General features: G+C 39.8%; 8 protein-coding genes and 1 non-coding gene across 23 annotated transcripts in view; 5 read left to right on the top strand and 4 right to left on the bottom strand.

The window, feature by feature from the left end:
* Window positions 1-1,850, top strand: part of rpl10a (ribosomal protein L10a) — a 3,875-nt gene extending 2,025 nt beyond the window's left edge. The window contains exons 4-6 of the mRNA XM_088407759.1: window positions 816-964; window positions 1,367-1,539; window positions 1,610-1,850. Of these exons, the coding sequence (XP_088263885.1) occupies window positions 816-964; window positions 1,367-1,539; window positions 1,610-1,780 (493 nt within the window). The 3' untranslated portion in view covers window positions 1,781-1,850. The remainder of the gene's footprint in view (window positions 1-815; window positions 965-1,366; window positions 1,540-1,609) is intronic.
* A 258-nt stretch (window positions 1,851-2,108) lies between these two features.
* On the top strand, window positions 2,109-14,509 carry irag3a (inositol 1,4,5-triphosphate receptor associated 3a). 2 transcript variants are annotated; one of them, XM_088407763.1, is made up of 13 exons: window positions 2,110-2,360; window positions 2,424-2,484; window positions 4,036-4,108; window positions 4,193-4,220; window positions 5,101-5,241; window positions 6,651-6,782; window positions 10,639-10,792; window positions 10,861-10,901; window positions 10,982-11,032; window positions 11,709-11,866; window positions 11,934-12,059; window positions 12,790-12,891; window positions 12,978-14,509. In XM_088407763.1, exons 1-13 carry the CDS (start codon window positions 2,328-2,330, stop codon window positions 13,075-13,077), a joined length of 1,200 nt encoding a protein of 399 aa, XP_088263889.1. In that variant the 5' UTR covers window positions 2,110-2,327; the 3' UTR covers window positions 13,078-14,509. The 2 variants fall into 2 exon arrangements, with proteins under 2 accessions (XP_088263890.1, XP_088263889.1); XM_088407764.1 differs by lacking the exon at window positions 10,982-11,032 and having other exon boundaries at window positions 2,109-2,360.
* A 1,254-nt stretch (window positions 14,510-15,763) lies between these two features.
* Window positions 15,764-35,501, bottom strand: inavaa (innate immunity activator a). 4 transcript variants are annotated; one of them, XM_088437256.1, is made up of 11 exons: window positions 35,381-35,434; window positions 34,198-34,308; window positions 24,928-25,008; window positions 24,707-24,840; window positions 23,698-23,820; window positions 22,890-23,124; window positions 21,156-21,209; window positions 19,588-19,759; window positions 19,355-19,504; window positions 18,092-18,677; window positions 15,764-16,585 (listed from the first exon to the last, which is right to left on the bottom strand). In XM_088437256.1, exons 3-11 carry the CDS (start codon window positions 24,989-24,991, stop codon window positions 16,493-16,495), a joined length of 1,611 nt encoding a protein of 536 aa, XP_088293382.1. In that variant the 5' UTR covers window positions 24,992-25,008; window positions 34,198-34,308; window positions 35,381-35,434; the 3' UTR covers window positions 15,764-16,492. The 4 variants fall into 4 exon arrangements, with proteins under 4 accessions (XP_088293382.1, XP_088293373.1, XP_088293400.1 ...); XM_088437247.1 differs by lacking the exon at window positions 34,198-34,308 and having other exon boundaries at window positions 35,381-35,501; XM_088437274.1 differs by lacking the exon at window positions 34,198-34,308 and having other exon boundaries at window positions 19,355-19,501; window positions 35,381-35,501.
* A 2,450-nt stretch (window positions 35,502-37,951) lies between these two features.
* Window positions 37,952-50,466, bottom strand: LOC148426910 (protein FAM107B). 2 transcript variants are annotated; one of them, XM_088408696.1, is made up of 6 exons: window positions 50,076-50,466; window positions 47,972-48,181; window positions 43,884-43,911; window positions 40,859-40,997; window positions 40,650-40,794; window positions 37,952-38,437 (listed from the first exon to the last, which is right to left on the bottom strand). In XM_088408696.1, the coding sequence occupies exons 2-6, from the start codon at window positions 48,020-48,022 to the stop codon at window positions 38,336-38,338; spliced, it is 465 nt and encodes a 154-aa protein (XP_088264822.1). In that variant the 5' UTR covers window positions 48,023-48,181; window positions 50,076-50,466; the 3' UTR covers window positions 37,952-38,335. The 2 variants fall into 2 exon arrangements, with proteins under 2 accessions (XP_088264822.1, XP_088264823.1); XM_088408697.1 differs by lacking the exons at window positions 47,972-48,181; window positions 50,076-50,466 and adding an exon at window positions 46,176-47,487.
* Window positions 50,467-50,776: 310 nt separating this feature from the next.
* Window positions 50,777-67,542, top strand: LOC148426908 (ETS translocation variant 1-like). 4 transcript variants are annotated; one of them, XM_088436240.1, is made up of 12 exons: window positions 50,777-51,277; window positions 55,406-55,471; window positions 55,556-55,637; window positions 57,426-57,473; window positions 57,574-57,624; window positions 58,271-58,367; window positions 58,435-58,542; window positions 60,520-60,788; window positions 61,550-61,618; window positions 61,677-61,828; window positions 66,695-66,796; window positions 66,881-67,542. In XM_088436240.1, exons 2-12 carry the CDS (start codon window positions 55,424-55,426, stop codon window positions 67,109-67,111), a joined length of 1,257 nt encoding a protein of 418 aa, XP_088292366.1. In that variant the 5' UTR covers window positions 50,777-51,277; window positions 55,406-55,423; the 3' UTR covers window positions 67,112-67,542. The 4 variants fall into 4 exon arrangements, with proteins under 4 accessions (XP_088292366.1, XP_088292373.1, XP_088292359.1 ...); XM_088436247.1 differs by lacking the exon at window positions 50,777-51,277 and adding an exon at window positions 54,377-54,474 and having other exon boundaries at window positions 58,280-58,367; XM_088436233.1 differs by lacking the exon at window positions 50,777-51,277 and adding an exon at window positions 54,377-54,474.
* Window positions 50,803-51,186, top strand: LOC148426909 (small Cajal body-specific RNA 2). The gene has a single exon (XR_015864938.1).
* Window positions 67,543-76,076: 8,534 nt separating the features above from the next.
* LOC148426907 (voltage-dependent L-type calcium channel subunit beta-4-like) lies at window positions 76,077-98,749 on the bottom strand. 4 transcript variants are annotated; one of them, XM_088407484.1, is made up of 14 exons: window positions 98,527-98,749; window positions 96,950-97,033; window positions 88,406-88,576; window positions 88,195-88,317; window positions 87,981-88,108; window positions 86,356-86,432; window positions 85,898-85,917; window positions 83,517-83,597; window positions 78,664-78,722; window positions 78,484-78,593; window positions 78,221-78,372; window positions 78,012-78,107; window positions 77,741-77,926; window positions 76,077-77,657 (listed from the first exon to the last, which is right to left on the bottom strand). In XM_088407484.1, exons 1-14 carry the CDS (start codon window positions 98,587-98,589, stop codon window positions 77,394-77,396), a joined length of 1,614 nt encoding a protein of 537 aa, XP_088263610.1. In that variant the 5' UTR covers window positions 98,590-98,749; the 3' UTR covers window positions 76,077-77,393. The 4 variants fall into 4 exon arrangements, with proteins under 4 accessions (XP_088263610.1, XP_088263611.1, XP_088263612.1 ...); XM_088407485.1 differs by having other exon boundaries at window positions 76,077-77,654; XM_088407486.1 differs by lacking the exons at window positions 96,950-97,033; window positions 98,527-98,749 and adding an exon at window positions 90,817-91,224.
* Window positions 98,750-102,531: 3,782 nt separating this feature from the next.
* LOC148426906 (semaphorin-5B-like) lies at window positions 102,532-128,458 on the bottom strand. Of its 4 annotated transcripts, none has more exons than XM_088407292.1 (24): window positions 128,338-128,458; window positions 121,064-121,113; window positions 115,541-115,729; window positions 114,820-114,919; window positions 114,700-114,745; window positions 114,510-114,572; window positions 114,348-114,446; window positions 114,062-114,275; window positions 113,678-113,963; window positions 113,272-113,407; window positions 112,954-113,161; window positions 112,668-112,875; window positions 112,462-112,588; window positions 112,196-112,380; window positions 111,524-111,667; window positions 109,534-109,681; window positions 109,224-109,449; window positions 108,921-109,142; window positions 108,657-108,827; window positions 105,501-105,644; window positions 104,940-104,975; window positions 104,648-104,859; window positions 104,448-104,560; window positions 102,532-102,785 (listed from the first exon to the last, which is right to left on the bottom strand). In XM_088407292.1, exons 3-24 carry the CDS (start codon window positions 115,683-115,685, stop codon window positions 102,707-102,709), a joined length of 3,312 nt encoding a protein of 1,103 aa, XP_088263418.1. In that variant the 5' UTR covers window positions 115,686-115,729; window positions 121,064-121,113; window positions 128,338-128,458; the 3' UTR covers window positions 102,532-102,706. The 4 variants fall into 4 exon arrangements, with proteins under 4 accessions (XP_088263418.1, XP_088263420.1, XP_088263421.1 ...); XM_088407294.1 differs by having other exon boundaries at window positions 113,272-113,401; XM_088407295.1 differs by having other exon boundaries at window positions 112,471-112,588; window positions 128,338-128,457.
* Window positions 128,459-139,904: 11,446 nt separating this feature from the next.
* The window catches only part of ipo5 (importin 5), a 17,219-nt gene continuing 13,617 nt past the window's right edge, over window positions 139,905-143,506 (top strand). The window contains exon 1 of the mRNA XM_088408006.1: window positions 139,905-140,042. Coding sequence (XP_088264132.1) covers window positions 139,965-140,042 — 78 coding nt within the window. The 5' untranslated portion in view covers window positions 139,905-139,964. The remainder of the gene's footprint in view (window positions 140,043-143,506) is intronic.

Raw genomic sequence — 143,506 nt, 5'->3', positions numbered from 1 at the left:
CAACAGGCGGACCCCTACCCTGGGTCTTAAAACATGAGGGGAGGCTTTAAGGGTTTGAGCAATTTTTAGGCTCATGACCTTTGTGCCGACCAATGTTCACTATTTTGAATGAAGACCCCAGGCATGGTGGTGGTCTGGTAAGACTTTTAACTTTGAAACTGATATGACTCTTATCTGTTCTACATTAGACACAACCTCGTCTGTGTTCTGTGGGTAGCAGCAAAGTCTAGGATACTTGGGAAATTAGTTTAAAACAAAAAAATCCCACTTCCATAGATTAGGTTACATACTCTAGGATTTATTTTTGTCCCATCGGTATTTTATAAAAGAAATAAGTAAAGCGAGGCAGGGAAGTGAAAATGATCACCAAACATGAATGCATATTGATCAGTGTAATCTATAGTAACACACATATATCGTACATAATAATAAATTAACGCAGTACTAGATGGTTAATTGACAAACTTTATAGCGCAACCTACCTTGACAGTGTGTGTCTTGAAAAGATGCTAAATGTCACTAGACTGTGTAGATGTGTGTGTAATGAGCGACTGGGGTGCCATTTCATCTTACTGCTCTCATTCCTATACCCACTGCCATTGTTTTTTTTTTTTTAATAGCATAGAAACACATTGTCCCAACGGGAGTGAAAGGGTTACTGTGGTGGATGTCATTTAGTGTAAAAATTTGATCAGTTATTATTTAGAGTAGGTAACTGGAAGCTTTTTTTTTTTTAAATACATATATGAATGGTGGGTGAGGTGATGCTGGTGCAGGTTTCCAAGTGCCAACTTTTGTGACCTTTTAATGTGTAGGCTGAAGACTCTCCCTAGGCCAAAATTCTCAGTCTGCCTTCTGGGAGACCAGCAGCATTGTGATGAGGCCAAAGCTGCTGACCTGCCGCACATGGATGTGGAGGCTCTGAAGAAACTCAACAAGAACAAGAAGCTGGTCAAAAAGCTTGGTGAGGAGCAGTCTTTGGGTTGTTTTTGGATTTTTCATTACTATCATTACTGTAGTTACTTTGTTTTGACTTGTTTTTCAAGCTTTTTTTTTGTTGTTGTTAAATTTATGGAATGTAACATAATATTACTAGGTAAAGTAAGGTCGGCTACAATTTTTAAACTGTTTTTTTTCTGTATGAACTTACTGCTATATCAACATTAATTCTGTATGCTTAAATTGAACTCTAAAGTTCATCTTAGTTCAATTTTCTACAGTTTTGCAATTGTAAGTTTTTTTAAAAGCCTCTTTATTCTTCTCAATATTACTTTTATGCATTTTTCTGGACTGTAATAACCTTGGTAAAAATTAAAGTTTGCATTTTGAGTCTGCTTAGGATATTTAGTATTTGCTACTCTTCCAGCCAAGAAGTATGATGCCTTCCTGGCCTCCGAGTCTCTGATCAAGCAGATCCCTCGTATCCTGGGACCTGGGCTCAACAAGGCGGGCAAGTTCCCCTCATTGCTCACCCACAATGAGAACCTAAATACCAAAGTGGATGAGGTCAAATCCACCATCAAGTTCCAGATGAAGAAGGTAAGCTGAGCCGCAAACGTCCTCCGCCATGACTTGCAGCAACATTTCATCTCGGGTTTGTGCGCCTTAGGTGCTCTGCCTGGCCGTGGCCGTCGGACACGTGAAGATGACTGAGGACGAGCTGGTGTACAACATCCACCTGGCCGTCAACTTCCTGGTGTCGCTGCTCAAGAAGAACTGGCAAAACGTGCGCGCCCTCTACATCAAGAGCACCATGGGAAAGCCCCAGCGGCTCTACTAAATGAGATTTTCTACAAAGAATAAAAAAAAATGTGGACTTTCCAACAATAAAAATGTAGACTTTCCAATAATGTTGTTGTGCAATTATTAATGTTTGGCATTTTGCTTGCTGTTGGGCACGGGTGTAACGCTCATTTTTATTTTGGGCCACAATGTAGTCATAGCTTCTTTCAGAGGAATGGTATGACAGTACAGTCAAATTTTAAGTGTTCATCATACACTTGTAGTTTTGAAAACTCAAAAATGCTCATGCCCCACAAAGTAATTTTGAAGACAACTTGCAAGTTTGGTACTTTAGTGGGCCACCTAAACGATATACCCGGCCGTGAGTTTGACACCTGCGCTAAACATGGCTAGCAAGAGGCTCAGAGCTACGTGTCCCGTTTTGCCTTAACTGTGGATCTCTTAATGGGATTATCTATTCTCACTGAGGCTGAGAGTGAGTCCAAACGCCAAGTAGCTGCTGTAAAATTGTGAAGGACAACTAATAGATAGCGTTCACCAGGGTTTAAAGTTAAAAAAAAAAAGGTGGGGGGGTGGTGCTCAAGATGAAGCCTGGCCTGGCTGTCCTACACCCGCAGGTGAGTTAAATCGACAGGGTCGATCAAAAATGATAACACACAAACCGACTTCTTGTCTTTCAGGAGGATGTGGAGTCCAATGGCTGTCCGGTGTCATTTCATGGTGATGACGACAGTGATTCGGGTAAGTTTCTTTTAACTTCGAGGTCAAACAAGGGTGTGCAGCAGGCATGTCCAAACCCGGTCCCAGAGGGCCACCTATCCTGCATGTTTTTGATGTTTCCGTCATCCGATGCGCCTGATTCAAATGATCAGGTTTGTTGTCAGGCTTCCGCTGAGCTTGCTGATGAGTTGATCATTTGAATCAGGGGAGATAGGAGGACAGAAACCTCCAAAACATGCTGGATAGGCGGCCCTCGAGGACTGGGTTTGGACGTGCCTGGTGTACAGGATCTTAACGGATAACCTCCGACACATTGTATTGTCAAAAGGTGCAAACCCTTTTTTGGGAGACCGGTGAAAATATGGCATGCTACAGGCACAACAATCTCAGAACCCACTTCTTTGTTGATGCGTGTTAGGGATTTGTTAACATTTGTTGGAAACGTCTTGCATCTAATTACAGAACAGTGTGCGTTGGAAATGTTCACGCCTTCACACAGTTACTTTCACTACCAATTTTTTTTTTCTTTGGAAAAAGCTATGGGATTTATTACTTGCTTATAAATCTAGAATACTCTGGGAAATTTAAAAAAAATCCCACGTCCTTATAATAGGTTGCAAGCCCTGGGATATTTTGTCCCATCGACTATTGAATGATGATAATAATAATAGTAATAATAATAATAATAATAATCATATAAATGTTCGAGAGAAGTGAAAATGATCACCAAACGGCCCGCCTCATCATTTTAATGTGGCCCGCAAAATGTTGATCATGACTTTAATATTCTGACGAAAATACCAAAGATTGAATTTTTTTCCACCACAATTGTTCCCGCAAGGGCAAGAGTTTCACATAAAGAGTCCCCAACATGCAGCTAAAACCAAGGGCACACACACAAGTTTTTTTTTTTCTCCGATCATACTGGGGACATTCCATAACATAATGCTTTGGCTTTCCTTGCCCATCACAACATATCTCATAATCCTAGCCCTAATAACCAAAATTTTTTTCAGATGTGCACTCGAAAAGCGAGTCCTGACCCTCAAAAAAAGGTCTGAATTTTGGGGGTCCACCAAAGTGGTCCCCATAAGGGCAAGAGGTTCCCACAAAGAAAGAAAAACACGGATCTTGGTTCCCAACTTGTGGCAAAAACCAAGAGCACGCACTCACTCACTCAAAATGTTATTTTCCTCTATCATTGTGGGGACATACCATTAACATAATGCATTGCATCTCCTATTCCACAGGGGTCAAACATATGACCTGTTCTGGCCCGCAAACGTGTTTAATCTGGCCTGTGAGTTGATTTTGGAATGTTAAGTATAAAAAATGAGCTGAATTTTTGTCTTTTTTTTTTAAAATGTAATATAAATATACACCGTGATTTCATTGGTGCGGCCCACTTGAGAATAAATTTGCCTCCATGTGTCCCGCAAGCTTAAATGAGTTTGACACCCCTGGAACATGACACGGTATTAAGCGAGACATTATTTTGGTCTCAGTGTTCAGTGGTAAAATTTTCAATAATAATTGTGCACGTGTATTATAACCAAGTTTTTTGCATGACAGAAATCGGTCAGGAGGAGCCATCACCCACTCTTTGGAATAAGTTGTCAATCATAGACCGAGTGGGCCTCAACAGGTCTAAGCCGGACAACCACAAATGATTTTTTTTTTTCTTGTATGACAGTCGAATATGCTCATTAAACTTTTGTTTTCTTGACAGCTTGGAGGTGTCAGAGCGCGATTTGGAAGTAAGTCCATTTATTTCTTTTCAGAGCTTTGGCACGTTTGCGGATGGGGCAAACACATCGCAATCAGCAGAATGCCACAAAAACAAAAAGTAAACAAAAAGCAAACAAAACGTGCAAAAACTTTTTTTGCAAAGTTTTTCTTTTTACGTGTTTGCCTTTTTTGGCACCTGACCAATTATTAGTATTGCCTCATCCGCTGGTGTGGACTAGCTCTTTGAGACCTCACAGGGAATGTGAGGTGAATATGTCATAATTAGAGTATTATGACTTTTTAAGACTTTTGTATCATGGGAGTCCAGGCTAAGCCAATCAACAATCATTGAAAGGCTTGCAAATGCCATAAGTTGGCAGTTGCCAGTGGTTTTGGGGCACCAACACAACATCACCTATTGCACCCCGTACGCGGGTTGCTGTTGAAAGGATAAACGCAAAAATCGAGGGACATGAATGAGAAAACATTGGCTGATATGTCCAAAAATTGACAATATTTCCAATTTTGAATGGCAGTAAATGAGCCCGACATGGGCTCAATTTCACACCTATAGGATGTAGCTCTCAATTTCCTGTTTGCAACCATTTAGAAGGGACAGCAGAATAGCATATTGAAAGTCATCATGTTCCGACAATCTCTGCAGTATGTTAGCCTTCTCGTGTTTTTTTGTATGCTTTTCCTTTGATATCGCACATCAAAAACATCAAAAAGCCCATGCTGGGTCAAAATTTCCCCCTCAGAGGTTAAAATGCCAACTTGGCTGCATTATACTATGCATAGTATGTTGAAATGCATTGTCATTGTAAAATCTGTCATTTTGCCGCAAAAAAAACATCATCATCGCTCTAATTGTGTTTCTTTTGGAAATCCTCACTTTGACCCTCACAGAAGAACTTCACTCAGATTGCCTTGGCATTCCGCTGTGACCAATACACTCTGAAGCAGAGGCTCTTGGCGGAAGAGCATGCCCGCAACCTGGCCGAAGAGAATGTCCTGCTGGAGCTGTCCAGAGGCAGAGAGACGCTGGAGGTGCACAACAGAGGAACTCTTTAAATGAGGCACATTAGTTTCAGGACTTAAAAGCTCTCCTGATTTGTTCTTACAGTTGCGTTCAAAAGTGTCTTTAAAAAGGTAAATGTCAGATTAGCTCAAATAAATTACACTTGAATATAAATCGGGGACACTGCACATTTCATTTCAAAGCAAGTACCGTAATTCCCCAAATATCTTTTCTTAAATTTCTTTTACCAAAAATGAGGGGCAAACGTATGGGTGCTTCTGATAAATGGTAAATTAAAATTATGGGCGTTTTGTTTGTTTGTTTGTTTTTAAACCCGACACCATTCTAGAAGTTTATCTGTCTGTAATTGCGTACAACATGGAACGGTAATCCATTTGACTCGTTTATTATTGCGGTCTTTGAGGATATACACACAATCATAAACTTGGTGAAACACGAATGCTGCTCACCTTTGTGTATTTATGGTAAAATGAACTCGAACTGCGTCACGAGGAAAAGGAAAAACAACTGCTCTGAGCGCTTTCAATGTTTCACCAGCGAGGCATTCATAGACTGCTCACAATGTGGGAAATCTGAAACATGCTTAACCAGTAACAAATGTATAATTTACGGATATAAACACAATACAATTTGAAGTTTACAAAAGAAGAGATTTATTCTGTTTTGCGATAGTTTTGACATTGTTGCCAAAGTGTTGGTGCGTCTTATACATGGTAACATAGAAAATACTATAATTTTACTCCAAAATTAAGGGTGCGTGTTGTACACAGGTGCATTTTATATTTGGGGAGTTACAGTAATAACATTTTATAATATTTCACAGGAAATCACATAATATTTCATATAAAATCAAGTATTTTTTTTTAAAACAATAGAAGCATTGGCATCTTTTTTTTTTTTTTTGGTAACTCTAAAATGTACTGTACAAGATGAGAAATTCTAAAAAAATTCAACTTTACTGAGTACCCTGCACTAATATTTTCTTGCATAACCAAGGTTTCTGATAGTTGCTTTGCATCTGTGGTGCATAGTGTTTACCGATTTCCAGCAACGGTCAACAGGTATTGCTATCAATTGCGGACTATGTTGCACAATTACTTTGTGTTTCTTGGTTTTGCCTCATGAACAATGTTTGCCAATGTTTTTTTTTTCTCAGCCCACAAGTTATCTATGTGATTGAGATTTAGTTGGTGTTCCTCCGAAACCATGATTTTGCTCCCTTGCTGGTGTGTGGGTCATTGTTTTTGAAACATCCGCAGTTGGCCTTCATCTCCAAGCTGTCCAATATGATTTACTTGGTCACGCTTGCTGGTTGGACTGGGCAGGCACTAAAGAGGGTCAATGTGGTGTATAACAAGCAATTTAAAATGCCATTTGCATCATATGAGCAGAAATGTGTGCCTGTGGTCCTTTACAGGCACTAAAGGGCCTTTGTCTGGACAGCAAGCGCAGTAAAATTCTACAGAGGTTGGAGCTGTCGCTGGACATCCTCACTAGCACAGTTGAACGCATCGCCAACACGGCTGAGGTGCTTGGAGCGGTGCACCAGGTAATGCTCGTTTATACTGTAAGTTCCTTTCTTTATCCTAGGAATCAAGTTGGAGAAGGTTTTTTTTTTTTTTTTATTGTGGACCTGTGAGGAATACTTGGCACATATAGCACAGTTATTCCACACAGGTGGGCAACTTACATTTTTTGGATGGTCCGAGATCCGCCCCCTTTCCGTCATCGTCGGTCTGTCATTTTTTTCAAGCCAAACTAAATTGATTGATGTCGTTTTTCCCAACGTTCTGCCACCTCTAGGGGGCGTCATATGAAAAGCGGTTCCTTGTCTTTCATTCATGTTTTTCTGATTTTGTATTTACATTTAAAATGAACACCATGTCTTTGATTCGACAGTTACATTTCATTTGAGACATAACACAATTATATCAGTGTAACATAACAACGACGGTAGCTCGGGATTTAACTCTCAGCTATGATACTCTATTATGTATTACACAGGGGACGGTAGGGAGTAGTTGTTAATAATACTTGCTAAACGACATTATTTTGCCGTGCGTGACTCTAAAAGTTGGTTCTCATTTATAACTGCCTGCTCTACAACTACAGGAGACAGTTTCATTAAAATTTGTCTAAATTTCATCTGCCACATACACTACAAGTTAAAGTATTGCTGAGGTTGAATTTACTCAAAAAACACGTCTTTAATTAGGGAATTAAAAAAAAATCTATCTTGCATTTCCTGGCCAAGAGCCAATGAGAGAAAAAAATACCAATTGGTCTTCATTCATTGGTTACTTGAACCGTATGCCAGAATGCTCTTATCAACAAGAAAGCTGAAACCCCAAATAAGAAAGGAGCAACTAAAAATTAATCTCAGCTGTGTTGTGGTCGCGAATAACAAGTTGTGAAATGATCAAACTTAAATTTATTTACTCAAGCGTCTATAATGTTTCACTGCTTGGTGATACTGTTAACTATTGATACGAAGAGTATAAACTGATTACAGTTTCTACTATCAAGATGCAGCAATAAAGCAGATAATTGTTTGTTACAATTTCTACTATCAAGATGCAGTAATAAAGCAGATAAATGATAAAAGTCAGTTGAATTATACTATAAGATCGCAAGCAATAAGGTGTGTGGCGGATTTACGGCCATCTGACGTGATATCTATCCCGACGATTACAATGATGGATGAAAATTGCAATGCCGACATTTTTTATTTGCCTTTTTTTAAGCATTCCTGTCATTGGTCAGGCCATCAGCAAAATGGGCGTCGTCCGGCGACAGTCCGTCAGTGCTGACAAAGTGCCCACCTCTGTTATACCAAAGGGCAATACCTGGCACAAACGAAAATGCGAACGAGCTAAACGCATAAAAGTGCAGCACGATATAACATGCCGAAGATAAGAACGAACATTGGCTAGCATGTAAACCATAGTTGGGCGAATGATCCTAAATGACAACATTAATGACAAATCGAAATCTTCTATTCTATTTATTTTTTTATGAATTCTCCTAAAGGATTTAAGTACCTTGGAATTTTTATTACCCCAGACGTGAAATCTCTAATACCTGTTAACTATGATCCAGTTATATTAAAAATGAAAGAAAGTTTAAACAGGTGGATTTCACTCGCTTTTACTTTGATTGGTCGTTTAAACATTTTAAAAATGAATGTGCTCCCAACCCCCTCGCAATTTTTTCCACGACATGAAAATACAGTATTATGGAATACATTTGCGTTATCTCCCATTTGACAGAGGTGGCCCAAAGGTACCAACTTGACAATAAAATTGACTTTGAAATCTAATCTGGTATTACTGGGCAGCTCAATTAAGAGCTGCCAGAATGTGGCTTTTACCCAAGCCACAATTATCCTGGGCACCGTCCACAAAAGGACGAGGACTAGACTTATATCTATAATCCGACTCTGTTTAGATTTGAAAGAAAAACACACCAAATCCGTTTGTTAAGAATACTTTGATGATATGGTACGAGGGGCACCAAGCATTCAGGGATAGCCCACTTCTATCTTGTTTTACACCAATCTGGGGAAATACAGAATTCAAACCAGGTAAAAATGACTTGGGCTTTAAACAGTGGTCACAAAAGGAATTCATAGGATCATGGATCTTTCTAAGAGTGACATATTCATGTCTTTTAATGAAATTAAAGACACATTTAACATCCCACTTTTTTAAATACTTGCAGATGCGTAGTTTCATTTACTCTAAACTAAACCGTTCAAATTCTCCCTTCCCGTTGTCGGCGCTAGAAATGTACGTAACTGTCAGGTTCATTTGTTAGACTTTTGTAAGAAGTGTTTGAGACAAAACAATAACAAGACAGTTTTCTCACAGCATACCCTTTCTTCTTTGCAAGCAGTTAGTTATATTTTGTAGCAAATTTATAGTCACTATAATAATTAGAATCCTAATCCTAATCATTCTCACAGCAAAGCATTTCGTCATTGCAAGCATTTATATTTTGTAGCAAATGTATCATCACTATATCGACAATAATTCTAACAGTAACGTAGCCTCAGCAGGACAAAGGTCAGATCTCTGTTATGCAATCGATTTTCAACATATTCCAGAGTCATCCGTCACAAAGAGAAAGTTGTGCAGCGTAGACCTGGGTGAGGATATACTAGATTATGAATGGAGCCAAATATGCTCAGAAGCTCAAAAAATATCGATGAATTCCAGATTCAAACTGATACAATATAACTTGATAATGAGATTGTACATGGCCCCAGGAAAGATGAACAAGTTATAAATGTTCCAGATATATGTGTGAAATGTCAAATTTGCAAAGGCATGTTTTTACACTGTATATGGGAATGTGAGAAAATACAGAACTTCTGGAAAGAAATAATTATTAGAATTTCCAAAATTATCACCAAGCCAATTCCTCTCACTCCTTAACTCTGTATTTTGGGTCTTTACCCTGAAAATCTTTCCTTAAATAAATATGAAATAAAACTGATCAATATTTGCCTTATTCATACAAAATGTCTGATTTCTTTGCATTGGAGGGATTTATTAGGCCCCCAAATTGGTTGTTGGCTTGACGATCTGTCATATTGTCCCCCTGACGCATAAAGTACTAAATGAGATTTGACCTCTGTTGCTTTGATCCATATTTTCCCAACGCTGGTCTCTTTTTGATGCGCTCACTCTGAGATCCGAACACTTAGTATTCTATATTTAAGATGCATAGAAAGACACTGCACTGTTCTATAATGTGATGTATTTTTCTTTTCGATTTTTTTTTTTTTTCCTTTAGAAAGATGAGATGTAATGTGGATGGGTGTAGGGTGGGGTTTGTACGTCAATGTGTATGTCTAAAATTGCTGACTATCAAAGTTGATAATGTCTTCCATGTTGGTATACATTTTGATTAAAATTGTAATTAATTAAAGAATCTCTGTTTTCTCTATTACCAATAAAGCTATGCATCAGGCAAAAAAAGAGATGTGAAGGAAATTAATACATTTTCAACAAGTTAAAAATAAATGAATAAATGACAACATTCATACAAAGAAAGTACAACATACAGACACTCATGGGCCAGATTTCACAGATGTGCGTGTCACCGAAAGTCTCCTGACTGCTCAAATCGAAACCCTCAGCGGCCTTCCTAACTTCAAAATGTAATATCAACAATGGCCAGAGATGGCGCCAAAAAACAAAGCACAAATGAATGAAGAGTTAAAGGGTAACCCAAACCAGTTCCAAACATTATTTCGGGCCCGGTATCAGTTGAGCCACGGACCGGTACCGGGCCACGGACCGGCGGTTGGGGACCTCTGAATTGTAGTATGTGCCATGGAAAGGAAACGTTTGAGTAAGCTAAGGGACCGCGATTGGGTTTCTGCCTTTTATGTGCACCAGGAGGCTCGTGTCAGTCGAGCAGTGGAACTCATGGTGGCACACGTGGAGAATGTTAGGAGGCGACTGGAGCGACAGGAGGCGGAGCTGGAGGAAGCCAAGAAGTTGATCCACCAGCAGAACTGCAGGAGCATCGACGACGCTGGAGCTCCTCTCGGTCTCTAATCATTCAAACATTTTGTACTTTTCCGATGTTTGACTTGACAGGCTTTGTCTCATTTCTAGATCCAGACGAAAGTGACAGCTGGAAGAAAAGCTTCCAGCAGGTATCAGGCTATATTGTTTTTTTTTTTTTGTAAGACGGCTGGCAACCCCCGCTTGCTTTCATCTCTCTGCTCTTTGCTAGAATGGCAGTCGCCGCAGAGTCAGTGTGTCATTGATTCCAAGTGACATCCAGGTGAGGCTTCTTGCTTCTCTAGTCATCTCCCCATCCCGCTGGTCCATGGGCCCTGACAGAAATGTTTGGAGTCCCAAAGGTCGCAAGTAAAAAGGACTAAATAAGTTCAAGGATCAAACTACATTTAAGACGTGAGCAAAGACCAACGACAGATATTAACAAATTTCACAGTCAAATTCAAATAGAATGAACTTACATGTAGCATCGGTCATCATCATCGTCTCTGTACCGTAAGGGTTCATTTTGGTAGAAAAGCCCCCTTTTTAGTTTGTGTGTTTGTTTTTTTAGTTTCAATATGTCTGTTTTGTTCCTCTTATTGCGTTTCTGAAGCATTTTGTTGTCGTTTACTTTCTGGCTCATTGTTACCCGATTGTGTAATATTCAACCTGTCGCTGATCCAATAAAAATGGCTGAGTTTACTTTGTTTTGGGCCTAAAGATAACACCTTTTTATAAGGCGTTTTAGAAGGGAGGGGGTATTAAAAAAATACAACCCAAAAAACTGATCCCAGCATGTTTGTGAGGACTATACAGTCTACTGTGCATTTTTTCTGAATGAAAATGAAATATTCAAAAAAAAAGAAGCAAGAATGGTGTTGGCCCATGTGGCCCATGGGCCAGTCTTTGCATAATATCAAGTTCAATTTGTGTGATCCAATAAACTGTTTTTTTCTTAGCCTCTCCAAAATGCAAAGCGAGAGTCCAAGAAGCGTGCCGCTCATGGAGAAGTTGACACCGGCAGTAAGCTGTTCCCCGCTTGCCCGTCTCCCTGCTTAAGCTCAGCATCCAGCTGCAGCGTCATCAACAAGGACGACGGCTACTTGGTGGATGACAGGTCCTACTTTGTGCCACCTCCGTCGCTGATTTTATCCTCTTTTTCTAACACCTTCTTCGTCTCCCAGGCCAGTCAATCCAGATGAAGTGTCTACTCCTGTGTCACCCTCAGAAGCACCTCCCCCTCACTCTCTTATCTCAGAGCGTCCTGTCCCATGCAAAGCAGCGACTGACAAAAAAGTGCCTCACAAAAGGTAAAAGGTATATCCGAACCACAATTTGATGACTTGCACTATGAGACACTTTAAATATTCCGCCTTTATTCAAGTCATAACGCTCAGCATTTTTAACACTGTCGGTGAGCAAACAAGGGTCCCCAACCTAGTTATCACCAAGGACCGGTCAGAACTACTTGTGCATCACCGACGATGACTCCTCTCAATTGAAGCCACACCGTCCTTCCTCACTAAAAAATGTAATATCAACGGCGGCCACGGGCGCCGGCACCCAAAAACACCAAACAAAGCACAAACGAATGAACTGTTAAAGAATAAATAAATCAGTTCCTAAACATCATTATTTCAGTTGATCCACGGACCGCTTCTGTTGGTGGACTTCAGCGTTAGAGGTCAAATCATGTTATATTGACTTACCCTAAGTGAATTTCAGTGATACAAAGCACATACAAGCACGCAGAGAACATATAAACTGCACACAGGAAGACCAGAGCCAGAATCGTGCTCACGACCTCCACATGGGGAGCAGACGTGTAAGCCGGTCTTCCACCACGCCACCTAACAATGTTGTGTTTTTAGGAACGTTAACTCATCACAGTTCAGTTGCTCATCAGGGTTTCATGTCGTTTCTGAAATTGCAAGTGTAAAGTTTTTATTCAGCTTCCCAGCAGCAACATTTTGGTGTACAAATGATTGTTTCTAATTTTAACTGGAGATGTGTCTCCTGGTCTTGGTCCTGGTCTTGCAGTGGCACGCTGGACACAACGAGGCCGAGACACAAGAGGCACGCATTGGCAAAAAAAAAGGCTGACGAGAGGAAGAGAACAAAGGACTGCCAGCAGATTCCTGTGTAAGTCTCCATTTTTTTGTTCAAAAATAGAACCTAATGAAAGAATTTACTGTAATCATGTTGACGCCGATGGCTGTCGTCTTCAGATCGTCATGCAGGCAACGCAGCTTGGCTCGCAGTCGCCCACTGCTTTTCTGCGCCTTTGTGATCCTCTCCTTCATCACGTGGATTTTTGTCTCTGTATGAGAATTTTAACCCCTGGGTGTCTGGGCATTTTTCACTAGCCTGGCCTTATTGTCACCCAGCTTAGGCTAACTTTGAATGGGCCGTAACATCATCAGATATAAATATATATAAATACATACTGTAAATTACAAAATATAAAAATTGTAAAATGTGATAATAGCAAAAGTAACTACTCTGTATACAGTGGGCCCCCGGTTTACGAACCCCGTTTTACGTTTTTTTCATCTTACAACGCGGACCGCGGCGTTTTTTTTTGTCCCCCTCTTACGCATAAGCCTTTCGTCTTACGAACCATCCAACATGCCGGTCAGTGTGTCCGCACTATTTTTTTCACTTTGCTGCATCAACAAAAACATCTTTTCTCGCATGTCAGGGACATGCCGATATGCTATTGGTCGATTAAGGTCACAGTCACGGTCTCAGTCATGGAGATGCCGATATGCTATTGGTCGATTAGGGTCACAGTCACGGTCTCAGTCACGGAGATGCGGATATGCTATTGGTCGGCGTCACGTCAGTCACAGAAATGCCGATATGCTATTGGCCGAACGCCCTCATCTAGACTGATGGGACGAGCTGGTCGGTGTGTTGTGAAGACTTTGCAAACTTTATCTGTTAGACATGGCTTCTAAAATTGCAAGTGGCGGTAAAGGAAGAAGAAAGAGGATGATGACAATAGAAACGAAGCAGGAAATAATAAAAAAATACAAAAGAGGCGCACGCATAGTTAACCTTGCTAATGAGTATGGCCGTAACCGCTCGGCAATATGTACATATCAATAACAAGGAAGCTATCATAGCAAGCAAGTCCTCTAAGGGCAAGACTTTCCTTGCCAGGGGACGGACCTCGGTCAACAACAAAATGGAGAGGCTTCTTCTATTATGGATTAAAGAGAAGAAAATCGCCGGTTATATGTTCTTGTTTAAGAAAAGTTCTTGTTTGAGAAAAAAAAAATCTGTGGGTTCGTCTCTGCTCCCCTCCGCATCCTCACACCACCAGCTCAAGTCACGTCGCCCCAAAGGTAAATGTCATTTTTCCTTTGTATATTTATGTTATTTAATTTAACTGTACAGTAGATTATGTTCCTTAATTTTAATATGTGTATAAAGTCATGATGTTTTTACCTAAGGTTTTTGCACGCATTCACTAATTAACATAGGTTTGGATTGCCCCGTCATACGAGCAATTCGAGTTACGAGCATAGCCGCTGAACGGATTAAGTTCGTAACACGGGGGTCCACTGATATTTATGAAATTGAAATAGGAATATTTATCATGTCATAATTAGAGTATTACGACTTTTCAAGACTTTTGCATTATGGGAGTCTGTGCACTAGTGTGTTTAGCAATGTTTTCACAGATTTGATCTTATTTTGAATTGATTATGACGTTGTCATCTTGTGACCTTTAATAAAAGCTCAGGTACGAGGAGAGTGTGCAGAGATCCAATTTAGACCGCTGCGGGTTCAAAATGACTTGAGTGGCCGCGTCTTTGACCTCCGAATTTCCTACTTGTTGTGGCGAGGGCCACTCCACCAATCAGGAGGCATGGTTCTCCCTTGACACAGGACTCATTTATGCCATATGTGACTTCCTCCCAGGCCAGTTTGACATCATCTGTCTGTGAAGGTCTGCTTGAAGTTTTGTATATAGTACCTCTACTTAAGAAATTAATTTGTTTTAGAAGTCATTTTCTAATATGAATTTTTCATAAGTAGGGGCATGTAAAGAGCCTAATCGGTTCCAAACCTAAAAAAAAGCTCATTAAACCTTTAAATTCATAACATTAATTGTAGCAGTTGATAATATGAATGCCGTTCATTTGTTTGCCTTAAGATGGTGCAGTGAGTCGTGGTGTGTTCAGAAAAGTTTGTTTAGGTCTTTTCATTTGGACATTTTTGATTTACATTTCCAGTTATCCAGGCATCATTTACAAGTCCAAGGGAACAATCATATTTATTTTGGGATAATTTTGAGCATTTAAGTTTACTTTAAGGTCATGCAAAGTACTTCCTGTATCTTATGCTAAAGTGCTGACGATGCTAACGTCAGACATGACAGCAAGCTAGTTAGTACGAGAAAGCATTTAGCGGTTTGTTTACAGCAGCCCAAAGCTGCTTTTGTGAATGTGCCAGACAGAAAACATTAGTGCGAAGAACTTGTTGTGGACAAGCCGGCAAATAAACAAAAAATACTAACAAAAACATGTCATACAAATACATGGAAGGGCAGACATCGTGGGTTGTGATGTATAAGATGGCGGTTTCGTTGGAGCGAGCAATGGCCTCTCGTGTCTCATACACTGGCAATTTCGCCTTTCATATCCTGAATTTCCTTTCATAACCAGGAAGAATATTTTTCCGAAGAGGTGTTTCGTAAGCTGAAGTTTTTTAACAAGGCATTCGTAAGTAGAGTTTCCAATGTGTATATATGCACTATGCGCGCTTTGACCTCCCAGCAAGCATATCAGACTCCTTCCAGTTGAAGTTTGGTGTCCCCACATTTTCTGCCATATCTGGACTTTCCTGGCGAGCCCGGTGCATCACATTTAAATGGCGGTGGAGGGGCCACTCTGATTACACGATCGGAACTTGTCTGCGTTGACTGAGCATGATAATAGGGTCCTTCGTCTTTTGGTTTTGTAGGTTCTTTAAAGGTATTGTAAGGCATAAAAAGTCCACAATGTTCAGTTCTAATTTTTTTAATCATAAATATAGAATAATATTACAATCAGCAAGTTGGTAACAACATTCTGCAAGAACAACAATCGTCACAGCGCCGTTAAAAGGCATCAGTGAGGGCTACCGTATTTCCACAAATATGACACACTTTTTTTTCCCCCCCAAATGAGGACAAAAAGTATGGGTGCATCCTATCAATGGTAACTGGTAAGACCTTTTTGACAATATTTTAAGAAGAATGCATCTGTCAGCCACATAAGCTGAGTAATGACATGCAGGTGCGCATTTCCATATCTGACGTATTCTTACTTATGGTAATTGCGTCCTATATTTGGGGAAATACGGTAATATAAATTTCAACTGAATGTACTTCATGTTAAGTTTTAACGATACGTTACACACAACATTTGTATTTAACTTTTAGTAGTCTACGTTACGAGGAACGACGTTAAAATAGTTGATATACAAATGATATCAGGAATGCTGGGTGAACTTTTATGTGCAAAACATTTCTGCATAAAAAAATTGTCAGTTCCAAACTGGAGAAGAATCAACTAAAAAGCATTTAAAAATAAATACCATACATTAGGTTTTATATTATAAAGCAAGTATGCTCATCTGGTGTTGCACATGTCGAAAGTCACAACTCCAAAGACAAAATAAATACAGTCTTAAATATGAATATTAGAAAGGGGCAGCATGGATTATACCAAGACTAAAACTAAAACATGAGTTACACCTGGCTTACAATTTCATGGTCCTCTGCCACAAACCACTGGACTGGGGTCCCGTCGGCAGATCTCTGCAAAACCAAATGACCTGAACCCTGCAAGAAAGCACGTAAGAATAGAGGGACATTTAGTGTCAGGGTACAGCCCCGTTTGTGTATAATAGCAATGCTGAGAAAGACAACGGCTTTCCTATTTAAGCTGGGAGCGGGCATTTATGTATTTAACCGCGAGAGGTACTGGCATTAAAGTCATATGTGTTTATTTCTTTCCACCCCTTTATTAACCAGGAAGAAATCCATTGAGATTTACATCTCTTTTGCAAAGATGTCCTGGAGAATGCAACGGTACCCTATGGAATGGGACTGTTGTCATTTACATTCAGTCTTGACAAATCACAGATAAAGGTCAGATGCTCTACCTTGATTTAATTCAAATCAGTGAATGAATTGGATTTTCATCGTATAATGTAGTTTCTCTCTTGTATATGAAAATATATCCATCCATTTTCTATCGCTGCTTATCCTCACGTGAATCGCAGGCTTGCTGAGGTCTCTCACCAGTAGGGGGGGACACCCTGAACTGGCTGCCAGCCAGCAGGGCACACAGAAACAAACAACCATTCACGCACCCGATCACACCTAAGGACAATTTAGTGTGTCCACCTGCCATGCAGGTTTTTGGAGATTGGGAGGAAGAGAGAACCCACGCGGACTCTGGGACACCATTCAAACTCCACACAGGAAGGCCGGTGCCAGCTGGATTTGAATTCTGGCCCCTTTAACTGTGAGGCAGATGTGTTATTCTTTGTGCCATCGAGCCGCCACATATAGGTTAGCACACCCCTACTACATATATACTGTACAGTATGCGTGTGAATGCATGTACGTATACTTTATATTGAAAACCTCCGATGTCAATATTTGGAAATTTTCCCCTTTTTTTTTCCCTCACAAATCTAGGATTTTATCAGTCCAATGTCAATTCATGAGGACATGAAGCATTATAAATCATTTCTTAATAGTGCATGCATTATTTTAGTACTACACTATACCCTTGTATCGTGACAAATTTTATTTCTTGATGAAAAAAGTAAACATATTTTTAAATGATGCTCCGAATTTCTTCTTTTTACATTTAATGTATGAATCTGGGGCGGCTCGGTGGCCCGGTGAATAGCACGTCCGCCTCACAGTTCAAAGGTCCCGGTTCAGATCCACCTGGCCTTCCTGTGTGGAGTTTGCACGTTCTCCCTGAGCCCGCGTGGGTTCTCTCCGGGCACTCCGGCTTCCTCCCACTCCCCAAAAACATGCATAGCAGGTGAATTGGACATACTGAATTGTCCTTTGGTGTGATTGGGCGCGTGATTGGTCGTTTGTCTCTGTGTGCCTTGCAATTGGCTGGCAACCAGTCCAGGGTGTCCCCCGCCTACTGCCCGAAGCCAGCTGAGATAGGTGCCAGCGAGCCTGCGACCCCTGTGGGGATAAGCGGCTCTAGAAAATGGATGGATGGATGTATGAATCTGACAAATAAATGTGTGCAAAAAGTCTGAGCAATAGTCATGCTGAGCATTCCACCAGCTGGATGAATGAGAGTGTAGCAACCTGCTTAAATGACGGCATATGCAGTGGAGCGGGGCTCCTGACTCCCAGGGGACTTGGAAGCTCCTCACAGTCCGGCAACGAGTTGTAGTTGGGACCGTGGTGGTGCCAGGACCTTAGCTCCTCCGACACCGCGTCCCCGGGCATGATGTGGACGATGTGGTCGGGGTACTCTTTCAGCGAGGGCGTCCGCGCCACCCTGGTGTAAGGGGGCGGGAGCCTGGGCACCTTCCTGACAGAAGCCGTGCCCTCCTGCCAACGGCTTTGCTGAGGGTCGCACCGTGGGGGTGACACCGAGCACTTGCCCGGATCCTGAGTGGAGAGGCGCTGCGCCTTCTTGGGCGTCGCCAAGTGGAAACCATACGGCGGCGGGCACAGCTTGGGAATTTCGGTGGGCGCGTCCTGGCCCGGCGCGTAGGAGACGGCCGATCGCTCAGAGCTGCTTTCCTCCGAGCCGGAGCGGTACGGCCGCAGGGGGGACAGCGCCAGGAAGTCAGCGGCGCAGCGCCGCTGCGGCAAGCGGCTTCGCGCTCTGAGAGACTCCGAGCTCAGGCACTCTCTGTCAGCGCACGGTTTACTCTTAGGAAATCTGGAGAGACATCACAGATGCTCGTAAACGGTCCATGACCATGCAGTCGCACTCTAGCATAACTGACTTCAAATGATAGTTCCTATAGCGATATCATGGAAATTAGACCTTCATAATTGTTTCTGCATTCTGAAGGACAAATGCGGCAGAGCTTTCATTAAAACATCTGGAAACTAGGGCTGGATGATTGCGCAAAAAATATGTATCGCAATCATTTTTATTGATATTCAAATCACATTTACCACCCAATTCACAACCGTTGAAACATATACAGAACTACCGTAAATCCCCAAAGATAAGACGCCTCCGTGTATAAAACCTCAGCCTGAATTTCTCTTAAAATAATTGAAGAGAACAATGGACATTCACATTGCAAAGTATCAGCTTGATGTGTGGCTGTCACTAAGACATGCGCGCTAGACTAATGGCGGTGCGGATGATTCCCAGTTGGACTGACATTGCCTGTTTGCTTGGCGCGACATCATCTCAATTTGCATATTCAACTCAAATCCAAAGGCTCCATTACGTTTTCAGGATGAAGAGAAGCAGACATCGAATTGTACTAAAATTCTGGAAACTGTCTTTGATTGTCATAACCTCTCCACTTTACGAAAGTAACTTACCAACGGCGCTTATAAAGTAATATGCACTTCTGTTTTTCATTTTGTGTTTTGTACCTGAAGGACTGGGAGTATTGTCGGCGTACGTGCAGTTCTGGAGTGGAGGGGGCGCTGGCAGACTGATTGTGCCGCAGCGCAGAGTTCTTGATGAACTGCGAAAGAGGAATTCTGTTGGCGTCTCCCGAGACTTGCGTTCCCACTGTACTGCTGTGCACATGACAGGATTTTTTTGAAGAATGAAACAGGAGGGTCACGGAGTTCCTCCGAAGTGAAGAATTTGCTACTCTCACCTTGAGCTACTGCTGTTACCAGCAGGCAGGGGTTTTGCAGGCTTGTGATACGGCTGGTCCAGACTGGACTCCTTCCAGGGAGAATTCTGAATGGGAGAGCGCTCATACTCCACCGTGGACGTTTTCTGCAGGTGGGATACTGGAACCCCGACAGGACCAACCGAGTCCACATCTGTGCATGGACAACAGCGCACTGTATGTTGCCAGGGTACTTTAGTAGTTACTAGTTAAGAGTATTGCATACGGTCAGCGCATTTTAAATTTATTTTTACAAAAAATATATATCAGTGGCAGGCCGTGACTTTCACACGTACGCACACGTACGGAGTACTGGTCTACACGGACTATTTTCCGGACCTTTTGGTAAATGGTAAATGGACTTTCACTTATATAGCGCTTTTCTACTTTGGGTACTCAAAGCGCTTCACACTAACTAGTCATTTACCTACTGATGACGCAGCATCAGGAGCAACTGGGGGTTCAGTGTCTTGCTCAAGGACACTTCGACACATGATCTTTTAAACGTCAATTTACCAGCATCAGCTATTAAAACTTGTCATTGTATGCGATGCTGTCAAAACTTTAAAAAAAATCAATAATGCTGCAGAATAAAAAGTAATTTGACTCTTCAATACGATTTTTTTTTTGCGCTTTAATAATGACCACTAGATGTCCTTATTGAGCCTCTCAACTCGGCTTAATCCCAGAATTCCCTGTTTTACCAGCAAGATATTTCTTCATATAAAACATTTTTAAAAAGCAAAATAACACAAAAATATTTCTTAACACTACATTCTAAACATTACTTTTAATGTTTGGCCAACGAGATGGTGTTTTGGTCAGCGAGATTGTGTACAGTATGAGTCTTCTTTTATTTCTTTATTTTGCAACCTTCAGTAAAAAGGGTAGCTATTAACGATAAATGAATCTCTTACAAAGTAACGATCGGGAACACAATTAAGTAACAAGACTGATTAGAAAGACGATGCCCATCGAAGATAACTAATAAGGTGTCCACAACTACTTGAATAAATACATACCGCAGTCGACGTACGATGGCAGTACCACAGTAGATGTAATTGCTAATTAATTCGAAGAAAGCGAATGTGCAAGTACGTGGTGGTCCGACGGATATTTAAAGTCAGTGAACTCTGTGTTAATTAGTGCGAACAGACTTGGACATAGTTTGAGCATTCCCATGGTGGACAGGTCCATAGGTGAAAACTGGTGACAACCTCCAGACAGTCCGTCTGCAGTGGCATAGTGCCCACCTCTGAGCATTTATCTACACTCACTTCACGTTCAACCTTAGTGAATTAAAATCCAACATATAAGTAAAAGCTTTTGAGAGGGAATGCATGGGTTGGCATTGGTTACTTGGTGATCTGATGGATAATCGTTAAAAAATGTTATTTTAAATATTAAAATGCATTTAACAGAACAGATTGCGGACCAATTTTTCTGTTGTGACAGTTCATTGTCTTTGCTGATCTAATGTGGTTATGCAGGTGTTACATAGTAATAAAAAGACTTCTATAGAGTAGGGACAAAAGTAAGTGTTCTCTTACCTTCATCCAGGGCTACCACATCAGACAGCGAGCTGTCATCAGACATGCTCAAATCTGCATACAAAAAACAATTTCAAAAATCTGTTAAAATGTTGCTTGTGCAGGACCACATGTCACATGTATGCCCCTTTTCCCTTAGCCCCACTCCGCTTCTAAATGGCCTTGCTTGGTTGTGGGTATTGACTTCTCTCCTCTCTATTTTTATTTTTTAAACTTTAGCATAGCTGAAAAGTAACAAATATATTTGTTGTCAAATTGCATATGCTGCTGAATAAAAAGGGCACTTATGTTTGGCTTAAATTATTTTGTTTGTATGTTTGTTTCCGTAAATGAGGGTAAAGCAATGCATTACAATGGATTTTAAACAGAAAGTGGTGTTTTTTTCCCCCAAATTCACCAAAACACCGCAGGACCACCACACCCACTACTTTTAGTTCGTCAGAGACAAGAATAATAGAATAATAAGGTGCACTTTGTGTGCGACACCTGAAGAACTTGGCCAAATAGCAGCAGTAATTTGACAAACAATTTAAAGCAGAGCCATAGCAATGTGAAGTTAGTGAAAAGAAAACACGAGGAGGATTGAGCGTCCGATCAAACCAAGCAGGCAAAATGATCCTTCTCTCCACAGTGATGTCACTTTGACCTCAAAAGTTTAGAAGACTCGTGGCGGAGTATGTCGTACGTAGAAGATATGCTGCCACTTTCCACAGTGGATTCGCCAGAATTTCAAGACCTTGTCAACGAGATCCCTGTCGCAACTAGCAATAATGATGAGGTAAGCTAACACTATTTTTTACTGTGAGATTGCTATGAATAATAGTCTATAGATAGCTCTGGTGAAATTGTATCAAGATGAAGCAGACAAAAACACGTTAAACACAATAACGATGATGTAGGCTAGCTGCTAACGTTAGCCCCACCGAAACCATCTATTTTTCAAATGTCTGTCCTTAACCTAGATGACTGAACTTGAATTTGAATTTTAACAGTAGTAGCAACAGTAGTGTACCGTTTACATTTATATTTCAAATACAGTGGACCCCCAGGTTACTTTTCACGTTACGATGTGAAATACTGAGTTTTTTCATCCCCTCTTTAAGGCATTTATCCCTGTCAAGACCTGTGTGGTTGATTGTGTTTGGTGTTTTGCCTCCCTCTTGAGGCGTTTTTAGATAATTGCTCTTATTTTCTGTTGGCGTCAAACTGCCTCCGCTGTAACGCGTCACTACAATGCAGGTCGGCTATTGGTGGGTGTCTCGACTTCCTAAGATACTGGTCTACTATTGGTCAGCGTGATGGGGTCATGAAGATGCTGGTCTGCTATTGGTCAGCGCATGGGGTCACAAAGATGGCTGCCTCAAGACTTGATCTCATGTGAGAGTGCTTTCAAAATCGTATTTATTTTGCATTTTAGAGCTTAATTCAAACTTGAAGTGGTTATCCATGAATCCCAAGATTGCTAAGTGATGTTAAAGCGAGAAGTAAGAAGATGATTTATATGGAAACTAAGCTGGAGATAATCAAGAAATACGAAGAAAGATAAGATAGCTTAGCCTTGGCTACGCTTACTAGGGAAAAAGCGAGAGAGAGACGTTGCTGGCACTGCACAATATGCCATGACTAAAGCCCCCCGCCCCCTCTTGAATTTACCTCTTAAGGTTAACAGGTAGAAAATATGCTCGCCCCGCTGACAGCCATTTCAACATGGCCAAGTCTTGAAGCGTTGCTCACCTTTGGATTTGGCAGTGGTGTCGTCAATGCATGGAGAGCGGCACTCGCTCCTGATTCTACACTGGAACACAGCCTCCTGCAGCTCTTGCACCTTCTTCTCCTCGCGTTTGCATTGCTGCACGCGGCTCTTCTTCTGAGGCTTGCTCAGCTTCTCCTCCAGTGAGAGTTTGCGCGCCGCCTCATAGATCTGCCGCTGGAGGGCCAGCTCAGTCTCAAGGCCGTGCAGCTCCGAGTCCTACAATCAAGGCAGTCAATAAAGACATTCAATAGTTGCAACAGACAAGACCTGAACATGTGTATCTCAATAAATTTGAACATTGTGGAGAAATTGATTTCAGATGCTCTATTCAAAATTCCATGTCATATTGTATACAGTATTACGTAGTTGGATAATGCCCAAGAGCTGTGTGATTAATGTAATTCTATCACTTAATTTATACAGTTATAGTATTATTTTAATTTAATTTATTTTTTTTTATATTTGATGTATCTATAGCATTATTATTATTGTAGCTCCAAACACGCAGAGTGGATTTGACTATTCGTGATGTCACGCTACGTAACTCAGCATGTACTCAATGACATGAAGAGTCAAATTAAAATGACAGTACCACAAATATTTCACTGTAAAAAGAAAAAAACAATTATGTGTGTTTTTTCTTATTGTGGAGAAGCAAGCGAAAACCTAGTACTTATTCACATTCAGCAGTGTACTTAAAGAGCTTTCAATTAACACTCATAGTACGAAATCTAATACATACATAGAAAATAAATGTATGTATTTACTGTTTGCTTGAATGCTCAATACCTCTTTCTGCAGATAGATTAGACCTTCATCTAACTTGAAGGAAGCACCGATCCTCCTCCTGACCTGTGGTGGGTTCTCATCGGGCATGAGAGGATAGTCTGAAGGCAATTTGCCAGTCAGCTCCTGTGGACCACAAATGTGATCATTATTATGCAAAGGGTCAGGAGTGTAACTTTTGCGTTCATATTGACATTTAACAGAAAATGTGTTCTCAAACTTTCAGTGCCATGGACGAGAATTTTTGCCATGTAAAATACTTAAGATTGTGTGCCGGTGACAAGAATTCTTATCCCCTACGTTCTCATTTTTTTTTTTTTTTTTTTAATGAATGGATAGATGACACTCGTGGCCAGCACTCTTAATATTATGCCAATCGAACACTCTTGTAATGTAGTTTTATACATATGTAAACTGTTATTTTGCCATCAAAAACACATTTTCACTGTTTTATCGAAAGGAAGGACTGTTGAGATGTTTCGGATGCTACTATAATTTTTTTTTCTCTTGTGCAGAAAACACATCTTCACCAAAAAGCTCATTTTGACTTGGTGTCACTCAAATGACCTTTTTTCAAACAGTGATTACTAAAGAACTAAATAAGGTAGAATCTTACTTCCTTGTTCTAGGTAAATAATGGAAGCCAATCTTTCATATAGTACTATCAAGTGGTCTTGAAAAACGCATCAAAATGCGGAAACTTGGCTGGCACTCTAGGTTTTGCCTTTTCAGGTAACGCTTGGCACTAAAAGAGTTAATGGCTCTGTGAGAGCCATCATCACGCTTGCAGCTGAAAATGATCCCATTTCCCCGTCCTCTTATTAATTATAAATATGTTCAACAATCTTTGCTAACAACGTACAGTGTCAGACAAAACAAGTAAAAGTTCTTCCTTTAGATGGAAGAAGGCATAATATATTCAACTGTTGTCATTCTTTCAACAGAAGAAAACACAAACGAGTCTATTTGGGAGTGAAAGGGGCTGTCTCACAGTCACTGAGCTATTACTCACGGCCTCTCGAAGGCACAGTTGCCTAAGCTCGAGTAAGCAGCGCTCCAGGCGGCCTTCCAGAGACTGCTGCTTGAGTTTGAGGGCTCGGGTGTGTGAGCTTGGGTCCTTAACGGGCGACGAGGGGCTTTCAGGACCTGCCGGCAAGCCAAGATTATGGAGGCCTTTGTCACACACTAGTTGTCGCGCAGTGAAACCTCAATGGTCAAGGGCGGGGCTCTCACCAGAGTGCAATATGATCCCGCTGTCTGTATCACTGATCTCCTCTTTGCACTCGATGGCCGTCATCTTGACTCAGGAACTCTCTGTGACACAAAGTGATTTACGAGTCATTAACAAGATCAGTAACCACGCAATGATAACTTTATTAGAAAAGACTTGCTTTCGGTTAGACCCTGAACCCTTTCACTTGGGACAATGCATCCTACAGCTTTTCCCAAAAAATCACAGCAGGTATCCGTAGGAATGGTAGCAATGAGATGAAATGGCATCCCAGCGCTTCATTACACACCGTTACAGTTCATTACAAGCCAGTGCTAGGTGCACTGCCAACAAGGTAGCTTGCGTTGTCAATTAATCAATTGGTAAAGCAGACATATTGATAATATGTGCTATATATGTGTTTTACTATAGATTCAACTGATTGCTATGTATTATAGGCATTTGGTGATTATTTTCACTTCTCTGGTACATTTATTGTATTTTTCAGACTATAAGCCACAACTTTTCTTTCTTTTTCTTTTCTTTCTGCTATTTAACTGCAGTATTCTGTCGGCGTTATGGTGAATATACCCATCCATCCATCAACTTTCTACGAATATGATAAGGCTAGATAGGATGTTGCTGTAAACAGACAATTAGATAAAAAGTTAAAGAAAAAAAACTTCCACATACCATCTTTCTGCTGAGATATCTATTATATATATTATCTATTTATATCTATCTATTATATATATTAAAACATGCGGCTTAAAGTTCATTGAGGCCTATCTGTGACAAAAGATGTTTTTTTTGCTTAATTTTTGTCAGTGTGGCTTATTGTCCAGAACGTTCTGTATATTATTATTAAAATGATGATGATGATTATTATTATTATAAAATACCAATGTAGACAAAAAAATGGTAACTAATCTACGGAAGTGGGTATTTTTAAACAAATTTTAAGCATTCTAGACGATTAAACAAGTAATATAAGCCACAAATTGTATTTTTTTTCCCCTAAAAAAAACTAATCTGGAATGAAAGTGTTTAAAGGGGTCAAACTCAAAAATGTTCCTTACAATAATGTGAACAATGCAGCCCCACGAGTCTAAATGCGTCATTTTGAATAAAATTCCATTTGTGGAATATGAATCAAGTAGCAAAATCCACTTGTTTCAATGGAAAGTGATGTTTTTCAGCAGCTCGGGCAAGCAATCCGGTCTAAACAAATGACATTTGACTGCAGTTTAGGTTTAGATCATGTGACATCCACAAGCTGTGAGTAATGACTTGAGCTGTGAACAACTGTGACGTAATAATTGTTTGACAGCAAGTGGCAGTACAAGATAAAATGAGATGTAATATTCATCAGAATGCCTTGTTTAGACTAGTGGGGCTGCATAGAACATTATATTGGAAAGAAAATGTTGAGGTTGACTTTCAATATGGCAACTTTTAGGGCACCAGGTTGTGTGAACTGAGGGCCCTGCAGGAATTGATGTGTTTTAACCCCCAGGGGAAATTTTGACCCAACTTGGGCTTTATGATGTTTCAGATGTGTGATATCAAAGAAAGGCATACAAAAGCACTTAGGAGGCTAAAATATTGTAGATTGTCAATACGTGAGGACTTTCAATATGCCACGCTGCTGTCCCTTCTAAATGCTTGCAAACGGGAGGTCGAGAGCTACACCCAATAGGTGTCAAACATTACATTTACTGCCATTCAAAATATTGTCAACTTGGGTGTTAGAATAATTATTGTTAGAATAGTTGTAGATATAGTGATTATACATTTGCTACAAAATATTAATGCTCGCAATGAAGAAATGCTTTGCTGTGTGAATGAATAAATATATACTGAATGATAATAATGAATAAATAAACTACTGATGTACTGCTAGGTATGTTGATGGTACGCTGGGAGAATGAGTGCACTGTTTGTGGGAAAAGAACTGTCTCGTCATTGTTTTCTCTCAAGCAGAAGGAAGGCCGCTCAAGCCTGCCAGTCGGAGCGTTTCCACAGCTGTGACTCTTATCAATGTTTTTGCTATGCATTATCAGAATGTTTCGCTACGTATTTTTTCATACATGCATTAGTTTCTCACCCACATGCTCACACATAGAAGGACAAGTACACAAGGTCCCGGCCATAGACTTGCGTTTTTTCCTGCCCCTTGAGAGCCGGGACCTTCATGTAGTTAGGGATCTCTGTATCAAATAAAAGTAAGGGGAGTCGGAGAGATTGGCAGAGCGCAGTAGTATTGTCCTTGGCCAGTTCCTCTTCGCTCCCCTCATGCATGAGTTGGGAAGATTGCCTTGTCTCCTTTTTTGTGTACAATTTCTTACAAATGTCTGACAAATGAACCTGACATTTATTTGGTCCTTCGAGCCGGATCGCAATATACCTGAGGTCTCCAGAGGCAGAGTCGACAACCAGGCAAGACCGTGGCCACGGCAGTAAGACCCTTTTCAGGGACTGGGTCCCGGCTCCGCATCTGGGGACTGAGGGTTGACGCGAAGCCGAAGGAGAGAAGGCATCACGGGGTGAGTAGGTGAACTCGCATGCTGACGTTGTGATATTGTGGTGTTGTGAAAACCTTGAGAATACTAGTCCCTGTCAAGTGAACCTCAACAAATATTGAAAACCTAATTTTTGCATTTATCCTTTCAACGGCAACTCGCGAACGGGTTGTAATAGAAATTTCTGTGTTGACACCCCAAAACCACCCAGTGGCGCTGGCGGGCATCCCATCCATCCATTTTCTATCGCCGCTTATCCTCACAAGGGTCGCAGGATGTTATGAACCTTTCAAAGTCAGCGCAAGTTGGGTGATAATATGGCCAGACCAGTGAAAATTCCCCGGACACTTAGGGGTTAATCTCAAAACCAGTGAATGGCTTTTTTGGATGTGCAGGAATTAGAATTAATTGCCACCAATAATGTTTTAGAGCACAAATGTCAAACTCAAGGCCCGTGGGCCAGATCCGGCCATCCACATCATTTTATGTGGCCCACGACATGCTAATTCAAGTCAAGTTTTGGGCTAAAATACCACATTTTCAAGTTGTCTTCAACTTTTACAATTTTCTTGCTATCAATTGCTCTTTTTTGAAATGTTTTTAGTGGCCTCAGATCCCACTTCAAATTTATTTGGCTTCAGTCATAACGGCCTTCCGATAGAAACTATCACTACAATGCGGCCCGTGATAAAAATGACTTTGCCACCCGTTTTAAAGGTTCCAAAATCAAATTTAAATTCACAGTTGTTTCTCCCCCATAACATGATGAAATTCGTGCTTGCCTGCTGCTTTACTTAACAAAAGTAAGCGGTGTGTGCCTTTTCACACAGCAATCCAGGCAACCCCCTGCACCGCCTTTCTTCCTCCCACGCTTCATCACAAAAGATGCACACCCCCACGAGGTGACTCGGCACATGTGCGGGGTTAATCCTCATGGCGGTGCCATGGTGACGGCACACGGCCGGCCAAAGGAGCGTGTCGCCATGTGGCGCTGTGGCAGGGGCGTTTAAAAAGTTTCAGACAGAAAAAAAGAAAGCAGATGGCTGCAGAAATGACCCCTAACTCCTGCCCCCGCCCCACCTCTCTCCTGCTCTGCACCTGTTGTCCCCGCGCACCCCTCCTTCTGCCGCCTATTCAACCAGTGTCCACCAAAACCTCTGGGGGGCTTTGAAGTGGAAGAATGTCTCAATGCTGGGCTTGTCCAGGCTGCATCATGACACAAAAAGAATTCCTGTGACACCTTCAAAAACAAGTGACAACTATTCCTGTTTATGGCCCAGGCTCTTTTTTCTTTTTCTTTTTAACAAGACACGGCGTTGGTGAGATAACAGTAACTGCAAGCAGCAATGAATGAAACCCCTGCAAACTAGTTTTCATGACAAACCCTTGAAATGATCAAACTTTGATGCATCTGTATCATAAAGTTTTCTTTTTCTGCTGTTTGCCCTCCTCCTCTTGCTGCCATTTTTGCTTTGAAACATCGCTTCACTTGAAAGCTAATGTAATGTAACATTTAATGTTGTGTTTTGAAGCACTTGGAATGATTTAAATAAAAAAATACTATTCACAATATCAGAAAAATCATGATACGAAAGCCACTCCAGAGCAGATTGATTTAAAAAATGATACAGTATTACGAAAATAAGACTTTTCAAAACCGATACGCGATATATTGGAAACCGAACGTCGTTTTGCAATACGTGTATTGTATCACTTCATATTTCAAAATATCGCATTCATCGCCCAGCACTAGTACATTCATACTAACATCATCAGAGTCCAGACTTTGCAGCATGTCAAGTAGACAAGTAAAAGCAAAATATGTTTTAAATGTTATATTCTTCAAAGCAGATATCCTTTGTGTAGATAACAGTTTTGCACATTTTGATATTTTCTCAGTCAGTTTTATGAAGTGAAAAATGCTTTATGACCTGAAATGACTTTCAGTTCACAGCTGTACATTTTCACAAGATAATAGCTTGAATTTCTTGACTCATTCTGTTTTAGACCAATGTTTCTCAAAGTGGGATCCTCGGGGGTTCATGGCCTGATGGCACTGGGTGCGTGAAATAATTTGGGTTAGTAAAAAATATTTGTCAATTTGATTGATTTTATATTAAATTTTGAATTTATTCATGACTCATCAATAAACCAATCAAGTCAACCAGTTTAATATATTCTTGAAAATAATTTTGACGTCAAATACGAGACCCACGAAATCAACGTCATCATCAAAGAGAGCTTGACCCTCACGAACACAGGACCGCTTGTTTTCCGTGTTCTATTTTTCTATTTGCACTGTTATTTCATTGTGCAGCACTTTGGTTGACAATGGTCTTTTTAAAATGTGCTTTATAAAAAAAAAAAAAAAAAAAAATTAGACTTGACTCGCTATCCACTTCGCAACGGAGGCAGGTGGGTCTTTGGAAAATTTTCTTTCCTAAAAGGGTCCCTGACTCAAAACAGTTTGAGAATCCCTGTTTAAGACCATATAAATTTGTAGGTGTTTCAAAAATGGTCACTGCACATGTAGTTGTTGTTTAAAGTGGTTTGCTGACGTACTCAGCTTCTATACCACATTGGATGAGCATTTGTACTGACTGACTATAGGTGTGGCCAGTAAACTGCCTTAACAATTAGTAAAAATGGCATTTCAGAAATGTTTAGTGTTATGGAACGTGAAACAATTCTGCATTTGAAGGGGATACAAATAAATCTGTGAGCTGTGTACTGCCAAGAAGAAACAGCTGACTGTGCTCCGGGCCACTGCGCAAAACAAAACAAAAAATACGCCTCAAGAAAGAGTGCCTTTATCTTGCTCCATTTTAGGTCAATTCATTTATTCTGCATCTCACATGCTTGCTAGTGTGCCCCTGAAAAGCCTGATCACAAGGAGTGGCATTACAGGCACTAACATGATTAGAGGATGCGCTTTGCTCGCCTCGCCTCCTCCTTGTGATAGTATCATGACAGCCAAACAGGAAGTAAACTGCGGACATGCAAAAAGAGGCATATGCTTCCTCCTGTGTGTTTAGAGATGGCTATCCGGACCTTTTCCTGTCAGGCTCAGGAAGACACAGAGCATATGTATTCGGATGTGATCGTGTATTCCATATACGGGCCCGGGCCATTCAACACAGCAAATCATGTGCACCGAGTAGCAGCCGGTCGCACAATGAGGCGCAGGCAGCCTGACTCAGTAAAACAACAGTACGACAAAAGTCCACACAGCGGCTTTAATATCCCGCTGAGGGTGCGATATGCGCTGACAACACAGACGGGAATCCACCAATGGAAGCAAAGTCATTCGGGACTTACCCGTTTGCACCCCATAACTCTTTCTGTGGTTGTTTTTGGAATGAGTGGGTGGATGCTGGGTGGGTGGGGGTCCGACTGAACTTGCTACATTTCATAGCTCTGTTGAGGCACTACCAACTTTTTAGGCAGACTGTCAGTATAGAGGCATGTATATCCCTGTGTTTTCCACAAAGAACACCTCTTTCTATTGCTGTCAACACAGAGTCACACATTGCGTGTCTCTATTCTGACAACTGATTTTAATGCAACAAGCTAGCTGACAAAAAAAAAAAAAAAAAATGTTGTAATTCACAGCCACTGTTTCGGCTTTCTGTTAGTCTCCTTCATTACCAGTGTTGGGCAATTTACTTCAAAACTGTAATGCATGATTTATTACTTATTTCTGTCATTTCAAAGTAATTGGTTACATTATAATATTACTATAATTGAAATGTAAGGCATTACATTACTATTGCATTACTGCACTTTAATGTTACTCTCACCAACACCAACAACCATGGTAGATATATTGGACAGTCTAAAATTTAGACTCTAAATTGTCCTTAGGTGTGATTGGGTGTGTGAATGGTTGTTTGTACGTGTGCCTTGCAAATGGCTGGCAACCAGTTCACGGTGTCCCTCGCCTACTTCCTGCGCACCGCTGGGATAGGTACCAGCAAGCCAGCGACCCTAGTGGGGATACGCGGCTATGGAAAATGGATGGATGGATGGTGTTTTTCTCCCAAATTTGCCAAAAACACCGTAAGATCACCACACCCATTACTTTCAGTTCATCAGAGATAAACAGACGAAGAATAGAATAGTTATTTGCACTTTGTGTGCAACACCGAAAGAGCAGTCAAATAGCACCAGGAGTTTGACAAACCATTTAAAGCGGATCCATAGTAACGTGAAGTTGGCGAAAAGAAAACACGCAGAAGATTGAGAGTAGGAATAATACAAAGCAGACAAAATTAGCGTTCTCTTGCTCAGGGATGCCCCTACTTGAGGCGGAGTATGTCGTACGTAGAAGATCTGCAGCCACTTTCCACAGTGGATTTGCCAGCATTTTGAAACCTTGTCAGTGAGATCCCTGTTGCAACTAGCAATAATGACAAGGTAAGCTAACACTAATTTTCACTGTGCATTTGCTATTAATAATAGTCTATAAATAGTTCTGGTCAGTTTGTATCAAGATGAAGCATACAAAAATGCATGTCAAACGGTACGCTAAACACTATAATGACGATGTAGTCATTAAATCATCTATAGAAACCATCTATTTTTTAAATGTCTGTCCCTATAACTTAGCCGACTGAATTTGAATTTGAATATTAACTTTGAAATTGTGGAATGCACTCACTGTTTCTGCCTAAAGCAAAAACAATACATCACCAGGCTGTGAAGCTTAGTATTAAAAAGATTAAAATACAAAGAAGATTTTGTAACTGGTCATGTCTTTAAAGATTTACAATACAATACAAATTAAATGATTTGCACTGTTATTAGGTTAAGCCAACCTTTCACTGGATGTGTAATGAGCGTAATGAGCTACATTTAGGATGGCAAATAGCTACATATTTCCATTTATGGTGGTGGGAGTAATGCAAAAGTAATGCAATAGTAGTGTCATGCCTTACATTTCAAATACATTAATATTGTAATATAACTATATACTAAGAAATGACAGTCATAGGTAATAAATAATGCATTACAGTTTTGAAGTAATTGCCCAACACTAATGAAGAGACATTGAAATTGTCCCAAAAATAGCATAACTGATAATGATGACCGTCACACCCATCCTCGCTGCCCACCCGACCATGAAAAGTTACATAGACGGAAGGGATTGTTTATGAGAGATTATAAACAAGGATTCACTGACTTCCAGATTTCCCCCACCACCCTTTCCCATGTGCCTTGGGAGCTGTGATCGCCTGGAATCCCAGCACGACCGCAATTGTTACCACTGTGGTCGGCCTTGGAATGACCAAGTTTGACCGGCCTCAGCTTACCAAAGGGAAACAGCCAGGAAAGCCTGAAATCAGGCCGAAGTCCACTGGAAACCAGCAATTAAAATTCTCCACGGAATGCTGATGCGGTGGAAGAAAACCAAATGACTTTTCAGCATGCCCAACTAGTAAGTCAAACCGAGTATCAACGTGGGGGAGCGGCAGGCAAGAGAAATTGAGTGTTTGGTTACAATTTCTTTGACGGTGGATGTCTAAGCACAAAGGTTTGCCCACCACTGACTTTTCCTTGTGCCCACACAAAGTGGAAGTAAGCCCAAATAACTATGAGTTTAATGTGTGTGTATACAGTGGTAGCTCTACTTATGAACGCTTCTTGTTACGAAAAATTCAGCTTACGAAATGATGAAATATTGTCTCTAGTAAGGAGAGAATATTTAAGATACGAAAGACGGCATTGTTGGCATATAATACGAGACACCAGTGCTCACACCAACATGACTGTAATGTAATACGTTACCACGATCCATGATGTCTACCGTACTTGTTAAAATGTATTAATATGCCGGCTTCACCACAAACGAAACAATAGTTTTCGCATTGATGTTTACTGTGGTCTTGCACTTTTCATCTTTACTTGTTTCATACACACTTCCCACTAACAATTTACACAAACATAAAATTAGCATTAGCTTCGGCTAGAATTGTACATATTAAAAAAAAAACACATATGTAATGTACCACTTTGGGCTGACGTTAGCGTTGTTAGCAGAACGTTCGCACTTTAGAAATGACATCACACAGGGAGCGCTTTGCATGACCCGAAACGGAATTTAAGTAAACTTACATGCTCAACATAATTCAACAAATAAATATTATTGCTCCTGTGGACTAGCAAATGATCCCTGGATCATTGAAATGTAATGCGAGATAAAAACGTACAAATTAAACGTCCTATAAAGGTGTCTCTCTCTGCACTCATCACTAACACACCAGCACCATCGCAAGGCAAACAAGTGAACTGCATTCATATTTCAAACTGCTACATTTAGTATGATTCATTTCAAGGGTTTAGGAGTGTGTGTTATTATTCTTTATATGATACATTTTGATAGTTATGTACTGATGTAGTTCTAATATGTATGAGATACATTTTTATAGTTTAATCATATTCATTTAAAGGGTTTAGAAGCTTTTTGGGGGCCTTGGAACGGATTAGGCTATTTACATGTAAAAAGCGGCTCGACTTATGAAAGATTAAACATTATGAAATTACCCCCCGAACGAATTCATTTTGTAAATAGAAGTACCACTGTATCAACATGAAAATTAAACAATTTTCTTTCCTCTACTTATTTTCCTCAACCATTTTACAAATTTTGCATGTGGGACCCAGCACACATGAAACGATTCCACAAAGCTTTAGAATTTAGCTTGTGTTTGTGGAGACTCTCCTCGGTCATGCGTGTTTACAAGCAGAAACAATGCAAAGTGTAATCAGCACCTCCTGAGCTGAGTGCTGTCCATATGCTGAGCAGACCAGGCCAGATAGAGAAGAGATGCTCCATTGTGGTCCACAGGCTGTGGATTGTGACACCCCATCCCATTGAGTCATCTGCAGGACCAACAGGATGTAGATGCAGCTTTTCACTTAGGGTGAAATCTGACTGGGGGAGGGCAACGCAGGGACGTTTTGTCTTTAGCACCACAAGTCTGTCAACATATGGACTGTGACGTTGATTCTGTTGCGGTTGACACAAACAACTTTGGTCACAAGTGCCACATAGGTGTTCGTCTGAGAAAAGACTATTTACAGTACATCACCCAATTTTGCCCTTGCTGAGTGAGCACATGTAATGAGTGAGGGATCCTAGTTTAGTTTTTTTTTTTTTTTTTTTTTTTATATCAAAACAGCCAAAAACTTGCTTTCCTTAAATCCGTATATTGACTGTAACCCTACGAAAAACAAAACATTGTATTTAAAACATTTTTTGTCTCTGAATAACTATTACTATGGCATTTCTGGGACAATTGCGAAAAGATGCGAAACGGCCTGTAAAAAGACAGTTTTGAGTAGCGTACTCAAGGCGCCAGGCAGACCAGAGGAAGTTCCACATTTGGAAGCTAGGCAGGTTCAAGCAGGTTAGTAGTTGGATGGGAGACCACCTCGGAGCTGTAGATGCTGTAAGTGTCTAAAGCAGGGGTCACCAACTCCGGTCCTCGAGGGCACCTATCCAGCATTTTTTCAGTGTAACCCTCCTCCACTGCACCTGATGCAAATTATCATGATCATTTTGGTGCTCCTGCAGAGCTTCTTGATGAGCACATCCTATGAATCAGGTGCAGTGGAGGAGGGTTACACTGAAAAAATGCTGGATAGGTGCCCTCGAGGACCGGAGTTGGTGACCCCTGGTCTAAAGAGATAGATCCCTCCTTAAGTCTCTTGAATCTGCGGGTACTAGCCCTGGGCCAATCACCCTGATACCCCAAATGGTTACAGGAAACAGAGATAGAAGCAACAGCAACTATCTCTTGCCTCATGTCATAGGGCAAGAGTCATGTCATATTATGTCACATGTCATTATATCCTATTGTGCATGCATCTATCTATCCATCCATCCATCCATTTGTATAAATATAAGGTCTTTAGAAATAAACTACATGTGCAACGTTCGAAGTTTACTTACGGTTTGCGTTCTTCTTCACGCACTCATGGGCGGAACATCGCTTGTGAGACTTTCTCCAAAAGAGTCGCCGGTCAAATGTGAGAGCAGAGCTGCTTATGACTCCTTCCAATATGCTCTAAACTTCTCTGAAGGGGGAAGAGCACCTTAGTTTGGTCCAAGTAATCTATTAAAATCAAAGTCACTATCTTACTTAGCCAAACTTGCATATTACATTACCACAATAGTTAGTAAATAACTTACGCTCTATTGTATTTACAAAAAATGATGACAAGAACTTTTTAATCGCGAGTGTTCTCACCCCTCGAGTCTGTGTGAGTGGTTCAGTCTGACGCTAGAGTTTTAACACAGCTGAGCCTCTTGACTCAACACGCGACTCACTGGCGTGACGCAAGACTGGCTGTTTACAGTATTTTAGCTTTAATTGGCTTTTCCTATTTTACTTAGTCGAGCTTGCTTGGAGGCACAACAAAAACAAAACATTTTGGTCGACTTAAAAAGACGTTGTCAATTATTTGGAACAAACAAACACAAACAAGATGGCCTACGTTACAATTGCTCATTCAGTTAGAGAAAAGGAACTATTTAAGAGTTACTGTCTTATTTATTTTTTTGTTTTTCTGACATGAAGATTTTGATAATCCTTAAATATAACTTTCCAGTTGTTCAGTCCCATATTTCATTTGATAAAGTATCGATAAAGAAGATTTACAATAAATAGTACAGGGGTGTGAAAATTGTTTAAGCTTGCTGGCGCATGGAGGAAAATCTATTCCCAAATGGGCCAATCCAATGAAATCATTGTGTATATTTATTGAACTTTAAAACAACTTTTAAAAAAAAGATAGAAAGATAAAAATGTTGCTAATTTTTATACTATATATCATCTCCCAGGCCAGATTAAACACGTTTGCAGGCCAGGACTGGCCCGCGGGCCAGATGTTTGACATCCGTGGGCTAGGAATTGCAATGGATTATATTAATGGAATGTACCCACAATGATAGAAAAAAAAAACATTGTGTGAGTGTATGCCTTTGCTTTTGCTACAAGGTGGGAGCAAAACCTGGGTTTTGCATTCTTTGTGGGAACCTCTTGCCCTTGTGGGGACCATTTTGGTGGACCCCAAAAATTCAGACCTTTTTTTGAGGGTCAAGTATTGGTTTTCGATTAGAAAATTGACTTCAGTTTTGGTTGTTAGGACTAGGATTTTGCGATATGTTGCGATGGGCAAGGAAATCCAATGCATTATATTAATGGGATGTCCCCAGAATGATCGAAAAAAAAAAACGTGTGTGTGTGTGTGTGTGTGTGCCCATGGTTTTTGCTACATGGCGGGGACCAAGACCCTGGTTTTACTTTCTTTGTGGGAAACCCTTGCCCTTGTGAGGACAAATTTGGCGGACCCCAAAAATCCTGACTATTTGTATTTTGTCAGAACCTTAAAGTCATAATTAGCATTTTGTGGGTCACATAAAATGATGTTTGGCATGTTTGGTTTACATCGATATTTCAATGCAGCAAACTTATTTTGGTGATATCAAAGGAAAAGCGTACAAAAACCCCCCACTAAGATTGAGGCTAAAATATTGCATAGATTGTCAAAACATGACAAATTTCAATATTCCACGCTGCCATCCCTTTTAAATGCTTACAAAGGGGAGGTTGAGAGGTACACCCTACAGGGCTCAAATTTAGCCCAGTTCGGGTTCATTTACTGCCATTCAAAATTGGAAATATTGTCAATTTTGGACATATTGAAAACCCAAAGCTTTATCATGAATTTACCCCAAGTTTTGCATTAATCCCTTCAACGGCAACTCGTAGAAATGTTTGTGTTGTCAACTCAAAACCACTGGGTGACGCTGACAGCCAACTTATGATGTTTGCAAGCCTTTCAAACACTTCGATGATTGGCTTAGCCTGGACTCCCATAATGCAAAAGTATTCAAAAGACATAACATATACTGTATAACATAACATATGACATAATAGATATTCCTATTCAAATTTCATAATTATATAACAGCGTAGTTACTTTGGCTATGATTGCATTTTTACAATTTTTGTATTTAAAGAGAGCATAGGTTCCTATATATAATCTGGCAGGTTGTGAAGGGAAGAGACTGGGTTTTATACTGGGCTGGTGAGTGGTAGCAGGTGTTTGCATTTGAGCTGATTGGCAGGGGGGTGGAGCAGGTGTGATGAGTTGGAGAATGAGTGGCTGAACTGGCACTGTGACATTTGTGTGCGTGTATGTGTAGGGTTGCCACTACTGAACAGTTTGAGAGGTTGAAAGTAAATATATATTTATATTTGACAATGTTATGACCCTTTCAAAGTCAGCCCAAGCACCCAGGGGTTAACCAGACCCTTGAGTAATCCCAATCTGTGTCCTGAAAAGCCTCCTCCAGATGGTCTGCTTTCTCCTCTCACTCCGTAAAGGAATGAAAAGATCAGCTCATTAAACAAAGAGTCATATCCATGTGAAAGGAGAGATGCAGGGCCTCTGGGAGAAGAGCTGCATGCAAATCAATTGTCAAACCACTTGAATGTCATCCAATAATACACAAGTCTTGGTGTGGCATACACTTTATTTTCCCTGCACTCTGGGAACAGTAAAAGTTGTGACAGAAACCTTTCAGTTTTCAACAGTGAAGCGAGTTGAGTGGTTTTTTTTCGTTATGCTGTCTTAACCTCCTATAATATCTCGCGCAAGAAGATTGTTTGTGGTAGCGTTGGGTTAAAGTTAAATGACATTCTGACAGTAAAAAACACATCAAAATTGCTCACTCAGCACACGCACAGACAACTGTGAAGAATATTTGACTCATATTTGAAAATGTATCGGACTTTGTGTGCTTCTTGGAATGAATTAGTTTTTGTTAAGCGTCGGACATGACACATAATTTAAAAGCCAGTGAATAACATGCAATCATGAGTGTTGCATGGCAGGGACCTCACTGGTCAGACATTTGCGTGCGTCTCAGGTTGTCCTTCACGCGAACAAACTCTGGTATCTTCTGCTGGTTCTCCCTCTGCCTGATCTCCTCCTGCTCATACTGCAAAAGTTAGAAGGCAACACAGTTGGTTAGTTGCTCTCCTACAGGATCTCATGTATGACATAAAATTGTCCAATATAACAAAACTGGGTCAATTTCCCCCAAACATGTTGCTGCCAATTATTAAGGCAAAAACAGCATGATAAAATAAAATGCCGCTTTAGCTTTGTTGGTTTCATCGCCTCATGAGCAAGCAATTGTCGACACAAATAGCAGTTTGACAAATTTCTTCATGATTACATTTTTAACTCTTTCAGAGCCATTGGATGAGAATTTTTGTCATGTAAAATACTCTCCTTAGTACAGTATTATGCCAATCAAGCACTGTTGTAATGTAGTTATATACATACGCAAACTATTATTTTGTCATCAAAAACACATTTTCACGGGTTTTTTTTTTGTTTTATCAAAGGGAAGATGTTTCAAATGCAACTAAAAAAATATTTGTATCAAAGTCACTGTTGTGCAGAAAACACATCTTTTCACAAAACAAAACTCATTTTCTACTTTTGTCCGAAATATGTAGAATAAGGAAGAATGTTGCTTTCTTTTTTTCTAGGTAAAGAATGGAATTCAATCTTTCAGAGGTGGGCACTTCGTCAGCACTCATGGACTGTCCGTCAGTCAGTTGCCGACAGACACCAGTTTTGCAGACGAACAATAATAATCATCAAAAAAATTGCGAGTTAAAAATGTCAGAATTGCAATTTTTATCTGTCGTTGTATCAGTCGGGATAGACATTATGCCAGATATTCGTCATATATCTGTCAACCCCCCAAACCCCTTTTTGCTTTTTGAAATGTAATTCAAATGACCGATTTAGACATTTATCTGCTACATTACTGAATTTTTGTAATGCAAGTTCTAATCAGCTAGTTCTCAATGAGTCAACGATTACTCTACAGTATTATCAGACAGTGGAGTAATGTGTTCACTTGAGTGGATTAAACGGTGGTTTAAATTTACTAATTGTCAAACAACCATTCAGGTCAGCTGACTTAACAAGAGATTCTGACTGGCTCCTGGCCAGGAAATGCATGATAGAGCGTTTTTAAATTCTCTATTTAAAGGAAATCATCTTCTGTGATTGTAGGGCTGTCAGTTATAAATGAGAACCAACATGGTTCTCTAGATAGTGCTATCTAGTGGACATGATTATTAAATGACTTGTCCGTCATAAAAAAACATGATGGGTTATTATTCCTTTGTAATAAATCCCTTAGCTGTCATTGTGTCATGTTACTCGTATATCGCTTCGATGTGTTTCAACTGGAATGTGACTTTTCTATAAGTTGATATACTAAAACATACAAAATAATTAGTATGAATGTAGAAGTTGATAAGTAACCAAGATGAATGGCGGGCCAGTAGAAAAAGTCAAATGTCGCCCTCTGGTGGTGGCCAAAGGTCGGCCAAAAGTACGCTGACTGACCGATCGACGGACCAACGATGACGGAAAGGCGGCGCAACTCTGATGAATGACGGAAAGTCAGACCAGCAATAAAAACATGTAAATTGCCAAACTCGGGAAAATAAACATCTGAGCTGGTTCACTCACATGTTCAGATTGTCCATCTGCAGTGGGAGACAGAGTCTGACTCACTGAGCTTACTTAGTAGGTTCGCAATACTCATCGCTTCTGCTTTCAGGCAGGGAAGAGTAAAATGATCCAGACAGGATAGACACATTTACGGAGCAGTAACCGTGGGATGAGATCTGTTTTTTTGGAGTTTGCAGAATACGAGACACAAGGGAGAACACGCTCCTTTTCAAGGTACTGTATTTTTGTCACACAGCCAAACTTCGTGAGAAAGCCAGACAATGCTTCAAAATAAAATGTGGATATATCAAATAATGTATGAGACAAATGGCTTTCGAATGCTTTGATTTTGAAGTTTCTCCCAGGAACGATGTCGTGGCAACGGTCTACTTCACTCTACTACTTGATCGTCTTTGCCTCTCAGTGTGAGCTGCATTTGATGTAAACAATGCTGTTTTTTTTTTCTCAGTTGTTTGATTTTTTTTCCACGTAGTGTGATGCCATGCGATGCATGTCATGACTCTCATTTGCATTGACTTGCACTGTGCACTTTTTTCTGTCAGGATGGGATGCCGAGTGTACATTAATAAGAAATGAAATAACTCTTTGGATTTTGTAGTCTGAAAAGGTCATTAGGGAGTGCGTCCTTATATGATTTTTCTGAAGCTTACCTCTCGTAGCTTCTGCTGTCTCTTGCGGAGCTCGGTCTCCAGGTCTGAGGGCCGCTGCTCGGCCATTTCCTGCTCCCTGTGCAGCTCAAGTCGTCGCTGCTCCAGTACTCGCTTCAGCTCCGGTTTCTCCTCCAGCACAAGGCCCCTGCAAGCGGAGTCCCAGCTTGACAAAAACAAGCAACAGGACAAGCTTGGCCTTGCGTAAATACCTCTTATGACTGAGCAGAAGTTCTCGATGCAAGTTTTGGTAGCTTGGTGCCTCCACAGAAGAGCCGTTGAGCTTCCGGGGTTGAGTATCACTGCTATCTGTGCACAGACTGAGAGTGTGTGTGCGGCCGGGCGACGTGTCTGAGAAAGTCCAAGATACTTGGATTACTACATGATAGCCTAAACATGATGCTAAAAAAATTCTTAGGTTATTAAAGTGTTTGCTCAATAACGTCAAGTCATCAAACACAACATCGCAGGAAACAGTCCTGTTTAACAACGGCATTGCTCCATGTTACCTGTACAGAGTGTCTTTTTTGTTTTTTTTTTATTTAATGAAATTGAATTCAAAATATAAGTTTGAATCTCAACCAAAGCAAATTTGGGATTTTCTGTATTCAAAGTACGTAAACACTCTTCAGCTTTAAGATCAAAATGTAATTGATGTGCATCAACATACATTGAGCAGAAACACAAAATAAATACTGTATATTGTTTAATTTAAGGACTTATGTGTAAGATGTGCACTCTGTCTCCCCCCTTGGGGTCGTTTTTGCAATTGCAAGGATTCCTGTTTACCTGGACTGGGGGGGGGGGGGGGGGGGGGGGGGGGCTGAGCCATTGGCTGCATGCCTGAGTATCATTAGTAACTTACTGGCTAATTAACCCCTGGGTGTCCGGGAATGTTTCACTAACCTGGCCTTATTATCATCCAACTCGGGCTGAATTTGAAAGTGCTTTACAAAGGACGGCACAAGCACACAGCAACCAGTGGTGGTAAATTAATTTGTGTAGCCACAGCTGCCCTGGGGCAGAGTGACAGAGGCGAAGCAGCCATACTGCGCCTACGGCCACTGGAGGCAAGGTGGGTGAAGTATCTTGCCCAAGGACACAACAACACGTGACTCTAACAGAGTAGGACACCAACAGCCAACCCTTCGGTTACTGGACGACCCCCTCTACTGCCTGAGCCACGGACGCCCCGAAAAATGCATGATAAAACATAATGTTTTCAATATGTTCAAAATTGACAATACTTGCAATTTTGATTGGCAGTAAATGAGTCAGACATGGGCTAAATTTGACAACTATAGGGTGTACATCTCAGATTTTGGCTCAGTCTGCTCGCTGCTTTTATTGAAAATAGTGCCGTGACAACCTCAGCTAACATAAGCTGTTATTAGCTGCCACAGGCACTGGCTGATAACGGCCAACTGACATCCGGACTCTAGCTTGTCCTGTTATGCTAATTACAAAAGCAAGAATACGTCCGGTATAAAAATGCACATCTATGCGTCAAAACTCGACTTATGTGGCTGATAATGAAATCTCCTTGAATAATGTCAAAAACTAAAAAAAAAACCCTCAAATTTTTAAGTTACCGTTTGTAGGACGCACCCATACTTTGGTCCTACATTTTTGGGATAAAAAAGTACGTCTTATATTTGGGAATAAATAGTATTTGATTTCCGTGGGGAATAATGGTATTTGATTTCTGTGTTTGTTTTTAGTTAACACACCTGTCCATATAAGGCTCCACAAGTTTACTGTGCACGTCAGAGCACAAACACCGAGCATAAAGTCAAAGGAATTGTCTTTACACCTGCAAGACAGGATTGTCTTAAAGAACAAATCTGGGGAAGAATAAGGAATGATTTTTGCTGTTTTTAAGGTTCCAAAGAGCAGAAGGGCCTCCATTAATCGTAAATGGAAAATGTCTGGAAATGCCAAGATGTCCTTGAGCTAGCCGGCAGTCTAAACTGAGCGATCAGGGGAGATGGGCCTTAGCCAGGGAGGTGACCAGAAACCCGATGGTAACTATATAGAGTAAGTGTTCCTCTGTGGAGAGGGGAGAGCCTTCCAGAAGGACATCCATCTCTGCTGCCATCAACCAATCAGCTCTATATGATAGAGTGGCAAGACAAAAGCCACTCTTTAGTAAAAGGAACATGGTAGCCCATCTGGAATTTCCCAAACGGCAACTGAAGACCATGAGAAACAAAAATTCCTGGAAAAAGATTGAACTCTTTGGCTTGCATGCCAAGCGTTATGTTTGGAGGAAACCAGGCACATTCATGACTAGGCTAAATAAAAGCATCCCTACAGTGAAGTGTGGTGGTGGCAGCAGCATCATGTTATGGCGATGTTTTTCAGCAGCAGGAACAGGCAGACTAGGAAAAATCAATGCAGCAACATACACAGATATCTTGGATGAAAATCTGCTCCAGAGCATTCTTGACCTCAGACTGGGGTGAAGGTTCATTTTTCAGAAGGAAAAGGCCCAAAGCACGCAGCCAATATTAAAGGGTTGGCTTCAGAACCACTCTGTGAATGTCCAAGATTGGCCCAGCGAGAGCCTAGACTTGAATGTGATTGAACTTCTCTGGAGACGCCTGAAAATGGTTGTGCACAGATGTTTCCCATCCAACCTTGATCTTGAGAGTTAATGTGAAAAAGAATGGGCAGAACTATCTAAAGATAGCTCTGTTAAGATAGTGGCATCATATTCAAAAAGACTTGAGGCTGTAGTTGCTGCCAAAGGTGGATCGAATACTAATCAAAGGCTATGAATTTTTATGTAAATATAATTTCTTAGTTTTCTAAAAAAATATTTTTTCACATTGTCATAATTGGATATCATGTAATTAATTTTTAGGTATGAAATTAATTTAATACAAGCTAATTGAGATTTGTAACATGAAAAGATGTGGAAAAAGTGAAGCGCTATCAACACTTTCCAGATGCAGTGTAATTCTAAATATTCACCCAAAAGAGAAATATGTATGCATTTTGGATAACCCTCGATTGATTTTTATACCTGCAAATTTAACAAGCATCGTTTTTATCTTGTTGAAAGAGTCTGAACCTGTTAAGTCATGTTGATAGAGCCTGCGCAACTAATGGCAGAATAAAGACTCATTTAGAAAATTTGCTTTGGACAAAAGCTATGAATGCATCTCAAGAGTATTTGAGGAATGTCTTTAGATGAATGTTTCTTGAATATTTGTTCGTTTTTTTTGTACCTACCTTTTTGGTGAAGTGCATATCCACCTTTCTGTGAGGGAAGAGCACGAGAAGAGAAAAAAATTGAAGTCAGATAAAAATGTTAACCTTTCTGGACAGATGGTTCACGTAAATGACATGAACTGGAAGCCTGCATTGCTTTAGAACAGAATAGAATAGAATGCCTTCATTATCATAAAGTATATATATAATACCAAGAAATTGGGAGTGCTGCTCTGATTGGTGCAGATTAACTCCTTTAGTGCCATGGACGAGTAGTCTTGTCTTTTAATACAGTAATAAAAATCATAAATTATAAAATTCCCGTCAAATACGTTTTTTATGAAGGGGAGCTGACACCCTTGACTAGTGCCTATCTGATATTAAGCCAAATAGACGCAGTGTTGCCATACATACGACACATATGCTATGTACTTGTAACTCTAAGTAAGTCATGGAAATCAGTCTTTCATATGACACCACCCATGATTACACAGACATAGCACACAGCATTCTGTCAGCCTCGAAAGAGGAGTGAAAATGCTACAGGCACTTAGAAGATGACTTTTCAGATAACTCTTGCCACTAAAAGAGTTAATAATTATAGAATATATACAATAAATAATATGTAAATAAAGAATAAATAGAATAGAATACGGCGGCACGGCGGAAGACCGATCAGCACGTCTGGCTCACAGTTCGGGGTCTCGGGTTCAATTCCAGCTAGCCCTGGCCTTCCTATGTGGAGTTTACATCTTCACCCTGTGCTTGGTTGATTCAAAATCCGATGGGGTTTCCCCACACAGGTTCGGACCCTATTTGTGACGCCAATATGTCGTGGAACAGACTTGCACATACTTGAACAAGCCCCCTTTCATTTAGCATCACTCCTTTATATAGCCTTTGCTTTCATTACAATAAGAAGCTAAGACATTCCATCACATTGAAGGAAGCGTCACTAGACAGCAAAAATGACCATACATCGAAAAACGTCTGGACTCTTGTATAACACCTGGGCCCATGTCCAGCCACGAATTTTAGCAGTTCACCACAGGTTCAAAATCATACTTCATCAGTGTCCATATTCTCCGGATACTCTGGTCATCTCCCACATTCCAAAAACACGCATGGTAGGTGTATTGGACACTCTAAATTGTCCTTGGGCCTAATTGGGTGCGTGAATGGTTGTTCGTCTCCGTGTGCCCTGCGATTGGAAGGCGACCACTTCAGGGCGCCCGTTGACATATTGGGGATATGCACCAGCAGCCAGTGACCCTTGTGAGGATAAGCGGCTGTAGAAAATGGATGGATGAATAATTTAACACACAAAAGAAAACAAGAGTGAAGCAACGTAACACTATATCTCATGGGTGAACTGTGAGCTAGGCGAAGGCTAAAAGCACTACAGAAGTGCAGGGGACATTGCATGCACCTCTCTGGCAGGGAAGAAGCTTGAGCTGTTGTACAAGGGCAAGAGGTTGCGGCTACTTAACAGTATAGTCAAGCTCTCCTCTTGAGGGATCAAAGCATCTTCGACTCTTGAGTTTCCCCAGTGAGATCCACTGAACAATTGTTGAGCATACTTTTTGCCACCCTGCATTAGAGTCCTTGGCTAGCCTAGGAAAACCTCAAAAAAAGTCTGGGCGAATTGGCTAGCAAGAGGAATCTGGCTTTCCTGCTTAGTTTTATGCCTTTGCGACTTGACTCCAGGTGAAATGGATGGGTGTAGGCTACTCGTTTCAAAATGGACTCATCCTAAAATATCATGATATCCTAAAATATCTTGTACTCACAAGGCTCGCTGGTTCCTAACCCAGGTGACTTCGGGCAGTGGGCGGGGGACACCCTCAACTGGTTGCCAGCCACGCATGCTCGGGGAGAACGTGCAATCGTCACACAGGAAGGCCGGAGCGATTCGGATCTGAATTCAGGTCCCTGAACTGTGAGGTGCACGTGCCAACCACTGCTCCACCAAGCCGAACAGAAAATACAACACAAAGTAATTTCCACACAAAAATATGCTTCATACTCAGATGTCTGTCAGGCCAATGGCAATGGAACAAGAACGGGGAGTAGAATCCCATCATATTAAAAGTAGAAGCAGCACTAAATATGAAGTAACAGAAGCAACTCAGGTTCTCAGTCATTCACATGTCAATTATTTCCTGTGAATATTTGTTTTCTCCTCGTAGTTACAAAAAACAAGAGAAAATGCAAAACACACATTGAGTTAAATAGTAGGTGAGATAAAATGTCAATTAACAGTGAGTATTAACTCTCACACACAAAAGCTGAGTAGAAAATGCAACCACTCACTTGGTTTGCCTTGGACTCTTCCATGGTATAGAGGGAGGAGTTTGCCTCTCTCAGGTCAATCTTTTGGTTTAGTCCATTGTGGGAAAAAAAAAAAAAAATCCTACCTTCTCACATCGCGGCTGTCTCCTATTTCTTCACAACACATTGACTAAAGCATGTTGTTGTTGATATGGAACTTAATTGTAACCTTGCACTGGAGTAGACGCTCCAATCTGATTACGCCATTCAAGATGACCTCACCAGCCCCCATGCCACATGGGATACTGGATTAGGTAATTTGCGCAGACACAAAGCAGCTTAAATCCAATATAGCACAGCACTATTACTAGTCCACTGCTCTGTTGTAGAGCTAGCAAAGGACTTCAACAACTTACAAGAAAAACATAAAAGGTGAGAAAAGTGTGCTGTTATAATACAACAGTGTTTCTGAATGGCACCCTAATTTTGTGTTCATTTTAAGATCCTTTTTCAGAACAACTGTGCAATCTTACAGTGTGACATTTAACTTTAATATGTACAGTACCTTTAACCATCATAATGTCAACCAGTACAAAATGATTAATCATAATAATTTATTAATTATTTGCATGTCATATAGTAAATTGTAAACATTTGCTGACACCAGGTGAAAGTCAGACTACTACTTCTAAATTGGTCACCATCACCAGGAGGGAGGGAGGGAGGGCCCCTCTTTGCTTTTCACACGAATCACTTAGGAATAGGGCAGCGAGTGTTATACCATATTTTCCGGACTATAAGGAGCACTGGTATATAAGCCGCAGCAGGGTTTTATGCAATTTTATGCATTCTCTTATTAAATGTAGACATATACTTTTTTTTTAGTCATATATTGTTTTAACTTGTTGCGCAAAGCCATTGATTCACATCTTTTCAGTTCTATTTGATAGTTGTTCCATAAATTGACACCTCCAACAGATACACGCATTTGTTTGCTAGTTGCTAGCAAAAAACAAAACAAAACACAGATAAGGCACACTGGAAATATGAGGAAAAAGTTGCGACTTATAGTCTGAAAAATACAGTATTTTAGCATTTTACATTGGTGTTTTTTGTGTTACATTTTTAAATCCTTTTCCTTTGTCATTAAAGTGATAATACACTCATTTCGCTCTGCAATAAAAAAGTGTCTCCAACTAATTTGATAGCTAAATTGATTTCCCATACAAATCATACCATAAAAATCATTTTTTTCCATTTGCCTTTAGAGTAAGAATGATATGACATAATCTTAAATCTCAGATAATGACCAATCATGGCTCACCTGTTTCCGGAGTTTAACAAGGTGAACTACGAACGGTCACTACGTGAGCTTTGGGCACATGTGGCGTCATCTTCAAGTGCCGAAATGGGTTTTTAAAAGCATTACTTGCCCCTGAAGAATAATTTAGTAATTCAACTAATTATAGATAGCATTGAAAATGGCTAAGTGTACCATCACTTTAGAGAGTAAAGATTATTTTATTGTTTCCACATTAGACTGATTAACTTCAATTTGAACCGTACTGTGTTACATGACGATTTAAAATGTTAAAATATTATGTACACATTGTCTATCTATGCGGTTCATAAAGTTTTTTTTTTTTTTTTTTTTTTTTTTGGTTGTTTGGACTTTGTAATGAATTAAAAAATGCATCAATGGAAATTTGGTTAGTAATTGACTTGAGTAATTCAAGTTGACCAAATCAGTTACACCAGTAACAAGGAATTTTGACTCATTTTTGGGAGTCGCTACATTATGTTTTGATGCAGTGAAGTCAGAGTCAAATGGTTCCCACCTTTGACATTGCAGCAGGTGTCCGCCAATGTGACTTGGAGTCCTTCAACATGATCGTTACCTCAATAACAACCAGCAATGTAGCGGTGTGTGTGCATGTCTGCTCCAGACCAGCTGCACATGTATAGTGAGATCCACAAATCCGTCCAACCCTGTCTGCTATCGTCCAAGGTTCCACAGGTTTATTTCCAATGTTTTCACGCCCAAGTACCTGCATCCAGAACATCAAAAGCACTTTGAATGCGCACATACATTTTAGCAATTTCCTCCTTGGGGACCTCTGTCTTAGAAGAAGACCAAAGAGGTTTATAATGTAGTGAAAGGGAACATGAAGGTAGTTGCGGTGAGAGAAATTGATTCGCTGTGGCGAGCCCTGAAGGGAAAAGTTGAAAGAAGAAGAATGTGGGTTCGACATGAAATTAAGTGTTTTGGGGATTGTAGTATGAAGTGTGCAGCATGTATGGGTTGAACTGCTAAAATAGGTCATTGTACAAACAAGTTCTTCACTACTCAGGTGAGACATGGACTGAGACCTACCGCTGAGCGGAACTGCAAAAAGTAATTACACTAATGCATATACTGGAATAAAAGTAGATTGTTACTGTACTTGTGTTAAATACATGACTTTGTTAAAAGGAGAAGCACTGAAAATACTCCTGTAGTTAAATAAAAGTAAAAAAATGCTGACATTTACTGTATAAAAGTAAAAAAAAAATATTATGTGAATTTTACACACATGTTTTGCTTGTTTTACCTGGTAACAATCTCAACAAATATATGCCTATGTCCCCTGGGTGGTATTAGTCATAAGTAGGGCAACTTATGACATTTGCAAGCCTTTCAATTACTTCAATAAGTGGCTTAGCCTGACTCCCATAATGCAAAGTTCTTGCTAAGTATTGTGTGAATTGTAGTTGACCAAAAACTTTGATCCAAGAACTAAATGGTTGCAGGAAAGCTTGTATTTTCCTGCAGGGAAGTGTTTTATTTCATGCAATGCATAACAGTATGTCTGCATATTCCCATCTGCGAAATCTGCAGCATTGAATTCATTTTCGTTAAAAACGTTTTTTTTTTTTCTTTCTCACAAAATGAAAATCCTTTGAAGCGAAACAGCCTTGGAATATATGTAAATATACATATGTATTGATAGGGCTGATGCCACTGAACATTTTGAGGGGTTGAAATATATTTATATGTGACAATGTTATGACCTTCAGTCAGTCCAAGTTGCGTGATAATGAGCCCAGGTTAGTGAAAAACACCCAGACACCCAAGTGTTAAATCAACAAATAAATAAATTCCTCAACCTTGGTCTTTTGCTGCCCTTGTACTGGGTTTTTTGCGTAAGGTCGCAGAACTCAAAATTGTGTTTATCAATTTGAAGATCAATCAGCTTGTCTTTCTTGTGTATTTAACTAAATATTTTTAACGGTTTAATCCATTTTGCAAATCATTCTATTTTGTTTTTGTTAACATTTTGCACAACGTTCCAACTACATTGCATTGCAATTGGAGTTTGTATAGAATTTTAACTTTTTTTTGCACTTAAGTACATTTTCGAATGTATATATTTATTAGCGATCTGACACAAGTATTTGTGTGAATATTTTCAAAAATTTCTTCGTTTAGAAATGTGTCAAATCCACGTCACCAGGCCCACAGGACCTCTGCTATTGACTTAGTCATGAATCTGAGTTTGTAAGAGCCTTCACTTCATCTACAGTGGAGTGTCCCGTTCTGTATTGTGAATACTTCTGACAGCTGACGAGTCTACAACTATAATAAAACCGACCTGACAGTTAACAGAACAGGGGCAAAAATTCCATAAGTGCAATAAATGTTACTGATTGTTTCCCCATGTAATACACAGTTTCTCCATAAAACTTGACAGCAACATTTGAACACAATCAAATGGGAAGGAAAAGTAAAATATGACAGTAAACAGAACAGGGGCAAAAATTCCATAAGTGCAATAAATGTTACTGAGGGCAAACTAACATCAAAACACCGTACTGTATATTAACTATCATTATCTCAACGGTGAGACGTTTTGACTTGATTACATTACGAATACGGTAAACTTTTAAAATGTGTTGACCAACCTTATGTCAGGATGGGAACTAGCAGACTTTGAAGGTTGCCATACCACGACGAGGAAGGGCGCTTGAATCCCTACGACAACTACACTTATTTGTCCTAAATATAGCGTCCTCTTCTGGTAATAGTAAATGGTAATTTCAGCATATTTGCATTGTCACGAGCTTCACCGAACTTTCCTTTTAATTTTAACTGACTTAATTCGATCATCTTGTTGTTTTGGCGTCTCCATGGTTACGCGACGCGACGCAAAGTGACGTAATGCCAATGCCGTACTTTATTAAAAATAAATAAAATAAAGTAAAACTTAAATTACAGTATAAGATTTTTATGCTTGACGCGTGAACGCGCGAAATGAGACGCGCGGAATTTTACGGGCACGCGTTTTGCAGCACTTAATCCTCGGTGAGGCTTTTCCCTCGTAGTCAGCCGCTATTCTCCCATACTATAGATGGCAGTAAATGGCGTCTACAGCATACAAACACCACCACTATAACAAAGGTAGAGAATCCTAGTAGATTCAAACGATCTAAAATTTTCCAAGTTTATTCGTTTTTCTTTTTTTAACAGTGCTCATCTCTCCCAGGTCTTTTGTTGAGAGAGAGAGAGAGAGAGAGAGAGAGAGAGAGAGAGAGAGAGAGAGAGAGAGAGAGAGAGAGAGAGAGAGAGAGAGAGAGAGAGAGAGAGAGAGAATGGCTGGTGCATTTTCCCATAAGGCAACGCGATTCGATGTTTCCCGGAAGCTTGAGTCGACCGCAGTCTGAATGGCGTGTGGAAGGAAGTGTGCTGTGCGCGATTGTGTGAGCGATTGCGTGCGAGTGAGAATGTGCGTGCGTGAGAGTGAAATGTATTTATTTTGTTTGTCCAAAACCTACACACTGATCTTATTTGATCTGGTTGCAGTTGTGGCCCGACTGTGACCAGAAGTGATAGGAAAACCCGCTCGCTTAGCCTCAGTGGCGATGGGCAACTGGCTCGAGTTCAACATTCAGGGCCTCCACGCTTTAAAGTTGTGGACGGAGGTGATGAATTGATCAGATATACTAGTTCGGAGTGAGTTTGGTATATTTCCAAGCCACACGACGGACAATGAGTATAGAGGCGATTCTGATCTAACCACAACAAAAGCAATTAAATCAAAACGTACGACCGACAAGTACTTGTATGGAGGGTATTGTATGTATACTCCTCGACGTTCTCTCATACGGTGAGTTTTCTTTACTAATGATGTTAAAATTGAAAATCGCATGGCCTAACGTGTATATGACTATGGGAGTTAGCGTATTCTCATTGGTGTGGATAAAATGTACACACAGCCCTCACAAGACACTGAATTGTTTCTGCTATTACGACATTTAAAAAAAAACGCTTGTAAAAAAAGGCTTGTCTTCCCGCCTCTCCCTCGTTGTTTTTCCCATGAACGTAGTATACCCCCCCCCCCGTAGGACATCAACATAGTGTGTCGAGGGTACAAAGCGCTCGTGCTCGCTGTTTTTCATACGACATGTAATGGCGTAAGATCGCTGTAAAAAGAGGTGTGCGTGTTCAACAATTCGTATGAATACGACTCTAAATCGTGATGCGTTTACCAGTTGAAAACTTGCGAGTACAAGGTTTTTTCCAATACAACTATCTTTTGCACGTCTATGACCACATGTGACCCGCTGTTACAGTTCAGATGGCTCCAGATTCTTGACGTGGGTCGATTGTTGGCATAGTTTCTGTTTCTTGACTGCAGATTCGTCACAAGCAACGTGGAAATTGTTTAACGGTAAAAGCGGTCTGTTCATCAATAAACACGCGAAACAAAGCTGCTCCTTTTCAAATCCGAACTATCTGCCGAAAATGGAAACATAAAAAACTAAAATGAATTAAAATAAGTGTCGCGAGCGGGACTTGAACCCGAGCGTAAGAATAAATAAATGACACACCCTGAGTTATCCACTCCGCTACTCTGTGCCACAGTTTCGCTCGCACAAAGTGATACGTTGACTTACACAAGTGTCCAGGCAAGGGCACAAATTAATTCTCACGCACAAATTAAGCCCATGTTAACTGGCTTCGCGTAAGCACTTTTTGACAGGGTCGCAATCGCCTTGCATCCACTCTTATGCGCTGAACTAAATTTATAAAAAAAAATGTTAAACCATCTGCTCCTAGTGAGCGGTCAGACGCCATGTTTTAAATAGCACAATCCAATTATTCCATAGTTAAGACTTCATCATAAATTTCTTTAAAGTTATCGCATCAGAATCAAATTATTTTGTTCTGAATATGAAGATTTCTAAAGTTTACTGTAAAATGTGAAGACTTCATTTGATATTAGGATTTGTGCATTCCCCCCAATTATTATTAGACTACAAAAGAAGTTGTATTCCTGTCTGCGCTTTTCTAACTTGCAAAAATTGGCTGTATTTTTTTTTCTCCCTCTTCTTTCCACTTGGCTCTAGATCTTACATAAGAACCCTTGGCCTCATACAAATCCATCTCATCCAGTTTGGATTGCTGGTTATGAATGATCTTTATGTCTTCTTCAGTACAGTTTAATTTACAATAAAGATTGTCTTCTTCAGTCCAGTTTAATTTACAATAAAGATTCATAACTTCTATAACCACTTGTTTAATTCTTTCCTTTGCTTGTTCATCTTTTTACTAAATGCAAAGAATCTAAAAACAATAATACATACCAAAGTTTTATAAAGTATAACATGGAAAAGAAAGATGAGAAAATGCCTTCAATGAGACATCAGTGTGACAACTTCCAAAAGCATGCCGCTGCCGCAAAATGAGCCAGCGTTCGTATGTACACAAAGACAAAGGGTTTTTATACAATTCAACTGCAAAGCTCGTTTCTGCCAGCAGCGGTCACTAGCAGTTCCAGAAGTTTCCCAAAATGACGCAATTTTCCAATAAATTGGCCCCAAATCTACATAATGGCCCACAAAAGCATAATTTGAGCATCACTATACATGCACACACATTATCCTGAAGATTGAAGCCTTATGAACTATTGAAGCTTCTGTTTGGCATTCAGTTCGTGTTCAATTCCGCCTTTTTTCCCACTTTACGCGTGCGCGACACGATTAACTCGCAGGTCGGCTGACCTGTAGCTTGACCTGACGTCATTTAATTTGCATATTCAGATCCACGAATCCAAAGGAGATGCACATACGTGAAGTCATGTCTTGCGAAAGTCGTACTCATACGAATGGCGAAACACACATCTTGACAGCAATCTTACTCCATATTAATTGACAAACTTACCAATGATCAAATTAAAAACAAATGAGTAAACATTTGGAGACCTTATTTATTTTAGAATGATCAATATGTGATTTCAGCCTCTCATTAGTTAAGTTGTGCTAAATAATTGTTCAAGTTAAGTAGAATATGTTCCCTCGTTCTCTGATAAAACATTGACTTAGAAGTAGTTGAGGCAGCCGTGTTTGTTATAGGAACAATGGTAAATGCAGCACCTGCAGCACCTCCTGCTGTCCGCCATGAAAAACGGTCTAAATCTTTAAGCAAAGTTATCACGGAATTAAATTTACCGCGCTATGATATAATACAATATATATCATACATTTTTGCTAAACAACTATTATTTTCCACATTTTATAATGAAGCAAAATATGGAATGCAGCAGTCATTCCAATAACAAACATTTATCATGCTAAATTATAATAGATATGTAAATAAAATCAAGCCAAACAGGATTTGCTCAACAAGAAACGTATACTGTACATTATTGATTCCTGATTGAACACATCCACTGCAATTGGCTGGGGTCCAGTTCAGGAAGTGTTCCCCGCTTTACTGTCCCAAAACAGCTAGGGTAGGCACCAGCAAGCCAGCGACCCTATTTTCCCTCTATCTGTGTGGGTTTTCACCCCCCCCTCCAAAAAAAATAAAATGCTTGGTAGGTAGATAGGACACTAAATTGTTTTTAGCTATGTTTCCGAGTGTAGATGGGTAATCGTCCTTCGATAGGCTTCAGCAGGCCCGTGACCTTTTTGATGGAAAGCAGTGTTAAAATATCAGATGGTTTATTATTATTATTCTTTTCTATCATTAGATTTATTTCTCCGTTTTACGCGTGTTGCGTAGTCACGCCTGGCCCTTTAAATGAACATTGGACCCATGAATGAAGTGCTGCCATTCATAAAACAGACGCGGGGGAGGGGGCTAAGATCACTCTTGTTGTTTGGTTGGTTCTGTTTGACGGACTCGTCTGAACGCCAATGGGAAGGGAGCGCACTGAGCTCGCCTCACGTCGAACGCGGAGGGGTTTCCATTGACAAAAAATCTACAGTCGCGTTTTTTTTTCGAAGCAGCGGAGAATGTAGATGTGGAAGCGCAGATTGAGTTTGACTTTGACACGGTTGCGAAAACTACGTTTGCCAGGTGAGACGTGCGGTATCATGTTTTTGTTTCTCAATCAATTATGCAATCGTGCTATTCCATTCGTTGAAGCAGATGCGCGTCAAGTCGTTCGCCATTTCTGAGAGACGGACATCACTGCGTCAGTTTTTTACGTCGTATGTCTCCACTGCAACTGCGTTTATGATTGTCTTTGGAAGACCTCCATCTATATTCGTGTTAAATGACCAATTAATGGGGATGGCACATTCCCCGTTATTTACTGCCAGAATAAAGTTTAACTTCACTTGTGACAAACAACAGACCCCCCCCCCCCCCGCCCGCCTGGGAACGGGCAATAGGAACCTGCAAGAAAAAGTTATGAGTACTTATTAATAAAACAACTTATCATTGCAACAACGGTACATCGACATGGCTGCATCAATGACTCACACACGATATACTACAGTATATATATATATATATATATATATATATATATATATATATATATATATATATATATATATATATATATATATATATATATATATATATATATATATATATATATATATATATATATATATATATATATATATATATATATATATATGTTGTGTGTGCCTGTGTGTGTATTATTAAACTTGACTTGAAATATCCCAAAACATGCTTGGTAGCTATATTGGACACTCTAAATATCCTTAGTTATGATTGGGTTTTGTCTCTGTGTGCCCTTGTGATTGGTGGCAGGGTGTACTGTACTCTGCCTACTACTAATAAATTGGATAGCGATAGATAGATAGATAGATAGATAGATAGATAGATAGATAGATGGATAGATGGATAGACATGCATATTGTACATAATCCACTGTCTATATACAGTATTGAACAATTCTGTATTTTAGCAAACAATACCTTAGTAGATTAAATCAAGTAAGGTGTGCCGACCAACTCTTTTGCATGAATTTTAGGGTGAAGACTTATGCAACATGGACTGCTTTTATGACCAACAAGTCCCTTTTGTGATCCCAGGGAGTGTGAGTTTGGAAACAAAGTTGCTGTTGTTTGGAATGAATTCATGGAATCCAGTTGATGCCTAAAATTTAATGTTTGTGTTACAGACATGTCACTCAGAGGAAGAGTGTTTCCTCAGTGCCAGGAAAAGGAGGTTGGTGAATGCGAGCTTGGATCAAGACACAGAGGGTATGAGTATAAAAAAAAAGTTATTTATCAACGAATCTGGAAAAGTTGATTTTCACTCTGAATTTCTAAGTGAATTTAATAAGAACTCTTTTTGTGTAGATTTTACTTGTATTTTATCATTCAGTCACAACATGGTGAATTTGATCAGTTTTTAAAAAATCATTACCATGTGGGAATGTGATTGTTCTCTTTTACAAATTACCAACCATTCCCATGTGTTGGAAATGGTTTGCTTACTTACACAATTCAATGTTAACAGTTGAACAAACGTGACACAGTGTTGGGAGGAATAAGGACTACGTACATTACGGCGTTACAGCAAAAAGTAATGCATTACAGTAATTACATTACTTTGGTAATGCATTACTTTTTACTGTAATGCGGTTGTGTAAGGCATTACATACAAAAAAACCCTAATATTTTACTTGGTACAAATGACGGTAATGCACGTTACAATCCATGATAATACGTATCCCCAAAAAACGCTCCTAATCCCTTTAATTCAATCATAAAAATTGAAGCAGTTGATAACATGAATGCAGTTCATTTGGTTGCCTTGAGATGACGCTGGTGTACTTTATGTTGCATTGTTTATTCGTATGGTTTTATTTGACATTTCCAGCAATCTAGGCATCATTTACAAGTCCAAGTGAGCCATTATATTTATTTTGGGGTAGTTTTCAGCATCTAAGTTTACTTATGTTCGGCGTAAGGTCATTCATGCTCATCCCTCATGAAAGAAGGCGATGATAGTGTTAAAGTGCAATTAACCCTTTCTACTCAAATTAAATTCAAATATTTAATAGATAATAACTTCTAAATGTTACTTGAGGGAGGCATGGTGTTTGACTGGTTAGCACATTCACCTCAGTCTAAAGTCTACATGTTCTCCCCATGCCTGTGTGGGTTTTCTCCGGGTACTTAGGTTTCCTCCCATAATCTAAATACATGCATGGTAGAAAAATTGAACACTTTAAAATTGTCCTTAGTTGTGTTTGTGAGAATGAAGGTTTTTTGTTGTTGTTGTCTTTGTATGTCCTATGATTGCCTGGCAATTAGGTCAGGGTGTACCGCGACTAATGCCCAAAGACATCTGGGATGGGCTCCAGCAGGCCCACAACCATTCAGAGGACAAGCGGTTATCATTAATGGATGGATGGATGAGGCTGGGTTATTAGTGATTTTTGTTTAACCCCTGAGGGAGAATCTTTTTATATTTTTGATGTGTAATGTCAAAGGAAAAGCATACAAAAAAATATGGCATAGATTGTCAACACATGATGAGTTTCAATATGCCTCACTGCTGTTCTATACACCCTATAGGTGTCAAATTTAGCCCATGTTGGGCTCATTTACTGCCATTCAAAATAGGAAATATAATCAATTTTGGACATATTGAAAACCCCACGTTTTGTCATGTATTTCCCCCAATTTTTCATTAATCCTTTCAACGGCAACTCGGAAATGGGATGCAATTTTTGTGACACCCCCAAACCACTGGGCAGTGCGAACGACCAATTTATGTTATTTACAAGCCTTTAACCCTTTCACTACTGGGTTTTTCTTTTTAATAAAACTTTTCACATACTGTATATTACTTGTTTACAAGTCTAGGATAATTGGAAAATGAACTTCCATATATTAGGTTCCAGGTCATGGGATATTTTGTCCCATTGGTATTTTGTAATACTACTAGTACTACTACTACTAATAATAATAATAATAAAACTATTTTGTTCAGTGTGTACTGTATGTGTCTACATATACATTAGTATTTCTGTTTTGCAGAACTTTTCCAAGATCTCAGCCAACTTCAGGAAATCTGGATAGCAGAAGGTATTAGTGCAAGGCAATATACTGTATGACATGTACTGGAATAAGTCGACAACCTGGGACATTTGCATCTGACCTTTTGCTCTCTTCCATGCTTCCACAGCTCAGGCTTGTGATGATGAGCAATTTGTCCCAGATTTCCAGGACCTTGACTGTGAGTAGATCATTGAAGATGGAGGGAGCTTTGTGTGGGACATACAGACCACAACAGTACATTGTAGTATAGTACGGTACAATACAGGCAAATTTTTTCAAACGAAATACATTAGGTATTTTCTTGGCCATTAAAAACACTACCCGGACCTGGTGTTTTCATTTCATTTTTATCATTGGCCACATGTAGTTATAGTTTCTGTCAGAGGGCCGGCAAGACTGTAAAGTCAAATAAATGTGTTCGTCACACACTTAACTAGTTTGGAAATCAGAGGCCCTTGCCAGCCTCTAGTTAACCGTTCATAAAAGAGATTGGGAATAATTAAATGCTTGTTTTTACGCCCTAACCTTTTTCAAAGTTGAAGACAACTTGCAAGTTTGGCATTTTAGCTAGAAACTAAAAGTCAAATCAGCTTTTCGTGGGACACATAAAATGATATGGTGGGCCGATATGGCCGTTGGGCCGTGAGTTTGACAGCTGTAATTTAATGCATTGCACAATAACATCTACTCTTCTTGAAATGGACCTATTCTCATGGGTAAGAAAGAGAGAAAGTCATTTGTGACAAGGAAAAACGCAATGAAAGAAACAGAAGTAATTTTTTCTTGTTGTTTTTCCTCTTTTATCTTTGCGGCGATGTTTCAAGTGCCTCTAGTCAACAAATTGAAGCGAGAGTCCAGTCCATTCAAAGATCTGTCCTCCTCCAGGACATATCTCACAAACACGTGCCTTTACGGCAACAGGTAGGACTCCTCCCAAAAAAAGGACATCACTTATTATCGGCAAACCTCCTTATTTTCCTCTCCACAGCGCTTGTGACAAAAAAACAGTTGATTTGATGAGTTCAACAGCGCCCAATGTCGACCCCCCGAATGGACCCGTGCGCCATCAGCGGCAGCTCGCTAACCGTACCACAAGGCAAGTGTTTGGCTGTCCTACCCACCACTACTTCATGTCGCAGGGCAATCAAACCCAGCAATTTGCGTTGCTACACGCTTGCATCGGCTCCCTCTCTGCAGGTTTTAGTTCAGAGAAAATGTGAAGTGCAAATATTTTTTTTTATCAATTGAACATTTGTCAAAAGTCTGTTTTAAGGGGTCCTTTCTGTCTTATGAATATAATTGCTAATATTGGCACTGTATCAGAAAGGTATGATTAAGCCTCAAGGTTAAACATTCAGGTTTCAAACAGATGACTTCATAATGTACACAAATTACATCAATTAAATCAATCATAACCGAAAGACATTAACAATATAGCTATTCATTTCAACACAAAACGTTTATCAGATGCAAATAAGTTCTTATCAGCGCAAAACGTTTGCATATGCCAACATATAAAACATGGAAATAGCCAGCACAAACGAAAATGCTAACAAGCTAAATGCATACAAGGCAGCCTGATGTAACATGCTAACTTAGCTAGCATGTTATTCACAGACACAAGTTATTGGATCAACACACAAACACATTTTGGGCATATAACACGAATTGCATATTTCTAACTTCTTAATGAGAGTACAACTCACAGACAGTCGTGGGCCAGATTTCACAGAGAGACAGAGACAAGCGTGTGCCGCTCTCAATTGAAGTCACACTGTCTGTCCTCATTTCAAAATGTAATATCAATAGCGGCCAGAGGTGGGGGCAAAAACAAGGATCAAGCCAAACAAAGCACAAATGAATGAACTGTTAGAAGATAAACTACATCAGTTCCAAAACATCATTATTTGGGGTGCAGCCCATGCGGCCTCGTTCCAGCTGATCCACGGTTGCCGACCTCTGGGTTGGACTATTCACAACTGTGCTTTGAAAGCCCAGATCAAATGTGAAAATGAGACAATTAAGTAACTGACTGACTGAAATATTTTGGCGTGGAGTCATGCTGTCAAACTATTATGATTTAAAGAAGTACCATTTATGCAAACATCTCTTCAAATAAATGTCGAATGAAGGGAATACTTCAGTAAAATATTGTAAGTTCGGAAAAATGATTTCATATTCAGTAGGCTATTCAATTAAACCCAGCCTCCCCCATATCAGAATGGTTTGACCCAAACTGTCCCTATTCCAATAAGCATCACCAATCAATCACTTGGAAACTTCTTTCAAAATTCATTTAGTAACTTCTTTTTAAGATCAGATCTTTGTGTTGATAATAATTGTATGTGTGCATTTCTTTATAGAAAAATATGGATTAATTAAATAAATACATTTTTGATAAATAAATAATTTTGGTTTTTTTTCCCCTGAAAATGTTGTTAAAGAGAGACCACGATACAAATGCAGTTCCAAAGTTCAATAAATCATACAATGCGTGCACACCACTCTCTTTTAAGTATTCTTTTTCCTCTGACCAAAAATACATTGCAGTGGTTAGGGCATGGGTGTCAAACTCAAGGCCCGTGGGCCAGATCCGGCCCATCACATCATGTTATGTGGCCTGCAAAATGCTAATTTGACTTCAGGTTTCTGGCTAAAGTACCAAGTTTGGAAGCTGTCTTCAACTTTTAAAAATTCATAAAAAGCAAGAAAAGAACAAAACAAAACAAAACAAAACAACATTTTTTCCCCCTATTGCTTTTGAACAGATTTTACCGCCCTCTGATTTGAAAACTAGGTAAAACTTTGATGAACACACTTAAAATTGATATGAATCACAGTCATACCTGCCCTCTGACAGAAACTATAGCTACAATGTTATTTGATGGATAGGCAAGTACCCCAGAGACCATACTATTTAAGTGCAGACATTTAAAAGGTCAATTCTCCACAATATGTTCTTAAGGTTGAACAAAATCAGTTGAGGATACTGGAACGACCTCAGGGGCAATGAACTTTACAGTGGTGGTTCCACTGAATTTACCAGTATGTAAATCTGCAAATGTCCTTTCAGGTTTCAGTGGCAGATGTCAGAACCATGTTTGTCATTTCTACCGGCAAAGAAAACAGCGAATATGCCCTCCCTTCACACAAGTAAAGTGGGCTGCCCTTTGTATGTGCGGCACCTATCAGAGCCTCTGGTTCCTGCTGGTGTTGGAGGAGTTTGTAAACAGGAGATGCTGGATCCACATTACTTGGAGGCGGTGGTGTGTGGTTCGAGCACGGCGGCCGTTGATCACCTCAGCATCAAACAAGAGCCAAGGGACTTCAGCTTTGACACAGGTGTGTAGTCAAGTGGATGGCTGCAGGACCTGCCTGCTCAAGAAATTAAAACGTCAACTTTCACGATTATGTTTTATTCAATGGTCCCCAACTTTTTATCACCACGGACCGGTCAACGCTTGAGATTTTTACTGTGGACGGAATATGCTATCATTAGGGAAATACCTGGCACAAACAAAAATGCTAACAAGCCAGCACTGTATAACATGCTGAAGATAAGAACTAACATTTTCTAGCATGTTATCCACAGTCATAAGTTGTTGGATCAAAAAAGAAAAAAAAAAAAAAAACATTTTGGGCATGTTATCATAAATGACAACATTCTTACAGAGAGAACTTACAGACACTCTTGGGCCAGATTTTACAGAGAGACAACAGTGACTGCTCTCAACTCAAGCCACACCGTCCTTCCTCACTACAAAATATAAAATCAGCAGTGGCCAGAGGCGGCGCCAAAAAACAAAGATCTAGCCCAACAAGCACAAATGAATAAACTGTTAAAGGATCAACTAAATCAGTTCCAAAACATCAGTATTTCGGGTGTTGCCCGTGCAGCCCAGTACCAGTCGATCCACAGACCGGTACTGGGTGGGGGACCCGTGGTCGGGGACCGCTGTTATAGATGTTCAAACCTGTCTGTCGTCATCTGGCAAAACATCATTGTTGTCCCCACATAGCAGCGCAGGTGGGCGCAGGTCTGTTTTCTCCCCTCGGTCAAGCTTCTGTGTGGACTTATTGTTGATCTCACTATCCGCTGGCAGGTTCTGCTTGTGACGCAGAAGCACGCGTCTGCTACGATGATGCTTGTGTTGTGCCGGAGAGACTGGAGGGTAAGAGCATGGACTTGAAAAGTGACTTTTGATTCAGACTAAATGTCCTAACACACAGGTAAAGTCAAGCAAGTTGGTCTGCCATACCAGCGCCGTGGCTCCCTGCAGCTGTGGCAGTTCCTGCTCAAGCTGCTGGACAACCCGGCTAATGCACATCTGATTGTGTGGACGGGACAAGATATGGAGTTCAAACTCATTGACTGTGAAGAGGTTAGTGGTTGCGCATGACTCCAAGCCTATTTTTCGTTATTGATAGCGATGTGCGTATATGTATGACTGAAGCTTCACCTTGCTTCATGAACCATTTGTCTTATTCTTTACTCATCTACAGTTTATGGCACTGTTTGTTTAAAGAATGGCGTTTAAGAAAAGAGGAGTGGCTTTCTGCTTTATTTTAGACAGAGAGTGACATCTAGAGCAGTGGTTCTCACAGTGGATCCACGGACCCCCGGGGGTCCATAGCCTGACTGCAGGTGGTCCGTGAAATCATTTGGGTGTTTTGGAACTGATTTAGTTTACCTTTTAACAGCTACACATTTGCTATACATGTGACAATAATTCTCTACAATTAATTACAATTAGGTGCCTTGTTTGGCATAGTCTTTGTTATTTGACGCCACCTCTGGCCACTGTTGATAGTGCATTTTGTGGTGGGGAAAGATGGTGTGTAGTTGCTGTGTGCCCATGAGTGTCGGTGAGAATTGTGTTTTCTTTCATCAACATATTCAATTTGACAAGTATGTTTGTTACTTTTCAGCTATACTGAAGTTCAGAAAATAAAAATTGCAATTGTGTTCATTTACTTTTATTTTATATGAAATTGTTCATGACTCTTCAACAAAGGAATCAATTCAACCAGTTTAATATATTTTTTAAAATGATGAAATTTGTCATAATGTGTTTTACTGTATGTCTTCAATTGCTTGCTAATGAGGCGATGAAGCCTGCAAAGCAAAAGCAGCATTTTATTTTATGTTGTTTTTGACTAAATAATTGGCAGCAGTCTTTTTGGGGAAAATTGACCTCGGTAGTTATTTGGAAGCATGAAATTTACAATTTTTATTTTCTAAACTTCAGTATAGCTGAAAAATAACAACTATACTTGTTGTCAAATTGAATTTGTTGGTGAATAAAAAATTATGTTTGCCCGTTTTTGTTTTGTTTCCACAAACTTTTGCAATGAGGGTCCCTGGTGTTCCGCCTCATAACTCTGGGTAAACAGGATAATTGAACACCCACAAAGCTCTGAGTCCCTCAGTTCCAACAAAAGGGTTTATTAACAAAAGACGCATGCAACTTGTGGGGAAACAAACAAAGGTGCAAAATACAACCGAAATTCTCTCTCACAATAAAAGGACAACAAAAAGAGACATAGAGAAAAAGGAGTCTATGTATTCCCGTCTCGCAAGGCAGAAGGGAATGGAGCCCGACGGGAACGACGCAAAGTATCAGCGTAAGGACAAGAGTAACTACAAAGGACAAAAACTCAGGAAGGCAGCTGAAATAGGTCTCGGGCAGGATAAGGCACGGAGTCACACAGCCAGTGGCGTAAAATAACCTAGGCGTTGTCTCCCTGTCCCAGCCGCACTTAAAGAGCCCATGATGGCAAATGGACATCAGGTGTGTGGCTCTGCTCCTTCGACATTCACCGTCTCCGCAGCTGCAGACAAACGGGAGGGCACAGTATGGCGGGAACATGACACTTGGAAAATTTGCTTTCTAAAAAGGGTCCCTGACTCTTTGAGAAGTTTGAGAACCCCTAGCAAAGATGATAAACATGGTTTTGTTTAAGTTCAGAGATAATTTGTTTTTCATTTTTATATAATCAGTTCCTCTTCCAGAGTAGTCAGAAATCTTTCAATATTCTCTCCAGAGCAGTATAACGTTGTATCATCGGCAAATAATACTTTCTTAAAATTCTTCATAATGCTACATGTGTCATTAATATATAATACAAACAATACAGGACCATGCACGGAGCCTTGAGGGACACCATGTGTTATCTTTACCTGGTTTCATTTTCGTTATTAAACTGGACATATTTTTTTCTGTCATCAAGGTAACTTTTTATCCATTTCTGTGCCAGTCCTCTCGTTCCATATTTCTCCAATTTTCCCATTAATGCAGTATGAGGCTGCCACCCCAACGTCGACTGAAACCACACCCACGAGATTATGTTTCACATATTTTATCCTGTCCTGTTTTCTTTGTTTATATTTTTTAAAATGTATAGTCTAGAATTATATTTCATGTATGTAATTCATTTTCTGGGTACAAAAACAAATGATCTGTTCTCATGAATTCAGTTCATTCAATCTTAAGACATATATTTACATTTTTTAAGATGCCAGTGTTACAGTATATATATATATATATATATATATATATATATATATATATATATATATATATATATATATATATATATATATATATATACACACATGTGGACAAAATTGTTGGTACCCCTCAGTTAAAGTAGGAAAAACGAAGAACAATTCTCACTGAAATCACTTGAAACTTACAAAAGTAACAATAAATAAAAATTTATTGAAAATTAAATAATCAAAATCAGCCATCAGTTTTGATTTGCTGATTAACATAATTATTTAAAAAAAACAAACTAATGAAACAGGCCTGGACAAAAATGATGGTACCTCTATAAAAGATTGAAAACTATTTGACCAGACTGACATGATTAACTCAGGTGTGTCCTTTAATTGACATCACAGGTGTTTCCAAACTCATAATCAGTCAGTCTGCCTATTTAAAGGGAGACAAGTAGTCACTCTGCTGTTTGGTGAAAAGATGTGTACCACACTGAACACGGACAACAGAAAGCGAAGGAAAGAATTGTCCCAGGACATCCGAAAAAAAATGATAGACAAACATCTTAAAAGGTAAAGGCTATAAGACCATCTCTAAACAGCTTGAAGTTCCTGTGACAACAGTGGCTCATATTATTCAGAAGTTCAAGACCCACGGGACAGTAGCCAACCTCTCTGGACGTGGCCGCAAGAGGAAAATTAATGACAAATTGAAGAGATGGATCGTTCGAATTGTATCCAAAGAGCCCAGAGCAACCTCCAAAGAAATTAAAGGTGAACTCCAAGGCCAAGGTACATCAGTGTCAGATCGTACCATTCGTCGTCGTTTGAGCCAAAGTGGACTTCATGGGAGACGTCCAAGGAGGACACCACTGCTGAAAAAAAAATAATAAAAAAGTGAGACTGGAATTTGCAAAAATGCATGTTAACAAGCCATAAAGCTTTTGGGAGAATGTCCTTTGGACAGATGAGACCAAACTGAAGCTTTTTGGTAAGGCACATCAACTCTATGTTCATAGACTCAAAAACCAAGCATACGAAGAAAAAAACACTGTCCCTACGGTGAAACATGGAGGAGGCTCAGTAATGTTTTGGAGCTGCTTTGCTGCATCTGGCACAGGGTGTCTTGAATGTGTGCAAGGTAAAATGAAATCTGTAGACTATCAAGGCATTCTGGAGAGAAATGTGCTGCCTGGTGTCAGAAAGCTTGGTCTCAGTCGCAGGTCACGGGTCTTCCAACAGGACAATGATCTAAAACACACAGCCAAAAACACCCAAGAATGGCTGAGAGAAAAGCGTTGGACTATTCTAAAGTGGCCTTCCATGAGCCCGGATCTGAATCCCATTGACCATCTGTGGAAGGAGCTGAAACATGCCATTTGGAGAAGACACCCATCAAACCTGAGACAACTGGAGCAGTTTGCTCATGAGGAGTGGGCCAAAATACCTGTTGACAGCTGCGGAACGCTCATTGACAAATACAGAAATCGCTTAATTGCAGTGATTGCCTCAAAAGGTTGTGCAACAAAATATTAAGTTATGGGTACCATCATTTTTGTCCAGGCCTGTTTCATTAGTTTTTTGTTTTTTTTAAATAATTATGTTAATCAGCAATTCAAAAGTGATGGCTGATTTTGATTATTTAATTTTCAATAAATTTTTATTTATTGTTACTTTTGTAAGTTTCAAGTGATTTCATTGAGAATTGTGGCTTTTTCCTTCTTTAACTGAGGGGTACCACATATATATATGTTAGGCTAAAGCAGTGCTACTCAATTATATTTTGCAAAGCCCCCCAGGAAAAGAGAAAAATATCACACACCCCCACTTGCCATGGCGACTATAAATAAGATTATTATATATAAAAATGGTATAATTGTACCTACAACTGTATCCTTAGGCATCAAAGTGCTGAAAAAAAAGATGCCGATCCGTTTTGCCAAATCCTGGAATTGCCATTTTTTTGTGTTTGCAAAAATGATCTTTCTAAAAGGGGTCCCTGACTCCAAAAAGTTTAAGAAACTCTGACCTAAAGTGATTAATTGCTTCAGTTACCTAAAGTAATCAGTTACTTTGGTACATTAATCAATGATTCTAAAGTGCCTTAGTAGCTTAGTAAATTATCCGCAGTACTTAATTACCAAAGTAGCACAAAGAAAGCACCCATTTTTATTAAATACAAAAATGTCCAACTCTAATGTTCAGTATTACATTATTAACTCATTCAATCCAAAAGACGTATTTTTCTGTTTTTTTTTTTCTCCAGCATATTGACATTCAATCCCGAATTCCATCGGTTAGGGGTGGGGGCATTTTTCCACTTGCAGTCGATTGAAAATTACAGAGGATTCAGATTGCTAATGTCACATGACCAAGTTCAGAAAACGTATAAGTCGTGATTGGTTATTACCTAAGCCATGAGTCTCTGTGATCTGATTTTTCAGTCAAAAGCAAGTGGGAAAATAGCCGCTCACTAAAATGAACCTTAATCACAATGCCATGTTAAGGTTAGTGAGTGGCATAGAATGTATTATGTAAAGTACCATTTGCACCCTATAACTGAGTGCATCCTGTTAATGGAAATGGCCAAAAATAGAACTGCAGTATTCATGGAAAATGCATCTTACAAGCCGTTGATGTCTGAAAAATATGGTATAACAAAATCAAAATATCGAATATAATGCTGATTGGCACACAATCCCAACATTTCTAACCTTCAAATGTCCATGTTTTTTCTCCTCACGATCAGGTCGCCAGGCTCTGGGGCATCCAGAAGAATCGACCTGCCATGAATTACGACAAGTTGAGCCGCTCACTGAGATACTACTATGAGAAGGGCATCATGCAAAAGGTAAAGGTCAAATTGGAAAGCTTACAGACTCGGATGTCTAGACTGAGTGCTCAGCTTCTTTCCTTTGATTGGTTCTTGTGACAGGTTGCTGGGGAGAGATACGTCTACAAGTTTGTGTGCAACCATGAGACTCTCTTTTCTTTAGCATTCCTTGATAAACAGAGGTCCAGTCTGAAGTTTGACCCTGATGCCGTCTCACTAGCCGGCGAGAAGGATGACCTGACTCTGCCACTCTATGAGGAGGAAAGGCCCAACTTGGCGGACGGCGGCGAACAATGCATTCAGGGACCAGTCTTCTTCAAACGCTATCAGTAGTAGACCACCGCCTTGATCGGGGGCCGGCAACTTTCCTCCATATGTTGCGGCTCTCCGTGGTTTGGGGAAAAAAAAAAAAAAAATGCTTGGTTCGGATCGACTACATCATAGATGTCAAACTCAAGGTCCGGGGGCCAAATCGACATCATTTTATGGGGCCCACAAAATGCTGATTTGACTTCAAATGTCTTGCTAAAATAACAAACTTGCAAGTTGGCTTCAACATAAACGTTTTTGGGTGAATAAAAAAAAACAACAAAAAACAAAAACATTTTTTTCTTGCCAATCTCTTTTTTTTCAACAGTTTTTTCTGACCCATGATTTCAAAACTCGCTAGATGTGTGATAAACTTGAAAATGAATTTGACATTACACTCATTCCGGCCCTCTGACAGAAACTATAACTACAATGTGGCCCACGATAAAAATGAGTTTGACACCAATTCAAATGCATCGCTTGTTAAGCCGTCCACGTACGTGGACGGCTTAACAAGCGATGCATTTGAATTGCAGTTGATGAGGTTTGCGCAATTGAGTAATAGGGCGACATCTATCACACGTGTTTGGAGCAATGTGACACAAAATGCAATTTGAAAGAGCCAATCACTTTGGGGAAAGTAAAAACAGGAATCGGAAATATATCGCGGCCTTCCAGATTAAAAGCACACTCTTGCAAAGTAAGATATACAGGTGAGTAAATATTACAAACTGAAGGGCTTTAAGAATTCTTCACATAGAATAAATGCAACAAAAACTAGAGAAATCTTTTGTTATAATTGATCAAATACAGTGAAACCTCGAGATACGGTCGATTCGGCAGGTTTTTTTTTTCATATTACAAAAATTACTCCTCATATAACGGAAACAAAACAAAACTTGAAATCTCAAAATTTCGATTCAACTTAAACGCAACATGATTCTACCGCTCGTTAATATGGTTGATTGGAGTTTATTGGGCTTCTCGAGATCACATACAGGAGCTTACTACGGATGACTTTGAACACTGTGCCGAAGCCCGAGATACTATGACTACAGTGGCAGAAACCAAGGAAATGATATCTTTGTATCAAGTAGTTTTCTTTTTCTGCTGCTTGCCCACCCTCTCTGCCACCACTTTGCTTTGGAACATCGCCTAACTCAAAATATCATGTATTGTAACATTTAATGTGGTGTTTTTCAAGCGCTTAGAATGATCTGTATGTCAAACACAATTCATAACATGACAAAAATCATGCCACTCCGGTGCGGATTGATTTAAAAAAACAAATATTCTGAAAATAAGGCGTGTCAAAACCGATACGTGATATATTGGAACCTGAACGTCGAGTTGCAATACGTGTATTGCGTCACTTTATCGCACTATAACGGTGTAAACACCCAGCACTACTGCTAACACCCAACTGATTCCGTCTGCTTCCATCCTCCAAATACACACAGTGGAGGGCAAGTTACTTCAAAACTGTGATGCGTTATTACTTCTTACTGTCATTACTGCCAAGTGATTAGTTACATTACACTATTACTGTATTTGAAATGTAATGCATTACCGTACTATTACATTACTTCTATATTACTGTCACCAACATAACTGGTAATATGGATTTGCCATTCTAAATGGAATTCATCACGCTCATTACACATCCAGTAGAAGGTTGGTTTAAGCTAAAAACAGTACAAATCATTTCATCTGTATTGTATTGTCAACCTTTGAAGACATGACAAGATCACTTAGCTTTACAGCTTCACACTTAGCTTCAGGCAGAAACAGTGCATTCCAAATATTCAATGTTAAAATTCAAGTGGGTAGCATTCAAGCTAGGTTAGGGACAGGTGTTTTAAAAATAGATGGTTTTGGTGGGGCTAGCGTTAGCAGATAGCCTACATCATTGTGAAGGTGTTTAACATACTGGCTAGCATGAGTTTTTTTGTATGCTTCACGAATCTCTTCCTGTTTTATCTCCATTCTCACTCCTCCGTGTGTTTTCTTTTCACTATCTTCTCGTTACTATGGCACCGCTCTAAATGGTTTGTCCAATTACTGGTGCTATTTGGCAAGTTCTTTAGTCTTGCACAACGTGCACCTAACTATTATATTCTTGTCTGTATTTCTGACGAACTGAAAGTAATGGGCATAGGTCCATCTCGGGTACATCCACATTCAACCTGTCATCTACTTCTGCCGCACTCATCTCGGCTGTAGTAGATACTAATAATAGGAAGTACACTTTTTTTCCCCAGACTTTTCTCCTCCGATCTCTTGGTGTTCTTGGCGTACTTGGGGGAAACAGCGTTACAGCAACAAGTAATGCATTACAGAAATTACATTTCTTTTGTAATGCATTAATCCCAACACTACATACGTGTGGCTCCCAGGGTGGTCTCATCCATGGAAACCGGATCAAATTGGCTCTTTGAATGTTAAGGGTTGCTGACCCCCTGGCCTAGATGTTGGTGATTTATTGTAGACAACAAAACCCTTTGTGACCAAGTCCTATCCAGCATATTTTTGTGTAACGCTCCATCCAAACTTCTGATTCCAATGATCAGCCCCTCAGCAAGCTTTGCAGAAGCTTGCAAATGATCCCGATCATTTGAATTAGAGGAGGGTTACATGGAAAACAGGATAGTATCCTAAGCCATGCAGCTCCTCAACCTGCCCAAAAGGGATGAGCGTGTATTTTTCAGGTCTCTTCGCCCTCTTACGATTTTGTACGATGAAATGTTTTTTTTTTTCTCTTTGAAAGCTATTGTCATTATCTGAACTTGTACATTTTTCGTGGAGCCGTTTGTGCCAAAAAAAAAACATAGCGCTTTGATACTACTACAAAGCATAAGAATTTCTGACAATGGACTTCAACATGTCCAGATAATTTGCTGCATTTTGTAAAGTAGAGTTGCCAGAAGTAAGTGAGAACAGACTTTATATGGACTTTTGACGGTTTTGATTACTTTTATTTGAACAAGTACTTTTGAATACGGTGAGCAGACTTTATTTCAAGTTTTGTATTCCGAGCACCTGTTTTGCTAGCTTTTATTTTTAATTAGCGAGGAAAGTATTTTTTTTTATCTCAGAGAACAAGACTGATTTGTATTAGTATTGCCTTTTGAACACCTGTTTGTATTAGTATTGCCTTTTGACCACCTGTTTTAGACCTTTTATTTTAACTTCATTGAACTAAATTAAACATTCTTAAAACCTTACTCCTGTGGACTCTACCCGCCCTGTACAGGGCAGTTTATACGATATATATATATATATATATATATATATATATATATATATATATATATATATATATATATATATATACACATTTTTAAATAGAGGTCGGCTGAAAAAGTATTCTATATATGAATATATTTTTTCAAATGGATGTGAGTTGCACACTTTCTCTCTGTGGTATTGTGGTTTGTTGCACTGCATGAGAACTGGCTAGAGTATTGGCTTTCACATGCTGTACAAGTGCCTTCCTTTAATTATCAGTGATATAGTACAATAAAATAATTTTACTCATATCCTTTCCAATTTACCAAGTATTTTAACTTAAAAAATATATATGCTGTATGGGAATTTAATTAATCAAGTAGTCACTTACTGTATATGTGTAAGTACTTTTATACTTTACAGCACTGGTTTTTTTTTCTCGTGTGGTATGGTGGTAGATTGGTTAGCATGTCCACCTCACAGTTCAGAGGTTCAATCCCATCCCCAAACATGCAAACTTTGCACAGGAAGTCCTCCTGTGCAAAGTTTGCATGCTCTTCCCATTCCTATGTGGGTTTTCTCCAGGCACCCTGGCTTCCGTCCGCATTCCAAAAAATGCATGGTCCGTACATTGGATCCACTAAATTGTCCTTACACACAGAGCCTTCTCTGCTAGCCTAGCATAACCTGACATCATTATCATAATCAGTGCTCATTTTACCAGTGAAAACTGTTGAGTCCCAGGGATTTGCTATACTAAAAATCTATGGGTCCCTACAGAAATGTTTGGGGTTCCAAAAATGTTGCACTTAAAAGCAACAAAGTAAGTCCAAGGTTCAAACTGCATTTAAAAAGTGAGCAAAAATCAACATCAGATATTAACAAATATCACAGTAAAATTTATTAAAATAGAATGAACTAACATGTACTTCATATCACAACCACTGATATAAGGGTCCATTTTGGTAAAAAAGTCTGCTTTTTACTTTGTGTTTCTTTGTTTAGTTTGTCACTGATGCTAAAAAAAAATTGCTGATTTTACTTTGCTTACTTTTGCTTTGGGCCTACAGATAAAAAAATGTTTGACCATTTGAGAATATATATATATATATATATATATATATATATATATATATATATATATATATATATATATATATATATATATATATATATATATATATATATATATATATATATATGGTTACGCTCCTTCCAGTGTTGTAGTTTTAGCTTAGAGTTTTTAGCCAATGAGAATTCAGCTAAGTTGTGTCACCAGGCTGTATGAAATCTGCCTGAGGCCTGTGCACTGTGAGTGAAAGGACACACAGTTAATAGACAGTTGCCATGGCCAATCAGATCACGAGATGGCAACAGTAAGGCCATCTAGAAAGCCTCATGTTGAACGTGACATCTACGCGCTCACTGTTTGGATACTGAGCATGGGAGGCATAATCATTTATGTAAAGTTGTTCTTCAGTTTATCTTTGTAATTGTGATATTATTATGGTGTATATTATTTTGTTCATTGCCCTGGGGATGTGTTTGAGGGTTGCACTTCCTGTTTTTGTCAAACCTGAACGTTATGTGATGAAGTGAAGGAAAACAAGTGCTGCCTGATTCGATGAAGCTGCTCATTTTTTCATCAGCCTATTTTTCTTTAGAAGTTACTTTTGACAAGGTGGACCCCTGGTTTACTACGTCCCTGCCTTGCATTTTTTTCACCTTACGACGTGGATAGCAATGTTTTTTGGTCCCCTCTTTACGCCATTTTTTTTGCCTCACGATGGTCAGTCAAATATGTCGCTCAATGTGCTTGCGGTCTGTGAGCCGCTCTGCGCTTATACGTGTATACACGCGTCACCACAATGCTGGTCTGCTATTGGTCGGCGTCACTCATTTCAAAATGGCGAAACACTCAAGCTTTGTTGGAGTGTGAGTGATTACGATATTGACGATATTGTATATTTCGTGCATTTCAGTGCTTAATTCAAACTTGAATTGGTTAGCCATGGGTCCCAAGATTGCTAGTGATGTTAAAGAGAGAAGTAAGGAGATGATCTATATGGAAACAAAGCTGGAGATAATCAAGAAAGTTGAGGTCAGCAGTGCCCCATCTCCATTGTACACAGTGTTAATGGCGCAGTGCTTCCCCCCCATGTGACACTGGATGGTGGATCAGAATTTCCTCGAAGCCGTTCAGAAGTCGTTTTCCATGTCCTCACCAAATTCCTCCCACACTGGAGCTTATCGCTTGGCCAGCTCTGTATCTGTCGGCTGCCTCTGAAGTCCCACAGGCCAAAAAAGGCCCGATAGGACTCCTTCTTCAGCTGGGCGGCGTCCCTTGGAGTCACAACAGTCACTGCCCACCTTACAGCCGCAACTCCGATTAGCCGCCTCGACAATGGAGGCGCAGACCACGGTCCACTCGGACTCAAAATCCCCCACCCCCCCGGGACCTGGGAGAAATTCTGCCGAGGTGGGAGTTGAAACTCCTTCTGACAGAGGACTCGGCCACACGCTCCCAGCAGACCCTCACAATACGTTTGGGTCTGCCAGGTCTGGCCGGCATCCTCCCCCACCATCGGAGCCAACACACCACCAGGTGGTGATCAGTTGACAGCTCCGCCCCACTCTTCACCCAAAACATGCGGCTGCAAATCCGATGATACAACCACAAGGTCGATCATCCAATTGCGGCCTAGAGTGTCCTGGTGCCCGGTATTATTATTATTATTATTATCATTATTGTTACTATGTATAGTAACTATTTACAACCATTTTTGTTTTACCTGTTAATACTGTGAAAAAAATACAGCAGGCAATATCATAATGGCTCTTTTATTTTGGAAAAAAAAAGTTTTTGTTACTTGGAGCTTTGCCTTAAAGACAGCTGGTTCCAAAGCCAGATACTTCTCTTGAATTCCTTCTTATAAATTAGAATGGTATACTATGCATGCAATACCGTGAGCCGCTGAGGATTTTCACCTTCCACAGACAAATCCACAATAAACACAAGATTCTCAATGGTCCAGATGTGGAAAAGGGGAGGTGCACAGAGGCCACAGCATGAAATATGCAATTGCATAGAACATGAAGATCCTCATTTAATGCAGAGCATGCTGCTTTGAGTTGCACATGACTGGAACCTTGCTTTTCTAATGATATACTGTATAAATCTGCATGAAATATCTCTCAAGAGACTCTATGTACATTTCTTGTTTAAAAAAAAAAATCCAACAATAAAATCCACAAATAACAACAAATAAATAATAATACGTTGTTTTGACTGGAATAAGTGTTGTCTTTCTTGCCTAACTTGATGTTTCATCAAATTGTGTAAAATAGAGACGCACTGTATATCCTATTATAATAGGAAATAGAGACAAGAACGGTCTAGAATGACCTTTTTGTCCTCTCAAACAGCAAATATATATATATATATATATATATATATATATATATATATATATATATATATATATATATATATATATATATATATATATTTTTTTTTTTTTTTTTTTTTCTTTTTCTTTTTGGACCATATTTACCATTTTGTCTGGAGACTTTTCACTAACTTGGGCTGACTTTAAAAGGATCATAACCTAGTTGTACTTTCAATATATATATATATATATATATATATATATATATATATATATATATATATATATATATATATATATATACACACACACACACACACACACACACACACATTCTAAGGCTGTTTTCTGTTTTCTTTTAGTGGAAAAAAAAAAACGTCAACAGCTATTCAATGTTGCAGATTTTGCCTACCGGAATATGCAGGTATAGTGTTTTGCGTTGCATGAAATAAAATGCTTCCCTGCAGTAACATAAATGCTTTTACGCAACATTTAGAAGTCTTTTGTCAGCTACAAGTATCACAATGCATACCAAGAACTTTGCATTATGGGATCTCAACACAAAATTTTCCATCGCAACCTGCTCATGAGCTGCTGTTGAAAGGATTAATGCAAAAAATAGGGGGAATGCTTGATAAAACTTCAGGTTTCCAATATTTCAGAAATTGACAATATTTCTAATTTTTAATGGCAGTAAATAAGCCAGAAAAGGTGTTAAATTTGACATCTGCAAGGTGCACATCTCGGCCTCCCGTTTGCAAGCATTTAGAAGGGACAGCGTATTGAAGGTTGACATGTTTTGACAATCTGTGGAATATTTTAGCCTCATGGTGCTTTTTTTGTGCTTCTTCTTTGATATTACACATACAATGTCCCCAGCGTTTAAATAAAAAATGGCTCATCTAAATCAACCAGGCGATTATGCAGTACTGTTCTTAATGACCTACAGTATGTTTTACATATAATTGTAGGTCTAGTTATCATTAAAATATATTACATGTGGGGTGGCACTCCTCCGGAGGTTGCCGTGTCTGTTATAGCTATGGACAGCAGCAGGAGGAGTGTGAATTGCTGCATTTACCATAATGCCCCTCAAGCTCCTACAGGTGAATGCGAATTACACATACTCCCTTTAAATAAAAACGAGAAAGTAATGTTACACTGCTGTCAATCAATGTGTGTGTTCTTTGTGATGGGAATACAATTCCTTGCAGCTGTAACTACATTGGCACAACACCAGCCTTGGACCAGGCAGAAGACTGTGCGTGCCGTAAAAAACAAAAACAAAAACAAAACCAGACACATATTAATTTCTGGAAGGAGCACGTAAAGTCTGTGAATTTGGTTATAAAGGGCTGAAAGAAAGAAAGAAAGAAAGAAAGAAAGAAAGAAAGAAAGAAAGAAAAACTCCACCCACGCGCAGACTCGAGACTTGTGTTCTGCGCATAAATGGAGACAAAAGTATCACTTATTACAAGTAACACAAAAAAAGTTTACGAGCTGATTTTAAACTGAGAAAACCCGTTAAGGTCAAGATTGTCAACCATTCCTACAATTAACTGTACATGGTACCTCTTTTTACGAAATTAATTTGTTCTAGAAGTCATTTCGTAACATGAAATTTTCCTAAGTAGAGGCGCTTTTTACATGTAAATTGCCTAATCCAGGGGTGTCAAACACATTTTAATCATGGGTCAAATTGTTCTTCGAGTTTCTATCGGAAGGTCGTCATGGCTGTGAATTCAAAAGGGGGATTGGTTTGTTTATAAAAAAAATGCTTGTTGTTTCCTAAAAACGAAGTTGAAGGCAACTTGCAAAGTTGATATTTTAGTCAGAAACGTAGTTATAATTAGAACTTAGCGGGCCACGTAAAATGATGTAGCGGGCTGGAATTGGCCCTCAGTCCTTGAGTTTGAGGTATGTCTTTATTATACCAACAATTTCACCTTTCGTATCCTGAACATTCTTTCGGACGTGATTTTTCGCCACCAGAATTTTTCGTAAGAAGAGGCATTCATAAGTAGAGGTACCACAGTATTAAGTATTTAAAATACATGATTCAATGGGTATATGGTGTCAAAATGAGTATTTCAGTCCTCTGTGAGTGTTTCCAATCCAGTTCTGATAAGTGGAATAGCATTCCTAACAAACTGCTACTGCACTGGTAAATAAAAATTCCACATGCCAAAAAAAAAAAAAAACAGCCAAAGAATGAGTCATACAGAATATATAGCACAGCAGAGACCCGCACCTGCATTCTGTTTCTCATCAAACATGATCTTTTATCCGACTTTTTTAAATTAATGTATATATTATATTATATATATATATATATATATATATATATATATATATATATATATATATATATATATATATATATATATATATATATATTTTACCACAACTGGATGGATGGATGATAGATGGTCATTCTCGATGAAAAATCTAAACTTACAGAGCTCACCCATTTATGACGACTGTTTTCTTTTTGATTTAAACGAACAATTGCTCGGATCAGCAACACCATGTCCACAAATATTAAATCACCGTTATCGTAATACTAAAAACTAATACATGTCTGAAAATCATTATTAGCTACATTTGCACTTCTTATTTCTGTCCAAGTTCAATCACTCTTCATTTAATGAAGGTGCAACATTTTCTAAAAGACAATATTGCAGCGAGCTATACCCACACAAACTCATACTGTTGCCATCAATGTCTCACTGAAGATCTTTTGATAGATTTAGTAAGGACAGAGGTGAAACTTGCTAACAAATGGACAAATGAACCAAAAAAAAACAACCCAAAAATCAAGGCAACAATATGACAGATATGCAGCCAGAAAACCGTGCGCAAAATGCTACAAGGAGGGACAATGCAACAAGACACAGATGACCAAGGAGAAAGCAAATTTTCTGTTGGACCTTGGCGGGTCTGGGAAGGACCTGAGGAAAACCAGCTGAAACCAATCACAAGAAAGAATTCGCTGAAACGGATCGAAACTTATCGAGCAAAATCTTTTTAAAAGTTCTCTAAATAGTGTTACTCAAGCTTCCAAATTGCTTACAACAATTTTGTACACCTTAGTCTGACCTGAGGGGAGCAGCAAGGGTCTTACCGACTAAAGCTATCCAATTCAGGAAGTAACGTTCAATGACCAAAATAGCTCAAGTGTGAAGCACCAATTTTTCAACTCGGAGCACGTTAGACAGATGCCAGTTCACCTCCTTTCAAGCCCAGCCCAGACCATGCGTCTACAATCGAGTGATTAAGAAAGTCAAACCTACAGGTTGGATACAAAAGATCTACAGTAGGAAGGAAGCAAGGAAGGAAGGAAGCAGATGTTCATTATCTATCAGCATGCAATAAGCTCAAATTTGAGAGGGTTTTTACATGGTTGTGTCCAGTGGACCACCTTTCCTGGTGTGACATCACATCAGCACCGTATGAGCCCTGCTGATGGCTGCGAGCACAATCTCTGCAATATGTCTCTTTGAGTGTGCTCCAGAAGGTCCAGTAGTTGGCTGGGCGTCATGAAACTTAAACTTCTATTTCTGTGAATGTTCTGGAGGTTTAATATACAAAGAACCCCCCTGAAAATAGGGAAAACTTCGGACAATCTTTACTCTGTGGCAGCGATCATTCGCGGGTGGAATTTGGGACCCATCACGTTTCGACGGGGTTCAGAGCCGATGCCGGGAGTCATGGCTGTAGCTGCCCGGGGAGCTGCGGTTGCGGTGTGGCTTGTATGCATCCTGATAGGGGTCCTGGTAGTCCTGGTAGGGGTCCTGTACCTCTCGGCTGTGCTGCGAGCCTGACGACATGCGATTGCGTCCCTTGTGCGCCCGTTCATTATGGTAGTTTTCGTCAGACGTCATCAGGTTGCGCCGCTCGTTTGCAGTCGAATGGTCACTCGTGTGGTTGCTCTGTTGCATTCTTTGGCTCTGCTATTAGAAGGGACACGAGTAAGACACGATACAAGTTTTACTACGCGTCAAACCAGCGAGAACCTGAAACTGTCGGGCCATACCTGCAGTCCAGAGATATTGGTAGGGTATGCTGTGAGAGTGCTGGGGCCTAGGTTCCGTCCCAGCAAGGGGTTCAGGGGTGTCGCCATGGACGTATGCGTCGCTTTCCAATAGGCCTCGAGGTATTCTGCAAGATGCTCACACGCATCTTCTAGCTGGTTCTCATCTAGGATGATGTCAAACATTTCCTGTTGGCAGCAAAAGGCTCAAAAGCTATTACTCGTTGTCATTTCGATGAAAGCAGAACAGTAAGCTGGCAAAATGGACACCTACTGGAGGACACTGAGCAAGCTTGTCAGCAGCCACCAGTTGGACATTCAGGTGTTTGCTCTGGGACTTCCCTCTTGACTTCACCAGCCTCTGCAGAACCTGGAGGACAAAGGACACTGATCAAGCCTGTCAAGTCAAAGTCAATTGTATTGTCAATTTCTTCACATGTGCTTAACATACAAAGGACTCAAACTAGACTTGCTCAAGCTCACCTTTGGCGAGGATACTTTGACGTGGACAATGATAGGGGCCAAGGAAGTCTTGAGGAGTTGGGCTGGGTGGTTAATAGTGTCAGCATCCAGCACTACCAGCTGCAATGAGCGGGCCAACTCAAAGATTCGCTCAATCTCACTTTGTACTTCCGCTGGATGACACAAGACATGAGTGAGGAGTGGCTGAAGATGCCAAAAAAAAAACTTTATCTGTTGCAACATCTAGCTTTCTATTAGAAAGCTTTCAAAGTGTCAGTTCTTACCTAAACTGGAACGGGTGTTGGACCGCTCTATAATGGCCCTTTTGCTGGGATTGTTGAGGACGGACCTCTTGGCTAAGGATATATCTGCAGTGACTCGAGTGATTGATATCCTGCAAGAGTGAGGCAATGTGAAGATCAACTTGATGAAGAAAAACCATAAAAGTCTTTTATTTTTCTTACCTGCCATCAAATCTGTGCTTGAGAAAGTCAAAAAGCGCTTTCTGCATCATATCAGTCACCTGAACAGACAATTTTTACATTAGTAATGTTTAATCCGTCCATTCAACCATCATCCCAACGTGGATCGGGTCATGAGTGCAGAGAAGACCAGACTATCAGACTATGCTCTTCCCTATTGCAGACCACATAGAGGGGTTGAACTACCTACAGTAACAAAGTCATGTTTGCAGCCACAATTTATCACAACAGGGGACTTCTCAATATAGCGCATCTATCTCTAAACGTGTTGTGTAATCTACAACCTGACTGAAGTAAAAAATAAAACCATCCGACATTGAAAAAAGAAAGGAAGAAATTGCCACAAATATACAAGAAGCATTCACTTTCATACGTACAGTACATCAATTACTTGCATAATGTCTTTCACATTGCTTCATCCATCTTTCATCTTTATGATTTATTCTGTCCTCAAGTGTTAAGCTTGGTTTAAAATTGACTTGTCCACGAGCTCCGTGCGGCTCCACACATCAAAATGACACTATTTTGGCAACCACACCCCTCCGAATGGAGTCTACGCGAGCCAAATTTTTCGCGACACGTACTGTAATGGAAAATGAGTATTAGTATAACATTTTATTTTTCATTGACTCCCTGGCTTTAGTATTAACAAAGGCCCTTTCACTTAACATACATGGGAACTGTCTGATTTGAGTCCAGCGCTGCATAATTATTGAAATTTTGTACTTCATGGGTTTTGCTTCTCGTCTTTTAATTACTTCTACTCTGGGGTCTTTTTTTTTTCTTTTTAATCTTGTAGGTGTTCACTACTGTTTGACTGTAAAAGAGTCTTCATTTTTACTTATTTCGGCACACTCCTTTGCAGACCACTTAGCTTTTCTATAAACTTTTGTATTTGAAGCTTCAAAAAATACATACTCAAACAGACAATTTGGACAAAGGACACGTTTTTCCAGACTATTTTACTCATCTCACCGACAATCCTAAAAATTCCACAACAGTACCTTCTGGAATTTCTTTATGAGAGGAAAACATGGTGGACTAACTATTGCTTACAACTCCTAGCAAGGAACCACATTGGAGAGGGATGAGAAGTGTGTGGAAAAAAAATTAGATCGTTTGAATCCCCTGGGATTCTCTACCTCTATTAAAGAGTGGTGTTGTTTGTATGCTGTAGATTCCATTTACTGCCACCTCGAGTATGGGAGAATATTTTATGACTGTGGGGCAATGCCGCACTGAATATGAAGTGCTGCAAAATGCGTGCTGGCACGTCAAGCATAAACCAAGCTGGACTTTTGCTGCGGTGTTTTTTTTTAATTTTTTTTGCTGTATAACATTTAAGTGCAATGCAAATGCAGAAAAAATCATTTTGCATTATGCCAACAGGGGGATTTTCCCTTGAATTAGGAAGTAAGAAAGAGGAAAAGGCTTCAATGCATGGATTTTTTAGTTTCGTTGTATAGGAGTTTTATCAGAAAAATCTCTATTCTCGTTTTTCCTGTAATTGTTCAGACCTACACAAGTAAAAATTTCTTCTTTTGTTACCACTCATTTATTTTTTTTAACTGTTGAAAGCAAAACTGGAGTTTCCAGAATACCTGCCCCCACTGCTGGAATAATTCTGAGAAAAACACACAAGTACCGTATTTCTCATAGTACAACTCGACCTTCCTTGTAAGTCGACCCCCCACCCCGTTTTTTTTAACTTCAATTTGGGTGAATTTTACAAAAAAAAGAGTATAAGTCTACCCCTGATTTTAGTGTGGTACTTCTCAATTATATTTTTGCCAAGCGTCCCTCTGGGAAAGACAAAACCTTTCACAGACATGTGGAAAAAAATTGGTCTGTTTTGAGTTATGCGGTTATAAGTCAACTCTCCCCTAATATGGGGGTTGAAAATGAGGAAAACAAACTCGAGTTGTACATGGAGAAATATCTTATACCCACAACTGCGTTTGCACCTGACTGGAAGAGAATGGAAGAGTTCAAACACTCTCAGAAGACTGTGGTGAGAGCTTAAACTGTATATTCAGGCAACCCTGATTATCCTGGTAGAACCTTCATAACATTGCACATCAGCTGTAATGGATCACTTTTTGCTGTAATGCAAAAGTAGTGTTTTACTTGGTACAACTGAGAGTAACGCAATGCAATAAAATGCATTTTTCACCTGGAAGTGCTGTTTTCTCCCCAAATTCGCCAAAAACACAGTGAAATTGAAGGAGAAAAGTACAGGGCAAAATGTTTTCTTTCTGTTATTAGCACCCACTAAACTGGAGACAATTACGGCAGCAGCAGGCGACAGTTTGAGTATGGACAATACGTACACAAGATGGACATACGCCCATTACTTTCAGTTGGTCAGAGATAAAGACAAGAAGAATATAATGGTTAGGTGCACTTTGCACCTAATTTTCACTGTACAATTGTTCTTAAGTGTCATGTTCTGTTGGTTTCTGTTGTGGGTTTTCTGTTTCTGTGGTTTCTATGTATTTTCAAGTTGTAGGTTCATGTTGTGTTTTCCCCCCGCATCTGTCGTTAGAGTGATTTGATTCTCCTGTCAGCTGTGTTCCAGTCCTTCGTGTGTCTTCCAATCAGCATCTCCTGACAGTTGTCTCTCTCCCAGCTGTTGTGCGTTTCATCTGAATATTTGTATGTATTTAAGCACGGTCTTGTTCCCGCATGCTGACAGATCATTGTCTCGTGTCATTTGTCTGGGTTCCATAGTCGCATATACCCTGTCTCTTGCCACCCGTCCTGTGCCTTTGACTGTGTTTTCCCGTGCCACCCGCCCGCTGGAGTTTCCCGTTTCACCTGCCTGTAGGTATTTTTTGAGTTTTTTTGCGGTGCTGTTTGTTTTTCGTTCCTGCCTGCCCTGTCACAAACTATGGATTTTAACTCGCCCTTCCGGTCTGGATCCACCACCCCTTCTTTCGTGCCTGCCTATCTCCCTGCCTCGCCCAACTGTGACAATTAAGAGTTCATAAATAGTTGTGATCAGTGTGTATCAAGATGAAGCATACAAAAAACTCATGTTAAACAATACGTTAAACACAATAACGATGATGTAGGCTAGCTGCTATCGTTAGCTCAATCTATTTTTCAAATGTCTGTCCCTCACTACCCAACTGAATTTGAATTGGAATATTAACATTGAAATTATGGAATACACTAACTGTTTTTGCCTAAAGCATGAACAATACATCACTATGCTGTGAAGCTAAGTAATTAAGGGATTAAAATGCAACTAAAAGATGTTGCATCTTGTCTTTAAAGGTTTACAATCCAATACAGATGAAATGATTTGTACTGTTTTTTATGGCGTTATATTTGTGCCACAATTACGAGCGTGCGGATAAAATTTTGAGCGTTGAAAATAAAACTGAGTGAGCGAAAACAGATTTTGAGCGCAGAAAAAAAGTTATTGAAAAGAACTTTCTCGCTCCAAATTTCTTTTTGCTCGCTCGCAATAGCATTCTCGCGCTCAACATCTCGCTCTCGTTGAGCGAGACCAAGCTGTCAAAGTATTTTTTCAAGCTCTGATTGGCTGGTTTTGTGGCACAAACGTAACGTGTGAGCAGAACTGAGCGAGCGCAGAGGACAACTCAAGCGAGCGAGAGCTCGATGATGAGCAAACGCGATGTTGAGCGAGGGAGGGAAGAGTATCGCGAGCGAGAGCAAGATGTTGAGCGAGAGAGGGCTATCCCGAGCAAGCAAAAAGGAATTTTGAGCGAGCAATTTCTTTTTCTGTGTTCAAACTCCATCGGCGCACGCTCAAACTCTTCATTCATTCATCATTACGCGCTCAATAGTTTTTTTCTTGTGCTCAAAATCTGTTTTCGCTCGCTCAGTTTGATTTTCTCCGCTCAATTTTTTTTTTCGCCCGCTCGTAATTGTGGCACAAATATAACGCCATAGTTTTTAGGCTTAAACCAGTGCTTCTCAAATAATGGGGCGGCCTCCCCCGGGGGGGGGGAGTGATGCCAGGGGGGGGCGCGGATGACCCCAGGAAAAAGGCTTTGTTTTTGTCATGTGGAATGTAATTGCAATAAAGTAATAATTTTCATCATTTTCTTTTAGTTTCAGGCACTTTGGTGCACTTGCTTCTTATTTTCCGTTTTAGACTAAGCTGTAACCTGTATAAACACGATAAAAATAATTAACAGTTGTTGAAAGTTGATTTATGTTGCGTTTTTCTGTTGTTAATGTTAAAAAGGATACATGTGTAGGTATACTTAAACAATTTTCATCAATAATAATCTTATTTATATTCAGTTATTCAATGCATCGACTGAGGGGGGCGCGAAAAGTTTTCTCTTTTCTAGGGGGGGCCTGGCAAAATATAGTTGAGAAACACTGGCTTATCCCAACCTTTCACTGGATGAGTAATGAGCGTAATAAGCTCCATTTAGAATGGCAAATCCATATTTTCAGTTATGTTGGTGACAGTAATATAAACGTAATGCAATAGTAGTGTAAAGCCTTTACATACAGTAATATTAAAATGTAACAAATTACTTTGAAACGACAGCAATAAGTAGTAAATAATGCATTACAATATAGTATATGTTTTATAGGTTTTCCAATGATGTATTTATGGTAGCGTGTTTCTGACATGTGCTTTGTGTGGTCCCTCACCTAGGGTTAGGGTTAACCCTACCCTTAAACCTTGGGTAATTCTGCCAGAGGCATAAAGCCCCAGACATCTTAGTTTCTTGGATTACTTGGACACACAAATCCCTCCACTATAAGGTGACACTCAGGAAGAAAGGAAGCAGCTAACTCAGAGAAAACCCATGCAAGCAAAGCTCACATAGTTCCTTCAAGCTCACCTCATAACCCTTGAGCGAGGGTCCCACCAGCACCACCGGTCTCATGGAGGGTACCACATCATATGGAGGGATGTGCTCCGTCTGTCAATTCAAACATTTAATTAGCAAGTGGTGGGAAATGAGCGAGACAAGGGAGCCAAAATGACACGATAAGACAGCTTCAATGGGCAGCGGATGAAAGTGGATCACAATCAGATATTAAAATGACAGGCTGCTCTTGCATGATGCGGAATCACTGAAACCTTGTTTCCATCAAGAAATAAAGTTCAATTTAACTCAGCATGATATACAGTAGCATATCCTAAGTACTTTGTGTTTCCATCGCAAAGTGTGTTGGTGGGATTGTGTAAACTGTGTCGGCCAGATACGTACAGTATACTTTGTGCAATAATGTCCTATCCTAGACAGCTCTGTCCACTAGATGGCAACAATTATTAGGTACAGATATATCAGATCGTAATAAAGCTGTAAAACATCCGGCATATGCAGTATTTCTTCAGCATCTTGGTATTACTCACAAAAACGAAACACAATGTAATTGAGGAAAAGTATTTTGTGGTCATCACCTTCTTTTTGATAGGGACTGGCATGCCTCTGCTGCCACCCTTTTGTTATCCTTCAGCAGCAATAATATAAAGGAATTACCGTAATTTCCCAAATATAAGACACCATTTTTCCCAAAAATGAAGGTCAAAATTGTTGGTGCGTCGTATAAAATTATTCAACACCATTCGAGAAAGATTGTGTCAGCCACATAAGTTGAGTACTGACACATGGATGTGCGTTTTTATATCGGCCTTATAATAATTACTGTAGCGGAACAAGCTAGAGCGCGGACGTCATTTGGCTGTTAGCAGCTCACAGCAGCTCTTATTAGCTGAGACTACAACTGCACTATTTTCTATTAAAGAAGCAAGCTGACTGAACTACCGTTCAAGTCCATCCCTGTTCACTCACAGAAATATGACTAAAACTGAGAGGACATGGAAAGATTTTCCCTTTGACTCTTTCATTAATTGCGATCTTTTGGTCTATACACACAATCATAAACTTGGTGAAACACGGATGCTGTGCAACTTTGTGTATTTATGGTAAAACGAAGAAAAAGGAAAATCAACTGTTTTGAGCGCTTTCAATATTACACTAGCGAGGCATTCATGGACCGCTCACAATGTGGGAAATCTGAAATTCACAAATCAACGCGCAACAAATAAATACCTTTTAGATATGACCGCCAGAAAATATAAAGAGTTTACAAAAGATAAGATTTATTCTGATTTCCTTTAGTTTTTACATTGTGTCCAAAGTGCCGTGTGTCTTATACACAGTAACATAGAAAATTTGACCCCAAAATTAAGGGTACGTCTTATACACAGATGTGTCTTATATTTGAGGAGGGACGGTAAATCAACCTGCAATTATTGATGAAAACAAGGCTTAAGTGTAAAACGAATGAAAGAATGAGGAGCAACATGTCAATGTTGTCTGCAAACAGAAATTCAACAACTTCATTAAATTTGTATTCTTAACCCCTGGGTGCCCGGGGGGTTTTCTGGCCTTATTATCACTCAACTTGGGCTGACTTTGAAAGAGTCATAACATTGTCAAATATAAATATATATTTACTCTCAATCTCTTTACTCTCAATTTACTCTCAATCCCTCAATCCCACAAAAAGTGTAAAAAAAATAATGGCAAAAGCAACTACGCTGTACATTTATATAATTATGAAATTAAAATATGAATTTTATTGTCACAATTAGAATATTCGGACTTTTGAAGACTATTGCATTAGGGGAATCCAGACTAAGCCAATCATCAAGTCAATGAAATGCTTGAAAACGTCATAAATTGGCCGCTGGCACCATCCAGTGGTTTTGGGGTGTCAACACAAAAATATCTATTGCACCCCATTTGCAAGTGGCCGTTGAAAGGGTTGATGAAAAAAATCAATGGAAATGCATGATAAAGCATTGGGTTTTCAAAATTGACAATATTTCCAATTTGAATGGCAGTAAATAAGCCCTACATGGGTTAAAATGGACACATATAGGGTGTACCTCTCAATTTCCTGTTTGCAAGCATTTAGAAGGGACGGCAGCGTGGCATATTGAAAGTCGTCATGTTTTGACAATCTATGCAATATTTTAGCCTCCTTGTTTTATTTTATGCCTTTCCTTTGATATAACACACCAAAACCATCAAAAATCCAGAGTTGGGTCAAAATCTCCCCCAGGGGTTAAAGATGTGACGAAAGACAACTTTGATACTTCAGGGAGCCTGAAGTATGGCGCTGGCCGTGATATGTGGCCACTTGCTGCAGTGCCACAAGCTCCTGTCATTCTGCAATGGCCACAAGAACTCATTGGGTGCCAACTTACCACTTTCTGTTTCTGCTTTCCTGTGGAGGGAAAAGAAGACAGTGACAGTGTCGTCAGTGGCTGCTTGGGAAGAAGTCACCAATAAGAAACCTTGCGTGCCTTGAGCAAAGAAAACCTAGCAACTATCAACTAGGATCAAGAAAAATGTGAGAAAAAGGTTTCTATGTTCCTATTATATTCACAAAATCACATGAGTGCTGTTCAGGGGGGATTCATAGTCTTGTCGTTGGATTCACACTGTGGTAAGCCCCACTCTCAGAACGCCTGCAGTCCTCAACTGGAGGAAGAGGAGCATCATGGGAAAATGTACCAACAACCGTCGGCAGCGAACTTAGGCTCTAAGCAGAGACAACGGGAAGTCTTTATGCTCTTATTCTATACTCTTGCGCTTCGGGAAGCTCGTCTCTAAGAAGGCAGCTGGCTATTTAGGGCCCACACCCCCTGCCTGATGCGCTCACCTGCCGAGGATATGAGAGGTCGGATAGAGGCTGACACCTCATCCTCTACACTGGAAGAGGAGTTCCCTCCAGACTTACTGGAAAACACAAGAGGGGGATAAAGAGAGACAGAAACACAGCGTGGCATTAATGCGGAAAACGTGAGAAAGCGTGAGGAAAGGTTAAGGGATCAGTCCTGGAATTCCAGCTACAGTCATTTTGAACGTGGAGACGCTTTGGTGGCTGTCGCCAAGCTAGAAGAACGCTGGAGCTGTCCAGTCCATCGAGATTAGCGTTAAGTTCAACTTTGAGGCTTGAAGAAGCGCATGAGTTATTGCACAAATGCTGGGTGACATAACCTTCAGGACACATTACGCACGCGATAAAGCACACACAAAGTTAAAGGGACCCCCTACTAGAGCCACTGAAAGCCACTGTGTGAGTGGAGGAGATGTTTTGAAACAGGCACGAGTCAAACAAATTTGAGAGTCCACGTGAAAACTGGCTGGTTAACCTGAGTTTTACTTGATTTAAAAGAGGTCCCAAATTTATAACAACTTTGGAAATGCAAATCAAACATGATTTTAAATAGAATTTTTTGAGAAATAAAAACAAACAGCAAATGCGATCATTTCCATTCACTGTCAAATGCTGAAGTCTGTGTTGGAAGCATACGCACATTTACTGCACTGCTACTGCAGCCATTGGAATCACAGTTCTTACTGAAGTCTTTTTTCACATATCAGTGAAATGTAAACAGAATTTAGTGGGTTTTTTGTTTGTTTGTTTTTATCTGGGGATGTTTCCATAGTTTGAATGCAATATTACCTGGAGAAGTCAAAAGTTCAACTGAGTGGTCCCCAACCACCTGTCCGCTGTCGGGTACCAGTCCGTGGACCAAATGGTACTGGGCAGCATGGGCTGCACCCGAAATAATGATGTTTTGGAACTGATTTAGTTTATCCTTTGACAGTTCATTCATTTGTGCTTTGTTTGGCTTGATCTTTGTTTTTTTTGGCACCACTTCTGGCCACTGTTAATATTACATTTTGTAGTGAGGAAGGACGGTGCGGTTTCGGTGGAGAGCGGTCACTGTGACACACACGTTGTTCTGTCTCTGTGAAATCTGGCCTACGAGTGTCTGTAACTCTTACTTTCTTTGTAAGAATGTTGTCATGTATAATCATTCCAAAATGAATTTGTTTGTTGATCCAACAACTTGTGACTGTGGATAACATGCTAGCTAATGTTAGTGCTTATCTTTAGCATGTTACAGTATATAGTGCTGCCTTGTATGCATTTAGGTCGTTAGCATTTTCGTTTGTGCCAGGTGTTTCCTTTTTGTATATGTTAACATATGCAAAAGTTTGACATTGATAAGAGCTCATTTGCATATAATTAAAGATTTGTATTGAAATGAATAGCATTTGTAATTCAGGCTTAATTAATGTAATTTTTGTACATGTTTGAACATCTTGAAGCCATCAGTCCACGTTGAAAATCTCAAGCATTGACCGGTCCGTGGCCATATAACGGTTGGGGACCACTAGTTTAACTCATAAACAACTGACTACAGGAAAACAAATTCAATAATGTGAAATAACAATGTTAAATAACAATGTACAGCATGGTCGTCTGCTACTTACCCTTGGACTCGTCCTCTTTTCTGCTCCTGCTGAAGCCTGATGTTTTCCAGCTTCAGGGGGCTGGGGATGAAGCCAATCTCGCAGCCCTCTTTCACCAAGCGTCCAATCCACCAGTCATTATTGAACTTCTAAAAACAGAACACGCAAACCACTTTTCTTCACTATTGACGAAAAACTAATTGCTTATTAAAAAAAAAAAAATGTCCAAAAGAACCTCTTTTATGTGGAGAAAATCCTTGGCATCGAAGGAGATGGCTGTGGCGGGAACTGGTACATCCTCATCCAGAGCACCACAGTAGCTGACATTGGTCCTCACCGCAAACGCGACAGGTTTGCTCTGGAGACAACAGTCACATTTTACTTTGGGACAAGAAACGTACCTGAAGTCTTTTACCAATCTAGTGTATGTGCCCATATGTGGCTACCTTGGCTCTCTCCAGCTGAATTGTGGCCTGCTGTTCCCGCTCCTGTCGGCTCTGTCCCGGTCCTTGGCTCTGGCTTGGGCTCTGGCTTTGGACCTGGGCCGGCACGTCACGCTCCTCCTCCAAAGAGACATCTGAGTCTGATGGTCTACTGGTATATGAATCAGCTGAACCCTGCAATCATGTCATGTACAAAAGAGGTTTCCTTCAGCTGTCTGTAATTAGAAATACGGTGGTACTTCTGATTATGAAATGAATTTGTTCTGTAAGTAATTTTGTAAGAGAATCTTTCATTACTAGAGCCGCTTTATACATGTAAATGGCTTAATCCGTTCCAAGCCCCCAAAATGCTCCTAAACCCTGTAGATGAATATGATTAAATTATAAAAATGCATCAAAAACGGCAACAAATACATATTAGAATTACTGTACATTAGTGCATAATTATCAAAATATATCATGTGAAGAATAAACAAAACAAAATTAAAAAAAGGTCCTAAACCATTTAAATTAATCATATTAATTAATCAGTTGAAAAAATGAATGCAGTTCACTTGCATTGAGATGGTGCTGTCGTGTTGGTGATGAGTGCAGAAAGAGAGAGAAAGAGAGCGAGAGAGAGACACCTTTTTAAGATGTTTAATTTTTACGCTTTTTGTTAATCTAGTGATTCAAGAATCATTTATAACTCTACAGGAGCAGTGATATTTATTTTTTTGAATTTATTTTGAGCATGTTACATATGTTTAGTTTGGGGTCATGCAAAGTACTTCCTGTGTGATGTCATCGCTAAAGTAAATGACGTGCTAACAACGCGTACGTCAAATGCAAAACCCAATGTGATACATGATATGTATGTTTTTATGTGACTATGTACAAAGTTAGCCATAGTTAATGTCAATTTTATGTTTGTTAGTTCGAGGGTATATGTTGTTGGTGGGAAGTGTGGATGAAATGAGTAAAGATGAAAAGTGGAAGACCACAGCCAACATCAATGCAAAACCTACTGTATTGTCTCGTTTGTGGGCAAGCCGGCAGATTGATAAATAAAAATGCGTCAAAAACTGTAACAAATACGGTAGACATCACGGGTTGTGATGACATCGTATTACAGTCATGTTGGTGTGATTGCTGGTGTCTCGTGCATCATATTATGTGCCAACAATGTCGCCTTTCGTATCTTGAATTTTCTCTCGTTCGTAAGTAGAGCTACCACTGTAATTAATTTAAGGATGTTTAGAATGTTCAGTACTCCATTGAAGATTGGGCAAAAAATGAGCATGTTACAGTGTCTCACGACTGATGGCGAAGCACTTTTTACTACTGTGTAGCAACACATCCCTGTAAAAATCTATTCTATGTCCAAGCAAGCCTCACATAAGGTCTAACTCAAGCAGACTGCTGGATTGTGGCTTTGTTAGGAAAACATGGGTGTCCAAATGGTCAAGCGTCCATGTGCAAACACACACACACACACACAGACACACACATGCACGCACACGCACACACACACACACACACACACACACACACATGCAAACACACACAAAATCCACAGGCAAAATAGTATTCTCTGCTTGACTTGCTCCATTTTGGTATTATTCAATAAAAGGCACATTTTGTTAATTTTATGCGTCCACATCAGTTCAGCAAAGCGTGCTTAGCAGGGGAAGTCATCTGGGTAATGGCTTTTTTGAGGAGACAAAACGGTTACTTCAGCTTGACTACAAATTTATAAAAGCTAGGCTAGAGAGTGGAATTTAAAGTGGACTGAGGTTGAGTTGCAGAAAATGAGGGCCAAAGCTGTCTTCGTTTTCTGTCTCTCCATGACAAATAAGCTGTGCGTCTTAACATCATTTTTACCCTTCATGTCGAATCACTAAGAAAGCATCTTTCCATTTATGTGGATGCTTTGCAGCATCCGAGGCCTCGTCCAATGGAGTAGCTTCAGCATGTGACTCATCAGCATCACAATCCACTTAATGACATCACAATGCGTGATTCTTCCAGCCTGGGCAGAGCCTACACAACGGGCCTTCTCAGGTGGAGTGGAAAATGCTTAGTTGCATCTATTTTGAGCATTGCCGTGTCACAATGAACATCTGTCCGTCTTCTTCCTTGTACCCGGATTAGCTACTTTTCTGGGAGTGTCAGAGCGATGGGCACTAAATTGTGTCAGATTGCAGCAGTAGCCGCACATCACAAGCTCACATGGGGGGGGACATAGATAAAATTGTCAGAAGACACACATCAGCGGCCATCTGCACCCCTATCTTTGTCACACACACACTCACACACATACACGCACACGCCCTACCCCCTTCCAGCAGAGCCCATTATGAGACTATGTTGTTAGCTCAAAGGCCTTTTGCCTACGCTAGCTTGGGTGAGCAGATAGACAGGCAAACACTCACCGCCTCCGAGTCTTCAAATCCATGCAGGTACAAATTGTCATACATGGAGGTTTGTTATTCCAATGCTTGCCTCTGACACAGAATGAGGGGGGAAGAGCAAGTGCAGAGGCAGAGGAGGAAGGAGGGGGCGCCAGAGAAGGGGAAAAGGATGGATGGGATGACGACAATTCCCCCTCTTCACAGCACAGAAGGCTATATATATAGAAAAAAAAGGGGGAGATCTCTCTCCTCCGGTTGGATGGCGACTGGTCCTCTGGAGCCTTGATGGCTGCAGCGTCTTTCTGGTCCCACAGAGCTGCTGGCAGGCTCACATTATAGGATAGAGAGACACTCCCTGGAGGTAGTCCAATCCTGGCATTTCATTTCAGCGCATACAGTAGGCAAAGAGCGAAGAGCAGCAGCAGCAGATCCTGCCTCAATATCCAAGCGTGATGACTGAGCAAATGTGCACCAATGTGATTGGCTGACTAAATAGCCAGTCAACTCGGAGGCAGCAGAGTTCAGTAGGGGAGGAGGGTGAAGCAGCCTCCTCCATTTCCCTTCTGAGCCCGTTCGCAGAGAGCTGAAAATAATTAAAAGAACCAATAACAATGAAAAATAACAATATAATAATGATGTTTTTATCTATAAAAGGGGTATTGTGGTTAAAGTTGTAAGTCTGGTTCATTATTGCCAGTATATTAAAACTATGTAGCTATGTAATTTTACACAAACTTAATAAATATTTTGTTTTATAATCCATCCATCCATCCATTTAGACTTCCTCCACACCCCAGCCACTTTATCCAGCTCTCCTGGGGGAGTCCCAAGACATTCCCAGGCTGACAAAGGATTTACACTGCAGGGGTGTCAAACTCATTTTTATCATGGGCCACAATGTAGTTATTCCTTCTGTCAGAAGGCCGAAAAGACTGTGAAGTCAAATAAATTTTCAAGTTTGTCATGCACTCACACAGTTTTAAAATCATAGGCCAGTAAAAACTGTTCAAAAGAGAGATTGAGAACACATAAATTGCTGTTTCCCTGTCATGTTATGTTCAGGCAACCTAGAATAATTTAATAAACAACAAACTGGAAGGAAGACAAGTAGCTTTTTCTTGCGAGGAGAGCAGACAGGGACCTGCACTTTTTCAGGTCTCTTTCTCGTCTAACTGCCCATCTCGTCTGCTCCTCATGTATTTATTTGTGTTGACCCTAGTTACAAAGACATTGCTGCCCTTAAGGATTGGGGGTGAGAAATGGCAACAATGCAAACAATTATTTTGTGATCATAGGGGTTGTAGGTGCGAGTCCATCATGTAATCTTCTTTCCCAAGAACATAAAGAATGACTCCATGCTGTTCTTCCCTTACTGACGTGCTAGCTTCTCAAATGTTTTCCACAATCAACTCCAAGAACAAACCTCCATGTCTAATAATTTATGAACATACTTATTGCAAAAAACAAATATGGGATAACAATATATACAATTATTCTAACATCCAATTTTAAAAAGTTCAAGTCAACTTGCATGCTTGGTATTTTAACCAGAAACTTGAAGACAAATCAGCATTTTGCGGGCCACATCAAAATGATGTGGCGGTAACCCCCGGGCCTAGAGTTTGACACCACCTTCTTATGACCTCAACATCCCTAATAAAAAGGAACAATCTCACCCTGCAAACAGCTAAATGGACTCAGTGAATGCTTTATACAGAAATATTAGATCATTTTTTCCAAATCATGTTCAATATTGTAGGATGCTAAATGTAATGCAAAAGGAACAGACAAACGTAAACATCCCTCATATAATATTGAATTCAAACATTGATTACGCACCTGTGAAAGAAATCATACACTGTATTAGGTTGTTATCATTATGTGTTTATTTCTTGTGTAGAATAGTGTGCATTGCTACCCATCAATGCAGCCCTAGTTTATCTCGCCCCAGTCCTTAGATAAAGCTGTTGACGCAGGCAAGTGTGAGTCGGGACCTTGGCCCAGCGGTTGGTGGCGCCCTGCTGGCTCTTTTTGTTATGTCTCGTAATGTGCAATGAGAATGTACGCCAAGTCTTCCCTTTGTCGGCGGAGAAAAGTCAATCTTGGTTGGTCGGAGTTACTATTTTGCAGCTTAGAAGCTGGGCTTGTCCTAGTCTTCTTTTAAAGATTATCCTGACAACACCCGATCCAAACAGTTAGCTCATCAGCATGCTTTGCAGAATCCTGATAACGACCCTGATTTGAATCATGTGGTATGGTTGAAGAGAGACATCGAAACAGGCTGGATTATGGGTCTTCGGGACCAGACTTGGCCAGCCTCGGGATAAAGGAGGGAAGCAGGAGCACATTTTATACTTCCCCGCTACAACCATAATCTTGTCCAACCTGAACCTATATGATTTTGCATCAGATACAGAGCAGGTGAACAGTACACCCACAGTAAACAAAGCTGAGAGCTGCTTGTGTGGGATATGCATGTGACTGTATGTGATTTGTATAGTCCGATGATGTAAAACTCTGTTTATGACTGTTGTATGTGGGTCCGGAGTATTTGACAAATCTCCACTTTGGCTGGTATTTATGGACACTACGTGTTCAATGGAAAAAGAAAATTCAGGGGGAACACATCCTGTTTGCAAAAAAACCCGACAACGAGTAGACTAGGCCTAAGACTAGACCTGCTGCTCCACATCATTATGAACATATCGACTTTAAAAGGGAGCCTTGGCAAAATCCAACCCTTACCTCAATCCCAGCCAGTCCCCGCAAAATTGTCTTACCTCCCATGCCAAGCCTTTTTGCTCTCATTCCTCTTTTGCCTGCCTGGATTCTGCCCCTGCCTGCTCATGAGTAGTGATGGCAAATTGAGGTTTTCTAAAGCGCTGAACCTTTTTTAACCACTGTGTCATAAACTGGTGCACTAACTATAGATTCATTCATTATCCTTGGGTGACATCTACTATCAGTAAATTTAATTGTGCATTTGGATTCATCATTCAACAAAATCCCAGCAAATGCTCCTTGTGTATAGTTATAACACTTAATATTATAGCAATTTAGGTTCAAGTGGCAATTATTCAAATGGCTGCAGTGCAACTATGTTTTATGACTTGGTTATTTGTACTCCTTAAAAAAAATACACCCATGAAGCAACAATAAAAAAACAAAAATAAAACTTTGAAATCTTGTTTGTCATTCACATTTTGTTTGAGATTAAACTTGGTGCACTGAATGTTTCGTACTTGACCCTGTGGTTAGTGTGCTCAATGCTTGTGTAACTGTTTTTATTGAGGTATTTTTGCATGGTAGAAGTGCCCATTCGATGCCGCTCTCCAATATGTTGAACAGGCCATGTCTGAACCAGCTTTATGCTAATCCTGTTTTTATCAGTGTTGATATTGCACCTCATTTTTGTAGCAGCACTGACAAGAACAACTAATTTTAAACAGAGATTGCGCTGAATTACTTTCTGCTGAATGAACACGGAATGCTCGTGTATTCTACCATTTTTCTGTAACGCCATATCAAAATGCTCCCACACGTGAACGCTTCCAGGATGGCTCCATCACTCAAAAAGTCCAAAACGCCGAATGTAAGACAACAAAAATGTGTTCTGTAGATGATGTATTGTTTCAGCTGACTTAAATACAACTGCTTTTCGCTCAGAAGTTTCAAAGCCCGAATCTGTCAAAACAAAGCAGTCACCTCATGAGATTGAAATGAAGCGGTGAAGTGGTTTGAACGTCATCAGTGATGTCAAGTTAGGCAAGTTACGGCCCACTGCTACACTATAACTGGCCTATTGAGTTCGGAGCATGCTTCGGAGCTTCATTGTTAGAGGTGGCATCACTACCCATGCTTACTCGCATGCCTGCTGTCCGGTTCTGCCTGCCTGGATTCTGATCCTACCTGCCCCTGACTACCCAAAGGCTTGTTATCCTGATCTGTCTGTCTTGATTCTGACCTTGCCATTCCCCAACTAGCCTAACGCCTGTTGCCCCAGTCAGGAAAAAACTGCTCCGTGTGCCTCTGACAGGCAGCTGGACTTGGTCTCGGTCATCCGGTCTTATCCAAGCTGAGGCACCATCCCCAATGTTCATGTGATTTTATGGTGCGTGTCAACCAGGACTCAAAGCCTCACGGAATTCCAGGCGGATATCTACCCTCAGGGACATGCAACAAAGGAGCTTTTAAACCACCTCTTTGACTTCAACCCAGGAGATAAGAGAGTCCACCTCATAATTAGCAGACTCTGCTTCAACAAAGAAAGGCATGTCGGTGAAATTGAGATCTTCAAAGATATGACACTCTGACAGGTGTAAAATTGAAAAATAATGATAGATGGATCTGAAAACGTGTGATGAATGACACTTTTTAATGTATGTCAAAGTTAAACTGCTGTACAGTATTCAGAAAATACATGAAGTAAGCATAAAAATAAATGTGAATGTTTTTTATTTATTTGTGTTGACTTTGCTGTGTGGTCGAATCTGTAACAAGCTCGTTTTAAAATGTTTTTTATTCTTTTTACGGTTAAATTTCCGTCTATAAATGATTACATTTGTGTTGGATTTTAGCAAACATGATTTTGGTTTTCTAAAAGAGGGAGTAGGCTTGATTAAAAAAAGGCTTCACTTCTTGTCTTTTTTGTTTAGATTAGATTAGATCAAATGGTGAGTATAAACAGCTATAGAAAACAGATAGATGAATGAATAGATTAGATCAGATTTATTGGTCCCACCTGAAAAATACTCATTGACTTTATACAATACAGAAAGGACACATTGCTCATCAAAGACAACATCAACATAAAACAATAGACAACAATCAAACACAAGACAAAAACATTGCAGTAAACAGAGAGGCGAGTTAGTGGAGCCAGCTACCGATGTTTTTTTTTTTTTCATCATTTTTGTACATCCCAACATGACCTAATGGCTGAGGCTAATGAATGAATGAATGAATCAAGCAATCAATCAATGAATTCTGTGAATACGGAGCAATAGCTGAGGGAGCAAAGGTTACAGGCATTCAATGTGGGTTTTGGATCCAACCACTTTACATGCAGAGATTTCTCCAGTATTGAGAAAAATTGTTCTTATTGATTGCTAATTCAGCCAATTGTATCAATAATTCTTACTGATTGCTAATTTGGCTAGTTGGACCCTATTTTATAGTCTCATGCTATGGACTCAAGGTCAAGCACATTGTTTGTTTTTTTGGTCTCTCTTCTGGATAGGATATTTCCACAGACTAACTGCCCCCACCCTCCTCCTACAAAGTGCGCTTGGACTGATCACCAGACTGCGCCTTCTCCAACAAGGATAGTATGCTTAACTGAAGGACTCTATTACCCAAAAACATACACGGACACCAAACCAACCGTCTCAAGTCAATACCTCTTTCGTTCTTGAATTCAATCCACGAGGTGTGACTGCTGATGGAAGTGCCGTGCTTGGCTGCTCCGGGCAGGGCCAGGTCATGGCCCCACTTACCCCACCGCCCCTCCCTAGTCATCTGCAGTACATGTTGTACTAGCTAGCCAGACAGATGAACCTTTAGCCCATCTTTTCTTAAGATCAAACGTTCTGGGATACTTTTTTTTTCTTTTTTTTTTTTTTACCCAGTCGCAACACCCACCTCGATCATACATACAATATACATACAAATATATATACTGTATATATATATATATATATTTTTTTTTTAAGAATTACTGAATTTCTTTGTTACTTTGTTGCCAGAGTCCCAACTCTTTTGAAATGTGTTGTAGGCCTCAAATTAAAAATTTGAGAATATTTACAAAAAAAAGATTTTTATTAGTTTAAATGTTCTATTTTTTAAATATCTTGTCTCTATAGTTTACTCAACTAGTTTGCAAATGATTGTATATATTTGTATATCTCAACTTCTTTGGAATTAAAGTTTGAATGAAACTAACTCCGAGAAATAGACGGTGCCAGTTAATCTTAAAACACTATTAACTGTCAACCGATGACAGTGCAATGCGTTGTTCAAATTAGGACGCAAAGGTGCTATCAGCTTCTAAATTGGAGTACTCTAAATCCAAAAGTTACTCATTGCCGTTTATGCCGTGCATGGGAGAAAAAGAAGCACTTATTCATGAGTGTACATGCATCTCACTGCTTAGCACCTGTCTGAGAATGAAGCTGGTGGAAGTGGTGCTGCCGTCAGACCTCTTCAGGCGGCTTCTCCGGGAGTAAGTCCCTCGGTTTACCTGGACAAAGCATAAGCAGTTTGAGAGATTAAGAGACAGCTGCAGGATTGGAAACATAGCATCTCCCATGAGTGCCGCTTGAGCTGACTGACAGATCGCCTGATCAATCAGGTGAGAACAGTAGTTACCCCCCCCCCCTTTTTTTTCGGTTAAAGCGGAGAAACTTCTTTGAGTCAATCGCACACAAGCGGCTGCAAGAGATCGGGAACGAGGAACAAGGAAAGAAAGCTTGGGGAACCACTTACCTTTTGTAATAAATTGTAATTTTATATGTAAACTCTGCTTTTTAATCATGTTTGGTCAGATACTTGCTTGACTTTGGGTCAAGGTCCAAGCGCCTACTTGTGGGATAGCTGTGGCTCACCTTGATACCGACTACGTACATTTAAGTAAGTAAATATGTGTACTACAGTAGTTCGACGTCTGGGGAGGGCCAATGGCATTTGTAGTTAATGTGAGGTTCAAGCAACCGAGAACATTCAATAAACAACAAACAGAAGGAAGACAAGAGCCTTTTACTCACGAGGAGTGCGAACAGGAACCTTCACCTTCTGAGAAGATTGATCCTCGGTACAAAAATCATTGCCGCCCTGAAGGGTTGGGGTAGACATTTGGCAAAAATCTCAACAATCGGTTTGTGATCGTGAGTGTAGTTTACGACTCCATCTTTTTCCCCAGGATCATCAAGAGTGACCCGTTCTACTTTGCCCTTTGGTTGGGTCACAAAGCCGCGGCCCCATTGTTCGGGTCACAGGCCAGTCTCTTTCTTGCAGCTCCTAATCTACGATTAAACTGAAGGCATAACAAACATACCAATCTACCAAAATACTGATTGTAAAAAACAAATATGGGATAACCTAAATGCAATTATGCTATAGCGGTTAACTCGTCCCTCTGGCATGCAGGGAAACTTCACAGCATGTCTCTCTGCAACATAGATTTATATTTTCATGAAAACAAATCTGTGATGCACTGAGGGCCCGATAGGGGAGACGCTGTATACATGTCACCTCCATAAATGCCAAATATACCACTAGACTCACACTCTAGAGACCAAAATTAATTATCTGCCAGCGATTCATCCTATTTCTGTCTGTGTCTCCAGAGTGAAAGCCAATGTCAGAGAAGTCAGGGCCCACTTTTCTCAATGTCTTTAACAAGGCCATTAATCTGGGTCACCATCACTCTGTAGCCAAATGCACCCAAGAAAGGCTAAAAAGACAGCTCTCTAAAAAGCTTTCTATTATAATTAGATGGCGTTCTTTTCACAGCAGTCAAGCCCTTTTTCGCCACCCATGAAAAATTTCTATAGCTCTACAAAAAAGTGTGACAGGCGAGTTAAGCGGTGAGAAAAGATTATTAAATCATTGAGATGTTGTAGAAGGGTTCCAGTGGAAAAAATGTTTGCATCAGTAAATACGATGCACATATTAACTGCCACAAAAAACAAAACGAAAATAATGTGCACATCAAAAGCAGTTTCCAACAGTTACCTGGAATATGGGCGCTTGAATGCCCTCACCAATCTTGTTCCGTATGTAGATGTGTCGGGACATTTCAGCCAGGACATCGGTCCAGACTGCCGGCTGCTCTGGTGCGGCCCAGCGGAGGTGTGACGGCTTGCGGGCTGCGTGATCCAGCTTCACGCCACACAGCGGGACATGGGCGCTTGCTGTCTAATCGTTCCTCTGCTATCCGTGGCGAGGACACAGGTGATCCTGCTGCTGCTATTGTGGGTTGGGAGGCTCGTGATGATGATGAAGATGATGATGATGAGTCTGATGATGGTGATTGTGACGCTCGCCCCCTCATAAGCAGATGGATTTGAGTGATAGATGGAAGGGGGTCTTTATTTAGCCTGTGTAGAAGGAGACTGTAATTGTAGGCTTTTTTTGGACACTGTAGATATTCCAGGCTCAATCTGGAAACAGACTCATTTGGAATAGTTTACCAAGTGTTACAAAACATACTATGTGACCATTGATCATTTTGAAAGTGGTTTTTTTTTTTTAATAATTTTCTTTATATTTATAATTTGCCTTTCTTTTTATTCATTTATTTTTTGGGGTGCCAAATGCCTTAAAATGTACCCTCAAAAATATTGACTCTGTTTGAGCATATTCTGTTACGCACCTGCTTTTCAATTAAAACCCAGAAAAAATAAAAAAGTAAACCTCATAATAAACTCAGGACTCTTTTTTGTGATGAGCACAAGTCTGGCAGGGACATGGTCTGAATCTCTGAATGATGGTCTAGAACAGGGGCTCTCAAACCTTTTGGAGTCAGTGACCCCTTTTAGAAAATACAATTTCCAAGGACCCCCATTGCAAATGTTTACGGAAACAAAACAAAACAAAAGATAATTCAAGCCAAACATAAGTGCCTTTTCCATTTAGAAACAGATTCAATTTGACAACAAGAGCAAGTGCTACTTATCAGCCAGACTGAGGTTTAGAAAATAAAAATTGCAAATTGCACGCCTCTTTATAAAACCAGGTCAATTTTCCCCATAAAGGTTGCTGCCAACTGTTCAGTCAAAAACAGCATTATAAAATAAAATTCCGCTTTAGCTTTGCTCGCTTGCATGAAATTGTAGACATAAAACACATTTTGACAAATTTCACAATTTTAAATAAAATGAAATTAAATGAAACACACACAGACACACACACACACTCACACACACACACACACACACACACACACACACACACACACACACATATATATATATATATATATATATATATATATATATATATATATATATGTGTGTGTGTGTGTGTGTGTCAATCTATATATATATATATATATATATATATATATATATATATATATATATATATATATATATATATATATATATATATATATATATGTGTGTGTGTGTGTGTGTGTGTGTGTGTGTGTGTGTGTTCATTTAATTTTTTATATATATATAATTTTATCTAATTTAAAATTGAAATTTGTCAAAATGTGATTTACGTCTACAAGCATTTATGTATATTCGTGCTTTCACAATGTACACAAAATAGTAAATGAATTTGTAGTGCTCTGACTTTAAATGGCCTGGGTGAAGCCACATTCATTGGCCAGGAAGTTTGCACAAGACCTAAGTTGGCCACAGATTAAAAGCCCCATAAGTTTGGAGCAAGTTAATTAAAAAGCCAAAACATCAGAACGTTCATGTTTCGCTTAGAGACGGTGTTAATGAAATCCAACATTGTGGCACAAACCAGCAATAATCTCCGAAGTCAATTGTCTTCTTCATCGTCCCACCACCATCAACATTGATTAAAAAATAGAAACATGTCAAAATGTATGATGGTTATAGGATGAACCTCAGCCAACTAAGCATATCAATTAGCTTTCCAATTTATATCTAATCAATCCACAGCAGGTTTCACAAAAGTGAGTGAAGCTGAATAAAATGCAAAGGGCAACCTGTTTTATTTTCAGTTCTGAAATAATGAATTGTCTCATCACTATTAACCTACTTTTGGCATAGACCAACTTTTCTCGCACCGTAATCTGCTGTCCACATATTGATGACATTTGATTCACAGTAATGTTACCGTTGTACAAAAAGAAGTCATGGGTGTCAAACTTCCATCATAATGTAAATAAATTCCACCAGGTGGCAGCATCAGAGAAGGAAGTAGTAACACCGGCAAACTTTTTTTTCTTCTGTCTGGCGAGGCAGTCAGTTCCTTAAACTGTATTCCTCCGTCATTTTCATTTCATTTCATTTCATTTCAAATATATATACATATATATGAATATGGGGTAATATCACTGTCAAAATGACGTATTTGTGCGTGACTAATGTGAAAGTGAATGACTCGCAGATTGACTGACTTTAGTTGGGATGGGTCAGGGTGCTGGGATGGGGGTACTTTAGAAGAGTGTCTTGAGTTTGGCAAAAGCATTGTTTGCATCCTAGGTTCAACAGAAAGGGGACTTGGTGGAGAAAAGTCAATAGTATTTTGACCATTTTTGGGTTATTTTCTTCCAATGACTTTCTGTCATTCTGGACAGTATTTTACCCAAGGGATGGCACACTCCTTTTAATGTGATACTAAGTGGTTGAGGTATCAGCTCTCTAGTGTTTTCATTCAATGTTTTCCCTTTGATGTAAAAATAAAAGGATTGTGCAAAATACCACACAAGGGAAAAGGGGAGCGCAACTGCCTGTGCTCCCGAATGTATAAATGTCCAAAGCCTAGGAGCTGTTGTAACCCCATATGGTTTGAAAGTGCGATGTTCACGTTTGCTACTGTTCACCAAGACTGAATTCTTGATGCATATTTGTTAAAGATCGCATAAAGGCACTTTTTCCAAATATTTTTACCATTCAAATGACTTATCCTCCATGATAAGGGACATCTCGGTTAGGCTGAGTAAGGGTAGGAAATTAGGATCCAGGGAGGGCAACATAAAAGGTTCTGGCTGTGAGGCAAAGGTTCTGACAATTCATCAACTGTTTAACTGGACAACAAGTTTCATAATTTTGAGCAGTTCATTATTCAAAAATATGCAGTATTTAATGCCAACATTAACATTTAATGTCAACATTTATGTTTTGAGAAGGCATTGAAGCCATTTAACTGTAGAATCCTTTTACAGTATATATATATATATATATATATATATATATATATATATATATATATATATATATATATATATATATATATATATATATATATATATATATATATATATACATACACAGAGAAAGAAACACGTACAGTATACGTAACAACGTATTTTCCGGATTACCAGTATACAAGTCACAGCATCAAAATATGAGCAAAAAAAGATTTTTATCACAGATAAGCCGCATTGAATTATAAGTCACAGGTAATAAAATGAGATTTTTCTGCATATAGATGGTACATGGAAGTTTATATTTTTTTTATTTATTTATTTTTTGTAACTGTCTGCCAACAGCAACATCCTCTCTTTAACAGACGGAACATGGTCCCAACATATTTATAGAAAATGGATGGATGGATATTTTCAACACTAACAAAATACTGTTAGTTAAATAGCAGTTCAAAATCAAAATCAATACTTCAAGAGCAGCTTTTTTTTTATCTCCCTATGTTTGATAGATTAGTTTAGTGAACATTAAAGACACATTGCACATAAATCATTCAGTTTTTAATTCTATTTTATAGTTTTCCCATAAATTGAAACCTCGAACAGATACACACATTTGCTTGCTCGGGGCTCGCAATAAAAAAAAAAATAATAAAAAACAACAGATGAGCCGCACTGGACTATAAGCCGCAAGGCTCAAATCATGAGGAAAAAGTCGTGGCTTATAGTCCGAATATATATATATATATATATATATATATATATATATATATATATATATATATATATATATATATATACTTTATATAGTGCTGGGTATTGTGCCTTAAAAGTGTATTGCAATATATTATGATACAGCAAAGGCGTATCGCAATACTGGAATGACTGGAAAAACAGAAGGAAATTGTTAGAATAGACACATTTGATTTATTCTTTTTCAGAAGCCACACACATCTATGAGCACACATAAAACATTCTTTTTAAAAAAACCCCAGCATGTCCACATTTTTTTATTACAAGCATGTCCTTGACTGTGTTAATATGTCCTCAGCAGATGTGAATACTCCTTCAGATGGCACTGATGTGGCAGGAATACACAGGTAGCACTTTGACACAAGTTCTAGCACAGGATACTGATGACTGTGGTCTTCAACCATAAACGAAACAGATGTGACATCACGTAAAAAACCCCAACAAAAGGTAAGGAGAGATTTATTCTTATAATTTATCAAATACAGTGAAAGCCACTCCGGAGCATATGATTAAAAAAACATTGAAAACAGCATTTCAAAACTGATACACAATATATTGGAAACTGAATGTCGTATTTCAATACGTGAATTGCGTCACTTCGTATTGCAATGTATTATTATGCTCTGCACAAATATATATATATATATATATATATATATATATATATATATATATATATATATATATATATATATATATATATACACACATACACAGTGGGCCCCCGCGTTACGAGATGAATCCATTCAGCGGTTGGGGTCGTAAGGCGAATTCATCGTATGGCGGGCAATCCAAACCTATGTTAAATAACTAATGCATTTAGAACCCCAGGTGAAACATAAAAATTGTACATACATATTAAAAATTGGTACCAAAATATAGTATAGTAAGTGCTAAGTATATATATATATATATATATATATATATATATATATATATATATATATATATATATATGTATACAATCAAAAAACATCATAAATAAAAAATAAAGAAAAGATTTATTTACCTATGAGTGGTGCTTGCTATGCCCATATTCCCTATTAAGGGTAGGTCAGCTTTGTATTTCTTAATTATCTCCTCGTTTCCATATAAATCATCTTCTTATTTCTCTCTTTAACATCACTATTAATCTTCGAACTCATGGCTAACCCATTCAAGTTTGATATAAGCAATAAAATACACGATAAATACGTTTTGTAACCACTCACGATAGAACAAAGCTTTACCATTGCGCCATTTTGAAATGAGTGAGGCCAACCAATAGCAGACCAGCATCTCCGTGAGGAGACTCCAACCAATAGCAGTTGCATGGAGGCAGTTCGACCGCAACAGAAAATAAGTGCAATGACCTAAAAACGCCTGCAGATGGAGACAAAAATACAGCCAAACCCCTAGGGTCACTACAGCCGGGAAAACACTGTAAAGAGGGGACGAAAAAACTCAGTATTCCACATCACAACATGAAAAAAAGCGTAAGCCAGGGTCGCTGTATATATATTTTTTTTTCACATATATATCAGAAAGTTTTCTCCAGGAGTCTTCTAGGTGATGTCAAATGCGTGAAAAACAAAAAGCATATCTTGTCTGTAAACAAATCATTCATTCCGCATCATTAGTAAGAATAACCCTGTGTTCTTTTCATCCTCATTCCAATAACCTCATTCCGTTGTCTTCTATAATGCTGTTTTGTCCTTGCTGACTTTGCAAAAAATGAGACAGTGGGCCTGCAATGTCCAAAACAGTCAAACGTTTGTACGTATTTTATTTACTTTTAAATAAGAAAAAAAATTAAAAAAACATCAATAACAGAAATATTGTGCTTGCTTAGCAACCTTAGCATTTTTTTTCTTTTGGATGATTTTGATTGCTGTTACCAAACAAAAACATGATGCTTGGTTGAACTGTTGGCAAAGAGTGCTATAAAATGCCAAACGGTAATTTGGGTATTTTAGCGTCCATGAGTACCTGGGGGATTTTGGTGATTCACTTTGAGGCTATGTGCTGCTAGCTGTGCACATAAGCCCTACATGGTGCTTCGGGCGGAAAGTCATACTTGCTCAGGCTGGGAGGGTAGTAGGTGGTGGTGAACATGTTGCTGGAAGGGGTGGGGGAAGGGAAGTGGCGGCCGGTGTCATCGTTCACATGAAGATTGTTCTTGTGTAACATCTGAAGGGTTGGTTTCAGGTGAAATTACCAGCATATCAACCCGCTCGTGGAAGATTGAAAAAACAAAAAGATTCGACCATGACTTACCATAACCTCCATGGGAATGTACTTTTCATTCTTGGATGTGGCATTGTCATGCTTGTTGAAGGTGAGGTGGTTGTGCGTGCTGGGGTGGATGACCGCTGACTCTGTGGAGGGTCGACTCAGATGGTGACAATAGGCGACAGCCAGAGCCGAAAAGAGGACAGCTGCAAAAAAACTGGCCATGCCTACAGCAACTAGTTGGAACAATGTGAAAGCTGTCAGGGAGAAGATTGGCGGTGAGCTAATGAGAATAATAATATAGAGGAATTGAAAGACCATCTTTTAAGTCACTTACCCCCACAATTGTTATCCTCCTGCTCAGGTAAAATGACTGAAATGAAAATGAAGTCGAAATTAAATAGGGTCAGACACATCACAATATTATAAAAGGTTCAATTATTTCTTTCAAGTAAACGACAGATACCATACAATGTTAAAATACATCCCCATCCATTTTCTATAGTGCTTGCTGTTGTGATTATGCTTATCCTCACCCAAGCTGATTTTGGGTGTAAGGCTGGATGCAGCCTGGACTGGTTGCCGGCCAATCGCAGCAAATGTTAAAATAATATTTAGGAAACTGAATGTAAAAGGCAACAGTTTGAACCTGGGGTGGATTACTGTTTTTCGGCTGCCATTCGTTCATTTAGGTAATGTGGTTTTAAAATTCAAACATATCTCGAGTTGACCAGCATCATGCAATAGAACTTCTCCAGTGGAGAAAAACAAAAACAAAAACAAACAAAAAAACAAAGCACAAGATCAGTGATTCTTTAAAGTTCCGGGCTGTTTAAAGGTATAACAATGTTTGACCGCTGAAGGCATCTAGACCATCTAACTGTCAAATCACATTTACCTGCCACCTCGTGTGTCTGGCATGGTCTAGCCTGGCTTATGTTACCCTGGCACAAATTAACTTCCTGGTTTTCACTGCAGGAGTGAGAGCGATACTGCAGGCCCTCTTCATCACAGTCACCCCAGTCTGACCACACACTCCAACCTGATGACCAGTAGGGGAAAAAAAAACAAACTATTTACAACTCATACAGTAACATCCTGGTGATTATGAAATTTGGGAAAATGTATGTATTTTCCTGAAAGGTTGCTGGCTATTAGACCAGTTTAATCGCACATCGCAGCCAGCCACAACCCTGTCGACGGCCAACGTAAAAAAGTTCATCCATCCATCCAACCAACCAACCCTCCCTCCCTTCCCTATACCTTGAACTGGTCATCAGTCAAACAAAGGGCCCACATGGAGACAAACAGCAGCTCAAATTTACACTACAGAACCCACTCCCAGATTGTTTTAAATGAGGCCAAGTGAGTAACGAGATTTTCAACAATTGTGTGAATTGTACCACGTTTTTCGCAGTTAAAGGAGACTGAAAACCCCCCACAAAAGGTGAAATCTGCAAATTAGGACCGCCTCCCCCCTGGATTTTTCCTGACTGTGTATGTGGCTACCAGAATTATAGTGAAAAGTATACTATATATACAGTAGAACTTCTCGACAAAAAATCATTTGCGGCCAGAAATTTTTCACAACAGGGGACTTTTCACTAAAATAAATCTATGTCTCAAACATAAACATAAAAAAAACAAAAAAACGTGTTGTGCACTTCTGACTGAAGTTAAAAAAAATCTACAATTAGCATTCTTTTTCATACTTCAATTTCTTGCATAATGAATTTCACTTTGCTTCAGCCATCTTTCATCTTTATTACTTTTATCCTGTCTTGTCCTGTTTTGGTCGTTAAAATCGACTAGGATTCTCTACCTCTGTTATAGTGTTGTTTGTATGCTGTAGAGCAGTGGTCCCCAACCCCCGGTCCGTGGACCGGATCAACTGGTACCGGGCCGAGTGGGCTGCACGCGAAATAATGTTTTGGAGATGATTTAGTTTAATGGTACGCGTGCACCGAACGCGAACAAGGCGAACAAGCGGAGCGTTTTGTATTGTAAGTCAATGGAGTTCGCGTGACTGGGCGCGAATGCACCTGGGGCGACGCGATGGACGCGAATGGAGCAACGCAAATGGCGATCCAGAACACGAGCGCGGTCACGAGAAGCGCCTTTCGAGTGAAGTTATTTTTGATTTACTTTTTCCGCATTTCGAGTCGCCACAGCCAATCAACTTCGGGAACATTCAACGGCTCACGCAGAGGGCAGGAATGAATCATGGCGTCCGCTTTGCGGTCACCGGGGGCGATCCAACACGGCCAGCTGAGCTTTCAATACGAAACAGAGCCAAGCAAGAGCCCTCACCTGGCTTGTCGAAAGGCGGAAGCGAGAACTTGGGACAATTGGTATGTGCAGTGTTTGCTTCACTTAACAGATGTTGAACCGTAGTTACTGTGCTAAGCTAACGATAGCGCAGCATTGACAGCACAATATCTAGCACGATCTCGGCCACTCGATTGCGACATTGAAACTTTTACTTTTTGGCAGGCGAGTATTGCCGCAAAGAATAAAGGTGCTGCCGGTGAAAATATTGGCTCTGTCACATCCCAGAAAAGTGAAAGTTCTCAGCAATGCTCTTTTTTCCGGATCCACCGTGAAGTGCACAGCAAGCTCGCCCCCTCCCCTCTCCTCTCGCGATTAAAAAGAAAGTGGACAAAAAGTCCATACCATACCCCGTCCATACCTTTGTGATGTGGTTTTTAAAGCAACCAGCCCCCCCCTGCCGGTCCACAATATAAATCAATATCGCAACATCGCCATAATCAACATCACCACAAATCTGAGGCGTAATGACAAGGATGATGTGTTTTTTTAGAGCGGATATGAGCGGTGATGAAAAGGTTGGGGACCACTGCTGTAGAGTCAATTTACAGCCACCTAATTGCAGCAAAATGCGTGCCGGCGCATCAAGTCTAAATTAAGCTAGACGTTTCATGCAGGCTTATTTTCGCCATAGTGAATTTCAGTGCAACGCAAAAACATTTCGTTTTATGCAACCAAGGGATTTTTCCTTGCATGAGGATGTAAAAAAGAGGGAGAGGCTTCAATGCATCCATTTTTTTCCACAATGGGTAAATTTTTTTGCACATGCAGGTTTCGTTTTAGAGGAGTTATGTAATAACTATGTAAATAGTTATGTAAATATGTAAATACTTTACATATTTGATGAAGATTACTCCAGTATACATATTAATTTAAATTTTTTATTATTCACCCTTATACAGTGACCCCTACTTTTACCCCTTTCTGTTTCCATCCTGTAGTCAGGGAACACAGAAGACCGGGGTTGCCCTCAGAGTAAAGGGCCCTCAGATGTCGACCTTGAGTGGAGCCCATAGCTGACCAAACATGATAACCGGAAATCAGAGTTGAAAATCCCAATTTATTACAAATTGTAACATCTTCCCAACACTTTCTTTCATGCTCACTGCTCTGCTTCTGCCACGGTTCTTACTCGTGTGTGAGCTTCACTGAGAGAATGCTCCACTGTCCTCAACGGTCAACAGCTTGAACACGACTGGCCAGGCAATTCTTCAGATAGCTAATGTCTTCTCCTACAAGACACATGATTGGCTCCTGGTGCGCCACCAACCAATGAGGGAAGTGTTGTCCAAGCTGTTGGCTGTGCTTCCAGAAGGGAGTCTTCACCTCACACATGCGGCCAGAGCAATACAGCGCAGGGAAAGAACAAAATGCTGTTGTAATTAATGTTGTATTTCGAGTGTAAACTCTGTCTCATCGTTATCATGTCTAGTCAACTACAGGCTTCACTATCAGTCGACAGCCGAGGAGAGCCCGTGGCATGTGCGATTACAGTCAACTAATCAGTTTGGCATGCAGGAAACCTTCACAGAATGTCTTTCTGCAACACAGCTTTTTTTTGTTTGTTTCTTTCAAAAGATGAAGCACAAAGTAGGGAGGGAACACTGTATGGGTAAACGTCTTAAACAAAAAAGTAAATGAATCTACTGCACTTTGCATGTCATGATCGAGCAGTATATACTGTATTAGCTATAGCCACACCGAAGCGACTTGATAAATGATGTACCTTCACAAGCATGTGTATTGCAAAGTGCCTCTTCAGTGTGTAGACCAATGCAGATCCCACCTCCATTGGCAGGAGGTGGGTTGTTACATGACCGTGTCCGCTGAAAATGGCCACTCCCACAGCTTACAGTACATTGGGACCATGAAGACCAACATGACCAGGCTCCTCCCACTGAAAAAAAAGCACAGTAGTGTAAGGTGGCAGAGTTATTTTTAATCTCCACAAAATCTGGCACAATATACTGAACTGTACCAGACATTCTACCTGGGCATGGTTGCATGTTACAATCTTGATAATCCACCGGGGAACCTATGCAGGCACTTGGATTGGTCCTGCCCTCTACTGTTAAGCAACCACGTCTCCGGGTTCGAAAGCCTCTCGAACATTGTTGGGAACAGGTGGACCATGCTTCCCAAGATCCCCAGTATGTATCTTTGAACTGTGACAAAGTCGGACCACCTGATTTTACTGAGTCATCAACCAGAGCTGGAAGTAAGACAGAGAAAATGGCTCAGACCAAGTACTTCTCAAAGTACCCGATAAATGCCTAGTGGCGTCATCTCCTACAGTCAGTCTGGCAGGTTCCAGAACCGTCGTTCGGACAAAACCTGGTCTCTATTTTCTTCTTTCCCAACTGAAGTTCCTGAACATCACTTAGCAATGCTCGGCACATGTATCTGTATCTCTGCTCTTTGCGTGATCCATCTTGACTGATGTTAATTGGCATCCAGGGAGTCCACGGAGTGTTGCGACGAACCTCAGGGCAGGCATCTAGGTTACAAGTCTTATACTCCTAAACAACATAATTGATAGTTTCACTGTTCACAGGTCATTCAATGTGATAATCAATTGATTCAGTGCACAAGCAGCACAGTACCACAGCGCATCCAGGACAAGTGCTTCCATTCTCACAGCTTCTGGTCCTGGCGTGTACCCCTCCTCCACATTCAACATTGCATTGTGACCAGGGCCCCCATGCAGTCCACATCACTGGTAATGGGCATGTTTTTTTTTTATTGCACAACCTGAAAATACACAATTCTTAGTCAATATTTTTTATGTTTCACCCAGTGCTCCTGTTTGCCTCCGTCCCCAGGTCCCTGACACAAACTTTCTGCCGGGGTACTTTCAAATTGAAATGTGTCTGAGGGATGTCATTTTTTTTACCTCAAAACATTAATTATTGTCCATCTACTTCATTATTCAACAAAACTTGACGACTTCAAATTGGATTAACATTTGTCAGCCATTTTTGTTTTGAAAATAACAAACAATAACAAAAATAATGTTAACTGAGAAAAAAAAAGAACACATATTTGTTTACATACACGCATCCATCGCAGTGAGCCTACTTGTGGGATAACGATCAAGTGGATGACAATTAGATCGTTGTCACGAACATGGTTGCAGGAAAAATCTTCAAAATAAAATCGTCCCAATGCTGTTTGTTTTATACATTACTTGATAAAATGGGTTTTATCTTGAAGCTTTGTTTGACTTCTTTCATAACCAGGCACGTCAGCAGAAAAATGGCACCACGGCACATGCTACACTAGAGTACTGATCTGCAGTGCTTGGTTAAAAACGTCACCAATAAAAACAAATTCAATTCAAACCACACATGCCACATACTACTTAGTATATTAAGTCTACTACTGTATTCACTTGACATAAAATATGCACACATGGCTAATTAATATTGTAATTTATTCATGTTTGTTACGTGGGAGCAAGAGGGGGATTAGCAGGAGAGAAAATCACTGCAAGAAGTTGGTAAGTTTAGCGACAACAATGTGTTATAAATGATTTTGAATTGACTTAAAGTGCAACTATGAGATGGATATCAGAAAGTTATCGGCCCGCAGCAGGGATAGAGAAGTGAGGGATGAGGGAGGTACACGAAGTCCTATCTAGCTGGGAATCACAAGTCTATCTTAAGTTCATGCTAAGTTAGCTAATCATTTGCTGTACAAGCTTTGCTCATTGCTACTGTATTAACTCCACATAAACAATGCGCGCATGGTTATTAATATCGTAATTTTTTTAACGTGTAGTTGCATAAAACATAATGCTGCTTACGGTCTTTTTTTTGCTCTGCGTAGATGATAAATTTGACAACGCAGCATTGAGCTTGTCTTAGTTGACAGATATAGCAACTGAATCAGGGGTGTCAAATAGGACTGGCCTGCAAATGGGTTTAAATTGGCCTACGAGATAATTTTGTGAAGTACAAAAATGAGCTGAAAATTTTAATAAATGAAAAACGAAAAAATAAAATATTTCATGTTAATTATAATTTGTAATGTTAATATTTTATGATTAATAGTGATGTACTTACATCAGTTTAAAAATATGAATAATACATTTGAAGTTTTTGTTTTAAAGTTATATAAATGTATACTTTGATTTTATTGGTCTGGCCCTTGGGAATAGTTTTTCCTCCATGCGGCCCATGCAAGCCTAAGCTAGTTTGACACTCCTGCTCTGGATGGTGCAGTGGTTCTCAAAAGGTCTACCTTCAGGATGAAAAAAAAATCCCGATCATCAAGTTTGTGGGCCATTTACATAAATTTACTTTGACATTTTTTAACATTTCTTGTTGCTTTTTGCTCGCGTCTTGTAAATGCAGTTTCAACCTTGTGCTTACTTTGTTGATTTTGTTGCGCAATTTTTGGGACTCCAACCATTTCTTTCGGGACCCATAATTTTTTAGCACTGTATTGCGAGTCCCGGGGATTCAATCGTTTTCAAAGGTAAAATGAGCACTGCTCATATGCAATGTGCCTTTTAACATGTTTTTTTTCTTTGAACGTCAAAACCTTTACTGTATTTTTCTGTAATTCCAATTTCCCCTCATTTCTTCTCACCTCTCCTCTTGACCTTGACCAACACAGATCCGACCTCCGTAACGAGGTGAGGGGTTGTTGCAGGACCGCTGCCTCACTTCAAAACCAACACCACAACTGCTGCTACAGTGGCCCCATGAAGACCAAGGAGTCCAGCCACCATTCCTGGGAAGGAGATGGAAAATAAACAGTTTAATGGCTTCGTGATCCACTATAGCCATTTTGAGCAGTAAAATATAATAGTTTGTTTATAGTTAATCTGACAACTGAATTATTTTTCCAGTACAATGAATTCTTTTAAAAACACATTTTATATTTACTGTTGACTGAAAATGCTGTCACATGGGCAGGGGTGCACATAACTGGTATGCAGGTACGCATCAGTGAAAGAAATCACTGATGCATAACATAGTGTACTGAAGTCATGGGCCTGGCTTGACAAACTTTAATGTGGTGCAAGATTTACCGCTCATGTTCTCAGCTAGCAGGCAAACAGATACATTTGATACGGGTTCAAACATTTTCAGTCATCCTTTATTTGACAAGTTTGAAACCAGCATGTGACTGTAGCTTAACTTCTGGCACTTGGTAGAAAGGTGGCTCTGTAACAGTCGCTGTCAGATTCTGTCATATTACTAGAGCCATTTGTCCCATAGACTAATGCTGTCAGTCCCTTCAGCACTTGAAGCTTACCTGGAGCAGTTGGCAACCTGAATATTTGGGCCCTTACAGTTGACCCCACCGCATCGGGCCACAGGTCTGTCACACAAGCGGGACCGGCAGATGCAACTGCTGATAGAACCCTCGCCATCATTGTGGTTGCATGGTTGCCATGATGCCCATGGGCCAAATCCACCATCCTGTCTCAGATTCCTCACCTTGAGGAGGAATAGATGTATGTACTTTGTATGTGCGCTTGTGCGAGAAGGAAAGAGACACATAAAATGTGAGTACAGTACAAGATTTACTGGGCACTGGGTGATGTTCTGGATCCACTGGTTTATGTCAGCGATCTCTTCAATGGTTGTACAACGCTGCTGTTTGAGATCCCAGCCACAATATGGGTCCCGGGATTCGAGGCAGTGTCTAATTAGAACAATCGGTGAATCAATATTCAAAATTCTATTCGACACATACAGGAATTTTTTAATAAACATTTCCATACCGCGCAGTTGAATGTCCAGAGCATCGTCGTAATGGGATTTTCACCAGTCTGTCATCGAGCCCCACAAACAAAGATCTGTCATTGTGGAGGATCTGGAGGCTCTTGATTGACCCAATTTGTTCATCAGGAAGGATCCTGAGCTCCTCCAGGTAGCAGCCATGAAGGTTTGAATTTTTTGTGGCAAGAGTCTTCAAGATGGTGCCATATTCTGATTGGCCAAGGGAAAAGAGTCAAGACTTTCATATTGTCTAGATTTAATTTGCAGTCAGTGTCATGCCTCAGTTACCGGTGCCGATGTACATGACGTGGTAAAGGGCATCGCGGCCCTGCACAATGTCCACCACCAGTTTAGAGAAGCGTACGTTGTCCTGGGTGAGCAGAGGATTGACTGTCACCGGCTGCACCACATCATGCATCAGAAAAAGCCGCTGAGCATCCTGGAGGTTGCGTTCAGTCAGGTTCCCACCAGTGCCGCCTTCATCCAGCGTGCCACACTGACAATTCGGGGTAAAAAAATAGAAGAAAGGAAAAAAAAGCTTTATGTTGCACACCAGAAAAAAAAAAACTGCCTGCTTAAATCCATGGACATCCTCACGGGCTTAACCTGAAAATTTGGTATGGGGTTTGGAGCTGTGAGCCAAGCAGTGCGGGGGGTTTCCTGGTAGCGGAAAGGTCCATTAAAAGCTTGAGTGACGGCAGTCAGGTTGAAGGCACAAACAGCAGTCGCGGACATGCTGTTTCTGGGAGTGGTTAATTATAATTAGACTGCAAGGTTTTGGAAAAAAAACAACATTTCTTTAAAGCAACTGGTAGTTCTAACAAGTGTGTTACGCTGACTTTGGTTTGCATTACCCAAGCTCTGCATAACATCTGAAAATACAGACTCAAGTCTTAACAATATAAGTTATTCCTCAAAGTCGGAGGTGCAATTACTTTAAAAGACAACGAGAGATGAGACCCTGTATATCAAAACTAAAACTTTAGGTAGAGGAGTGTCAAAGATCACTCACACATTAGTAGTGAAAATGCCATAGATCAAGTCCTGCTCTGGCACGTAGAAGGTGCTCTGTAGTTCATTGTAATGAAAGGGGATTTCTCCTGAGCGTGAGCAGTTGAGTCGTGCCTTCATAAAGGTAGTCCAGGTGTCCTCCAAAAGGAAGCGACCACCCATGTCATTTTTACAGACTCGGGCCACACGGGAGAACACCGTCTTTCCACAATCATTTTCAACAGCAGTTTCCCTCAGGAAGAAGTAGGCGAATTGGCCAATGTCATAAGCAGACACAAATTGAGGCTCTAAAGGGAGTGAATTGATCAAAACGTAAACAATGATATCAAGGGAAGGCTGATAGACAGTGTGTGTCTTCTTCTTTTTTCTTTTTTTTTTTTTTTACCATTGAGCCATTTCGAGTTGTACTGAGCTGTGCGCAGTGGGTGCATGTTGCCCAGGCTCCTGTAGATGACAGGGTCACGTCCAGAGAAGTCGATCACCGTGGCGGCATATAGTTCGCCCTTCTCCGAAAGCATGGCTGTGGAGTTGTGCCGGGGGTCATAGGGACATCGTGCCACACCGTTGACGGTGTCCAACACCTGACTGATGTTATCAATCTGACAGCAATTAGTAAAGGATTACACAGTGTGTATGAAGACTGAATGGAGTCTGAAGAAGCTAGCACCAACCTGCCTGGTTGTACAGACAGGAGTGAAAGCATTGGTCCCACACGTGACAAGTGTCCTCCCGCTGAGCAACAAAACTCGTATGTAGTTTTGACACTCCTCCTACATACAAGCATGACAGCCAGTATGAAAGACAACATTGTGAAGGGGCACTTTAAGACCTACCTCTGACTTGCCCTTGCTTTTGCAAGAATGCCTTGTCTCTTCATCAGGCGTCCATTCTGTTGCCTGAGACCAAAAAAAAATCATAACCAAAAAAGGAAAAAATAAAAAATAAAATACTGCTTCCGGAACATTTAAAACCTGACAGCACAAAGTATAGCACATTGGGAAAGCACAAGGCTATGAGTGTTACCTGTATGAGGGAGGCATTTCTCAAACTAAGCCTAAAGAGGAAGTTTCTATAAAAGACACCATAAAACAAATGATTATTTTTCTGTTGTTTTTTTGCTGTGTGAGATATTATTACTTGCACCTCGCTCCCACAATAAGCTGCTTTCTGCTCAAGTCCAAGGCCAACTGAGAGAAATCGTTTACTTCTGGGTGTGAGAATTCAGACATCCATTTCTTCAGGCCTATGATAAAATGAAAAGAAAAAAACATATTGCTATACTCACATTTGGTTTAAAGCAGCAGGACACCTGGCATATTGATAATGGACGAAAATACAGTTGCTCCCCCATTGCAAGCACAATTTTGGAATGTTATATGTAGCCTAGTATGTTCATTCACATTCACGCAAACAGAGCTGTTTTGTGTTTGACTTGGAGGTTTTTCTTGATTCTTGCACTGATTGGTCCTGCTAATTTGAAGTTGAACCTGTTGAACGCAACCAGATAAGCCTGGAAGATGGCTCCTCCCTTCTTAAAGGTTTCTTATTTTCCCTAAATGGGTTTTTTGAGTTTTTCCTTCCTCTTCAGGGAGCTTTGTTCAGGGGATGCCGTTGTGTAATTGTGATGTTCTGTGTGATGCTATCTGTGATTTCTCTTCACCTGAGAAGCCCTTTGATATTGTAGTGATTCAGGACTATACAATTAAACTTTAATTGACTTGGTTAGGAAATGACAAACAGCTTTTGTTGAACAAGACGCTTCCACAAAATGTTACAATAGCAGTGAAAGGTTTAATGCCAAATTTTAATCAAAAACTGGGCGCAAAAAAAACACTTTTACTAATTTTACTCATGAAGCCTTTACCTTGATTGGACACGACCGGATGCTCCTTTCGATCGCAGTCTTCAGGTTTGATAGGGGGTGGCTGGGACAGACACACAAGTATACACATGACCAGCACAAGGCCATAAGGATAGAGGGCCCATGACCCCCATCTTAATCTGTCCATAATTACAACTGCATCCAGTCCTCTGTGGGGGGCTGTGGAACCACCTGCAGAAGCCAAAGAGATGGCTTTCAATCTCAACAACAGAGTGGTAAAAGTTGATATCTATTAATCAGGATTTTTTGCCACTTCCCGGTACATCCACTGAATTAGTTCAGTTTCACTGCCAGCAGGAATTTCGTCATGGTTATTTCAACTCAAAAGCCCAAACCAATGATTTATAGCTCTGGCTTTAAAATGTTAAAAAGGGGTCCACCAATGGCGCCCTTTGTGATTTAACAACCGTATTCACAGACTTGGGCTCAGTGCCTGATGGGGAATGTGGGATGTAAACTTTGAACTATACAAAAAATGAAGGCTCTTTGTGTTTTATTTATTTTGTATCAAATATAGGTAAGATAGTGATGATGAAAATTCAGATAATATACAAAGAAAAGTATAAGCTACTCAACTGATAGTCATCTGAATTTGAGACGCATCAAAGGGCCTGCTGCGTTAGAGGAACAGGGTCTCGCCAATTTAGTTACAGAGTCTGGTAAGACATGTTTGTGTTTATTTAAGGTTGTTTACTTGTTTTGTTTCTATCTGTTTTGGGACATATGAACTCCAGAGGGCATCAACGTCATGTTACTAGGTGAGCAGCAAAAAAATTAAATGACTGTGTTGCAGAAGAAAGGAGTCGTAGGAGGTGTACCTCAAAACACTTTACTGAACATACGCAATTCTTGAAATGGCATTATAATAAACAAGTACCGGTAATTACCGTAAATTTCGGACTACAAGCCGTACCAGTACATAAGCTTCATCAACAAAAATTGAGCAAAAAAAAAACATTGTCACAAAAAAAGCCGCACCGGACTATAAGCCGCAGGTCGTAACATCAGAAATGTATGCAGAAAGACGGTATCTGGAGTTTTGGATTAGGGTTAGGATTAGGTTTTTTTTATTTTTTTAAATACCTTTTTTATAACTGTTGTCTTAACAGCAACATCCTGCCTTCAACACACTGAACATGTCTTCATATTTACACCAACATATTTTTAACATAACACTAACAGAATATTGCATAGCAAAATATCAGTTTAAATTCAAAATCAATATTTTGATAGTGTCTTCTTCTGTCTCCCTTTGTTTGATTGTTTATTTTATTTAAACTATAAACACATTGCACATAATTTTCATCCATTTTCGATAGCCGCTTATCCTCACAAAGGTCGCAGACTTGCTGGTGTCTATTCCAGCTGACTTCCGACAGTAGGCAGTAGTATGTCCAATACACCTGCCACACATGTTTTTGGAGTGTGGGAGGAAGCCGGAGTGCCCGGAGAGAGAACTTGCAGGCTCAGGGAGAACATGCAAACCAGAGTGGCCGGAGTGACGTGGATTTGAACTCAGGTCCCTTTAACTGTGAGGCGGACGTGCTATTCACTGTGCCACCGAGCCACCCATATATAATGATCTACATCAAATTTACACGTGTGGCATTAACTTTTGTTAATGCAACTTTTTATGTTTTTAATCCCATATTTTTTAAACTCTTTTTGAATGCAGTCATTGATTCACATCTTTTCAGTTCTATTTCATAGTTGTTCCATAACTTGAAACCTCACGAGCATTTGCTTTACAGGTTGGTTGCCCTGTGGTGTCAAGTTAAAAAAAAAAAAAAAAAAAAATGCAGGTACGCCAATGTGGACTCTAAGCCACAGGGCTCAAAGAAGACAGTTGTGCCTTATAGTCTGTAATGTACGGTACAGTAAATAACTGGAAAGTCAGGTACTATGACAAAGACATGGCAAAACATAAGTGTGAAAGTGGGCTGGCCAAAGCGGAAACAAATTCTCATCTCAATAATGATATTACAATGGGATCAAAACTAAGCATTTATTTTAGATGAAAAATTACAATTATTTTTGTTAGAACTTAGTGGCAGTCATTATTAAGGGTCAAAAAGAAATTCATAAAAAATTCTCTCAACCCAACTTTATTTGTATAGCACTTTGAAAACAGCTTGTGCTAAACAAGCCCGCTTTTAACAATGAACTTGCCTGTGCTGACCCCAGGATGAACAGTAGACAAGAACCTAACACAAAAAGCCTTATTTTTTTTAAAAACAGAGGTGCTCCTTATAATCAGGTGCGCCTTATATATGGATCAATATTGAGATTGGGATTCGTAGATGGAGAATGAACTGATAAAGTAAGCTTTACCTGTTTCTTTTGTGTGTTTATAGTTGAACAAGTTTGGTCATATTGACATTGAGTTATTATGCTATTGGGAGTTTAGAGTTATTATTTGAGTTATTATTGTTATTACTTTGAGTATTACAATGTTGTGATTGAAAAAGTTTTAAAACACGCCATTAATTGAAGGTGCGCCTTATAATCCGGTGTGCCTGATATTTGGAAAAAGTTTTAAAATATGTCATTAACTGAGGGTGCGCCTTATCATCCGGTGCACCTTATAGTGCGGAAAATATGGTAAATGTAATACATGTATAATCATAAGTTAAATTCCTAGAAAATCGCCAATGTTCTATGACTTGTAAACGATTTGCAGGTCTTACAGGTCTGCAGCACTCATGTGATACTCGGGGGCTACCAAGTGCCCGTGGGCACCCCGTTGGTTATCGCATGGCCATAAGGAAGAAGTGTGCCAAGAGCCAGCCTATGAGGTCTTAGTAGTTTCATATGATCCTGCCACTTGTTTATCTGTCAATCACTTTGCCTTTACAGTGACCGCCCGACAATGGACAGGGTTGGGCATAAAGAATCAAGTAGGCTACATTTCCGTTTCTACCGAAATTGTTCCGATTTGAAAATGTCAATGCTAAATTTTGATTCCTTGTTAGCTGTGCGGAATAATAAGCATGGACGAAGAAAGATGAACAGAAATGTGTGCATTTGTTTGAAATTGCGCTGGTTGCATGGTAGCTTGTTCCTGCAAGCTTCTTTTCCCTTGACCCCGCCAACCACTGATCACCAGTTTGATGTGGTGGTGAGACCAGCTATGTACAAGGCCTTTCGGCAGATCTCTCCAGCTGTACCAGATGGCAAGCATTCCCAAGGTCGAGCTTTTTGAAGAATAAGGCATCTTGGGGGAATTTGCAGTCATCAGGGGAAGAGGGTACCAATTTTTTATTGTAATGTCATCTAGACCTCAATAATGAGAGTGGTTTCCTTATTCCTCTCTCTCTCTCTCAAAAAAAAAAAAGCCCCAGTAGGGGAGGAGGTAGAATGGATGATTCTAGGTGCCAGGGAGTCGTTAATATATTTCTCCATGGTCTGGAGAACGGAAGCGGATAACACATACAGGCTGGCCCTTTAGAAGTGTTGTATCAGATAGCAAGTCGATGGTAAAGTCATAGGGTTGATACTTGGGCCGTTTTCCATTGGGCCATTGATACTTGTCCATTGTCGGGCGGGATGTGCGCCGGGACTTTCTGAAGACCAGCTGAAGATTGTGGTTCTCATGCGGTACTACTGAGATGTCTGACTGAGTTGCTAAGATCATGCTGGGTTCCACGATAGATGCCCCTCAGACACAAATGAGATGACGGCTGGTCCCGAGCAAAGAGTGACTCCTGTCTCCCAGTTGTTATGGGGATTGTTGCAGCCCGACCAGGGAAGGTCTAAATTCAGGAGTATTTTAGAATGATTGAAGTTATCAAACTGAATAGTCTCATGGTGTTTGCCTGGCAAGTGCATTGTGACTGGAAGGGTTTGGTGTGTGCTCACATCCAAGGCGCACCCATCCACTGCTCAAGCAGAAGACAGTTTTAGAAGTATTGTCCTCTTCGAGCTAAGCTGTTCCACTAACTCCCTGCAAATGCTGCCGGCGTTTGCCCCAGAGTGCACCAGATGGTGTGGGTGCCATCTAAGTTTGAGTTATCCGGAGTTGGATCGTGGGGGTCAGCTTCAGCAGAGAAACCTTGACTTTCCTCTACACAGTCACTTCGTACAACTCCTTCAAGTGGATTCCTAGAGGTTTCCAGATCAGCCGAGAGATTATAGACTCTCCGGGGTCGTCCCAGGGGCCACCTCCCTCTGGGGCATGCCCAGATCACGTCACCATGGCTCCATCCAAGACTTTACTGAACTCCTCTGAAAATGTCAGTAAAGAGGCATAGTCCAGTGATTACCACCCTCATACAGCAGGTCACCACAACTAAGCCAGGGCGCAAAGGTCAGGTCAGGTGATTAATGGTTAAGACTTCCTCAGCCTGTTTGGATACAAATGTTCAGGGTTGATGAGTGAACAGAAGGGAACAGATGACTAAAACAGGCTCACTCGTTTCGGGGTCACATAGCGTTCTTGGGGTACCAACTTGGGATTAAGGAGCATTTGGGAGAAACAGCTGAGGATCCAGCAATGTGGTGATGGCTGCTCAGTGTTCTTGGCAAAATGGCATGGTTCAACACCTCCTCCACTCACCATTTTGGTCCAAGGCGGAGGAACTGCGTGCTGGGTCCCTGACTGGCCAGATTGTACTTTTACATTCAGAGACTTGAACCAAGAGCACGCACAGTTAAGGAAGGATACTGAACAATGGTCTGACATATGTGGGAGAGAGCGTGAATTGGCTGAAACTGGTAGACTGTAACAGGATCGATCTGTAGTGTTGAAGAAGGAGCTGGATCTAAAGGCGAAGTTTTATATTTATCTGTCGATCTACGTTGATACCCTCACCTATGGTCACATGGTCACAAGCTGTGGATTATGACCAAAAGAACAAAATCCCAGAAGCACCCAAAATGTCATAGTGTACGGGTCTCCTTTGGAGATAGGATGAGAAGCTTGGTCTTCCAGGAATTCTGTGGAATTCTGATTCTGTGTCTGGCTGACTTAAGTGAAGTTTGCAAGCTCTACTCACATTTTCCTTTTTGTTCCATAAACATTCATGCATGGTAGGTTAATTGAACATTCTTAATTGTTTTTAGGTGTGAGTATGAATATGAACGGTTATTCATCTATGTGTGACTGATAATTAGCTGGCAAACAGGTGAGGGTGTACCCTACCAGCTGCCAGAAAACAGCTGAAATAGGCTCCAGCATGGTCACAAGCCTTGTGAGAAGAAGCGGTTAAGATCATATGTGGATGGATGGATGAACGGTAATATCTTGAATGTTGATATGTAAATATATTATATTAGTATTAGGGGTGTAATGGTTTTTGCATTCGTCCCAAACTATTTCAGACGTCACGGTTAAAAAGGTACAGTTGAACAGCTTATTATGCAAGGTAACTGCAATATCTACAGTCCAAGTTAGGTGGTGGTAACGTACTTAAATCTGTTTGCCAACCAGCAGTAAACAATAACACAAATAAAAGAAAATGCGGTCATAGCAACTTCAGAGGACAGGTGAGTAGAATGAAGACCCACCACCAGCGGGATCTCCATGGATCGTTGTCTGGTCTGTCAGGTGTTGTAACCTGGGAGGAAACATAAATAAGAAGGGCAGTATTGCTAGTCTAAGCTAAATGCTATACACCCAAACTCCACTGCCGAGTCCTATCGCAACAGATTCATAACACATAAAACAGACAATTTGGAAAAATAACTTGCAGAAAGCCATTATGTTTGGGATATGCATTTAATCAATAATTGAAATCTGGCAAATTTTCAAATTACCCATGCCTTAGGGCAACTGTACTTATGGTTTACCATGGCACAAAGGGAATTGTTACTTATCAGATTATAATGTTTCATAATGCACAAACTACAACTAACTACAATTTTATTTATTAACATTATTGGATAAGTGGTACAAACAATGGATCAATGGATGGCAAACACTGTAACAATGGACAATTTCCTACTGTATACAAATATCACTTATGATAACTGAAGTGCAGTTATCATAAGTGATATTTTGACATTTGTTTTTCTTTGACCCTTGAAATGATCTTTATTTTAAAATAGGTATGGGCACTAAATTGTTTGGGGTCCTACCAAGATCTAAAAACGTGTGTGCAGATGTATTTTGTGTGTATTGTTAAAATGTCACTGTCAAGTAAATACATTTGTGACTTATTGTTTGAAGCATTAAAATAAATTATATATCCAGTAAAAACACAGACATGCAGTCACGCTGTAATGTTCCTTACAGAAGCAAAGTAGAATCATTAAAATGAATTATTCGGGAAGTACATTTCTATAGATTGTCAGTTGTGTGAATGTGCTAAGGTTAAAATTTTGATGCAACTAACGCCAATTGCCACTGACAATGTAATGAATCTTCTCGTGAACTCATCTATATCACGTCTATAAAATGTTTACTTTGGATGATATTGTTCAGCCCAAAAAAAAGGATACTATTCTCACTAAATTACAATAAATGCAGCAGCATCATCTTTGAGCACTTCAAAATATGGCAAATACCGACAAAATGTGACCAGGAGAGCTTGTTTTTTAACTACTGTATTGTTTTTTTTTAACTTTGTTTTGTCAATCTATTGCTATAATAAGTGTGGAAACAATATAACCCACTATCTCCTGTGATAAATAGATGGACCTACAGCGCACCTAAAACACCTGTATGCACAAGCTCAAAAGAGATCATGTCACAAGAAAATGGTAGCTGAAATCTTGGATTCAAGTCTGTGTGTACAAAGATAATCACTAAGAAGGTTTGATGCATGCCCATTACCAGTTTATGAATGAAATATTGTACCCATGATCAGTGTTGGAAGTAATGGATTACAGAAGTAATGTAATTACTGTAATGCATTACTTTTTGCTGTAATGTGGTAGTGTAATATATTACACGCAAAAAAATAGTCATATTTTACTCGGTACAAATGAGTGTAACGCAATGCATTACAATGCATTTTTAGCCTGAAAGTAGTGGGGTTTTTGCCAAAAACACTGCAAGATCAGAGGGGAAATGTCCGGGAGAAAATGTTCACTTGCTGTGATAAGTATTTACAGAGATGAATGCGGCAGCAGCAGGCAACAGCTTGAATATGGACAAGATAGGCATGCGGCCATTACTTTCAGTTCGTCAGAGATAAAAACAAGAAGAATATAATAGTTAGATGCATTTTGTATGCAACACCTAAAGAGCTGTCCATTTCGCCAAATCGCACCAGTAAATTGACAAATCATTTAGAGCGGTGCCATAGTAACGTGAGGTTAGCAAAAAGAAATCACACGGAGGATTGAGAGTGGGGATAAGACAAAACAGGAAAAATTAGCGCTCTTTCGCTCGGGATGCCACTTTCACCTAAAGAGGTTAGGAGACTTGTGGCGGAGTATGTCGTACGTAGAAGATCTGCAGCCACTTTCCACAGTGGATTCACCAGCGTTTCGAAACCTTGTCAGCAAGATCCCTGTCGTAACTAGCAATAATGACGAGGTAAGCTAACGCTAAATTTTACTGTGCAATTCTTATCAATAGTAGTCTACAGTATAAATAGTTATGGGCCATGTGTATTGAGATGAAGCATACACAAACTCATGTTACATTATTGTACATGAAATTAAATTGTACATTAAATACAATAACGATGATGTAGGCTGGCTGCAAACGTTAGCACCATTGAAACCATTTATTTTTGAAACGTCCGTCCCTAATCTAGCCAACTGACCTTAGAATTTGAATACTAACATTGAAATTGAGGAATACACTAACTGTTTCTGCCATAAGCATGAACTTTGCATCACTATGCTGTGACGTTAAGTAATAAAGGGATTAAAATGCAAAAAAAGATTATTTTTCTTGTTTTTAAAGCTTGATAATACAGATGAAATGCTTTATACTTTTTTTAGGCTTAAGGTAACCTTCCACTGGATGTGTAATAAGCCTAATGAGCTCCATTTAGGATGGTAAATCCAGATTTTCAGTAGCTTTGGTGAGAGTAATATAAAAGTAATGCAATAGCAATGTAATGCATTACATTTCAGATACAGTAATATTGTAATGTAACTAATTAATTTGAAATGACAGTAATAAGTCGTAAATCATGCATTACAGTTTTGAAGTAACTTGCCCAACACTCCCATGACATCCACCACGCAAGTCCACACCGCGAAGACCAAATTCACCAAAATTGCACGAGACCAGCTGCACCATTATTATGATGTGGTCTGAGCAGGTGTAATTGCAGAGTTACTCCCTGCCACCAAGTTGTTACTCAGCTAGGCAAAAGAAAACGAAAACACACCCTCACTGCACACGAAAACCGATCTTGGCACAGACTGGCCTGCCAAGTTGGCAAACTTGCGCATTTAGTCTTGCACCTGTGTGAAAATTACGAAATGCTGGCAATTGTGCGCCGCTGCAGAGGAGCTGTCTATGAAAGTAGAGCCTTGTATCTCGAGGCTGGCCTGGAAATGCCTCATGCGCCCCCGGAAGAGCAGGGCAAAATGGCTGGGAAGGGGGAAGTTTGGGCCTTTCTGTTTTTTTTATACATAAATATGAATTAATCATTTTCATGATTTTAAAATATTTAACACTGAACTTATCATAATTACCCAAATATATAACACACTTTTTTTCCACAGTACGGGTACGTTCTATAAATGGCAACAATTTTTTTTTTCTAACCACCATTCGAGGAAGAGCGATCTGTCAGCTACAAGCTGAGTTTTGTTGCACAGATGTGCAAGATGCACAGATTTTATATCTGCATTATTCTTACTTATAATAATTAGCGTAATGGGATGAGCTAGAGGAGGGGGATGTAGGTTGACTGGTAGTATCAGGTGACTGTTGCAGCTAACAGCAGCTCCTGTTAGCTGAGGTTGTTACGGCATTAGTTTCAGTTAAAGAAGCAAACAGACTGAACGACTGTCCGAGTCCACACTTGTTCACACAAAGGAATATAACTAAAACAGAGAGGAAAAAAATTATGCCTCCAGCTGATTCAATTAAGAGTGCACTGGTTAGAGAACAATATTCAATTTGACTCGTTTAGTAATTGCAGTTTTTTGACAGATACAAGGACACAAACAACCATAAACTTCGTGAAAAACAAATGCTGCCCAACTTCAGGTAAAAGGAAAAACATCATCAGCTTTGAGTGCATTAAAGTGGTGAAGCTTTTAGTGGCAAAATGGGAAATCTGAAACACGTTCAACAACACACAACAAATACAGATATAAACACAAAAAATACGGAGTTCACAAAAGATGAGATTTATTCTGTTTTGCAATAAATTTGACATTGTTGGTGAGTCTTACACAAATTTGACCCTAAATTTAAGGGTGTGTCTTATATTTAGGGAATTAAAGTAATTGGTCAATCATCATTGATATTTTTACCAGCCAGCATACATTTCTTTAAGAGTCAGATTTCATCCTTCTATCAGGAATCAGTTGAATACGATATGAAGTAGAGAAAATGTGAAGTTATACATTTTCAGTTGTTTTTATACTGCAAAAGAACCCTGGAACATGCAGAGAAATTAACTCACACATGAAATTTTCGTCAAGGTTTAAATACTGCAGTTTGACGATCTAAAACAAGAATTACTCTTTTAATTTTTTTGTATTATATCATGAATATATAATAATTGCTATTTTTAGTGTTTGGTGTTAAAATTCTACTTTTGTTCTTGGTTAGCATAGCAACAGTTAGCATATTGCTGACAATGACTACATTTACATGACGTCACCATTCTGGTTAAGGTTGGGTTAAAGCCAAAATCTGTGTTTCTGAAACATTCAAAATATATTTGTTTTTATGTGTTAACGAAGAGGGATATGTTAAATGTGTTATACTGATTGAGACTGTGATGTACATATAAAGTCATTGAAGCAAAAAGACTTTTCCACTTCCTACTTTTTACTGTTCAATCAAACACATTACATTCATGTTACTCACTAGACTACCAGTGCATTGTTAAATTAATCAACAGGAATTTGTGCCTTACCAGGCATAGCCTGTGATTTGTTGGGTTGCTTTCTATAAAAAAAACATACCCATAAACTTATAAATTAAAAAGTAATTTTTTTTTAATCCATAATTGGGTTATTTTTACCCCAACTGTTTTCAGAGTGCAGAATGAAAAATCGGAATCGAAAGGCTAGCACCACAAATACAGATAGTGGAACCAAAAGCACAATAAGAAGCTGGCCTTAAAAGCACATCGAAATCGTTATAGGCAAAGGAATACAGTATACCGTATTTCTCTGTGTACAAGTCGACCTTGCGTCTAAGTCGACCCCCATTTTTTTTTTACTTTGATTTGGGTGAATTTTAGAAAAACGCGAGTACATGTCTACAGTTCAGTATGTTAAACCATACACATGTAGAAATGCCTCAAAAAGCACTGTAATTTTGTCATTTTACAACACACACCATGTGTCTATGTAACCGCTGAAGTCAGGGGTAGACTTCTACTCACATTGTTGTAAAATTCACCCAAATTGAAGTAAAAAGGGGGGATTGACTTATATTCGGAGAAATACAGTATTTATTTATATTTTTTCATTCAGAGTTTTCTCTGAAAACTTACATTTTTACTATGCTGTTCTCATATATAGGAAATGTTTTGGGTTTTTGTTTCTCTCTCTCTCTCTCTATCTTATATATATATATATATATATATATATATATATATATATATATATATATATATATATATATATATATAAATAAATATACTGTATATGTATACGGTGGACTCCTGGGTTACGGGGTCCCTGGCTTACATTTTTTTCACGTTACTGCATGGAATACTCAGTTGTTTCGTCCCCTCTTTACAGTATTTTTTTTTTTTGCTTTATGGCATCAACAACACTTACAAAATTCAAACCTGGCAACAGACCCAGCTTCAATACGAGATCTGTTAGGAGAAGAGGAAAAACGTACCAGTATATCACAGATTTTCAAAACTGAATGGGCTTTTCAAAGTGTTTCAAAATTATGGTTAAAATATTTTTAAACATGGGTGATAAATATTTGACAAATATTTGACAAACTCTCTTCTAATTGGTGTCCAATTTAGCCCATATCATTACTGCCATTCAAAATTTTTCAAGTCAATTTTTTCAAGTCAATTTTTGATATATTGAAACCCCAATGTTTTATCATGCATTTCCCATGAGTTGTGTTAATCCTTTCACCGGCAACTCGTGAATGGGGCGCAATAGAAATTTTTGTGTTGACACCCCAAAACCACTGGCTGGCGCTAGCGGCCAACTCATGACATTTGCAAGCCTTTCAACGACATTGATGATTGGCTTAGCCTGGACTCCCAAAATGCAAAAGTCTTCAAAAGTTATAATACTGTAATTATGACATAATAAATATTCCTATTTCAATTGCATAAATATACAGCAGTTACTTTTGCTATTGTTGTATTTTTACAATTTTTGCACAGAAAGGGGGTGTGCATAGGGCTGGTGCCACTGAACATTTGAGGGGTTGAAAGTAAATATATACAGTAATTTTATATGACAATGTTATGACCCTTTTGGCCAGGCTTGTGAAAAATCCTGTCACCCAGGGGTTAAAAGGGAAATAATTTTAAAATTCAAACAAATCAGAGAAGGATCAACATCCCAGAAGAAACATTAGCCTTTATTGTATCAAACATGTCTTGAATGAGAAGAAGTCATTAAATATATCTTAGACTGGGCCCCGAGCAAACGGACATGCAGAGACATTGAATGCACACATGAAAAGAAGGTCATTAAAATCCAGTCAAGGCCTCTTTACTAGCATTATTTATAACAGGGATATTGATCACAAGTCGTAATGTCCTCCTTCAAAAAGGGTTTAATTTGTTCCGCATGGCATCCCAAATAAAAGAGGTGCCTCGGGTCTGTATATATGAGCCTTGTTTAAACCAGAGTACTTGGTTCTCATCCATACATAATCAAGAGGCACCGTGAATTCCTCCCTCTGAACTCACCCACCTGCCCCCTGAGATTCCAGTCTGTGCTCTTCATTTAGAGAAAAACAAAACTCCCAATTGCAGCATTGGCAGATTCGACGAGAAAAAAAAAGTCTCTTCTACATGACATAGTTGGAGAGCGATGGAGTCAGGTCTTGTAAAAAGGGGCATGTAGGGACCCCAGAAGGCATCCAAAGTCTCCCCATTAAAATATTCAAGCAGGGGGTGAGCATTTCCGAGGCAGTTCTCAGCTCCTTCCTACTGAGGTGAATGGCCTCTCTGTGCAACCTGCCAACTATCTGCCAATGGGCGCACTCTTTTACAAGTGAATGGACTTAGTTTCACGACAGTTAAAAGGAAACACTAACGGGCCATGGTCACACCACAATGGCCGTTCGGTAAATTGCCAAACCTAATGATAGCGGTTTGGCAATAGCGAGAGGAGGTAGGGAGCAGGAATCCTAAAGAGGCACAGCTGCACTGGACGCCACTTCGCCCATCATCACATCTCTCATTTCATCACACTGCTAGCCCTGCTTCTCTAGTACTGTCTATTTATGCTCTTTTTATTTTTATTTTATTAAAAGTCATTCAAGGGTTCATCCCTGAAATTTTCTCTTTGGTAACAAGAGAACTTGTAAACGCAAAAGGACAATATATTACATCATCAACATCACACCATTCAAGTCAAAATGCACTCAGCAAGATACCAAATTGGTGCAAAAGAACAAATGCCATGTTGGCGAAAGTTACACATGCATGGAGGAACACACGGCATTTACTTGTATGCAAAGAATAAATTTACGAACCTACTTGTTCACCGTGATCAAAGTAACGCTGCAGACAATTGCTGACCCAGATCCCACTTCATATAAGGAAAACGATAAGAAGCAAGAGAGAAAAGTTGTGACACAGAAACACACTGACCGGTCTGTGCGCAAGAGAAGTGTGATGTGGGACTCCAGGCAGTGAAGCTGTCTCATTGCGCACTACACAGTTAATGCAGGGGGTGGGGTGTCGAGATTATTTTTCTTGTCTGCGATTGGGTTTTCAGTCTATTTATGCTATACACGTTCCCACTTTTTAGAAAACTACTCCAACTACTAATTCCATTTTGACACCATTTCATTAAACTCGGGGCATGACTCTAGCTAAAATTTAGTTAAGGAATAGGTATAGTCTTGTCAAGTTCATTTGTATAGTTCTGAATCATCACATTCTCAAAGGGCTTCCTAACCAAACGAGCATCGGTCGATTGGCGCCGGTCCGCATGACAGCACTCAATTCCTCTCTCACCATCTGGCCCCCAGCCAGACATAACCTGTTCTCGAAATGTGTTGGTCACACAAACACATAAGGATCAGAGGACCCAAATAAGCAAACACCTTTGCTGAAAGTTTGGAATTGCTGTGATTCAGTAACTTTGACATTTGATGCTGTCAGATTCAGGCAACCTAGAACATTTAATAACAACAAACAGGAAGGGAGACAAGAAGCTTTTTCTCGCAAGGAGCGCGGACAAGAACTTGCACCTTCTCAGACCTCCTTCCAGTCTAGCTGCGCATCTGGTCCCCTCCTCATTTATTCATTTGGGTTAGCGCAAGTTAAAAAGCCATCACTGCCCTTAAGGGTTTGGGGAGACATATGGCAACAACGTAAACAATCAGTTTGGGATAGTGGGGGATGTAGGTACGAGTCCATGCAGCTATTTCCTTTCCCAGGAACATTAAGAGCGACCCCATTCTGTTTCGCCTTTTAGTCGGGTGGCGATGCCTGGTTTCTTTCTACACCTGCACGTGTCATCTCCTCACATCTCCTTTACAACCAACTCCAACAGAAAACATCCATATCTACCAATATACATGTTGTAAAAAAAACAAATATGTGATAATATGGGGTGGGCAATTCTGGTCCTCCAGGGGTGGTGTCATGCATGTTTTCCAGTTTTCTCTCTCAAACAGACCTGATTCAAAGGATTAGGATTATTTTCAAGTTCCAGCAGAGATTGTTGATGACCTAAATCAAGAAAACTGGAAAACATGCAGGACACTGGCCCTCGAGGGCTGGAATTGCCCACCCCTGGGATAACCTATGTACAATTATCCTAACAGTTGCTAGCAAGTATGTTTTGTAGCTACATATTCGTATATACAGTATTTGTATACAAAATGAGTCATGGCTTAAGTAGGGCTGTCAAATGTCATTTTACGTGCACCTCGGAGTGTGCAAACCCACTGATGTTACAATGTCACTGTGTATAGGTCTGTGTACAGAGAACAGCGGCCTTGAGCCGCAGGGTTAAGTTCTTAAAATGGCCCAGACTTAAGCTCTTAAAATGGAAGTCAAGTCAAAAACATTCTGTACAATTAGATTTTCTATACAGCCCCACTCTAGAATACGTACTGTTTAAGCGGTTTGGAAAATGAAAAAAACTAATAAGCCATACTGAGCAAGCCATACTCAGCACTAACCTGTGAGACTAATTTTAGTGCATAAATGTACTTAATAACCTCGCATACCACATAATTTCTAACTAGTTATGCTGTCTGAAGAAAAATGTAATATGATGCAAAGGATTATTGTTTGCCAAAAATCGCATAATATTTTTTTTACCCACCATAGGGCCACTTCTGCTTCTAAGGTCCTAATTACTGTAATTCCCAAAACATGAGATGCACTTTTTTTTCCCAAAAAGGAAGACCAAAAGTATGGTCGTGTCGTATAATTGATAAGTTAAAAATTCGATTTTTTTTTCAACATCATTCTAGAAAGATTGATCTGTGAGCCACATACGCCGAGTTTTTGAGACACAGATGTGCATTTTTATATTGGCTGTATTCTTACTTATAAGGATTTCCGTAATTTGATGACCAAGAGGGGGATGTCAGTTGGCTTTTAGCAGCAAGTGCATGTTGCAGCTAACAGCAGCTCGTGTTATCTGAAGCTGTTATGGCATTATTTTCAAGAAAATACGTGAGCAGACTGAACGAACGTCCAAGACCATCCTTGTTCACACACAGGAATATTACTAAAATGGGCAAGCTCGTGTAAAAGTTATGTCTCCAGCTGATTCAATTGAGAGTACACTGAAAGTTATTCCATGTGACTCTTTTATTAATTAGCGCCTTTTGGAATACACTGTACACACATACATAAACTTGGTGAAACACAGATACTGCTCAAGTTTGGGTATTTAGGCTTGAATGAACTCGAACTGTGTCATGAGGAAAAGGAAACTGCTTCCGGCACATTCAACATCAAAATCTGAAGTTTACAACAGATGATGTTTATGATGTTATACTGTAGTTTTTACATTGTTCCCAAAGTGTGGGTGCGTCTTATACACAGTAACGTAAGAAGTATGATCTTATTGTTTTTGTATTAAAAAGGAATATATCTTGTGCAGCAAAAAAATATTCTGAAGAAAAGAATGTTTTTTTTTTTTTCAAGGCTATAATTCTTCACTCATCCATTTTTTAGAGCCGCTTAGCCTCACAAGAGTCGCAGGCTTGCTGGTGCCTATCCAAGCTGGCTTCGTGTAGTGGGACTGGTTGCCAGCCAGTTGCAGGTCACACAGAGATGAACACCCATTCACACACCCACCTTAGTACAATTTAGTATGTCCATATATGATTTTTTTAGTGCCCGGAGGAACCCACGCGGGCTCGGGGAAAAAGTACAAACTCCACACAAATCTTATTCTAATAACAGATGTACTCATAAGCATTCATTTAGACCAGGGGTGTCCAAAGTCGGTCCTCGAGGACCAATATCCTACATGTTTTCCAGGTTTCTTTTCCTGAGACACCTGATTCAAATGATCAGCTCATCAGCAAGCTCAGCAGAAATCTGATAACGATCCTGATCATTTGAATCAGGTGTGTCAGGAAAAGAAACCTGGAAAACATGCAGGACAGCGGCCCTCGAGGACCGACTTTGGACACCCCTGATTTGGACATTCACGACAAGACACCCACTCTGTAATTTAAGTTAAATCACCTATTAGAATAATGTTTACATAAATCTACTGCATTTTAGCCATTGTTTGAATTACTGGGAATAAAGAATTATGGTACGTTGTGGGGGGAGCATAACATTGTCTTCAAGTCTCCCGATTTGTCGCCATTGGATCTTTTTTTCATATATTGCCAAGATTTTTGGTGAAATTGTTTCTCAATCTTTAGCACTTGTCCGCATTTCATTGGTGAGCTGGAGTTTATCTTCTCTTAAATTCATGCGACTTTGGACTGTTCACAGGCCCATATAAACAAACAAACATTAACATGCTGCATGCATGTTTTTGGAATGTGAGAGGAAATTTGAAAAACCCATATAACCAACCATGCAACCATGACAGGAAAGCTAACAGGGATATACTGTACACAGGGAGAACATGCAAACTCAACACACAGGTGCCACAGCTTTGATTAGAGACCCGAATTTCAGACCTGCAAGATGGTCAACTCGTCATGGTTAAACACTAGTGTACAGTGTCTGAAATGGCTACAAAATTGAATGAAATGGTAATGTAATTACAGAATGTTTATTTTAACCTCTGCCAAGTTTAACGCTGTGTGGCAGATTCCTTTTTTTTGTATTATTTTTATTTTAAAGCTAATTTCAAGACGCGGAGATACAAGGTGAATTGTCGCAGTTGTGTTTGCAGCTACATGTCAGTTAGCAAATACTGAATGCACAGAATTTGAATATATTTTGTGACCCAGGTCTCACTCCCTACACCAATGCTTTTCAAGTATAAACATTTCACGCATTTCATTGACCCTAAATAAGATTATTATCTATAAAAAAAATTTGTAAGTATGCCTAAATTGAATCCTTTTCAACAATAACAAAAGGAAAAAAGCAACATAAATCCTCTTTGAACAACTGTTAATTATTTGTACAGTGTTTATACATATAAAACTGAAAAATACATTAAAGTGCCTGAAACTTCAAAAAAAAGATGAAAATACTTATTTATTGCATTTACACTTCACATGACAAACACAAACCCTTTTCCCTAGAATCACCTGCGACATTGTGAGTAAATGTCTTTCAAATAAGCATAAACATGACATTGTGCAATGTGTTGATCTGATGTGCTTTGCACAAGTTGCCTTATGCGAGTTGATAGTAAATATGTGTGCTGAACGTGAGGAGTGTAAATAAGCACTATAATTTGTCAGACAGCACGGCAGACACCTTTAAACATTTTTGACCTGTATTAATAAGTCTAATTTGAGTTTATTCATCTCCAGAGAGCAACATTAATCCACAACTAGAAGCAAAGGAAGCCCGCAGTGGTTAACTTGCTCCATATCCTCATCCCTCACATCATGCACTTCAATGGCGGCCTTGTGTAGCACATAGCACTCCACTGTGAAACAAGCCTGCATGTCATTGGGAAATATTGACCTTAAACGCTTCAAACACACAGCTTGTATCGTAAAACAAGATGCCTTAACAAGCTTGGCAGTGTTGGGGTGTGAAACCCCTGCAGTCACTGAAATGTACCTGCCAGTCCAGAGGTTACACACACAAATATATAGTTAGAAAAATAATGTATCAAGGTTGACTGGAGAAAGAAATTCAGGGAAATAGGGACATAAGATACAAAAGGTATCCAACAGTGGGGATGCAGAAGGAATCAATCACATTTTTTGCTTCTCAAATAGTGGGGCAGGCTTTGTTTTTGTCATGTGAAGTGTAATTGCAATAAGAATTTTAACCTTTTTTCTTTCTCATGCGCTTTGATGCACTTGGTTATTTTCTTCTGTTTGACTAAACTGTAACCCGTATGAATGCTATAAAAATATTTAAGTTATTAAAAGTTGATTAATACTGCTTTTTTCTTTTGTTAATGTTAAGGTAATGTAAAGGATACAGGGTTGGGTATATTTATCCAATTTTTATAGATAATAGCCTAATTTATAGTCAGCGCGTCAAGTGTGTGTGTGGACGGGGGGCACTAAGGTAGTCATAGGACCTGGACAGAGGATAGATCATTTATTTTTAATGGCAGATAGATCTGCACATCATCCTCAAAGTGTTAGAAATAACCCCGAGACACGAGTGGGTGGAGAACCCCGACACGACACGCTGGGTTCAGCTTCAAAGATTTATTAACAAAAATCGCACGGCAAGTGTGGGGAAAAAGGTGCACCAAAAGGAGAGACCAAACGGGTCTAAACAATTAAATAGTCTGGCACAAGGGGACGAGGTCAGCAGGAGGACAATCAAAAAAACTAGGAACAACAAAAAAAGGCCCGGAGGAGTAGCAAAAGGCAAACGAGCAACGAAGCAAAAACGCATAAGGCAAAGTACAAAACGAAATGCGCGACTGCGGAGACTCAAGATTAGAAAACACTGGAAAGACCAGGGCTTCGATGAAGAGAGGCTCATGGAATAGCCCGGCGATTGTCCGCCTTAAGTAAGGTCTTGATGACGATGGTCATCAGGTGCGCGGCCAGTGACCCCGCCCTCTCGTCGTGGCAGGAGGACCTCGCCTACAACAAAAAAGACATGATAAGCCAGGGATGTGACACAAAGCAATAGAATGAGACATTGTGTTTTCTAAAAATAGATCCCAAAGGCAACATATACAGTACATGGAGAAAAGGAGAGGGGCCAAAATAGATCCCTGGGGCACCCCATAGCTCAAGGGGGGCGTGTCTAAGGAATTTGGCCCCAGCTGAACAGAGAAGCTCCTGTCTGAGAGGTAGGATTGAAACCATTTCAGAACAGTGCCATCAATGCCCACACAAGTGTTCAAGCGTGACAGTAGAATTTTATGATCAACTGTGTCGAAAGCAGCTGTCAGATCCAGAAGGAGCAAGACACCAGAATTACCAAAGTCAACTGTTAAAAAGAGATCATTTAAAATTCTTAAAAGTGCTATTTCTGTGCTATGGCACAGTGTAAAACCAGATTCGACCTTCTCAGAAATGCCATTTACCTCAATAAAGCACTGTAGCTGGTCATACACTACCTTCTCCAGGGCTTTAGAAAGAAATGGAAGCTTGGGAATGGGCCTAAAGTTAGATATGATATTACTCTCTTTAAGCAGCAACATTTACAGTATGTCTAGCCAAAATATAACCATTCTTCCTGTGTTCATTAAATAATGACTCCTTTGATAGCAAAGCAAATATATATTTAGTACATCAAAAATAATTGGGACATCAATATGAGGCAGTTCTAAAACCAATGGAATAATTAAAAATTCAAGTGATAGGATTTTTTTCTAGAAAATGTATAAGTGACAAGACAAGCCAAGGTTTCTTGTGGTGTAAGTATTTGATTGAGTTCTAGATGGTTTTTAGCGTGGCAAAAAGTGGGACGGGCATAACAGACAGGAATGCATAACAGGGAGTATTAAAAACAACAGTAACAGTTTTGAAGAAGGACGATAGTCCCCATTCATGTCTCGTATTCACGAACATTGTTTGACAGCTTTAGCTACAACAATAACTGGTAGAGATTACAGTTTTTCTCATGCCATCTTAAAAACACCAGCTTCATCTGTTCACAAATTCACAGTCTAATATGAAATCCATCCAAGTATCCTTTAATCATTTGTTAATTTAGGGCAGGAGTGTCAAACTAATTTTTATCGTGGGCCATGTTGTAGTTATATTTTCTGTCAGAGGGCCAGTATGACTGTGAAGTCAAATGAATTTTAAGGGTGTTCCTCACACACTTAGCTCAAATCAGAGCCTGGTAAAAAAAAAAAAAAAAAAAAATGCTCAAAAGAGAGATTATGAAAACAATAGTTGGTTTCCCCCCCAAAATTTTAAAAGTTAAAGGCAACTTGCAAATTTTAGTCAAATCAACATTTCACAGGACACATAAAATGGTGAGGCGGGTCAGATCTGGCTCCCAGGCCTTTAGTTTCACACCTGTGATTTAGAGTATTTTATCACAATGATCTACTTAGTTCAATTTTTGCAAAATTTTAAAAATATGGGAAAACATCATTCAAATTAACAGGAGCTAGCAATTGGTGTAACCCTTTCATAACAGATTAATTTATTTTTAAATCAAACTTATGGCAATATATTATTTGTTTATAAGTCTAGGATTGTCATGATTCGGCATGATGGTGAGCAGAGGTGGACCCCCACAGGGAAGCAGGAAGTCAAACTCAACAAATGGTGTTTGATAAAAATTAGGGCAACAAACTGTAACTTAACAACCAAAGGGCATTAGCAACAAACGCGGCAGATATGGGCAGGCTCAATGGGAAAACACGGAACCAAAACAGAGGCGAAAAGACTTAACTTAGCAACGTGAGGCAACTCGGGCGTGGACTCGGAAAAAGAACAAAACGGCAATGTGTGGAAAAAGACAATGACCCTACATGAACTGTATGCAAACTCTGACTTAAATAGACTAGAGACTCAACAAGGAAAAGCAAAACATCTAGGGAGGAACAAAAAGCAAGGGAAGTTGATTGGCTGACACAAGGAGGGCAGGTGGAAACAAATCACGTTAACGAGGATTGACACCAGGGAAACCGAATGAGAGTAAGACACAAGAACTAAAAAGAAACCCACAATATGAGAATACCAAAGTCCCCCAAAACAGAAACCCCAACCCAAACCCACAGCAGAAACATGGCAAGGATACTTGGAAAATTAGTTAAAAAAAAAAAAAAAATCTCATTTCCAAAGTTTAGGTTACAAGCCCTGGGATTTTTTCGTCCCATTTTTATTTTATAATATTAATCATATAAACGTGCCACAGAAGAGAAAATGATTAGCAAATGCCCGCAACACATAGTAATAAGTATAATCTATAGTAACACACATATTATAACACACATTATCAATATACTGTATTTATTTAGTATTAGATTGTTAATGGGCGGCTCGGAGGTGCAATGAATAGCACACGCGCCTCAAAGTTAAAGAGACCCAAGTTCGTACCCAGCTGACTCTGCCCTTCCCTTGTGTGGAGTTTGCCTGAGCCCGCGTGGGTTCCCTTCGGGCGCTCCGACATTCTTCCAACACTCCAGAAACATGCATGTCAGGTGAATTGGACACAATAAATTGTCCCTAGCCACGATTGCATGTGTAAATGGTTGTTTGTGTCTGAGTACCCTGCAATTGGCTTGCAACTATTTTGGGGTGCGTCCCCCCCTACTGCCCGAAGCCAGCTGGGGTTGGCAGCAGCAAGCCTGTGAGGATAAGCAGCTCTAGAAAATGGACGGATAGATTGTTAATTCACACTTGTTGACAGTTGGCCCAGCACTGGCTTGTTGTGTATGGAAAAGTTGCTAGTAGCCACTAGAATGTGTAGAAAGGTGTGTAATGAAGTGCTGGGATGCCATTTCATATTATTGCTATCATTCTTTTACCAACTGCCATTTTTTCAACTGCACATTGATGCATTGTCCCAACGGAAGTGAAAGGGTTAAAAACCTTCTTGTGACTGACATGAAAATGGCATGTGATTTGTAATATGTAATTATTTCTTTTCACTACGAACACTGGAAACAAATTAAAAAAAAAAAAAGATTTGTGTGCACTGTATTTTTTTTTTTTTTTACTTATTGATTATTATAAGTAAAGCAGTTGAATTCTACTTCTTCTTTTACAGTAAAATATATTTCCAAAAAGTAATCTTGCTTTTGGGTTTTGGAATATCTGCCATCCCTTCGAAGTCGAGGCCCATCATTCAATTGTTGAATGCATAAAAGTTTACTACGAGCAATCTTTTCCGTTAGAATGCCATCTACTGGACAAAACCGTAACTATCAAACGAAGTTTCAAACCGCCTCAGATAAAGAACCGGCCATAAAAGTTCTATGGAATCAAAATATAATTTGTTTCATCGCAATAAATACAAAATGTGACATAAAACAAGTAAAACACAAAAAACAATTCCAGCTACTTGTAGAAAAAACTGTCATTAGACTACAATTCACACAAAGCAGCAGATTCTGAACAATAAAAAGCAAATGAATTAATTGTGGATCCATTCATCAACAGATTGAATCGAGACATTTTACAATTAGAGAATAGTACAAGTAGTACAAAACACTCATAAAAATCATTTGTGACCACCACCATGTACGTTTTATGCATGTTATGGGAATGAAAAAAAAAGGGTTGGGTATTTGAACTCAACACTTTTTGTTCCCTTTTTGTTTCGTTTCCATAAAACTGCATGGGAGAGAATCCACATCTCATTGCTGAAAAGCGCTGGCTTCGTGCCACTATTTTCCGTTTCACTCTCTAGATCGGGGTTCTCAAAATTTTGGAGTCAGGGACCCTTTCAGGAAAGTAAAGTTTCCAAGAACCTCCATTTCAAAAGTTTGTGGAAACAAAACAATGAAAAAACAAAAAAAAAATCAAATCATTTAACCATTATGGACGCCCATTGTTGTTTTCAATACACCCAAATTCGGTGTCATCTTTGTAAATTCTTTGTGTAGACAGTATATATTATTTGTTTATAAGTCTACACTGATCTACACTGATGTAGACAGTCTTACAAATGCATTCATAGCGAAATAGATAGCAGAGGGTGTGTGGATCCAGCTCTTTGATGTTGACATGGATTACGTGTGTCTACTTGATTAATTTCAAGATTATTTTAAAATTACGAACACCCTCTTTTACGAACATTTCGACTTACGAGCGTGGTCCGCGGAGTTTTTTGTCCCCCACTTACGCACAGACCATTTTTTGTCCCCCACTTACGCACAGACCATTCGCCTTACGAGCAATCTGACATGCCGGCCATTGTATTTGTTCATGTAGTTTCACTTTGCCGCGTCATCAAAATCACTAGTTGAAGCTTATCACGGCAATGTAAAACGATATTGCTCTTACAATGTCACAGTCACTGTTTCAGTCACGGTGTCAGTCACGGTCTCACTCACGGACATGCTATTGGCCGGCGTCACGTCAATCACAGAAATGCCGATATGCTATTGGCCGAACGCCTTTATCTAGCTTGATGGCACAGCTGGTCGGGACGGAAGGAAGGAGAGAAAATGAGTGAAAAACGGAAGGAAGGAATGTTGTGAAGACTTTGCAAACTTTATCTGTTAGACATGGCTTCTAAAATTGCAAGTGGCGGTAAAGGAAGAAGTAAGAGGATGATGACAATAGAAACCAAGCAGGAGATAATAAAAAAAAAAAATACGAAGGAGGCGCACGCATGGTTAACCTTGCTTGTGAGTATGGCCGTAACCGCTCGGCAATCTTCTAAGGGCAAGATTTTCCTTGCCGGGGGACGGACCTCGATCGACAACAAAATTGAGAGGCTTCTTCTATTATGGATTAAAGAGAAGGAAATCGCTTGTGATATGTTCTAGTTTTGAGAAAAGTTCCCGTTTAAGAAAATAAATAAATAAATTCTGCGGGTTGGTCTCTGCTCCCCTCCGCCTCCACCCAGCTCAAGTCACGTCGCCCCAAAGGTAAATGTCATTTTTCCTTTGTATATTTATGTTATTTAATTTAACTGTACAGTAGGTTATGTTACTCATTTTTAATATTTGTATAAAGTCGTGATGTTTTTACCTAAGGTTTTTGCACGCGTTGCACGCATTCACAAATTAACATAGGTTTGGATTGCCCGTCATACGAGCAGTTCGAGTTACAAGCGTACCCGCTGAACGGATTAAGTTCGTAACACGGGGGCCCACTGTATATGTATATTTTTTATGAATAACCCAATTTATTTCACGGACCCCCTGGGGTCCGCGGACTTCACTTTGAGAATCGCTGCTTTAAACTGGTTAAGCTTTTTGATGATGATGATGTGGATTATGAGGGTCTATTCGGCAAATTTCAAAAGTATTACATTTTTATAAATATAATGAACTGGTTGCATTAATTGCATTATTGAAAGGTCGTGAATACACTCACAATTTTAATATGAAACAAAATGACATTCACACAAATGTATATTTTTTTTATGAACGACCCAAATAATTTCAGAGACCCCCTGCAGTCTGGCCACAGCCCCCCTCCCCACGTAGGTCAGCAGACCCCACTTTGAGAACGACTGTTCTAACTTACGATGTCAAACTTTTCCAATTATCAACGCTACTTGTGATGTATTTGACTTTTGTTCACTCTTTCATATCTACATACAGTTGTGTTAACGAATAGATTTTGTTTTGTGAGCCAACTGGATGTGTTTGTTGCTTCGTTTTAATAGTCAGAACGTTTTCCCGCGATTTGGTACATCTATTCGCGAATGGCAACTAAGCACTCACTTTCTTACCGTCGACTTTGTCCAATAGACGAGCGGAAGTCAATTGAGCCAATGGTGCGCGTCTATGAGCCATGTGATGGCCAATGGGCATTAAGAACAATTGCGAAATGAGACCAATAGGAGGTTAGTATTGTTGTGCGGCTAAAGCTGGGACTGCCCGGCTCAAGTCGCCGCGTCTCCACCCGGCTGGTCTTTTTTGGATCTCTGCAATGGCGGAACAGCAGCAGTTCTACCTCTTGCTGGGTAACCTGATGAGCCCTGACAATAATGTCAGGAAGCAGTCAGAGGTAAGGATTCCATTAGTTTTTACGTTTGCCAAGTAGGCGCTTGTAGCCAGGTGGCATGTCTTCTGTAACCCAAGCTAACCGCCCTGCTAGTGCTATGTGTAGCCGCGCGTCAGGTTTGGTAGCCCACGTGCAATGTAGTCAGCAATAGGCACTTGTTCAGCTAACCATACAATGCTAACACGCTGGACCTTGCTGCGTAGTTTTGTGGGGGACAAGGACGCACGGAGCATTCGTAGTCTTCGTGACATTCGCAGAACGGCGCACGCATCGATGGCTTCGCGTCGTTGCCAGCGCTTAAATCGGCTTGCAAATGTAGCGGCGGCGAAGTATCTGAAGTTCTCAGCTGGTAGGGTAGGGTAGGGAAGGGAAGCTAGGTGTCTTGCTAACTGTTGTACGGGAAGTAGCATGGGGCTACATAACGCAAGCTACTTACCGGTGGCTAACTTAGCAGGTAAACGAGCATTTGCGCATTAGCACCGTTCAACGAGTGTGATGGTTAAATTGTTAGTCTTTCCCTCTTGTCTTAAAAGAATGACGTTCAAATTTAAAATATCGTCGCGAAGCAATAGCCGAGCTGTGTAAGAAAAAAGGAATGGCTCTCGGTGTGTTTGAATGTGTTTGAATATTATGTATTGTACTTGTCCTGATTTAATTTTCGCAGAAGCACGTAATTGGTAGATCATATTTATGATCTTATCGCGACCGGCTTGTTAGGTTTCATACAACTCCAGCTGTCGTCTTTACTGTAGTGCATAATGACGACCCGCTTGTCGCGCCGAAGCTTTGTTATTACGAGGGATGTCCTGGACCTCTGCGGTACCTAAGTTATTCTCTGAGGCAATTGAACGTTTTTACCTGTCTGCCGTTTGGAGTCTGACGGCCTTTAACACAAACTCTCAACCTCCGCGCTAACTGGCTAAGCCAGGGCTTAGCAAACTTTCACCCGAGGGCCACGAAGGCTTCTAAAAGTGGACAAAAAGGCCAGACCAGGAACAGCTGGATGGAGTGTTTTGATAATCTACCATATAAGAGGAAAGTAATACGGAATATTCAGAAAGCTTGTGGTTTAATTTCTATCGTAAATCAACAAAAGCATTGCAGCAGTGTTTCATGTCTCAATCTAATTTATTTATTAAAAGTCTTTTACAACAACTGTAAATTAAATGAACACAATGCATCTTGTTCATTGCTATCAATGACTAATTTACAGCAATGACAGTTCCACTATCCTTCAGAATATTACCATTGTCACTCTTTCCCTGATTTGATCATTTCATGTTCGGTGGACCACATTGAAAATCATAACAGGCCACATGGTTCCAGGGCCGTTGTTTTTCCATGCCTGAGCTAAACTCATCATCATACACTTTCATTCCACACATAATGGGAACGTGCAATCCACTCTACAGAATATTGTTCCTCCTCTAATGTCATACAATGGTTCACACACACAGAAGAAAAAAAAAACTCTTAAAATTATTGCAGTAATCACTCAGTCAAAATTTAGGCTCGAATCAATTGACAAAACATTCAGTCGGTGTAACCTGTAAGTTTTACCATAGGGACAGTGTGTAATATTTAGACAGTTGTTCATTTTAAAAACCCACTAAAAATTTCTTCTAGTCTAAATTATATTATTTTATATATATATATATATATATATATATATATATATATATATATATATATATATATATATAAACTGAAGAGGATTTGTGTGCAGTGCTAATGGTTCAAACAATCACTTTCTTAGTGATACAGTTGCATGTATTTTATTGCTATTAATGTTTAATGCTATTACTGTTGTCATGTTTTACTGAAAGGCATCTCTTTCTTATTGACTGAAAAGTAAAAGTCTAGTGCATGGACTCTGCTTGGCATTAAACGATTAACACGTGTTATGTTTCCAGTTAAAGCTGTAGTTGAACAGATTTCGGGTCATCATTTCACAGCCAGAAGCAAATGCTAGTGCTCCCTGTATTTTCATGTTACTGTATGATGGATTGCCATGCGTGGCTTGTATTTCAGCTCCTCTTGGTCTGGCTCATCCATATTCATTTTGGCAGTGTTTTTGCAGAGATTGGTAAAATATTGCCACATGACCATGTGCCACACTGCTGAAGTTTGGAAGTGGGTGCAGCAACAAATGAATTAGGTTGAGGCGGTCCATGTTTTTGCCACCAGGCTTTTGTATATTTTCAAATGTTTACCCTTAAAATCATTTGATTTATCCAGGCTTTAGATTTGGATGCACATTGTTTTTTTTTTTCCACAAATGCCAATTAGTTTTCGACTTCTCCATACTGACAAAAGATAATTTAGTATGATGAGCTCTCGTGAGATTTGAACACCATGGGATTTCTCACCCTTGTCCACCGCAAGTGGGCTTCGTTGGGTCTCACATGCACTGGAATACACTGGAGCACTGCTTGGCAATTAGTTCTTCATGCTCTGTAAGACATGCCGCCAAATGCTGTGAGAAGGCCAACCAATGATTTAAACCGAACCATAGGACACCATGTATGGACATGAGCTTCTTTTGTATGCTTTCAGTTTTAAGTTATTCCCAGAACCATGTTGTGAGAATTATAATTTTGACTCTTTGTACTGCACAAAGTTTTGCTCCCACAGTGAGTCACAATTCCCGACTGCACAACAATGTTCTGAAGTTGTGTTCAATCGCCAATTCAAGTCAGTAACATCTTAACTGTGCTGACATTTTATTGTATGCCGTCTATTGCTAGTATTTAGCGCAGGGTCTCGCATACAGTAAATTAGCTGCTAGCTAGCAGTGCTCTAGTGTCTCCAAGAGCAGTCGGATTACTTTTCAGAGGCAGTTTAATATGGCTCTTGCACACTTTAAAGCTTACATCCTGGTCGTATCTGTTTTTTTGATCACTTTTTTTTTTTTTTTTTTAACAAACCAGCCTGTTTCTGGTTTGGTTTTCCATGTGTCTGACATTACTTTGTCCAATGACCAAAATGTATAGTTAGAGAAACTAATACAAACTAATTTACATTATCTGCATTGTCGACTTTCCCCGAGAGAGCTAATATTAACTGTAAGGATAAACCAATCAGTCTGGCCGATCGTCGGGGCTGATGTTTGCAATACAGGTGCATCTCTTTGTGTGTCTGTGTAGAGCCTGACTTATTCAAGAGTTTTGTCATATGCATAGCACTAATAATGGTGGCGTGGAAGGGACTATATACATATGAGGTTGATAGTGTAAAATATTATGTAGTTAGCATCTTTTCTGCACAGTTAATTACAATAGCTAATCACCCTCTTGCTAGTTGGCGATACAAACTAGAGGAACAACGCTACGTCTGTAATCGTTTAGTTCTCTCCCTTCATGCGCCTAAGCATGCGTGTCCCAGGTCATCTTATTTGTTTACCGAGGCGGCTTGGACTTGCTGTCAGGGCTGCGTATCATTTCTGTGAAGGAGATTGTTTACATTTT

This window comes from Hippichthys cyanospilos, chromosome 2 (assembly GCF_059441005.1).
Source record: "Hippichthys cyanospilos isolate Australia breed blue-spotted pipefish chromosome 2, RoL_Hcya_1.0, whole genome shotgun sequence".
Classification (NCBI taxonomy): domain Eukaryota; kingdom Metazoa; phylum Chordata; class Actinopteri; order Syngnathiformes; family Syngnathidae; genus Hippichthys; species Hippichthys cyanospilos.
The sequence above is the reverse complement of the archived record's forward strand: the minus strand, read 5'-3'. Positions and strand labels throughout refer to the sequence as shown.

Bases quoted from the DNA above. Each gene is read 5' to 3' on its own strand.
- irag3a (XM_088407763.1), top strand. From the start codon at position 2,328: ATGAAGCCTGGCCTGGCTGTCCTACACCCGCAG. The intron at 10,902-10,981 runs GTATCAGGCTAT...GCTCTTTGCTAG, and splicing joins GGAAGAAAAGCTTCCAGCAG to AATGGCAGTCGCCGCAGAGT. The intron at 11,033-11,708 runs GTGAGGCTTCTT...TTTTTTTCTTAG, and splicing joins TGATTCCAAGTGACATCCAG to CCTCTCCAAAATGCAAAGCG.
- inavaa (XM_088437247.1), bottom strand. From the start codon at position 24,991: ATGACGGCCATCGAGTGCAAAGAGGAGATCAGTGATACAGACAGCGGG. The intron at 23,821-24,706 runs GTGAGTAATAGC...TGTGGTCCACAG, and splicing joins AACTGTGCCTTCGAGAGGCC to GAGCTGACTGGCAAATTGCC. The intron at 19,760-21,155 runs GTAAGAGAACAC...GTCCATGCACAG, and splicing joins TGTGGTAGCCCTGGATGAAG to ATGTGGACTCGGTTGGTCCT.
- LOC148426910 (XM_088408696.1), bottom strand. From the start codon at position 48,022: ATGTTGAAGGACTCCAAGTCACATTGGCGGACACCTGCTGCAATGTCA. The intron at 40,998-43,883 runs GTAGGTACAAAA...GGACTTTCTCAG, and splicing joins ATATGCACTTCACCAAAAAG to ACACGTCGCCCGGCCGCACA. The intron at 38,438-40,649 runs GTAAGCTTCAGA...TAACTTTTGCAG, and splicing joins GACAGCAGAAGCTACGAGAG to TATGAGCAGGAGGAGATCAG.
- LOC148426908 (XM_088436240.1), top strand. From the start codon at position 55,424: ATGGACTGCTTTTATGACCAACAAGTCCCTTTTGTGATCCCAGGGAGT. The intron at 60,789-61,549 runs GTGTGTAGTCAA...ATCCGCTGGCAG, and splicing joins GGACTTCAGCTTTGACACAG to GTTCTGCTTGTGACGCAGAA. The intron at 61,619-61,676 runs GTAAGAGCATGG...CCTAACACACAG, and splicing joins TGTGCCGGAGAGACTGGAGG to GTAAAGTCAAGCAAGTTGGT.
- LOC148426907 (XM_088407484.1), bottom strand. From the start codon at position 98,589: ATGTCCCGACACATCTACATACGGAACAAGATTGGTGAGGGCATTCAA. The intron at 88,318-88,405 runs GTAGCCACATAT...TGTTGTCTCCAG, and splicing joins TTCAGCTGGAGAGAGCCAAG to AGCAAACCTGTCGCGTTTGC. The intron at 83,598-85,897 runs GTAAGTTGGCAC...TTGAATTGACAG, and splicing joins GAAAGCAGAAACAGAAAGTG to ACGGAGCACATCCCTCCATA.
- LOC148426906 (XM_088407292.1), bottom strand. From the start codon at position 115,685: ATGGACAGATTAAGATGGGGGTCATGGGCCCTCTATCCTTATGGCCTT. The intron at 114,447-114,509 runs GTAGGTCTTAAA...GCTTGTATGTAG, and splicing joins AAAGCAAGGGCAAGTCAGAG to GAGGAGTGTCAAAACTACAT. The intron at 104,561-104,647 runs GTAAGTCATGGT...CCAACCCTTCAG, and splicing joins ACATTCCCATGGAGGTTATG to ATGTTACACAAGAACAATCT.